Source organism: Euleptes europaea, chromosome 8 (assembly GCF_029931775.1).
Source record: "Euleptes europaea isolate rEulEur1 chromosome 8, rEulEur1.hap1, whole genome shotgun sequence".
In the NCBI taxonomy this organism is placed as follows: domain Eukaryota; kingdom Metazoa; phylum Chordata; class Lepidosauria; order Squamata; family Sphaerodactylidae; genus Euleptes; species Euleptes europaea.
In genome coordinates this window covers 44,182,175-44,326,353 of record NC_079319.1, presented here as the reverse complement: position 1 = coordinate 44,326,353, position 144,179 = coordinate 44,182,175, and the positions used below count along the sequence as shown (strand labels likewise).

The following is a 144,179-nucleotide window of genomic DNA, read 5'->3' as shown; positions in this document are numbered from 1 at the left end:
CCTAGCCTAGTTGATTTCCAGTGTTGGATCCAGCTTGGAAGAGAAATGCTGAAAGCACCAGAGCTCAGTGAAACAAAGGGTGCATGTGTGTCAAGGTTTTCTTTCTTTGAATATATTTGTAGCACCAAAAAACAAACATTTTCTCCCACTCTCCACTTGATTATTCCAGGAATGGACTGATACCCTACCTGTCCTGCCCTGATCTAGCCACAGTGCCCTATGCAATAGTCACCTCCAGATTAGACTACTGCAACTTGCTTTACACAGGGCTACATTTGAAGCTGCTCTAGAAACTAAAACTGATCTAGGATGCAGCAGTGCAGGTCCTTACCCATGGAGAGAGCATATACAACCAGAACTCTGCCAGCTGCACTGGCTCCAGATTGAGTACGAGATCAAGCTCAAGGTTTTGGTATTGACCTTCAAAGCCCTTCAGCATCTATGTCTATCTAGCTGAAACCACAGGAGGAAGTATCTGGAGATTTTATGATAGGGCATTGTTTTACCCTTCCATCTAATTTGGGTAGAGGAATCAGCTGATATCCTGAGCATGGGTCTGAGGTCAAGACAAAATGGAGGTATTGATAATTAACAGCATATTGATGATTAACAGTGTATTGAGCCAGTGTGGTATAGTGGTTCAAATGTCAAACTAGGATCTGGGAGAACCAGGTTCAAACCTCCACTGTGCCATGGAAGACTGCTGGGTGACCTTGGGCCGGTCACACACTCTGAGCCTAACCTACTTCACATGGTCATTGTAAAATGGAAGAGAAGAGAATGATGTAAGCTGTTTTGAGTCCCCCTTTGGGGAGAAAGGCAGGCTGTAAATGAAATAAATAAATATATTTAATTGACATTAGAACTTATATTAGTCTTGATCCTAATAGACTTGCCCTCTCCTTTAAGGATCAGATGTGCCAGGCAGGCCCAGTTGCTGTTTTCTGTAGCCAGGTTAGCTTCATGTTCAAGATTGCTGTTGGTGTTTCGGGCACCTTCTCCTAAGGGGGGAAAAAACATGGACACTATCATCTAAGCATTGGTAACAGTCAAAAAAAGATTCCTGCAATGTGTTTCATATGTGGCTGTCTCTGAAAAGTGTTCAGAAATTACAGGTAGCTGAGAATGTTAACAACCATTAGAGCACATCAAAGTGAGTACATTGCTCCTGTGTTAAACATCTTCACTGACTTCCAGATGGTTTCTGGGTACAATTGGAATGCTGGTCTTGACCCTGAAAGCCTTAAATGGCCTGAGAACAGGTCCTTGAAGGACCACCTTCTTCAATGCTGAAATTTTCACCTAAGACCTTCATCAGGCCCACCACTGGCAGCTGTAGAGTCTATGGGAACTAGGGATCAAGGCTTCTGCTGTGTTCCTATGCTTCAGAACTCACCCCAGAGAAGCTCACCTGGAATCCTCTTTTTTTTCTTTTTTAGATGATAAATTACAAATATTTTATCTGAATTAGCTTTGGAGGAAAAGCAGGATAAAGGGGTTTCATGCATCTTCATATTTTTTACCACATATTTTATGTTTAGTTGATATTTTATAACTATATTTATTATATAATTTTGTGTGATTGTTTCCTTTCAGCAGTAAGCCTATGGGGACAAATCTTTTCTCATCTCACTCTTCCTCAGCTGTCTCTTACACGCTAGCGAATCTTCTCCTGTGGGGCCCTTGTTAAAAAAAAATACATTATAGCAGGGCTGTGTAGTAAGGAGTGCAAATTGGGCAAAATAACCTGTTATGAATGGAAAGCTTACTCCATTGTACTTCCTTTGCCAACAGAAAAGGAAGCGGAAGGTGATTCTGATAACTCTGCTTCCTCCATGCAGTCCCCTGTGCTGTGGTGCCTTGTCTTTGAGAGGGGCTGCTGGGAAAACAGGAAGGTAGCAAAGATCCTCCTCCACAAGCTCTTTCTACTTGTGTTACCATAGCTTCCAACCCCACTGTTGGAACCAGCCCTAAAATGATAAAAACTTACTAAGAACACTATAAAGCCTAAACCTCCACTTTAAATAACTTTTTCTATGTTTGTAATAGCCCCAAGAGCCTAAGAAATTTTTAAAATTTATTTTCTGCTATTGTGCAAAGCCTTCTCACTGCTTACAGCATTTGGGCATATGTCTTCTGAATGTATTCCAAAAGTGACACATAGACAAACACCTGGGAGAAGGAGGCTGTTTTCTTAATCCCAGGCAGTTTTAACAAGTTGAAATCCTATTCTTGGGCACAGCAACAGGTCCTATCTGGAAGAAGCTACAAAGGGCTTCCCCATTAATCTAAAAAAGAATCCCAGGGTGACCATCACCACAAAAGCCTCTGAAAAAGCAGCAACGATAGAGACTCTTAATCTCACCAATTTATCCTGCCTTTTAGTTAGGAAATAAGAAAAGTACATAGACACACCGTGTTCATAATTCATTTGATATATTTGCTAGTCATCAGAATGTGTAACAGAGAACTAAAAAAAATTGACACTGGACACTTCATTGATAATATTTGGACCTGTTTTTCTTTCTTTCTGCACATTATCATCCATTCATAAGTGATTTGATATATATGTCAAATCTCTCCATCATTTTACCTTCTGGCTTGCTGATGTCAATAATCATACAGTGATTTCTGAGATTGTAAGAGATACTGAATTCCTGTGTAACTCTCACAAGAGTACATCCAGCCCATTTTGTTCTTTACCACAAGCACATTCAACCCCAGGCAGTCATCACGGTGAAGAAATATGTGGCAACACCATATTTAGGAACTGGCTTATTGAATCAACAAAATGTAAAGAAAGTTCAACTTCCCTAGTCCTCTGCTGAAATCTAGCCAGTCCTTAGGCAGAACTCTTCATTTACTGGACCTCATGAATTAACCCAATCCCCCTCCCTCTTACTTGATAATAAAGAAGGTTATCTTTTCTGAACCCCAGTCAAGCCCAGTACCCAAAGGACTTTCAGGCTGGAAAAGTCCAAGATGTCAGAGAACTTTGTCAAAGAATAAGACAACCAATAGGGAACTTCACTACTTTCAGAGAAGTCATAAACAGAACCATCTTCTTCCTCAGTAAGCATTCCTCTGAGATATCTTGTTGCGACCACAATTCATGTAGACAGATCACCAGTCATTAGCCCCATCACAAGGATGTGTTGCGAGCTCAGGGAGCTCACCACTTAAGACACAAAGCAATTTCCCCCAAATGACTGAACACAATTAGATGGTCGCAGGATTGCCATCTTTCACCTTTGCTTGAGCATAAGGTAGGCCTGATCTTGATTTAAGCCCACTATTGCAAACAAATCCATAATTACCAGTAGATTTCAAACAGAGATGGGATTAATCTAGAACTAGAACCACTGGGGTTCATGGGATTTTAGATAAGAAGAAAGTTCAGGTATGAGTGGCTTTATGAAATCATGGGTCTGAACTTTTATCATTATTTCTTCTCACAAAAGCTGACACTGAGACAGCCCACAGAACTCTAGTCCCTCCCATCACCTGGAGTGTAAAGTATTATAGGTAGGAAGACCCAACAAGAGATGAATTGACTCAATAAAGGAAGCCACAGCCCTCAATTTGCAAGATCTGAGCAAGGCTGTCAAATATAGGACATTTTGGAGGACTTTGATTCATAGGGTTGCCGTGAATCGGAAACAACTTGACAGCACTTCACACACACACACACACACACACAAAGATCTACATTTACTAGTCTTTTAAAAGGTGTTGATCACCACACAATATAATTACGTCCTGTTGGTTCTTATACATTGCAATACCTCAACCGTTTCAGTAGTGTTATAGTTTTAATCCCATCAGTCCTGTTTCAGCATTTTTGTTCATACAGCAAGGAGGAAAAACTAAACTATATTCAGTTCACATTTCCAACATTCTTTTCACATTTTGATTTTGCCTGAGTGGAAAGCTGAGGTTCTGGAAAATCCCTCTTGGCACACAATTTGCCTTGGTTCATAATTCCCCATGTTTCTTAGTCTCCATTGCCAACTTGAATAAGGTTGTGAGGAATTTGGAGTGGGGGAAATCCTAAAATTTAACTCTTTAAAATTTACTCGTACTGTTATTTCAAGTCCAGCTAAATCACATTCAAGTTCCTTTTATTTAACAAAGCCCTATGGTAAATTTTAAGAAATTTTGAGCAGAGACTGCCTTATTACTCTTAGAAGCTTCTTGGCACTATGGTTATAAATCTGTGTCTTGGCTGGGCCACTTCTGGGCACAACTAGAAGATATGCTGGATATCAATGCTATGTTTGATGTTATGTATAAACAGGGGAGGTTTTTTGGGAGGGGTGTGTGATTTGGATCAGGCCCACAGCACTAGGGTAGGAGAGTCTTCCGCAGGGAGTACAAGATAGAGTTATTCCACCAGGCCTATGGCTGAGGGCAGCTGCAGGTTGTCATCTATTGCGGGCCTCCCTACCTCCTCCTTATTTTATTATTGAATTTATCTGAATCTTCCAGCAACAGGTTTGCTGATGGTATTAGGACTGTTGAATTTAAAAAAATTCAGTGTAGTTCGGGTCCGGCTGAATTCAGCCCATTTAGATTCGGGATATGCCGAAGTCCGAACTCCCCCGCTTCGGGTCCGTGCAATTCGGCGGGAATTCAAAGTTCGGGAAAAAAATTCGGCCGAATAAAGCCATTAAAAACACAACCTTGCCTTTCCGCGGCTCTGGGGGGGCATTTTTGGGGGTAGAGGTCCCAAACTTTCAGTGGAGCATCAAAGGACGTTTCTTGAAAGACCCCCCACGTTTTGTAAAGATTGGGTCAGGGAGGGCTGAGATATGGGCCCCGAAAGGGGTCCCCCCACCCTTAATGTGCATGTCTGAGCAGAGCTTGCCGCCCACGCACAAAGCTCCCAGCCCCGACAAACAGCTGAGAAGTTTGCAAAGCATTGCAACACGACTGCAAAACAACACAACCTTGTAAGCAACACCTTTGCAACTGTGCAAAGCAACACCCGACACTTGGGAGTTTGCAAACCATGGAAAGGGACAGAGGCAGCTAGCTATGCATAATGAGCAGGAGGGGTGGAATTTCCCCTTTTGCATGGGACTCCAAATGCATTCTTTAAGTCACCATTTGAAAACCAGTTTTGAGCAAGCATCCAAATAGACCTAACCGCTCTTATGAATGAGGGAAAACCTGAAGACACACAACTGAAACCCCCCCTCAAACCAGGGAGAGAGACTCGAGGGGGAACACACCCTCAGGCAGAACCGGCAAAAGCCCCCTTTGGCTTCCCCCACCCACCCACAGAAACTGCTCCCTCCCCACACACACACAGACTCTGCTTCCCCCCCCCACACACACACAGGAGAAAAATTATAGATTAAAGCCCCCAAAGGGGTCTTACTGTGGCTGTCTTCTGTTCCATCAGGAGGGGCTGGGGAGGACTTGTAATCCAAGATGATTCCAATTAGGCACCGAACGTTTTGCTCTGGAGATGCATACAGGATCAGCTGATCCATTCATCCCAATAGGGGGAAGGGGAAAGGGGAAAGCCTATATCTCGGGACCCCCTGACCCAATATTTACAAAACTTGGGTGGTCTCTTAAGAAGGCTTGTCTGAAGCTCCGCTCAAAGTTTGGGATCTGCACCCCCAAAAATGCGCCCCCTGCAGCCACAGAAAGAGAAAAGGGGGGAGCCAATATTTCTGCCCCCACTGAACCCATCTTTACAAAACTTGGTTGGTATCTTAAGAAGGATTGTCTGAAGCTATGCTGAAAGTTTGGGGCTGTATCCCCAAAAAAGCACCCCCTGCAGCCACATAAATGGAAAAGGGGGGAAGGGAAAAGGGGTGGAGCCCATATCTCGAGACCCCCTGACCCAATGTTTACAAAACGTGGGGGTATCTTAAGAAGGCTCATCTGAAGCTCCACTGAAAGTTTGGGGTCTGTACCCCCAAAAATGCGCCCCCTGCAGCCATGGAAAGAAAAAGGGGGGAGCCCATATCTCGGGACCCCCTGACCCAATGTTTACAAAACTTGGGTGGTCTCTTAAGAAGGCTTGTCTGAATCTCTGCTGAAGGTTTGGGGTCTGTAACCCAAAAAATACGCCCCCTGCAGCCACAGAAAGGAGCGAATGTGCACAAGCACCCCCCCACACACACACACACACATGAGGATTTCCCTCTCTCTCACCTGATTCCTCCAGTACTCAATCCTGACTGATTGGCCAGAAGAAGACCCAGCTTGGCCACCGATTGGCCGGGGAAGGAGAATGCTGCTTACTGACGGTTATGCTGCTTACTGATGGCCCTGAATTGGCCGGATTTATTCGTGAACTCCCGAACTCGCTGAAAACTAAAAACCACCGAATCAAGGGAAATTCAGCTGTTTTTCAGTTTGGGCCGAACCGAATCAACAGCCCTAGATGGTATGCCATTGTCATGGTCTCTGACATAATTATGGTATTTTGTGTACATGTGCAGAATTAATTCCATGTAGAGCTTGAACACAACATACAAACTGAACCACAAACTGCAGAGGTTTGTGTAATGAAAAGCCTGGCAACAGCTTGCAAAATGCAAATGTCCTTAGAACAGGCTGACTGAATTCTCTCAAGGTCTGAATTCTTTCAAGAGCTAACTAACTTACCCTGGTCTTGTCCTTGAAGGGAGAAGAACAGAGTCATTCTTCACTATCTGCCAGAAAGGTGTATCTGAAATTACCCTTCCTGATTCAGCTGCCAGCTGCTCATATCTCAAGAGCAGAAAAGTCCTGCTATCCTCAAACCTTGAGAAGGTCTACTCAAAGACCTCAAGGCTATAAGTGCAGTAAGCTTCTTGTTTCTATAACCTTGCTGAAGGCTATGTTTCCTACTGACCAGATGGTTACATGTTACAATGTGAGCAATAATTGTGTTTTATGATTTATATAGTTATATATTGTATTGTAGATTTCTAAATAGTCTCATTTAATGCGTATTGTACTGAAGATGAGAATGGTATGAAAATTTAGTATATGGAGTGATCATGGAGCTCAGAAATGATTGTTTATACTTTAAGCAAAATAGACTGAAAGGAAAGGAAGCCCATATTTGGTCATGGGGAGAAGCTAATAACCTGAACAGCTGCAATTAAGACATTATTGCACTGCTCATGTTATCTGAAAGTGGGGAGGAAGATATCCCTCCTGATGGTAAAATCAACACTCTTAATGAGTCTGAAACAGTATAAATACAGCCACAGTAAGCCCAGAGAATGAGAACCTTCCAAAGGCTCTCAAGAAAAGGCTGACTGGTATGTATGGCTTAAATACATTACTCTAGACTTTATGAATTAGATACTTTGAACTGAATCAGAATAATTTGACTGTTATATTTTAGAAGTTGGATTTTGAAACTGAATAGTATGTAAGACTTGCTTGCTTTTACTTCATACATTGTAAATACATACATTGTACTTTGACAAGAGTTCTTATAGAAGTGCTAAAGACTTGATAATCTGCATTTACACATATTTTACTAGAAGTATATCAATAAAAAGACTTGCTTTTTAAAAGTAGGTAAAGTTGTTGAGTCCTGCTTACTCAATGACTGGCTGAATAAGATAACTTCACTTCTCAGTAAATGATACATTCTAAGAGCCTGTCATCTGAACAGCACGACCCACTTCACCATCGACGGGTTAATTTATTATTATTGTTTTAATAGTTTTAAGTATGATATCGACTGTTTTTATCTTTTTATTGTAATGAATTTGTTGTTACCCGCCCTGAGCCTAGCCTTGGTTGGGTATTGACAGTGGGCTAAAAATAGAAACAAACAAACAAACAAATAAATATACTCTTCCCCTGTTCCAGCGGTGCACTGGCCATTTAACGTACTGGGAAAGTTCCCAGTGGGCCACAGGTTCTGATTGACAGTGACATTGATTAGTAGCTCCATCTTTTGTAATCCTACAAATTCACTGTCTGATTTTTTTCACTGGTTTGGTTTAGGTGGATCAAGCATTATGGAGAATGAGTTTCTGCTGCCCTATCCTTATCTCACTGTGTTTACTGATTTTTACATCTGTGAGAATCCCATCATAGTACCATTATTGATTTCAATGTGTGTTACTTATGTGCTCAATAAAAACTGGAGCACTGTGTATCATGTGTTCACCATAATTAACTATATGCCATAATTGCTTGTTGATTGATATGCATTCAGATACCAACAAATCAAATAACGGGATGCAGGGTTTTTTGTTAATGTCATTTTATCAGATCTGAACAGGGGAACTAATATTCAATAATCCTGTCATTTTGGGGATCTACCTGTTATTTTGGCACCTGGTTGTTCACAGAGGCCAGAAGAAGGGGGAGAGGCAGGAAAGAGTGAGCTGACAGACAATGGCCTGTATCCAACAAGATGGATTTTGCAGACTTTTCCACTTGCTCCCTTCCACTGTGCTCCTCCCAAAATTTGGGGCAGCATTGGTCCCTCAGGAACAACATAGGGGGCAAAATGAGGGTTTTCAGTAGAAGGAGGAATTTGTAGGAATCAATCAGTGAAGACTTGAAATGACTACTGATTAAGTGGAAAGGGCCAAAGCAGAGTTATAGCTGAACATCAAGAATGACTACTGGGGAATTACACAATTTCAAGGCTGACAATGAAGAAACTGAAATTGTTGAAGATTTTTTATTCCTCAGCTTGATGGGACGTTTTGGAGAACATTTTCATAGAGTCACCGTGAGTCGGAAGTGACTTGACGACACTCAACACTCATAACACACAGTTCAACAATGTCATATTTGAGTTCTTAAAGAACCCTTGGGTGTATGCTGTCTTGACATGCAAACCTGTTAGCTTTCAGTTTGCCTAGTACTAGAATTTCATCTCTGATAACTTCAATTTGACACACTCTTCTTAAGACACCCTTCTGTCTAACAGCAGCTCTGTTGTGGTTATGTCTCCCTGATTTTCCACAGTGAAAACTGAAACAAAGAATGCATTCAGTTTCTCTGCCATCTCCTCATCTTCCTTAAGCAATTCATTTATTACTTTGTCATCCAAAGGCCCAACCATCTCCCAAATCAGTTTCTTGCACCTGATATATTTGAAGAAATGCTTAATGTTTGTCTTAAAGTTTTCAGCATCCACTCCTCAAATTCCCTTTTTGCTTGCCTTATTGTCAACTTACATTTGTTTTGCCAGAACTTGTGTGCCTTTCTATTCACCTTGATTAAGGAAACCTTCCCCTTTTAAAAAGTGTTCTAGTCTTCTTGTTGCTTCCACTTTCAGATCAATGGGGAAAAGCATGCAGTCACCTGACCTTTCACTATGTGAATGAGGAAACCTACACACGGAGGAGCTCCCCACAGCACATATGGGCCTCTAGGTCAAGACTAACATGTATGACAGGCTTCAAATTGCAACAGGAAAACAACAGTGGAGAAATCCACCTTGTTCCATCCTGCAACTACTTCACCCTTCGAAAAAAAGGAGTGTATCTCTGCTTTGGATTGTACTGTAACTCACTGGAATTCACTTTTTATGAGTAGTACATATATTAAAGCTTTCTCATGAGATGTGTTCAGAGATAAATGAGTTCCATTATTTGAATGGGATTCATTCATGTAACGTTGCTTGAGCTTAGCATGTCAGGAAAAGCCATCTTGTTATGAGGGAACATGTTAATATTCAGAGACAATGCTGCAATTTCTATAGCTTTGCATTGATGACAAGGTATTGCAATATTGTATATGTTATCTACCAATAGATGGCAGTGATCCTCCAGTTTGCTGCAATCTTAGCACAAGTCAGGTATGCTCAAGTGGTCCACCCTATGACCTTTCGTCAAGATGTTTTGCGTACCAGTGAACTTGTATATTTATACAATTCTGCACATATTGGTAGACTCATCCTTTGCAGATATGGAAGAACAACTGAACACCAGGTCTTTGACAAGTGCTACTTTCAGTTTAAAGGTTGATGGCTTGCAATTTTCACATGCTTCACTTCTGCACTAAGGTAGCTGAACAATGCAATCACTTTCCTTTGGTATATGATCCTCTCCAGAACAGCTCTTCTTTTTGCACCTGTACCTTTCTTCCACCTCTTTCAGCAATGGAATGGACCTATAGGGCAACTATAGAAGAGCAAGAGGAGGGTAAATCATGGTTATGCAGTTGAAGAGCAATTGGATATTGTATTTAGATTTACTTGTTGTATGTTTAAAGTCTGCATAATAGCACATATAATTCAGAATGATCCTGCAGAAAAATTCTGTGCATTTCCAGCTTTCTATCTCATCTTTATACATAATTAATTTAATACCTGTAATACTTTACCCAGCAGCCTGGATACCCCTGACTAGCTTGATCTCATCAGAGCTTAGAAACTAACCAGGGTCGGTCACACAAGGAATACTGGGCTTGCTTGGCAATGGCAAACCACCTCTGCTCATCTCATCTTGAAAACTCCATGGTCCTGGGGTCACCATGAGTTGGTTGCAACTTGACAACACACAGTTATTATTACTATTCTGTGTACTTCATTCTTGGTCAAGATGCTTAATCATAAAAAAGAGCCATTAGCTTCATTATGAAAACACCACCACCACAAAATGAATTTGGGGGAGAGGGTGTATTTTAATTTTTTACCAAACAGACAATGTATGAAAAGTTGAGCAATGATAATAAAATAGGTAACTTACCCAAAGCATTGGTGAAGCCACTGAAGGAATGAAGCATGTGGTTTTGATGGGCTCCTTTCAAGAAGACTATGAAATATTAGATACTGGAAAGGAAATGGCCCATGGCCTGGGAATCTGTTGGTGTGAAATTTGGGAATTGCAGATTGCTAAAAAAAATTGTGAAAGAAGTAATTGTGTACAACTTCTCATCAGTCGTGTGGGGCAAATGATGAGTTTCAGCTGTGTGGATTCTTACAGCTCATTCCTAAAGGGGGGTGGGTAGATCTGCAGTGGCTGGGAGAAGTGGAGCCATACCAGCTCCTCTGAGGCTTCAAGGCCACCACAGACCAAAAAAAAGCCTTTAAAAAAATAAAATAAAGGGAAATGGTGGGAAATTCCTCATTGAAAAAAGCGAGGCTGTGCCACCAAAAAAGGTGGTGCAGCCCCTCCGCTGCTCAAGGGGGCCTTCCCAGACCAAAAGGGTTGTGGAAGCTGCCTAAAGGCAGCTCCACTCCCCATGCCAGACGGCCATTCTTTTCCGAGAATTAGTTCCTGGACTGGCTGTGCAGGGGCCAGTGAATCTCCATTGCTCCCAGATGCAGGTGTGTTTGCCCCCATGTTGGCGTGTTTTCCTCTTTATCCTGTGATAAAGTGGCAGCTATGCTGGCGCGGGGTCACCTCGGCTCCTATGGAGATTTCCACGCCCCCCACCCCAGGATTGCAGCCTTAGTGCCCTAACTTTGCCCTTTGACTTACCATAAAATAGTTACATGGGATAACTGCAATTGAGGATAAATGCAGTGGTTGCACAAATGGAGAAGCCAGTCAATTATTTAAATCTGTAAAAATACAGTAATAATATACACTCACATGGCCCTGAAACACTTTTTCAGTGTGACACTAAAGGATTCTATCTTTCTACTAGTAGACTTGGTGTTTTGTTTTTTAAAAAACATTATTAATATGATGATTAATCCTTGAGCAGTAGTTTCATAATTACAGACAGTCTTATCTGTAGTTATTTCCAAGATCTCATTCCTCTGAATACATTTCATGGCTCAAAAGTTTTCTCCAAAGTTTCTACATAATTGGACTATTTGCATCCAAAGTCTTGCAGAGTATCAGAACATTCCTATCTCTAGGTATGAGCGATGAGAGTGAGGAGACATTCCTGTAAGTTAGTCAAATGTCTGTTGGTAATTTTTAATTCAAATAATCAAATGGTTCAGTGCCAGCTGGGTACAGGAACCTGCATGTGTGCGTCAAAATATGGAAATGCCCATTTGTGATGGATGATTTTTTTTTCTGATTGGAGACTGTAGGATCTTGGAGAGGCCCATACAATCTGTGTGCAACCACACAGATCATCCTAGTGCTGTGTTGGCGAACCTATGGCAAGCGTGCCGCAGCCGGCACATTGAGCCCTCTCTGTGGGCACTCGCGAAGCCGTCGCGTCTGCCTAGGGCTGTGCCGTGTTGCCATGGTGAGGGTGCTGAGGGCGGTGCTCTTTCTCCCCATGCCCATGCTCCCCATGCCTGTGCTGGCGCCATCCCTCTCCTTGCACCCGGGGCAAGCCCCTCGCTCTCTCTCAGCTGAGCTGGGGCGCTGGCCTCTCCCGCTCTGTCCCACCCCTCTCCACCTCAGACGGCGGAGGCTTTGATAAAGCGCCTTGCTGCGGTGCGGTTTCCAGCAGCGGCGTCCCTTGGGCTCCGCCGCCCCTGTGCCATGTTGCCACGGCGTCTGGCTCCTCCCTTCCCAGCCATGACGCTGGGTCCTCCTGGGCTGCTGCGGTCAGCGGGGCATTCGGCTTTGTCCCTTTGGCTTGCCTGGGTGCAGGACAAAATCATGCCCCTCTTTTCGGATGGAACCCTCTGAACATAGACCAGGTTTTGCTTCATATATTTGCCTTAGGGTTGCCAGGTGTCCCCCTCCCCAATCATTTACCTCTTTTCCTGACGGTTCAGTTACAAATATAAAGTTTCACTTTGAAGAAGAAGAGTTGGTTTTTATATGCAGACTTTTCTCTCCCTGCGCCATTCCTGGTGGCTGCCCGCGCCCCTCCCCCACCCGCCAAGATCTCCTTGCCCGATATCCCCCATCTCCTTGCCCGATTCTCACCCCCCCATGCATGTATGCACACACACACACATTCAGCCCGCAGCCTGCGTTTCTCTGTCTCTCTCTTTCCCTCCTCCACCCTTTGCATCCCCCGCCTCCATTCATTCCGGGATTCAGGCGTTTGGCCCCCTGCCCCTCCCCTCCCCCACCGCCTTTCTCTGCCTCGCTGCTCCCCTCCGCCATCAATTTTCCTCCTCACCCCTTCCCTCCTCTCCACCCCCTCCATCTGCCTGCCTCCGTGCTCCCCCCCTCCGCACTCTTTTCTCAAAGGAGAGAGGGGCTGGGGCTTTGGGGCTTCAGTTTGGACCGGGAGGCTGTGGCCGAGCACCTTGCCACGCTCCATTTCCAGATTTTCTAAATCTAAACAGTGTAGGCAGGAAAGATCAAGTTCTTCAAATCTGGCTTTATCTGGAGAAGTAAGAAAACACAGGGTTGTCTCCATCTTACGGAACTGTAAAAATCTGTTACTAAAATTCACCTTTGCAGCTGCTATAATGCTAGAAAATTCCTTGTAGATTTCCTGATGGCTTGAAGGATTGTCTGCAAATGTTGTAGAATTTTCTAAATGCTTAGATGGGCGGGGTCCCAGACAAACTGAAGACGGGCGGGGCCCTGACAAACAGCAGCTCAGCTGAGAGAGAGGGAGGGGCTTGCCCTGGGTGCAAGGAGAGGGAGGGCGCCAGCGCAGGCTTGGGGAGCATGGGCTTGGGGAGAAGGAGCACCACCCTCAGCGCCCTCACCATGGCAACACGGCACAGCCCTAGGCAGACGTGACAGGTCCCCGCGTGCCCACAGAGAGGGCTCGGCATGCCGGCTGTGGCATGTGTGCCGTAGGTTCACCAACACAGCCCTATGGGATTGCCATAAGTCAGCTGTGACTTGACAGCACACATACACACATGGGGGGTTACAGCTGGGCCTGGGATTCTCCCTGAATTTCAACTGATCTGTACACTACAGGAACATCTGGAAATGCTGATCATATCACTATTTACAGTGCAGTCCTAAGCAGATCTGCCCTCGTCTAAATCCATTTAATGGGCTTAGAACAGTATGACTCTGCTCAGGACTGCACTGTTTAACAAATGTGTCCAGCATCCCAGCACAATGCTAGAAACTACAAGTACTAGATCCAGTATACAAGTTCTATAACCTTGGCAGACACAACATTAAATAAATAAATACCTACATTATCTAAGGACAAAAATATACATTAAATTGAAAATCCATCATTGGATCTCCTGGCAATTTTTTAACTTTAAAAGCAAACAGTGGAGGAAACTACAACTTGCATCAAAGCCAGTGCCAAGCAAGGGGTTTCTCCTTTTCCCCTGTGCCATTTTCCTAGTGGAAACTGGGAGACCAAAGGCCAGCCCTGGTAGACAAGACAAGACAGGTATCTTGCCTTTTCCTGTCTTCTTTTGTTGACCTACTATGACTAATTGCAGCTTATGCGAATGAGGTATATACATATACATGCACACCCAGAGGACCATTCCTATCATACTTCCATAGACTGCAGTTTATCTCAGCAGCAATGCCCTGTTTTCCCTTCCATTACAGTCATATAACTCCAACATGATTTTTTTTTACTTCATAGACCAAGGATACTTGACTACATCCCACTTACTTTTTCTGCTGACTCATGATGACTCACTTGGCATTAAATCAAAATGACTGTCATCTCAATTAAAGATTTCTACAGTCATACCATGCCAGATAATTTTACCTACAATGTGGCGCTGAGAAACAGGAAACACATTGTGTTACAGGTTACGCAAATTTGTGCCCAAAAAGCAGCACATGCCATTGAGATGTGTGACGCAGATGTGTCAGGAAAAACTGCTTTGGATGTCACAAAGAAGCATGAAGACAAGAAGCTAATGACACTTTTACTTCCTGTAACCCACCAGTGTTTTTGACTGGAGCTTTCCTCTCTCCTTGAGTAGCTCTGCAATAGCCTTCATATGTACTGCCACAGCTGCACCCCTCAAGAAGAAGTCAATGATGTCACTTCCTGTTCTGAGTCCTAGCTCTATTCTTTGTGACTTGTGGTGTTCCTAGCTGGGAAGTCAATCACCAGTCATCTCATTAACAGGATTGAGCAGAAGCTTTAAAATGATATATAACCCATGCTCTGGAAGTATAAACTCTTTCTTAAGGTTTATGATCTTAAATAATCCTTCTCCCTATGTCTAGGTGTATCATCAGTTCCAGGAATCACTGATCCAGAAACTCTTGATAATCAAATCGCTTAAAAGGTTTTAGTTGATATATATTTGTCAAATTGTGACCCTTTTGATGCAACAGCCTGATTTTATCACTGCAGATTTTTCATGAGTATGTATTACGTGCATTCAGTTATAGATGAATACTCATCAAGCAGCACTTGAAATTAGAATGTAGACTGCAGCAGAAGTTGTAATGAAATAATCACAGATGACAGGCAGGAGGAATTAACTCGGTTATTTCAGATTCAACTGAATTTCCGAAGGGCAAGAGTTGATTTCAGGTGACTCTTCTTAATTATTTCACTATGAGCAAAATGGTTTACTGCTGTCAGCAATAAATGCCTGCCATGTCAGAGTTATATATAGCTTCAAATAATACAAACCTACTAACACAGAAAAATAATCATTAATGTCAGTATCACAAGCATATAATCTCATTTTGACATTAAAAATATATAAAGCAGTGTCATGATAAACGGGGCTGATGGCTGAGTCAAGTGGTACATCAAGGAAACAACAGTTTGTGCTCTTTTTGCTACTGACCTATTGATTTCTCGGTGAAACTTTAAAAGATGCTCTTTTGTATCTGAAATTCTAAAATATCTGGGAAATGTCAACAAGTCATGGCACTCTTCACTATTGGAATGGAGCTTTTGTCGAGCACAGTCTTCCACATGGCTGGCTAAAGAAGGGTTTTGTAATGCCATAGGGAAGGCCTCTACCTTAATCTACATACTAATAGTGAAGTCTGCCAAACCTGTGGATGCTTAAATCCAGTGACCAGTGCTGTTAATGGACAAGACAGGGCTTTCTACAAACCTGGAAAGAGCCCCAGGTTTGGAGAAAAACGTAAAATCTCCAGGAATTTCCAAACCTGGAATTGGTATCCCTATTTCCAGGGGCGTACTGACAAGTTGTCTCTTTATTTAAATGATTGGCTTCAGCAGGAGACAGCAGGGTTTAGGGAGGGCAGAGACCTCAGTGGGGTATAATGCCATAGATTCCACTTTCCAAAGCAGCCCTTATCTCCAGGGGAACTGGTCCCCGTCATCAGGAGATGAGTTGTACTTCAAGGAGTTCTTCAGGCCCCACTTGGAGACTGGCAACCCTAGGAATGCCCTCCCCCTTGAGGCTTGTATGGAGCCTGTTTTACTTTCTTTTAGGCACCAGGCTCCTTTTAATTTCCTTTTTATGTAGTTACCAGGTCCTTCTTCGCCCCCGATGGGAGGTTTTGGGGGTGGAGCCTGAGGAGGGCGGGGTTTGGGGAGGGAAGGGACTTCAATGAAATGGAGTCCAATTGACAAAGTAACCTTTTTCTCCAGGTGAGCTGATCTCTATCGGATCGAGATCGGTTGTAATAGCAGGAGATCTCCAGCTAGTACCTGGAGGTTGGTAACCCTATTTTTATGTAATCTTTAAGTAAAGTGTTTCACCTTTTTTGGCCAGCCTTATGGGTCTGCTGCTATGTTGAGGACTGTTTTATGAATTTCCTTTTAGACTGTTGTTTTATGTCCTGGTTTGTTTTTCATGTTTTTGGTTTAATGGATGTTTGTTATTGAACAATTGTATGCTGTTGGTTCTCATGATTTTACTTTGTGAGTCACCTTAAGCAGGACTCTGGAAAGGCAACATATAATGTTAAATAAGAATAATAATTGTTGATTGGGGCAAACATATCGGTTGTCCTGTATCAGTATCTGTATGTTTGTTTAACAGAGTCATTTCAGATTGGAATGGTGGCACAAAAGAAAAGGCTTTACCCCACTTTCCCCTGAAAAAACTGAGGTACCACATGCTAGATAGATCAAGGTAACAAAATCCCCACTGGAAGCTCTGTACCTAGAACTCCCAGCATCTCATCTTGTTGGGCTGTGACGCTAGTCTGAATGAATAATTCAAAATGGCAACAACTGAAACATCAGGGTAACGTAACAGTAATGAAAGACTGTATCACATCAATCCTTCATTTACTCCTGTTATTTTAACAAGCATACTATAAAATGCGACTTGAAAATCCCAGCACAACTATTCAGGACCATAAGCATATAAAGAGCCATAGATATGAAGACCAATTCAGACTGAAAGCAACTGGAAAGCACATACTTTTGCTATTAGTCAAAGTCTTCCAGGAAGCAAGTGAATCACAGAACATATATTTTTATTGCTGTTCTGAAATCAGGTTACCACAAGTTCTTCATGTCAAACATAAATTAATAGCTAGCACAAAGTTTTGAGAGAACATGGATTAACCTTCTAAACTTGGCCACAAGGAATATCACCCAGAGTCACACAGTGGATTATTTGATAAACTGGTATGGCCCATATTATTAAATTTCTGCCTAGTTTTAAACATCCAAAAATACCCATGTTTTTACTACTCAGATCACAAAGATTCACTGTGCTCTGGCTGGAATATTACCTAGAGTCACACAGTGGATTATTTGATAAACTGGTATGGCCCATATTATTAAATTTCTGCCTAGTTTTAAACATCCAAAAATACCCATGTTTTTACCACTTAGATCACAAAGATTCAACGTGCTCTGACTGGATTTTTACTTTCATCTATAAAAATGTTTTGTTGCCCACGTATAGGGTTGTCAAGAACCCCTTGGCAACCAGCATGGTAGGGGGTCTTACCAGGTACAAAATTAGGCCTAGGCATTGACATCGTCAGCATGATGATGTCATTCTAGAAGTGTAGCCATCACATCACCACCAACAAGACCATGGTCCATAGAGTTTTGCCCAAATACCAGAGCGTCCCCCTTGTCATCAGCGACATGATGATGTTATTTCCAGAAGTGTAATTATTGCACCGACAACATCGAGGCCTAGGCCTCCTTTTGCGCCTGGTAAGACCCCCGGAAGCCAGCTGGATGGCACTGGGGGAGGGGCCCAAAGTGGGGGATTCCCTGCCCCTGGCAGAGGTCTGGCACTGGCAGCCCTATCAATGTAACTTGTAATGGATAGACGACTTAAGTACTTGTGTTAAACTAGGGCTGATCTGCAAAAGTTGTTCTCTGCCTACTTGTTCTCTGCCAACTAACAGTATGGGTGATCTAACTCATTGTTTTTGCTTTTTGAGACTAACAGTGCAATACTTAACTGAGTTATGCCCTTTTCAATCCATTGCAGTCAAGGGTTTAAGGGTGTAACTCAGTTTAGGATTGCACTGAAACACTTTAGAATTCATTTCTGCTTTGTGATACTGAATTGCTGGCTTCTGCAGTCTTCAGGTGCTGCCCCCAAACTTCACATATCTAATTTATGTACTAAAGTCTTTTTTCTGTGAGTACACTGGGAGAAATCAGTGGTTAACATTACTCTTCCTCTGCTAATTGTCCATACTTTAGTAAATACACCGGCAGCCCAAAACGTATTTTTGCTTCCACCCAGAGCCTTCAAATATTTCTAATTTTGTTATGAAAAATGTTGGCTGCAAACAAACATTCCTGCCTATAAACCCGTTCGCAGAAATATGAAAAATAGCAACTTTCAACTAAAGATAAAGAATTAACTCAAAATTACCCTTGCACATGGAAAGGGTTGACAGGTCCCTCTTCGCCACCAGCGGGAGGTTTTTGGGGCGGAGCCTGAGGAGGGTGGGGTTTGGGAAGGGGAGGGACTTCAATGCCGTAGAGTCCAATTGCCAAAGCAGCCATTTTCTCCAGGTGAATTCATCTCTATCAGCTGGAGATCAGTTGTAACAGCAGGAGATCTCCAGCTACTACCTGGAAGTTGGCAACCCTACACATGGACATGATTTGATTTGTATGATCATTTCTAATGTACAATCAGGCATTTTCTCCATAACTTTTCAGCCGCTGCTATTTCCTTCCTCACTCAGTTCTCATGGAAGGGTGAAGAGAAACAGAAGTTCAGACCATGCTTTGAAAAAGTGACCTCTTTGAATTTCCTGGCTAACGCCAAATAATGAATTCTACATCATGCCTCCTTTTAGGACAATGGATATGTGTCAACAATCTTTATTTTTGAATGAAAAGTAAGAAAACTCCAATCATTTTTCTTATGTACCCTTTGCTTATGAATCATCAGCATCCCTCTTTAATCCCTAATTGGAACCCAAAGTGACCTATCCCATTGTTTTCCCCCTACTCTACTCTATCCCCTCAACAACTACTGTGCAAAGTAGGTAGGTTGGGAGATTGCAACAGGCCCAGGGTCGCTGGGTGAGCTTCTATGGCAGAGCAGAGATTTGAACCCAGTTGTTTCAGGTCCTGATCCAACACTTTGACTGCTATACCATGCCTGCACTTTGATAGAGTCTCTGTATTTTGCCATATAGTATTTGGCCTAATAATACTGTATTTATATTTATTCTAATTTATTACAAGCCCTGTCCGAAAGGTTTGATACAATGACTCCCTTCAACTAATTAAGGAATCTTCCTCTAATGAAGTAGAGGGGAAGAATGGGGAGCCTGCATAGTTTTAGTCACTAGGGTTCCAGCCTGGTCATTTTTGTCTCCTTGCTTAACTCCTGAGGCCAAGTATGTTTGGGCTATATTATTACCTGGATTTACATGTTCTTAGTCCTGACCTGGATGGCCCAGGCTAGCCTGATCTCATCAGTCTAGTATTTGGATGGGAGACCACTAAGAAATACCAGGGTTGTTATGCAGAGGCAGGCAATGGCAAATCCACTTCTGAACGTCTCTTACCTTGAAAACCCTAACAGATTGCCATACGTTGGCTGAGACATGACAGCACTTTACACAGACACACACATACATGTTGTCATACTGCCACTTGGGAAATTATAGTACAATTCAGTAAGTTCTGAGCATGTGCCATAATGATGAATGCATCAACTGCACAGGTATAAAAACAGCACATATACACTAATGCAACCAATGTTATACTGCTTGCTCAAATGCAAGACTTTTTTCCAGGTATGCAAGAGGAGGTTGTCTTACATTCACATACAAGTTACAGATATGTGCAGCAATATGCATATGTGTTTGTGTAACATTTTTAGTGGGGTCATCTTACATTCAGAGTAATCTTCCTTTTGAGAAAATATGTAGTATGTGTGCTACATTTGCAACCATGACCAGTGCCAACAACTGCAGAGATTCAAAACTAGAAGAAGACTTGGTTTTTAGACCCCACTTTTCTCTACCTTTAAGGAGTCTCAAAGCAGCTTACAATCACCTTCCCTTCCCCTCCCCACAACAGACACCTTGTGAGGTAGGTGGGGCTAAGAGAGTTCAGACAGAGCTGTGACTAGCCCAAGGAGAGAGAGTTCTGAGAGAGCTGTGACTAGCCCAGGGTCACACATCAAGCAGGCTTCATGTGTAGGAGTGGAGAATCAAACCTACCACTTTTAACCACTATACCACACTGTCTCTCCAGCACATACAATGCAATTTAGTTGATTTCAAATGATTTCTATGTTGACCCTGGGCTTACACAATTCAAGCAAATCAGAAATTGTAAGTGTGCATCAGCAGCAGCTACTTGGCCCGCCACCCCGCTGAAAGCTGGCATTGTGCAGATGCAAAACTATGGACCTGCTGTTTCAATTGAATTATGAACATATATGAGATGCTCAGATCCATAGAAAACAGGCGTGGCAAATGATAAATATGATAAATATGAATGTTGAATGCTTTTTTTCATTCATTAAATTATCCCTCTTCAAAATGAGTCATTACACTACTGCCAAACAGCTTTTCATTGACATAGCAAATAGTAACGGTATCTCCAAGATGGCAGCATGTGCACATGACTTAGGATGCATACAACCTCTCCCCTCCGTCCCCTGCCTTGTTGAAAGAACAGGTTGAAAAACAGCCCAAGGGACCACATGCACGGGAATGAGTGTGGCTGGTAGGTAAAGGACATCAATTAAATAGATGGATGTTGGACTGTCCTTACATCAAATGCTAGTTAGAGTGAATACTTTTTTTCTACATGGAAATGCTTACCATGTAGGGAAATTTTGAAACTGCTCTAAAAGGAAAATTGCATTTACGTACAAAAGCTGATACAGCCCTGATGACTGAAGAGCAGTTCCTTCAGGGAGGGCCAATTCTGAACACAGAAGTAACAGAAGGGGGAAGTTGGTGCTTAACCTTTTCCCTGTTGGCTATCTTTCTACTCTTAATTGTTCCCCTGATTACATTTCCCCTATAGAGTTTCAAATACAGGCAAGAACTTGCCTGGACTCCATCAAGTCTAAAAGCAACCTAGAGAGGTGTTCATAGTGGGGGGGAAATGACCAACAAGGAAAAGGTTACACACTAATGCAAATCCTCCATTCTTTGGGGGGGGGGGACATTCATTGTGTGTTGTTAGCTGCTAAATCCAGCTGTAGTTAGGACATTTGAGGCAGTGTAGTGCTGTGGTTAGAGTGTCAAACTAGGATCTGAGAGACACAGGTTTGATTCCCACCCTGTCACGGAAGCTTGCTAGGTGACCTTGTGCCAGTCACACACACACTCCCTGACAATAGTGCTGTTTGCAGCAATGTTTGGTGGCCAGATTCACAACACACACTTTCTTTATGCGCTGACTCGCAATCCTCCCACTGCCCCTGCTGAACTGAAACTCCATCAGCACCACCTCTAACTGTGGAGGAGTAACCATTTTGCTGCAATATATCCAAATGTAGTTACTTCTCCAGTTTGGATTAATTAGGTAAAAAAGTAAAGGTAAAGCTAGTCCCCTATGCAAGCACCGGGTCATTACTGACCCATGGGGTGACATCACATCATGATGTCTACTAGACAGACTATGTTTACAGGGTGGTTTGCCATTGCCTTACCCAGTTGTCTGCACTTTACCCCCAGCAAGCTGGGTTCTCATTTTACCAATCTCAGAAGGATGGAAGACTGAGTCAACCTTGAGCCTGCTACTTGAAACCGACTTCCGTCAGGATCGAACACATGTGGTGAGCAGAGCTTTGACTGCAGTACTGCAGCTGGCCACTCTGCACCATAGGTCTCCTTTTGGATTAATTACCATAATTATTTAAAAGAATGGGATCGTTAAAGTTTGAACTGTGATTAACTGGAGCCAGCTGAGAGCAGGCCCCAGAAACAGAACTGGCTAAACAGGGGAGAAGTGGACCAGAGTGAAGACTCTGCTTTCCAGCTCTGCTCCCTAATAGCCGGCCCCAGGCACCTCAGTGGCTGACCTGGACGGCTGCCGGAATCAGCCCATCTGGCTCCTTTGTGCAGTCATGGAGCCAAGAAAAGGAAGGAGAAATCCTCCTCATCGCATGTACCTCACCCGACCGCTGCAAAAGTGGCCCCAGGTGTTGTGTATGTATATAGTTGGGTAGTAAGCAAGGGGAGACTTAGGAGCTTGAGTTCTGCACAAAGGAGCCTAACCCCTGCTCGCCCTATTGGTTAAGCAAACAGACCCCATTGGCTCTAAGCCAACATGTACCATTGGTCACCAGGAGGTTATGTCCCCCCTATCACGGATCAAGGGAGGAGTGGCCGCGGGTGGCCAGGGGGGCATTTAAACAGGGTTTGCTCGTTGTGTTAACTAGTTCTGTGCTGAGATACAATAAAGCGGTTGTTGTTGAACTCCGTCTCCAACCTCGTGAATCCTTCCCACGCGGACTTAACACCAGGTAAGTCCACGACCATTGCTTCTAAGTCCATGCACATTCTATAAGTTCTGTTCTTTTAAAATAGTTACTGTCCCATTCCAAATGTATTCTTTAGATCATGTGGTTTAACTACCATAATTATGCCCCAGCTGTCTAACCTACAAAAGTCACAATGAATGGTGTGTTTGGAATGCTGGTGGCAGATAGGAAGTTTATACTTTGCTAAATAGCACCCATTTCTACCTGGGATGAAGTATTTGCTGAACTGATGTTGTTGTTCCTTTTTCTAAAAGCACATATATTTTTAGGTTTTATGCACTCCAAGAAATTTGGTGGAATCAATACAAGCAGCAGAGATGCTCTTGCAGCCTAGTGCTTACATGGTGCCAGCAACCAACAGGATAACAACTCAGTATAAGTCACTCCATATCTGGAATTTGATATCCAGATTGAAACTAGGTTCTCAGTTGGAAAAGCAGTCAGAAGAGGACACTTGACTGCATCTCCTCAGTGGTTTGTCTTTCATCTCATTTCATGCAATGCCTCAATTGAATGCAGAGCTTCATTTGCACATGAAATATTGTTTGTATGGATCTGCATTCTCCCATTCTGTCTCACACATAGACAGCCTGACCCTGAAACCATAACAGTGGGGAGACTTCCAAACCCTTTTAATGCCGACCATATGCATAGCTTAGTGAGACTATTCAGTTCCAGTAGTTAAATTGATGTCATATGCAATGAAATCTATAAATCAGAACTGCCCAGGATCTCATATTACTGAGCCACAGGAATAAAAGGGAAAAGGTAACCCTTGCCTAAAGGTGGTGGTGGAAAGTGCTGTCAAGTCACAGCTGACTTTTAGCGACCCCACAGGGTTTTCAAAGCAAGAGACGTTCAGAGGTGGTTTGCCATTGCTGCCTCTGCATAGAGATCTTCAGTGATCTCCCAATCAAATACTAACCAGGGGCAACCCTACTTAGCTTCCAAGATCTGATGAGATCCCACTAGCCTGGGCCATCGAGGTCAGGGCTGCCTAAAGGTACACCAATGATCTCCCCACACAGACACACATACACACGCACAAGCAGAAAAGATTTTTTTTCAAAGATACAATGTTAAGTCAGTGTATACTTAAATAAACAGTTTAACTGGGTATGGCCTTAGAGGATAACAAAATTCTGTTTCTCATATGCTCATCGACCCCGGCCCTTTCCTTTTCCACTTGGATCAAGTCACAAGGACCAGACCTGAAAAGGTAGCTCCTGTCTCACTAACCTTTTAGAGTTTTTTTTGAAAGTGTCGGTAAGCATGTGGACACAAATGAGCCTGTGGACATAGTGTATTTGGATTTCCAAAAGGCTTTTGACAAAGTCCCCCACCAAAGACTACTAAGCAAACTTCATAGTCATGGGATAAGAGGACAAGTCGTTTTATGGATGAGAGCTGTTCTTATGTTCTTATCATGGACCCTAAATTCACATTCCTGAATCAAGCAGAGATGGTGACCTGGATGGGTATACAGGAGGCATATATAGATAGTTCCTTACTCATATGAGCATGGTGCAGCCGGTGCATGTAGATAACCAGGGCAGGGCAATGTTACATTTTTGGGTGATTCCTAGGGTTGCCAGCCTCTAGGTACTAGCTGGAGATCTCCTGCTATTACAACTGATCTCCAGTCAATAGAGATCAGTTCACCTGGAGAAAATGTCTGCTTTGGCAATGGGACTCTATGGCATTGAAGTCCCTCCCTTCCCCAAACCCAGCCCTCCTCAGGCTCCGCTCCAAAAACCTCCCGCCAGTTGTGAAGAGGGACCTGGCAACCCTAGTGATTCCTCTACAGAGTACTGGATTGAGCCTATAATTAGTCTAAGAAAATCTGAAAGGAAAAGTTTTAAAGCTTGGTAGGAAAGATTAAAACTAGCTCCCATAAAAACATGTGTCAGATTAGAGCTTTCATATTAAAACTGGAAATGGTTTCAAAATTCTCATTCAAATGTCTGCTTGAATTTGGGAGTGCTGAATTACCTGGCCTTGTTGCTAAAGTAGGACCCAGTGAATCCTTCAGTCTGGATTGGGGCCATGGTGCAGGGCCTGGAGGAATATTATTTGGGGGACAGCCCTCTATAAATGCCATTCCTCGCACAGCTGTTTCAGGTTAGGACAATAATGCAGGGGGAGACTGAAGCCCCTCTTCCATCTGGGTCATGCTCCCAATCCAAAATCAAGCCCCTGTGGTGCTTCAGAATGGAGTTTTCATGGGAACTCACAATCACCCCATGTCTGCAAGTCCCAAAGGCAATCATAGGTTACACCTAATGTGTAGTTGGAGGCCTGAACATAAACATTGAAGAGGATTAGAAAATCCAGAAATTCTGCCAAGTACTTCTTTGGATGATGTTTTAAGTCTACATTTCTGAAGAACTCCTTTGGCCTGATGTAACTGAAGACCCACGACCACATCCTGTCAAATCAAGGTAGACCAATATATATTCAGTTCTCTGAAGTTTATTGCAAAACAATGGAAGTCTAGCAGACAGATGCTGTGATTTATAAAGATAGCTTCGTGAATATTTCTGTGAAAAGATGGGGTAAAAATGTTTTTAAAACATAACACATTTTTGACTTTTCACCAGACGTTTTTAGTTGTAACTCTTTTTACAAACATCTGATACTTTTCTTATTTAGACCTGTGGTTACAAAATCACAGCCATGGAATGTATTTTACATAATAAGGCTCACCAGACCATAGCATGTTGGGTCAAATATTGCATGAGGGGGGAAAGATTGGTCTATTTGGTGGGGTTTTTTTTTTTTTGAATAGCAAAGATGTGATTTGTGCTTTTATTTCATGCATTCAAGCCAATCAAAAAATATATTCAAGTGGTAGGAACCCTGCAGCTGGCCTACTGAGCTATGTAACACTTGTCATTTTGTGAATTTGGCACCTAGAATAAAGCCCCAGACGATTTGTAGAGGCATGTCAAAATAGTGACATTTTACCTTTGAAGGACTATTAACTTCCCACAGAGGGACCTATGGGATTCTGGCAGTTCTGCTGGGACAATGTTGTTTCTAAAGAAAGAAAATTAATTGAGAGGAAAACATCTGCTTTGCTGTGAGCCTTGTACAGCTGTTTAGTGTATTGCTTTTACCTCATGACATTTCTGGGTCAAAGGGGTTTGTGCCTTCATTTGCCACTTTTTCTTGCACTGGAAAGCAAAAAGGCCATGATGAAAGAAGGCAGTTTTGCAGTTCTCATCTGCTTGAAGTGCAAAAGAAAATTCCAGTTTCGTTGAACTGCTACAAAAACGGGTGCTGCCATTGCTTGGAACTCCACCTGCCCCGTGAGAGAGCTGCCGGAATGCTTTTACCTCAGCGGCTCCCTCAAGGAATGTAGCAAAGCCAAACAGCAGCTTAATTTAGATCCACTAGAGATGGAAATCCACATATATTCAAAGCATAGCCATTGCCCCCATTTTTTAGCCATGAAGATTTTGAATAAGAAATATTGAAAGCAAAATTCATATCTGCATTCGGAATGTGAAAATTTTGTACCTCAGAATTCAAATGCGTACACACTGTAACAATCTTCTGGTAAACTAAAAGGTAAACTGAAAGGACACATGGTACAATGCCCACGTTTAAAATGGCCGCTAGTGCTACTGCCCTGGTGTCGGGGTAGCAAATCAAACCTCACTAAGTGATCCCTGAGTGCACAGGTCTTCCTAAGACCAAATATGGGTGGGAGAGAGCAGCCTGGATTATGCTGTATTATGTGCCAGTGTCTTGCAATGATCTTTTTGATATCCTGAGAAAATTTATTATGCTGCAGGGACGCAAATAATCTTCTGTTAGAATTCCTACTGGATTGATTTGTCCCTTGTAGTAAATGCTCCCGTTTCTTATTTTTAGCCCGAACCAGCACCTCTTGGAGGATGTGTTCAGGATAGCCCATATCTTCAAGGGTAGATTGTAATTGTGCCGCCATGGATAAAAAAAATCCTCCTTACGAGTAGCGTTCCTTTTTATTCTAAGCATCTGGCTAAATGGAAGATTTTTCTTCAAATGAAAGGGGTGGAAAGAGGCAAAATGTAGTCCCTTTCCACAGTCTGTAGGTTTTTTGTAAGGTTTAATTATTACAGTCTCCCGATCTGAACGAGTAACCTGAACATCCAAAAAAGGTATTGATTTTCTATCACATGTCCCAGTGAATGTTAAATGAGGATTTTGGCCATTCACCCACTCTTTAAAGGTTGCAAAATGTTCCTCTGAGTCAAAAATAAAAAATAAATCATCCAAAAAATGATGGTAAAATAAAATGTGGGAGAAGAAAGAATACTTATACAAAAAAGAAGATTCAAAATAAATCATGTAAATATTAGCTATAGAGGGAGCACATGCCATCCCCATTGCAACTCCTTTTACCTCCTTTGTTGGGGGTCACGTTTTTTATTGAGCCTACTGGATATTATCTTGGAAAACAACTTTTTTTACAAGAAACATTTTTTCTTGCAGGTAAAAGGAGTTGCAATGGGGACGGCTGAAGCTTAATGGTATTCAACACAGACGGGAGTATCCTCAAGGCATTTCTTTCTTTTTCAAAGCAAGAAGAACCAAACTTACTGACACTCTTAAGGTGGAGCAATTTTTGAGAAGATATGACAAAGATCTTCCAAAATCTTCAAAGCGGCCTGTTCCAAGGGACATACCAGAAGAGGACAAATCTGAACAAGCAAATGGAGGTGTCCACCCAGCAGAAACACCAGAAGAGGAGTCTCCTTCAGAAGAGAATGATGGCTGAGCTGTTTTTATAAGGATTACAGGGTGGGTGGGTGGGGGTGGGTTTAAATAAGTATTAAAAATGGGGGGAAATAGGGATGGGAAGAATTGTAAACTGACATGTTAAAAATATTGTCATGGAATATTAATGGTTTGAATTCTCCCAACAAGAGGAGAAAGGTATTTTATCATTTACAAAAATCTAAGGCTAGCATTTTTTGTTTACAGGAAACACATATGTTACCCAAGGATGTAATAAGATCGGAGAATCTGAAATTAGGGAAACTATTTACATCTTGTAATGAAAAGAAAAAAAGTTAATGGAGTAGGTATGTATGTTCCTTTGATATTGGAACCAAAGTTAATTTATAAGGACATGGAAGGTAGAACTTTGTTAATAGAAATTCCAAGTGGATATCAGAAAATATTATTGGTTGGTATTTATGCTCCTAATATGAAACAATTTTTTTTAATGATTTAGCCTTGATATTGGCATGGTACTGAGGAAATTATTTGGATGGGGGACTTTAATGGGGAATTAGAACCAAAACTGGACAGATCTGTAAAGAAAAAGAAACTGAAATGTGAGGGTAGGTTGCCTGGTATTTTTTCTAATATGACGAACCAATGGGAAATGTTTGATATCTGGAGACGTATAAATGGAGGTAAGAAGGGTTATACATATTTTTCACACAGACATCTTACCCACTCAAGAATAGATATGATATGGCTTTCTAAAATTTAATGAATATTTCAGATAGCCCGGAGATATCACCTAGGGTATTATCTGATCATAATGCCATTATGATAAAAATCAAGATAGATGATAAGAAACATAGACCATGGTCAGTAAATGATTATTTATTAAAAAATAAAAAGATTGTAGAAAAATTAAAAATAGATATCCAAAATTATTTCATTGAAAATGTTGATAAGGGGGTTATAGACACGACGGTATGGGATGCTGGTAAAGCAGTAATTAGAGGACTTTTGATTCAACAAAATACGAGGTGGTTAAGATGAAAGAAAAACAAAAGAAAATAATATTGGAGAAAATTAAGTTAAAGAAACACAAATAAAAAAGCTCAAGATAAATTATTTAAGCAAGAAAAGGTTAACAACTTGAAAAGGTTACAACAACAACATGAGTTATTAATAACAACGGAAATGGAAAATAAAATTATGTTTAATAGGCAAAAAATGTTTGAACATGCTAATAATCCTGGTAAGTTGTTAGCCTGGCAGCTTAAACAAAGGGAGAAAAAGATGCCAATAGTAAGAATAAGGAAAGAAGGAAAAACAATAACTGATAAACAGAAAATAATGGAGACATTTGTAGAATATTATACAAACTTATATAGAGAAAAACCAGCCTCAGACAAAGAAATGGATGTTTATCTGAAACAATTTTATTGGAAAGGTATATCACAGGAACAGAAGGATTATTTAGATTTATTTATAACCCCTGAGGAATTAAAGAAAGCAATTGGTAAAAGTAAGTTAAATAAATCTCCAGGTTCGGATGGATTTACGGCATTTTATTATAAAACTTTTGAAGAACAGATATCTCCACATTTATTGAAGGTTATGAATTTATGTTTACAGAATGGTTCTATTCCACAAACTTGGGAACAAGCAAATATAGCATTAATACCAAAATTGGATACAGATTTGTTGGAAGTTAAGAATTATAGACCTATTTCGTTATTAAATAATGATTACAAATTATTTGTTGATGTTTTAGCCACAAGGCTAAAAAAGGTATTAAATGATTATATACCTGAAGATCAAACTGGTTTTTTACCTGGTAGAATGATCAGTCAAAATGTTAGAATGGTGATAGATTTATTAGAACACTCAGAGTATACTCCAACCCCAATGGCTATGATCTTTTTAGATGCAGAGAAAGCTTTTGATAATGTTAATTGGAAATTTATGAAAAAAATATTGGAACATATGGGATTGGGTAGTGGTTTTAAAACAGCAATTGAGAGTATATATACTCAACAAACAGCTAGACTTATGGTTAATGGAGTACTATCACCACAATTAGAAATTCAAAAGGGCACCAGACAAGGTTGCCCTCTTTCACCTTTATTGTTTATTTTAGTTTTAGAAGTTTTATTGAATAGGTTTAGACAAGATGATAATATTGTAGGTATAAGAATTGGGAGAAATCATTATAAGGTAAAAGCATATGCGGATGATTTAGTATGTATTTTGACTAATCCTAATTGTCAAATGGAAAAATGGAATAACATTGTAGAGGTCTATGGAAAGCTTGCAGGATTTAAAATAAATAGGAGCAAAACGAAAATTTTGGTAAAGAATATGACTCTATCACAGCAAGCAGATTTAACTAGTAAAACAGGGTTTATTATTGAATCTAAATTCAGGTATTTAGGAATATGGTTAACTTCAAATAATCTTAATTTATTTCAGAACAATTATGTAAAAATTTGGCAACAAATTGTTAAAGATCTTAAGCAATGGGAGAAGATACCGTTATCGTTATGGGGACGGATCTCAGTAATCAAAATGATGGTATTACCAAAGATGCTTTTTTTATTTCAGAACTTGCCAATTATAAAAGGAGTAAAGATTTTTAAAGTCTGGAAGAAGGAAATTTTAAACTTTTTATGGGGAAAAGAAAGACATAGGATAGCTTATCACAATTTAATTGAATTAAAAGAAACTGGAGACTTGTGTCTTCCAGATTTAAGAATGTATTATGAAGCAGCTTGTTTTGGTTGGTTAAGGAATTGGATACTATTAGAGAATCCTAGATTGCTGGAAATGGAAGGTTTTAATATAAGATTTGGCTGGCATGCATATTTATGGTATGATAAAGATAAAGTAAACAGAGATTTTAATTCTCATGTTGTTAGGAATAGTTTGTTACAGATTTGGAAAAGGTATAAAAGATGTTGGGAAGTTAAAACACCAGGGTGGATTAATCCTATAGAAGCATTTATGAAAAGGGGAACGCAGCTTAATTTGGATATAGGTAACTATAGGGATATTATCGAGGATAGTGGTGATACTTGGATTCTTAAAACAAGAGAAGAACTCAAGATTGGAGATTGGTTTATGTGTTATAAATTAAAGGATATATTTAATAAAGATAAATTAACAGGGTTTAATAGAAATAAATCTAGATTGGAAGAGATATTAAACATGGGAAATAAAGGTCAGATAGCAAGGATGTATACATTTATAATTGAAACAAACTTAGAGCGACAGAGGATTAAACCAGTCATGATAAAATGGATGAGAGATTTGGGGTATAATATTAATCTTGAGGTTTGGGAAAGATTATGGAAAACAGAATTTAAATTCACAATCACTAATGAAATAAGAGAGAATTTACATAAGATGTTTTATAGATGGTATATTACACCAGTGATGGTTAGTAAATTTAAAGTGGGAAATTCTGATTTTTGTTGGAAATGTGGAATGGAAAAAGGAACTTTTATGCATGCCTGGTGGGTTTGTAAAAACATTAAAAAGTTTTGGAGAAAGGTAGTAAGGGAGACCAACAATTTGATTAATACCAACATAAATATGGATCCAGCTTTTTGCTTATTAGGAATCCCTAAAGATAATATGAATAGGAATGATAGAGTCATATGTCAATATAGTTTTGCAGCGGCTAGGAATATTATTGCAAAATCCTGGAAGCTAGTAAATAGACCTCTAATTAAGGACTGGAGAGAAAAAAATATGGTTATATATGCGGATGACTAAATTAACAGATTCCCTTCATGGGAAGGATGTGGAAGAATTTAAAACTATGTGGTCAAAAGCCTTCGCATATTGGGACAAGCTGGTAAAAATGAATTTTATTAATATAGTGAACGAGTTGTAGATTCGTTTTTTGGTAATTTAGATTATTGTTAAAAAAATGTATTAATAAACTGTTTAGACACTTCTCCGAAAGTTCAACACGGTGGTGGGAGGGATTAAGGGTACATTGGTGGAGGGTGGTGGGAATAAAATGGGTAGGATAAATGTAATAAGAATGTAATGAATGTATTTTGGGTTTTTCTTTTAACTTATATATATATATATATATATATATATATATATATATATATATATATATATATATATATATATATATATATATATATCATTCTTATTATGTAGTTTTCTATATTGTTATACTTTTTGTTTGTATTATTTTTGTATGTTTGAAAATATAATAAAAATTTATATAATAAATAAATAAATAATAAAAAAAATGTGTTCGGGGTGAAGGGCCCATGTGTGTGGATAATAAATTTAGGGCAGTGAACCATCAGCAATGAAACAACCATTGTCAGTGGCCAAGTTAAAGGTCTCGGGTGTGGGTGTGGACCTTGAGCTTCGAGTTTGTGGGCTGATGAAATGAAAACAGCTTGTTTGTGAAAAGGAAGATGCTCAGATGTTCCCATGAAATTTTCCTATAAAAGGGTGAAAGGGACTGTTTGTAACATTTCCAGTTAATGGACTGCAGGCCAAGGAAGTTGTCTACCTTAGTTCTTAGAGAGCTGCTTTCTGTGAAAGTAAACAACACTTGGCCATGTGGCCCGATCATCTGACTTACTTGGAAGCACTGGACATATTCCTATGTTCAGCAATTAAAATGCCCGATTAGATCATACGAATGTTGGGCTAGTCATAAAACAAGCTTCCCGCAAGCTGCCTGTAACTGAAATCAGGCAAGCAATTGATCCAGCTGTTTCAAGATTATCTTTGGCTGTCTTAGCTAAAAGGAAGAATGATGTGTGTCCAAAAAGAAACAAAAACCCTCAATAACACCAACATTGTATATCACAGTTGTAAAACCTGTCTTGTTCACTAGTGGGTTACACAAACTTAGCCAAACAGAGACCTAAATATAGGCTTACTAATAAACACAACTGAATAAATACATTTTCAGCTGAAAGCCATTGAATTGGTGTCTTTCAGTGTTGAGCCTTTCTATTCAAATGGAAACTCAACAATTACATCACGTTACTGTTCTTCCCCCCCAAAAAAAAAAAACAGGCTGGATCCTCTCATCAGTGGAGATTGCATTGTTAAATAATTCACCTCCTAGTGGATCCTACCACACTGTAGGAAAAGATACCCTGAAAAGTTCCTAAGAGCTCAGTCCTAAAACATATTCTCTGCAAACTAGGACCATAGCCCACTTTCCTCATTAGGTGGAGCTTCCATATTTCCAAGAGGGCCCTCAAAGAAAATGAACTGAAAACAGTGATTTCTCATAACCATCAGGCCCAGGTGTCTGTGTAATTGAGTTTCTATGAATTGTTAACATCAGAAATGTAGAAGCTGAACAAGAGTAGTTCTTATATTCAGAGGCTTTATACTTGAAACCTTTCTTTAATTAATGTCCATCTCCCCTTACATTGTTGTAAAATATCATATTATGATTATAGTCGTGGAAGCTAATGGGGATTTGCTTAAGTAGTGACCTTAAAAAATCTATTGGGGGATCTTGGGAGGGCACTGCTGGATGGATTAAGCAGGTTAGAAGGAATGTTAATTTTGATGCAGGCAAGAGCTTCTTCAGATTCTTCTAGCCACAAATGTTCCTGTGTTTCAGGCGTATACTTTCTTGCCCAGATCTTTTTACAGTAGCTACTGCAATGTTCTCTGTTCCTGTGGATAACAAACTGTAAGAGAACATTGTAAGCAGTAGCTACTGTAAAAAGATCTGGGCAAGAAAGTATACGCCTGAAACACAAGATCAAGATTTTGGAATACAACTGAGGAAGTGTATCACACGAAACGGTTTGATGTGCCTCTGGAGGAGAGTGTCCGTCTTGTTGGCATTTTCTGGACTCTCCACATGAGACTGATTTATGAGACTATAAACAACACTTCATATAGGCTAAAAGCCATTGGTGGTCTATGAGACCTTACTCTATATAGGCGACAAGCCATCTATGAATATATATATATTGTCTTTTAAAAATTGTATAAATATTGTATTGATAATATGAAATAGCTTCATGTATATTTACATAGTTATTATAGATATAAGTACGCTGGTTGTGGAGAAACACAGGTGTTTTTTCTTTACATACCATGTTAGATGCTTTTGATGTGAGGAATACTGATGTTGTATAAACATTAAAGTTGAATGCTTTATATACAATAGAGTGGCCATACTATGCAGCTTGGATTATGTACAGCAGTGGTGACAATGGGCTAGACTCACCAATTACCTCCTTCCACATTGCTGACTGGGCTGCTCGGGGCAGCGTGGGAGGTGGTTACGGTGAGTCCAGGTTCACTGGGAACTTCATCACTGAGCAGCTCTGGCCTGACTTGCTTCTGGGCTGTTTTCACAACCCAGTCTTTCTTTTTTGGGTTACTTCTATCTTGCCTTTCAAGATTATTATCACTAAGAAGCTAGTTGGACCTTTCCCTTACTATTCTTAGCTTTAATAACTGCCTAAAATGGAGACGTATGAAGCTCTCATTACAAAAGGAGGTGTGTTTGTGGGGGAAGTCTTCTAAACAGAGAGTGATGCAGCCCTGCTAGTTTTTGTGTACGTTCATGGCCCCCTATTTCTGGGAAGCATATAACATTATTAGTCCTTCTGATGCATTTAGAGGTGCAATGGATTAGGATGAAAAGAAGCGAATAGGTGTTAATAAACTGGAGGAGAAAGGAAAATGGGCAGAAAATAGACTGGTGACTAGGAAGAACTGGGCAGTGAAGTAGTGCAATGCAAGTCAGGTATGTGGGAGAAAATGTGCAAATGGCAGGTTTTGAAGTGGCTACTCAGGATGACCCAGATTTTACAGCTCTTCATATGATAAATCCAGTCTACCATACTCGAAGTGGCCCTTCTGGCCAGGCTATGTGTTGCTGGTTTTGGCTTTTTGTTCCTTGAATGCACAGACCAATTATTGCAACTTAAGAGAAGACAATCACAGGAATGTGTCTGATTTGCCTTTAAAGTATTATTGCCTTCTGAATTGTGATTTTAAGTGTATCTAGTGTAGCATCAAATATGTTATGCCAGCAACTAGGCTTGTTAAGGTCAGACAGTGAGTCCCAAAAAGGTTAGAGAATGGGGTTTGGGCCCAGGGACGTACCCATAAGAATACCTAGGGAAGGCCAGTCTTTGCAGAGAAAACCATTAAAAAGGAGGATAATAAATAAGGTCTATAACCGTGTTGGCGAACCTATGGCACGCGTGCCGACTCTGGCACGCGTAGCCCTCTCTGCTGGCACGCGCCCGGCCGCCTCCACTCAGCCCCCGGGGAAGCAGCCTTCCTTCCCCTTCCCTTCCCGGGCTGGAGGCGAGGGGCCGAGGCGCGGCTTTGCCTGGCCCCGCGCCACGGGCGGTCCGCAGCGACTACGGATTGGGGGCGGGGACAGCGGGCGAGCCGGCAGCAGTCGCCCTCAGGGCCCGCCCGCCCGCCCGCCCGCTGCAAAAGGCCCCTGAAGGCCGGGCCGCCACCTGCGGCGCCTCCCCCGCTTGGCCAAGAGGAGCCGCCGCCGCCGCCCCGGTTCTGCCCAGCCGAGCGGCCTGTGAAGCGGAGCCGGGGAGCGGGAGCGGCCCGTGCGGGGGGGGGGGGCGTGCTGCGGTGGCGGCCGGCGGGATTTGCGCCCAAGCAGCCCCCGGAGCCTCTGGCCCAGCCTGGGCTCCGCTGCAGCTGCCAGAGAAACGCAGCGCAGCACGGCCCTCTCTGAAGCCGCAGCGTGCAGGAATGCTGCGGCCCCTTTAAATCCCCTCTCGCCATCGGCAAGAGGAGGCGGGAGGCGGGAGGCGGGAGGGAGGAAGACGCTTCCCCCAAGCCGGGAAGGCGAAGCGTCCCTGCACGCCGCGCGGCACAGGGGTTGAAACCTCTCTCGGCCGCCGCAGAGGGAGGGAGGGAGGGAGGGACGGGGGGGAATAAGAGGAAAAAGCCAATCGCTCCCTCCCGGGGCCGGAGCATCCGCGTGGGAGCCGATCAGGTGGAGGACTTTTGTGGACTTGGGGGGGGGGGAGAGGTGGGAAAGCTGAAGCCCGGTCGCAGGGAGCCGGCTGTGTGTGAAGGCTTTTCTCTCTTTTCTTCCTTTTTCAGTCACTCTCCTATTCTTTCTCTCCTCTTTCCCCTTCTCTTTCCCCGTCTCTTTCCCCTTCTCTTTCTCCTTCCCCTTCTCTTTCTCTTTCCCCTTCTCTTTCTCTTTCCCCTTCTCTTTCTCCTTCCCCTTCTCTTTCCCCTTCTCTTTCTCTTTCTTTCCCCTTCTCTTTCTTTCCCCTTCTCTTTCTCTTTCCCCTTCTCTTTCTCTTTCCCCTTCTCTTTCTCCTTCCCCTTCCCCTTCTCTTTCTCTTTCCCCTTCTCTTTCTCTTTCCCCTTCCCCTTCTCTTTCTTTCCCCTTCTCTTTCTTTCCCCTTCTCTTTCCCCTTCTCTTTCTCTTTCCCCTTCCCCTTCTCTTTCCCCTTCCCCTTCCCCTTCCCCCTTCTCTTTCTCTTTCCCCTTCTCTCTCTCTCTCTCTCTCTCTCTCTCTTTCCCCTTCTCTCTCTCTCTCTCTCTTTCCCTCTCTCTCTCTCTCTTTCCCCTTCTCTCTCTCTCTTTCCCCTTCTCTCTCTCTCTCTCTTTCCCTCTCTTTCCCTCTCTCTCCCTCCCTTTCCCTCCCCCTCCCTCCCCCCTCTCCCTCCCTCCCCCCCTCTCCCTCCCCCTCCCCCCTCTCTCTCTCCTTTCCATGCTTCCTTTCTGCCTTCTTTCTGTCCTTCATTCTTTCCTTCCTTCCTTCTTTCTGTCCTTCATTCCTTCCTTCCTTCTATCTGTCCTCTTTCTTCCCTTCCTTCTTCCTTTCCGTCCTTCTTTCCTTCCTTCTTTCTGTCCTTCATTCCTTCCTTCCTTCTTTCCTTACTTCTTTCTGTCCTTCCTTCTTTCCTTCTTTCTGTCCTTCCTTCTTTCCTTCTTTCTTTCCTTCCTTCCTTCTTTCCTTCCTTGCAGATCGACCGCAGGCTGCAAGCTGCGCCCCCCTGGCACCTTGGTTGCCTGGGCCCACCGCTGGCTGCCTTCCCACCTGGGAGGAGGGGGAAGACCTGGGGGAGCTGAGACACCCTCCAAGCCTTCTCTGCATACCCTCCCCTAAGGTTGCCAACCTCCAGGTGGTGGCTGGAGATCTCCTGCTATTACAACTGATCTCCAGCCAATAGAGATCAGTTCCCCTGGAGAAAATGGCCACTTTGGCCATTGGGCTCTATGGCTGTGCAGTCTTCCTCCCCAAACCCCGCCCTCCTCAGGCTTCACCCCCAAAACCTCCCGCCAGTGGTGAAGAGGACCTGTCAACCCTAGCTTCCCCCCACACACACACACCAGGAGATCTACGCCCGGTATGCCCCCCGAACGATGTTATAAATATGCAAATGGCCCTTGGCAGAAAAAAGGTTCCCCACCCCTGTTCTAAACTAAAACCTCAGTATTCAGGTTAAATTGCCGCATTGGCACTTGGCGATAAATAAGTGGGTTTTGGGTTGCAGTTTGGGCACTCGGTCTCTAAAAGGTTCGCCATCACTGGTCTATAAGGTCAAAAAGGCCAAAACCTGTCCTTTGAAGGCTGCAACAGGAGTTCAAGAGTGAGAGAACATGAAGGGGAGATAGGTATGGAAAAAGGAACGTGTAACAAGAGAAGAAACCTGTATGGCCTGCCCAACCATGAGCACAGGTTTTTTTTGGGGGGGTGGGGTGAGGCAGGCACAGGAAGATGCTGTGGGGTGGGAAGGAAGGTGAGTTCCCTGGATATCCCCATTTATAGTTCATAGGATCTAATCCAATGTTATTATAAAAGGTTTGGGGACTTTTGGATCACACAGAGTTAATTTTCTGCTCCTGCCAAAAAATGAGTTATCAGATGGTTCCGTTAAAAAGCTGGGAAAGGAAATGTCCAGGGTTGACTTACATTAGCTGGGAGGTTTATTAATAGTTTTTGTCAGATCCACCGTTTTTGCATTTTATTCCCAATATAATTGCTCACATCATCAGAAGAGGAAACAGTCAGCCACCCCTCCATCGTGCCTGGATCCACCTCAAACTCAACTGGTGAAATGGCACGAATTAAAGTGTCTCCCCCACCACCCGCTGTAGTGCTGCAGGCCTAATTTATATGGGCTGTATCTTGGAGTTAAATTACAAACCCCAATGCCATATATGGTTTTGCCCTTAGTGACTAAGGGTGCATAAACTAGTTAGTACTGCCTTTCTGATATTTATCTTTTTGCTTTTAAAGAAGATAATGGAAAGCCAAGTATAAGCTTTTGCTAGTTTAATGGACCACAGAAAATGCAAACCATTGATGTTAGAACAGCTACTAAGCATGTTTCCAATTAATTTAAAAGGAAATTCAAATAACACACATTGTTAAAGCCAAGTTAAAATACATACAAAACATAAAAAAGCAATTAAAACATTGTTTAGGAAGCCCATCAACTTCAATGGATTTAGAAGTCTATAACTCTACTTAGAATGGAACATCAGGAAATAGCAACTGGTATTTTAATGAACACCAGAAACATTTTTTTTTTAACTTCACTGTGTAAGCTACTCTACTCACAAGGGCTCGGACAACTGGAAAATCAGAACTGGCTATAAAAGGCATGTGTTCATGGAATGTGAACAAGGTGCCATTGACAAAGAAAAATAAAACACTCAATAAAACAGACACGGAGTGGAAATAAAGTTGCTTTTATTATGACACTTAGACAGCTGTTGCGTGTCAGGGAAATTTATTTCGTCAGTAAGCAGAGCCATGCTACAAGCTAATTTTGTTGCAAGTAATTTTAGCTATGTGCTGCCAAAAATAGGAAGCACTTAAGAGGGCTGATCCTTTTCCCTAAGAAGACCCCATGTGGCTACCGGAAGCCACACAAATACCATATTTCAATATTATCAAATTTTGAGCAATGCCTTTCTCAAAAACAGGACAGTCAAACAGACACAAAGCATTTGCTACTATGTTAAAATTAAGATGTGTGCACTAACAGAGTTTTCTTTCCTTTTTACAAAGAGACTTGCGGGTGGCCTGAAAGCAGTCAGTATAGTTTGCATAGTGGTTTTCAAACGGTTTGGTGAAACCTGGAGTTGTTTAATGAAATGACCACTAGTGGCAGACAAACCTTTCTGAAACACAATTCATCTTACATTATTGATCCACCCTTGTGGTTTGTAGCTGCAAGGGATGGTTGTGGTGTGTTCTATAACAGTTCACCAAGGACAATGGTTAGGACCAACAAGCTAGATCAGTGTCCCACATTAACAGAGAAAGCACTCTAGAACTTTCCACTATCACTTTCCCATTTAAAAAAATGCTTTTAAAACATAGCAACCAACTTTCAACTCTTTGAAGTCCCATAAGAAGTTCAGCAGAGCTCAAACCTTTCCCACTGAATAAGTGAGATTTCAAAGCATTCATTTGAACTGTGTCACACCTATAGTTGTTGTTTCTCATTCTCTTATTTTTCAGGCCACTGATGGAGCAACTGAATACATAAGCCAACAATAATAGTCGATCTTTTAATTTTTTTTAATATCACTTTACAGCAAAGGTATTTCTTGACACTAATCAATGAGCGAAATAATCAAGAGCAGAAATATACGGTACTCATTTATATGGCAATCACAACTGCTGTACAAAATGCTGAAGTCGGCATAGACCTTGTTCAGGTAGCTTTAAAGAACAAGTTAACTCCATGCAGTTAGAAACTGCTTTATGGAACAGCTGAAGATTGTTACATGTGAAAAAAGTAAGAACTGGTCTCAAGGGAGAAGAACCATCATTGATCAACAGCATCAATTGTAGCAATGAAGTCAATTACATGATGAAGAAAACAGAACTGGTATAAATGAAGGTGGAAATAACCATTTTACCACACCTGCAGCTGAAGCTTCTCTGAGCCTGGCCTTGGCTGGGATAGAGATATTTATAAGTCTATAAATAAATATATAAATAAGATATTTCCATTTGGCAAGGTGGTGAATGACTCAGCTACCTTGAAGTGAAAAAGCTCACCCCAGAACAATTGGGTCATCTGTACGGTCACACAACTGTATTTTGGGCTTATTGACTAGTGTCATGATGACTCTTTTTGGTTTCTCGGAATTGAATGGTAACAAGATTGGACTCAGTGGGTAGGTGCCCTACCATGGATCCCAGTTCCTAGTAGATTGGATTAGTTTCAGCCAAGTCCATAACATATGCTTTTGTAGACTATGTATTTTCCATTTCCGTGTTCCATGTTGTCCTGATGTCATTTTAAGATGCAGTTAATATGTTCTATATATAAAGATATTGGAGGGAGAAGAATAACATATTAGAAAATATCGGGATGAATTCTGGAGTGCTCATGACTATACCTCATGTTATTCACAAGGATTGAGTTCAGGGAACAAATTGTCTATACAAAGGTATTAGAAGGGGAAGAGTTGCAACACCTACATTTAGGTTGCTTAAACCTTTGCTTTACAAAATGTCAGGAGGAATTTTGGAGAGCTCTCATGCCTATGCCTCCTATCCAACGCCCCAGGACAGACTGCACTCAGGGGGAATGAGCTGTGAAGTGAATGAGGCAAGAATTCCATGCAGAAGGAGGTGACATCTTGCACTAAGTTCACAACAAAGAGACAAGATCCTTTTAAAAATGGTGAGGTCCAGAAAAGACTACAGAGTATTTTCCTTTGTGAATATCTACTTATGTGAGTCATGAAGTATGATGCACACACACAACTACTAGCCGTGCTTGAGAAGAGGACAAAGATCAGTTCTAAAGCCAAATAAGCCCTCACTTTGCCAAAGCAAGCCACCCACTCTGTTCTTCAATCTGAAAAGCCTAATATGGCTGAGGTGAAGATGAACAGGCTAAGCTACTCAATAAATCTAGCAACAAAGTAATATTCACATCACAGTTACCCCATATTAAACTCTCCAGTCGCTATTTTGAGTTAACCCTGAGCATAGATTTACCTTGTGTTAATGAATAGCAAGAGTGTATCAGGGCCCTCACAGCAAAAGACTGATCCCTGGCGCTGTTACAAAGCTTCATAGGAGATGCTAATTTCACAGTAAGAGCTGGTAATTTGAATAGGAAGAGGACATGATAGCATGAAGGGGACTTGGCCCTCTATCATGACCCTGAAATATGCTATTTAGTTCCAGCAACTAAAGCCCTCAACAAGACCTTTACCATAGTTTCCTTAGCTTTGATAAAATAGAAATAGGGATACAAAGACAATCACCATGCCCTCCATACCTCTGCATAGCCTAAAGCACCAGGGGCCCCACATAGCATCATCTGTGGTCCACAGGTTCTAATTTGTTCAGAGTAGAGTTGGCATAACATTCCTACTTGTTGGCTTGAGTGGTGCTCAACAATGGAAGCTACTGTAAAAGTGGAAAAAACACTTCAAGACAAGAAAACTGACAGAAGAAAAACCAGAAGGTAATTATAAGGTAAGAAATCACAGATATGTAAGAAAAAGCCACATGCCAGAGGCAAAATGAAAGATACCTTATAGATATGACACTTCTTGGATGATAAGAAAAGGTAGGACTAACCTCAGAAACAGGAGTAGGCACAGATAGGAGGAAGAAACAAAAGAACATGAAAACTTTTATCAATGGGACTAAAATAGTGGATATCAGAGAGAAAGACAAATAATAAGACTTCTCTCCTGACCCAGGATCACTACGGAAACAGAACCTAAACTGAGAAGAGAGCTCTCACTTCAGAGGCCTATTGATGTTTGTGATCCAGAGATGATAAAAGACCAAGAGAAAGAAGTGATGAATGAAAAGGTTAAGTGACAAGACAGTTCATCTGCTTTGGAGCAGAACCCCATTTTGATTCTGCTTCTCCCTTGCATAACTCAAACCCGTGACTGATGTTTTCTTTTTTTCTTATTGTAAAATACATGCATTTGCCAAAATTATTTGTGTGCCAATAAATAAACATTATATACACAGGTCCTGTATATTATTTCTATAAATTGCATAAAAGAAACATGTGTGCCCCATTCTATCCACCACCACCCCAACATACACAAAAAGGAGAAACACAGAATCTTCTTTTAAGATGCACATAATTGGAGAGTCAGCCAGCAAGATGTCCTGATATTTGAAGACAGGCAGTACAATCCTAAAAACACTTTACTGAGAGTAAGACCCATTGAATATACCTGAATACCGTTCTGAGTACACCTATTTAGGATTGCTTTTGGTGTTCTTAAACTATTAGTTTGATAGGACCACAAAATTATAGCAGAGCAGTAGTACAGCTATGTCATCTAGCTCAACTAAGTCAGAAAATTAACATTATACAATCCACTTTGGCCTTGACTTTTAACAGAAATCCTCTGTACAAACAAAGCAATAACATTAGTGAAGACAATTGCTTATTTGCTAGGCTTTTTAAATAAGTACTTAAGAAAACCACCAGAGAATTAGGGGAAATCCAGAAGATAATTTCAACAATTTTATCTCACAACAACCCGGTTAGCCTGAGAGTGGTTGACCCAATATCACCCAGTGAACTTCACTTCAGAGAAGAGATTTATAAATTAACCTCAATTCACTTTTATTATTTTCTGTTATTTTCTTTTGAAGCGAAGAGAGTAATAAAGTCAGGCTGATTAGCAACCAATTTGATCCAAAGAGAAAAAAGTTAACACCTGTTTTCAGACCAGGGACTGAGAACTGTAAAAATGCACAGAAATGACACATCCAAAATGGAAAGGAACTATTGGGCAACTAAGTGCATCCTCCTCCTTGTGCGTGCTCTGTTTATTCAAATTATGAAAATACAGATCTGGTTTTGTTGTTGTGGAGCCTGATGAAACAAGGGGGCAGAACATAGCAGTCAAAATTCCATAAGCTAGCCAGACTGGAATATCTAGCAAGTATGTAAACTAAATATTTTTCAGATGACTGTTCAGAATCATTACTGAACATGTTAGGGTTTCGTTTGACAGAATTTCCATTTTAGATACACACCAAGACTATAAAATGAAACAGATGACAAATATTCTTGAAAAACCAAGACCATTATTGAACGTCTATTCTAAAAGTATGACTTAATATTACTTGAACAGTCACTTCCTGAAGTTCTTCTGAGAGGCTGGAGTAAGAAATGAGCAAAGTTCCATAAGTAGCTGGCTTTTCAGGAGTAAAGTTTATAAGAACATTTTGAAAGAAATTTAGGAAATGACGTCAAACTGGCTTCAGACATTCAGAGAATTCCTTCCAAGTTGGATGGGCATGTGCCACAGGCTTCCACTTTACTGTTATGGACTTATAGAAAGGGTCCACAACATGGTGGCCACGGGCGCCATGCTGCCCACCACCTTTCCTGTGCCCACCAAGTTTTTTTCTAAAGTGAACAAGGCCAGGTGGGGCTTTTGCCCAGCAAGGTTTCTGATGGGCCATAGCAGACTTGATTGGCTGTGCAGATTTTTTAAAAAATTTTAAAACAAGGATCTTCACCATGAGACTGAAGGCAAGCTGTTTTGTGGCTGGCTTCACTTCCTGCAGCAGCTATTTTGTGGCAGCCATTCTGAGGGTGCACCCACCATGCTGTGTTAGATTTCCAGAGGTGCCCTCCTTTGGAATAAATAAGTTTTGTTCTTCTGTCTCTTTTAAAGGGTTTTAAAGGGATCACTCCTCCCCCAAAATCTTGTGAGGCACACTAGGCTGAGTGTGTAACTGACCTGAAGTCAACCAGAGAACAGAGATTCAAACTTGGGACTTTCCACCAAGTCCAGCACTTTCAACTACTACATTACACTGCTTACTATAAAACAAGCATAATGGTGGAAGCAGATTTTCATCTTTCTACCTCCCACCTCCAAGCAGCATGTGTGTGTGTGTGTGTGTGTGTGTGTGTGAAAAGTGCCGTCAAGTCGCAGCCAACTTATGGCGACCCCTTTTTTGGGGTTTTCATGGCAAGAGACTAACAGAGCTGGTTTGCGATCGCCTGCCTCTGCACAGCAACCCTGGTATTCCTTGGTGGTCGCCCATCCAAATACTAACCAGGGCTGACCCTGCTTAGCTTCTGAGATCTGACAAGATCAGGCTAGCCTGGGCCATCCAGGTCATCATACAGTTACCAAAATTAGCAGAAATGTGAACAAGTGAAACTGGCTTGAACTGTTATATCTGGTTACAGAAGAATGAAATTTATTCCAAAGGAGGGCACCCCTGGAAATCTAACACAGCATTCCTCTCTCTCTCTCTCTCTCTCTGTGTGTGTGTGTGTGTGTGTTAAGTGCCATAAAGTTACTTCCAACTCATGGCGCCATTAAGAATCAATGTCCTCCAAAATGTCCTACCAGTAGCATCCTTGCAAGATTCCTAGAAGTAAATATAAGCCAGTACACTCTCTAATAGTTCTTACATAACACAAAAGAACAAGGTACAATTAGAAGGACAGTTTTGAGGCCAGAAAAAAAATTAGCACCCACACACTATTTTGCCTTGTCCCAAGCAATTTATTCGAACCATTTTATTTATATGCTTTGCTGTGCAAACATGAACTGTCATTTAAATTATTACCTCAACCATACACTGAAAATTGCAGAATGCAGTTTCTTTTTGGAATAATACAGGCATTTTATATTCATAAAAATTCGTATACATTTAAATTTTAAATTTACAAGAACAGTCTTGGATAGAACTGCTATACCACATTGTTGTTTAAAAAGCATGCAGACCATTCAGACATTTACAGCTTCAAATCTTTATTGTTTTTTTAAAATTCTACATGTCTTTTACAATACAATAATTTGTTAACTTAAATGACCTTTTTATAGTTAATGTACAATGGATTCTTTTTTTCTTTTTCTTTTTAACTGAATCTCGGCCATGAAATACAATTTCATCAATATGATTTTTCCAAATAGATTAATACAAGACTTTTTCCCTGTGGCTTGGGAAGGCCCAGGTGCTTCATTTAAATACAAGAGCACAGCTACTTCCCTTCAAAATCTGTGATCAAATATTCAAAAGTTCTTCTGAAGACTGCAGATTTACACCTGACTGATTCATATCAGCCCATCAAATACCCTTTCTCCTTCTTCTGTCTCTTTTATATTAAAGGACTTTTTTAATGCAGCGAAGCAAGTTGCAGGTGTTACCTTTCATTTACTGAGGCAAACTCATGTAGAAGAAAATTATGATTATCCGCATGCAATGAACACTCCTCTTTAAATTGCTGATGAATTTATACTTATTATAAAGAATCTGTTAAAGAGTGCAAGTACTTTGATAATGATTTCACAAAAGGACGTATGCTGGTAATAATGGTAGCTAACATTTATACAGCTAATAGGAACTAATGTTGTATTTAACAGGCAAATAAATAAGCCATAATAAAACAGGATTTGTTTTTTCAGAAATAATGAACTCGTTTGGTCCACACGTCTAAAGTTATCCAGGTAAAAAAACTGGAACATAGGCCAGACATTTTGATGAAATTCTTGCTTCTAAAATGGAACACATTAAAAAAAAGGGGGGAGTTGTGTATTGGGCAGCATTGTCATGTGACCACAGTATAAAAAAAACGATGGCCTGCTACTTGGAGTGATGAATGAGCACTGGAGGCCAACCCAGAAAAAATGGTGATGAGCTGAGTTTTCCATCATGTGTTATACTTTTTTGTTCCATGGCACTGCTTTTACTCTGTAGAACTTTGTTCCTAGAGGAACTTTAAATCTGTTTTGTGCCTGAGGAAAAAAACAAATAAAAAAACAAGGATTATTCAGAATGATATATCAGAACCAGTCTTCAAAGATCACATTATTCTACCTTCCAAAACTTATTTGCTGAGTTGATGGCTTTGTGACCGTTCACAGTTTTGAAGCAGATGTTCTAGTGCAGTTCCGACTGGTATTTAGATTATTTAAGCACAACACCACCAGCACTAACCATGGCACAACTTTGCACCAGCACAATACTGGCAGTTGACTATATATCAAATGCCCTTGCACATTCTCGGTGGCCAAGTTCTCCTTCTGAGAAGCAAACGAATTCAGGCACGCAAGGAAAAAGATTGCTCTCTGGAGATGCATACAGCTAAATCCATCCCAAAGGAGGAGAATGCTAAAGAAATGAAGTACTTAAAAAGGGAAAGATAGAAACTAGACAGCTCCGTTGAACAGCAGTTGATGATGAACATTAGTTGATTAGCTGTGAGCAGAAGCTCAATATATCTCCCAAGCAACTACCCTGAGATAATACAATATCTATATTCATTAGAAAGTGCTTATAACCTTCAAAGCTGACCAAGAGCAATTTCATTAATAAATAGCAGTACAGGTGGCTAACCTGAACTGATTTTAAGATATATGGAAACGGAATGAGGAGCACATTCAAAGCTGAATTGAAAGTTGAAGTCCGCACTTATTACTTTCAATATTGCGGACTCCCCAGCCTCGTGGCCGCAAAACACAACCCCAGGAAGTCGGGGGCCACTGCTTAATCCTGCACCAGACTTATAAACAGGATACAGGCACAACAGTAAAGATCATGTAATCCTCTTGAACCAATTCTCAGTTAACTTTTCTTACCTTTTTAGCCTGGCAATATTCTTTTTCCATTACTTTCCCTAGCACCCAGGGTCGTCTAGATGCACCTGAAGCTACAAGAAAAATTCCAATTACTCATGGCATGATTATTATACAAAATTATATTATACAGTATTATACAGATTGGCTTCAGAAGGGGTTGGTCTGTCATGGACCACTGTTTAGTGCTCTCCCATCTAGCCGAGAAATATTCCTCCCCCCGAAATGGCACCCTTTATGCGGGTTTTATGGATCTTAAGGGAGCTTTTGATACCATCCCGAGGGAGAGGCTATGGTTGAAACTATCACATTCTACTATGGATAGGAGGTTACTATGGCTTATCCAGCAATTTCATACTGACCTCACAGCTCAGGTTCGCTGTGGCAACCAAGGAGAACTAACCGAGCCTTTTGAACTGGCCAAGGGAGTTAGACAAGGTTGCCTCCTTGCTCCTCTCTTGTTTAATCTATACCTGAATGATATGGCAACCAATTTCTCAGAGTTTTGCCACCCCCCAAAGCTTGCAAGCCATTCCACCCCGATTCTACTCTATGCTGACGGTGCAGTTCTCCTGTCCCGCACAAGAATTGGTTTGAAAAGATCTTTGCAAACTTTTTCTGAGTACTGCTCTAGGGAAGGTCTTAAAATAAACCATCATAAATCTAAGATCATGATCTTCACTAAGAGGAGAAAAATGCCTCTTTTTCGCTGGGTATTAGATGGCTTTGAGGTTGACCAAGTCAAGGAGTTTTTTTACCTTGGCATTCTGTTTTCCCATAACCTAAATTGGAATGCCCATCAAAAAGCAGTGTCCAACAAAATTAAACCTGGGGTTGGTGCTATTGTCAATTTTTTTCACACCAAAGGTGGCAAATATATTCCAGGGGCTATTCAGGTTTTTAACCTGAAAATTACCCCAATTATCCTCTTTGGTGTTGCCATCTGGATTACAGTCATCAATGAATCTATAGATCGTCCACTGCTTCAGTTCCTTTGAAAACTCCTAAATGCCCCTCGATGTGTTGCTGGCGTTACTCTTTGTTCCGAGTTTGGCCAAATGTCACTTGAAGCTAGGGCGTGGTTGGCCGCCTTTAAACTCCACCTTAAACTGTGCTTTAGCACTGAGGGGTTCCTAGCTTCTCTGAAGCATGACCCTTTCAAATCCTCATGGCAAAAAATCTTAGATGAGAAACTGGCGTTGCTGGGCTTCTCGCAGGATATGATATCAGATCTTGGGAAAACTGAAGCTTTTGCCAAAATTAAAAAGCGCATTAAAGAGCTCGATTATAACAGCACTACTTTTCGTGCTCGTCGCGTCTGTTCATCCCAGTTCTTCGGAATACCCCCTCCACGTGGTCTGCCTGCCTATACATATTATCTGACAACTCCTCGTCTCTGTAGAGCTTTTTGCTTGGCTAGATTGAATGCTAATCCTTCTATGGTAATGCAGGGCAGAATTCTGAATATACCATACTCAGACAGGATCTGCCCTTGCTCTTCTGGCTCTATTGACACATTAGCCCATGCCCTTTTGGAATGCCGCTTTTACGAGGAACTTCGATCGCACTATATTTCCCCCCTTTTAATATACAAATCCAATGCCTCTGTGACTGACATAATGCCTTTTTTACTAAGCGACAGGGACCCCAAGGCTACATTGTCAGTGGCAAGATTTGTTTCAGTCCTTATATCCCTCCAACACTAGATATATGCTGCTCAAGATCAATTGATCAAGGAGCTTCTAAGGGATAAAAGGAAAGGAGTATGAAAACTGTCTACGACAATCTATGTTAACACGCCCCTTTTAGTTTTTCTGATACAGTCGGAGATTAATGTCAAGACAGGAAAAACATGCACCCTGCAGGACATGGAAGTACATGCTTCACAGAACACAAAGCTATCACAAGGGGAAACTATCTAGGCTTGGGAAAAAACTATTTATTGCATTTATAGATTGCCTCTCTCGTAAAACATCAACTTACATCAACTTTAAAACATACTATTTAAAACAGCAAAATTAAAACTAATCCAATAATAGCTGGGCAGCGCAATCCTAAGGGGTGGTGGTGGTTAAGCAGCGCCCAGGGATGGCGCAACTGCACTGCTTCCAAGAGCAGCTTGCTGCTCAGTGCAGCAAGCCGAAAATAATTTTTTGAGGGAAACCCCATGGACCTCTCCATAGAGTTCCATGGGGCTACGCCCCACAGCAGCATATTTATTCCTGTGGCAGTGTAAGCGCCCATCTGGATAGTGTAAGTGGCTCTTACGCTGCCGCAGGGGTCATGCCACCTCCAAACCACTTCTGTCCCCTTCAGGAATGCTCAGTAAATTCTTCTACAAGGGTTCACAGAACAGCACTAGCTGCTATCGTCCCTCAATGTCATTCTCTGGATCCAAACTTTTGTATTGCAGGCTAACCTGTAATGATTTCAAGAACATTTTTGTGTGTTACAATTAAATATAACTTACATTGTTTTTATTTACACAAATATGCATGCTCATATTAAGTAATATTAAGAATTAAACCTTAGGAATATTCTATAAGAACACACTGTACTGTTATGACACTTACCACACTCACCTGGTTTGAGGTCCAGTGCAGCGAGAGATTCTGAGTGCAAGAAATACAAAGTTGGGCTAACAGTAAATAATACATAGTTGTCATGGCGTTCATCCAAAATAATGAGAACCAAATCGCCAACCTGAAAACTGGATAAAAAAGCAAATGCTCAGAAACAGGCTGCTTTAAGGGACTTATTCATTCACTTTTGGTACAGTATGAAACAGATCTGCTTATGGCCATCAGAGAATCTTGTATCATTGTAGGTATTATAAATAGACAGTTACACTATCATATTGTAAACAGACAAGCTATATTATGAGAGTCACAAAAGATCCTGGATTGGAAGCTGCAGACCTGTTCTGCTAGTGGATTATGCTCTCTGGCACCTAATGCAAGCCCTTAATTCTGGAACTTTTCCATGACAACTTGGTTTGTTGGGCATGAGAGCAATTTGGGTGTTTGGGGTAGGGTGATAGGGATGCTACAGGCAACCATTACCCCCAGCCTGTTTGTGGTTAAGCTTTAAACAGAGTGGTAAAATGAATTTTGGTGTGCTGTTATAAGCCTGGAATTCTCCTCTTCTGTCTTGGTTATTATTCAGCAAAATACTGTGTCTACCCTATAACCACACAGAAGACATGAGGTAAGATAATAGCAAAGAACTTTTATTTATTTCCATGGATTTATCTGGACATTAACATGTATATGCATTAGGCTACATACAGTATGGGATTAAATGGTCACTTTGGGGTTGATTAGAAGTTCTCTGGGACTGTCTCTAATTGGCAATGAGAGAGACCTATCTTTGCCTGCTTCATATTGTACCAGGAAGCTTATTTCATTAGACCTGGCTAGTGTACACTGATAAGATCCTGAGGGGACAATGTATGAAGGTAGCAATAGCACTGGGCTGGTCAAATGCCAGGATGGACTCCCCCCCAAGTTTTGGTAGGCCTCTTGCTGGCAGCAAATCACACCTGCTAGGGTGGTTTGTTCAAAAATGAACAGGTAAAAACTTGTTTCTTTTATTACTTTTTAAAATGTTTTAAAATAAATAAATAGAGATGGGAAGACTTGCAATGATCTTGAGGCATGTACCGATGAAGGGCGTTCACCTAAGACAGATGCTTATTGGCTGTACAACTAGGGGCATGGAGTGCTCCCTCAATGCTGGGCAGCAACCAACCGTATCCTAACTACTGTACAGCAAGAGGCGATGATAGTGGCGCCCAGCACCCCTTGGCATGACTGCTGCAGTTGAGCATGGACAATGAGTGACAGCCATTTCTACTTTTCCACAACTTTTTTTACTGCCTGAGTAGGTGGATCAGAAGAGTCATTCTTCATTCACTTACTGCTTGCCTAATGGGGACAGGTCTATGATCGAGTGATTATAGGGAAGCATTCGTTTATGAAGTGATAAAATTCAAGCTGTCATCAACCTTGGATATTTGGGGGCATAACACCTCCCCTTTTATTTGGGCCTTCTGCTACTATCAAAGATGAGTATGTAAAATTCAAATCATCTTTAAAAGAATGTTCAGCAAGGTATGTGCAGAAGGTAAGCTCTGAGTATTCGGAGTTTTTAAGTAATTTCAAATTTTCATTTATTACTGACTCTTTCTCCACACATACAGACATACAGAATTTTAATTGTAATTAAACAAGGAACCCTGTCAATTAATATGCCCGTTTCAAGTTTTGCTTCATTTTATGATACAGTAAAACTTTTTAAAGTCTCATGCAGACAGACACATGTGAACTGCTCATTAACCTACCACTGTAATTCAGTCTATGCAGGGCTACCCTTGAGACTGATCTGGAAACTGCAACTGTTCCAGAATGCAGCTGCACAGGTCCTGACAGAGACCCCATAGCGAGCCCATTTACCACCAGTGCTCCACCAGATGCACTGGCTCCAGACTGAATACTAGATCAAGTTCAAGGTTTTGGTATTAACCTTTAAAGCCCTAAACAGTCCGGGACCACTGAATCTGCAGGACCACCGAATACCCCTCAGAGTATTATGCTCCACTGGAACCAACCTTTTAGTGAAACCTGGCCCTAAAATCATCCGGCTGTCCTCAACCAGAGCCACGGCTTTACTGGCCCTGGCCCCAGCCCGGTGGAACTCTCTGGCTAGTGAGACCCTTGCTCTGTGGGACTTAACCCAGCTCCACAGGGCTTGTAAGACAGAGATGTTCTGTCAGGCTTATGGTTGAGGGCAGTGATGGACATACATCTTATTCTTGGCCTCCCTTCCCTTTTTGTCTTCTCCTTCCTTTCCTTTACCTCCCTTCTTTTCCTTTGTGTTTTCCTATCCCTGTGTCCTCCGGTCTTCATTCCTTCCCCCCTAAACTGTGTGACATCAATGTTGGTTATCAGTGCACAGCCACCTTATTAGAGCACCCTCCCTAGGGGCGTGGTTTTGGTGCCATCTGTATAGAATATACTGATCTAGTTGTGATTTTAAGCTTATTTTAAGTTTTGTATTATATTATGTATACTTACATGATGTTAGCCACCCTGAACCTGGCTTGTCCAGGGGCGGGGTATAAATATTATTATTAATATTATATTCTCTCTGCCTAAGTGAACCTGCTGTGTGCCTCTAATTCAAAAATCTGTATTGCTCACATGGTCATCTGAGTTGCTGCTTCCTGCTATACAACAGATCCATTCTGTTTGCAAGCAAATCATTTAGGAATTTTCACAAGATCAACAGCTTAAATGCTCAAGATACTACATCCTTATAGCGGATGTCAACTTCAGCATTTGGGTATATGCAATTTACAAGCAAATCTCAATGGATTAATGTCACTAAACATACTTAAATCCAGCTATAGACAAGGAAGTCATTTTTCACATAGCCTCCACTCAATATTTTAAAAATGAAACAAACCAAGTAGAGGCAGCAGATCTGTTAATTCTACCTAAATCAATAAATCATACATACTTACATGAAATAAAAAGAAAAATACGTATCTACTGAAAAGTTTTTAAACTTATTAAGAATAGTATAATACCTATACATTCTGATTAATTTTTTAAAGCACCACAATAAGACAAAAAAGGATTTAAACAAATTGAAACACTTTCACTTAGTGCTCATCAAAGCAAATACTTACTCTCTGATAGCTATTTTTTCAGAATGTCTTAGTGACACTGAAGACATGCTTTGAGACATCTGCAAAAATGAGAAAGCATACTTATTATCCTATTCTGGCAAGAATGGGTGTTACATGCAGGCGCAGTGTATCAGGAATGACCTCATATTGTATACTGAATTGAAATACAGACCCTAGCAAATTTGAAATAACACACTCTTCAGTATCATTTCACTGTCATACACAGTAAGAATGCATACCTAAGGGTAAACCTCACTAAACTCAGTAGGACTCACCTGTGAGTAAATCTGTACTCACTGGCCAGCAAGTATCATAGTAACTACTGACAAAGTCGGTTATCCTGAACTGTGATTGTTATTTTATTTATATTTTGCTCCAAATGCATAATATACATTTATTTCTTTAATATGAGGGCTGGGTCTCTGCTATCATGAGCAGAGTGCTACATGTGGACGGATCCTTGTCTCCACCTTTTTATTTTGTAGCTACCTGTGTGTGTGCTGTCAAGTCACAGATGACTTATGGCGACCCCATAGGGTTTTCAAGGCAAGAGACGTTTAGAAATGATTTGCCATTGCCTGCCTCTGTATGGGCTGAGAGAGTTCTGCAATCCCCTGTAACCCTTAAAAAGTTGTGCAACCCTCAGGAATGGCTACTGCTCTATTTGCACAAGAAGGGGAGATGGCGATTTCCTCATATTCTCGTCCCCCCATCCCCTTTTCATCTCCACAACTTCTACTCCAGCAAAAATTAAAGGCACACTGAAGCTTATAGATTGCTGTTTTCCAGCTCCTAGAGACAAAACCCAAAGGAAGAATGAATTGCACACTCTACCCGCAAGCTCTCAACTGAACAAAATAGCTTCAAGTTGCTCCCATGTTGTCTGCTTCATTCATACAAATATGTCTACTAATTCTGATTTCAGTAAGCACTTTTAAAAGCCAGTTTACACATGCATTTATATAATTTGATTATTTATGTTCTACCCATTTTGCGGGTCATGGTTCATTTTATGGTGGGTCATCGGGACCATATTCAGTCTTGGCTCATCTGCATGGGCTCCCAATTTATTTCCGGGCACAATTCAAGGTACTGGTGTTGACATTTAAAGCCCTTCTCCATATAAACCCAGCATATCCTAAGGACTTTCTACTCCCATTTGAATCTACCTGACTGTTACTGTCATCTTCCAAGGCCCTGCTTTGGCTGCCCCTTTCTTCTGAAGTTAGGTGGGTGGCAAACAAAGAGAGGGCCTTCTCAGTCATGGCATCAAAACTGTGGAACACCTACTTTAGGGATATTCTTCTCTCACTTTCTATCACTGTCTTTCACTTGTAGATAAAGATTTTTCCCCATCTGCCGTTCCCTTAGTGATCTCTCCTTCCTGCCCTATGTTTTAATTACTGTTTTCTATGCTTTTATACAAGTAATTGGACTTAGATGTGTTTTTATCCTGCTTGTTCTGGCTCAGCGGTTCCAAACTGTGCTCCATGGAGCACTTGGTGGAAAGAAAAATACTACTTCATTCGGTTTAGTATATAGGTACTAGATGAAAATTAGTGCTCCTTGATTAATTTCTCTCCTGAAAAGTGCTCCATGACTCAAAACGTTTTGTGTGCAGCAGTTCTAGCTGATAGCTGCCCTGGTGGCTCTGATGGAGCAGAAAGGCAGAATACAAATTTTATAAATCAATAATAAATGAATTTCTACATATAGCACAGCCCATGTGGGAACTAGCTCTAAATTCCTGCATATTCTGAAGAGATGCTCATTCTGAACAGATGCATACTGGTGATTAACACAACCTATATTGATCATGGTTTAATGTGTGGTAGCTTCACAGACAATTTTGAGAAGTTCAAGGATGGGGGCGGGATAGGAAGCTGGACTGTTTCTTTTCTGGATTCAGTCACTTGTCATTTCGACAACAACAGCCCGTCCCCACATTTTTCATTCACTTCATAATCCCTGCTAAGTATCTTGAAAAGCTCTGGGGAATTTCCCTATTTCCTGCTCACTTTTTATCAGAGAGGTGTCAGAAAGAAATTCTATGCTTTCCTGGAATCTTCTATTCAAATGTTAATCAGTTTGAGGTCATCTCTGGCCAGGCAGTTATGAAATATTAGACCTTGCTAGTTAATCCAATACTATTTAAGTTTTATGGTTTTATTGTTCAAGACCTCAGTCTAATAACAGGGGGAAAGAAAGAAAGTTAAATCCAATGCTTTTCAGGGCTGGGGTTGGATCCCACAATGCATCAGCAGAATATATTGATGGTTGCAGATCTTTCTGGTGTTCCCCTCCACCCAGCAGTCCTTTCCCACCTTAGCAAAGTTTATGCCTGGGGTAATGGAACCCTCACAGACTAATAGCCTCGTTCATCAGTAAAGTTTTGCTGACAGAAGAAGTTCACCTTATCGCCACCTTGCTCCATTTGCTATTTTTTAAAAAACAGTACAATCCCAATATGAATGCATGAGGTCTGAATGGCAGACACAATAATGTTACCTCTCCCAAAATGTTTGGAAGGAAAAGTTATAAAGGAGAGCCAGTGTGGTGTAGTGGTTAAGAGCAGTGGTTTGGAGCGGTGGTCTCTGATCTGGAGAATTGGGTTTGATTCCCCACTCCTCCACATGAGCAGCGGACACTAATCTGGTGAACCGGGTTGGTTTCCCCACTCCTACACTCGAAGCCAGCTGGGTGACCTTGGGCAAGTCCCACTCTCTCAGCCTCATCTACCTCACAGGGTGTCTGTTGTGGGGAGGAAAAGGGAAGGTGATTGTATGCTGGTTTGATTCTTCCTTAAGTGGTAGAGAAAGTCGACATATAAAATCCAACTCTTCTTCTAAGTTAAATACTGGATGAATGCTAGTACCACAATATCATTTTGTTTGCTGTAATTACCTCATCATCTTGCAAATGCTCCCAAGAACCAAGGGGGTATACATGAAAGTCAATATAACTAACTTACAAAAACTTTGCCTAAGGGAAGAGCAATTACTGGAGGAACAGTGAAAGAAGACTAAACAGCAGTTGTAACACAGTTCCACAACTCTCATGGGGAAGAATAGATAATATAAGGTGGCTTGATTTAATTTTTTTTAGCAGATACCTGAACACCACTTATCACAGCACGAGGATGCTGTTCTGCCCTCCAGAAGAACTGAAAGGGGAAAGAACTCAAGGGAGAATTCTCCAGAGCCAATGTTGTCTTCCAACACTGTCTTGCAAAATATAGTATTAGGATGATTATACCCAAGCAAAATGAGTGATGAGTAAATGATAATGTTCTTTTAATCATATATCCAACACGTTCTTGATTTTTAAAAACCTAGAGAGCTAAATAGAAAATAAATGCTACTATGAAAGTCAACAGTTTTTCTCTATTCACTAGATCATAACTGCTCACTGCATTAACTATCTCTTCAGTCTCTATATTTACAATCATCAACATGGATTAGAATTTACACTTCTGAACATGCAAAGAAAAAAGCAGGAAAAAAACCCTACCACTCTACCCTTTCTGATTGTTGTGTGTGTGCGCCTCATCAAGTCACAGCTGACTTATGATGACCCCGTAGGGTTTGCTGTTTGCCATCGCCTGCCTCTGTGTGGGCAGAGAGAGTTCTGAGAGCTGTGACTGGCCCAAGGTCACCCAGCAGGTTTCATGTTGAGGACTGGGGAATTGAATCTGGTTCTCCAGTTTAGAGTCTGCCGCTCTTAAACACTACACTATGCTGACTCTCTCTTCCTGATTGTTAGGATAGGTCAATTAGAAGGTAGTATTCTAGATGAAGTGACTGAGTCTGTAACCCTAGATACTGAGTGCAGGGTTTGTATGGAACTTACAAGTGAATATGTTTCCCCTGTAACATCCCCCCCCCATTATTTTTAGAATCTCTGCCTTAATTTATGCAACTTAGCTAGTATCTTCCATGTTCAGTCATAAACAGAACACATCCCTGAAAAGCTGAGCAGAGGTGATTTGGCTATTTATTGCACGAGGCAGACAAGAAAAGGACCCTGAAATAGAACTCGAGCAATGGGAAACTGAACTTAAATCCTTGAGATCACAGTACAACTGGGTTTTGAGCTGATAACATACTTCACAACTCTTCCTTGATGTAAACATCTGACGTGTAATCAGAGAATTATTATTGTGACAAAAATAAAAGAAAGGCTTTGCTGAAAGTATCTTGAAGTATAAAAAAATTGCAGTCATGGTCACGGCCACGTCTTTAACCGTTTTTAAACCAAACAGTCATCATCATTACTAAGGCAACTGGCAAAAACTGGATTTAAGCTATGCTTACTTACTAGTGTGATAATTGAATTATTGTTGCTTCTTGTGAAAATTCTGTGAGTTCTGACCAAAAAATTCTCCTTAACCAGACATCTAAACACTCACGCATTTGTAGTTTTGCTCATGTACAATTTAACACAAATCAAGAGATATAGCAGACTTTCCCATGAGAAATGATCCCCCAAAGAGGAAAAAGCAACTTATTGCAAATTATGGCCATGCTGACAAATTAGTGCTTCATGCTTAAATAGGGTTGCCAAGTGCCTGGAGGAAAAAAAATCCCAGTCCTCTAATAAAGGCTTACTGGGATGTTATTTGCCAGATGATATTATTTACCCTACATGCCATGAAAATCTTCAGCTGCACATTTCCACACATTAAGCCTCTATTAAAGGGGTAGAACATTTTTCTCCAGGCCTCTTGGCAACCTTACTTTTAAACATATTTATTTGGAAGCAAGTTTTATTTAAAATCAAGAAGGCTTATTTTGAAGTAAGATGGGACAGAATTAGAGAGTACTTCAAGACAAAAATGAGAAATAAAAGTTCAATATTAACTATTTTATTAGTTCATCTCCACATTCCTATCATTACTGTTCCCTAAGTTTCAAAAATAATTAGGAGCAGAAATTTAAGTCAAAAGTTGGAATAAATTATTGCTAACCTATTATTTCAGAGAAGGACATTTGCCAAGATCAGCTGATTAGTATTTTTCCCCTTGTGTCAAGTTAAAGTTTATCCTCATGGGTCGAGACCTGCTGCTGTTTGAGTTGTTCTTTAATTCCACTGGTTTTTAAGATGTGATTTTATTATGCACGTTTTTAATTTGTTAGCCCCCTTGGCCATTATGAGAGCAGAAAGGTGTGGTATAAATTTTGTAAGATAAAAGTCAAATCAATCAATATAAATGCTTTTCTTACTCCTTTACTTTGCACACATGAATGGCCTAATGACACTCACAGGACTGGTAAGATTAATATGTGTCTGTCACATTTTCAGCATAAGATGAACGTGTGATTCGTAAAATTGCCTATTGGACAATTATATTACTTCATTAAAAAGTGTTGTTCGTTTCCAGGCTGAACATTTTGTATTTAACTGATATTTAGCAAGTTCATTCGAAAGATGAATAACTCATTGCCAGATTAGCACTAAAAGATACAGCAGATCATAACAATCAGTTGCGTACACTGAACAAAGGCACTGACTTCATTAAGAAGCCTATTATAAGAATTCAATTTTATTTATTTATTAGACTTATAACCTGCCCTCCCCAGCAAGCCGGCTCAGGGCGGGCCTGGCATCCTATTTTCTCATCACAGAATCAAGCTTCCCAGACAGAGTTGTCCTAGCATTCTCTCTTCCCAAGAGCAAGTTCTGTTCATCACCACATTTTGTCAGACAGCATATTCTGAGGCTACAAAGAGCTACAGAAGTTTCTATTTGACTATGTTTTAAATTTTTAACAGTTTTTATCATTCCATATATGTACTTACCAATCTTTGATTAAGCCTCTTATTTTCCTCTTCTTTCAACTGCAGTGTCTTAAAAACAAACAACACAAAGCCTTTAATTTTTTTAAACTTAAACATGGCTTGCTACATATTAGCACCATACCTCTTTACACATAATTTCAATATTTGAAGAGGTACAATTTTTAAAATACAAGAAACCCAAGGCACATATAAATTATGGCCCTGATGTGCTATACCAGATTATAGCTTGTAAACCCTTCCACCTCGAGAAGAAGCTTCTGATAAGACCTGGAGAAACAGACGTTCATAACAAATAAAAGTATAGATTGATATATAAGGTTTGGACCACAACACCACCTAGATTTCAGGAACCCAATTTTATTTCTACAAAGGTCGGGATTTTTTTCCACACTGGCTGGCAGAGGAGTAAGAAGCTGGGTTCCCAAGGTTGGGTGGGAAAAATAAAATATATAATGAAAATATAATTTATTTAAAGCGCTATGTCAAGATAAAAAATATTTTAAAAATGTTAAAACAGCAAATAGCATTTCCTAAGGTTGATATCTATAATCACATGCCAGACGAGTTTCGGCCTGTTTGGCCTTCCTCAGTGGTCAATTGAAACCCATGTAAAACATACACACATTTACAGATATATATACATATACATACAATATGTATCCGACCAGGCATGTATTGAGGTTGTTTAATACAAACATCTGGTAAGATTGTCCCAAGTTGTTATGCTGGGCTGTACATGTCTCCCATATAAAATGTGTGCAATTATCAACGTGGTAAAACAATGGCAGAGGAGTCAACCAGGGTAAGAAATCCTTAGAATTCTACCTGTTTCCTGCCTCAAGAACCACCCGCACACATTAGTGCTGTTGTGGCATTGAATCTGTGCAACTTGCCATGCGAGACTGTCTCACAGTAGCTAACAGAGAACTGGAAACTACATATAAAATACCAAATATCAGGTTGGTACTAACAAGACAGCACCAACTTCTTGCATGTGTGTACGTTGGGGGGACAATTCCATCCTCTACCTCTACTCTTGATTCTGAATTCGGGCTTCTTATTTCTCCAATCAGTGCTGAAAAAATTGCAGTATGTATTGTTAAATGAAGCCAATGCCTAGGAATATTGATAAAATTATCTATTCTCAAATGGGCACTTTCACAAAAGATTAATGCAGTAAAACTTAAAAAAAAGGAGGTAAATTAGCAGTAAATCTCTATGCAGGCAACAGATGAAAACCCCATGCAAAGTCCCCTGCCCTCGAACGGCTGATATCACTAAGCAGAGAACAGACTCTTCATTGGAGGGAGTCTTCATTGGAGGGAAAGCCAGCGTGGCATAACGGTTAAGAGCGGTGGACTCTAATGTAGAGAACTGGGTTTGATTCCCCACTCCTCCACATGAAGCCTGCTGGTTGACCTTGGGCGAGACACCGTTCTCTATGAACTCTCTCAGCCCCACCTACCTCACAAGGTGTCTGTTGTGGGGAGGGGAAGGGAAGGTGATTGTAAGCCTCTTTGAGACTCCTTAAAGGTAAAGAAAAGCGGGGTATAAAAACCAGCTCTTCTTCCTTTCACTGAACTGACCAAAATCAGTCCTGCTTTTATTCAGAGCAGAAAAGCAAAAAAAATTGGAGAGAAATAGTCCTGCCCCTCGCTCTTCCTTTCTTACTGATCTTGTGGTCAGCTACCAGAGAAAGTAAGAGCTCCCATGTAGTTAGCTCAGGCCACTTTGCTACTACTGAGAAGAAACATTTGCTATAATTAGATGAGAATACATTCACACATGGAGATGAACACGTATACTGAGAATCCATAACACACACTTCACAAATAGGAGAGATTTACTCACTTTTTCTAACAACATTATCCTCTGTTTTTCTTCAGACAACATCTGTACATTTTCACTAAAGAAAAAGGTCAAATTGTTAGCAAGAATGTCTCTGGCTACTGGTGGAATGGATCTTTGTCATTAGCTCCTTTTTTCAGAAGCTCTCTTTTCCTCCCAAAAAAGTCTCTTTTGAGGGCTGGGGAACCAATGGGAACAGTGTGGAATATGGTACAGACAGACTGCAGCACAAAGGAGCAATTGTAAATCCTGGACATTCATTTTCAAGAGTCTTGTTTCTGCCTTATTCATAAGGGGTGATTTAGTACTGAAATTTACTAAATTATGACATCACAGATGCCTGTTCACTGGGATTAAGTTCATGTCACTGCACAGGATAGAAACCACTTGCCAAGAAAACTAACGACTGATTTCAATATGTCCTGAAGATGTTTAACTTTCTGACCAGTGAAGCTGATGATTCTAAAAGAACCAGAAGAGGACAGTATGTTACCCTTCACATATGGGGCTACGCTCAAATTTAAGGAACACCTTCAGAGCTTTTGGGTGTTCCTGGACCAGGGTCAACTGCTGGATAAGGATGCGGCAGTGGTGGCCAGGAGTGCTTTGTACGAGTTTCAACTGGTTAGTTAATTATGGCCTTTCCTGAGCAGAAATTATCATGCCCAGGTAACATTTAGGTTAGATTACTGCAATGTTCTACATGGGGCTGCCACTGTAAAGTATTTTGGAACTTCAACTGCTGCAGAATGCTGCAGCCAGGATGTTGACTGGAGTGGATCCTAGGGACCATATCACTCCAGTCCGGCCCATCTACACTGCCTTTCACTTTGTTCTTGGGCCCAATTCAAAGTGCTGATATTGATCTTCAAAGCCCTATATGGCTTGGGGCTAGAATATCTGAAGGACCAACTACTCCCAGACAAACCTATCCCCCAGTAAATTCATCTTTAGAGGCCCTGCTTGGGTACCTCTGTCTTCTGAGATGAGGCAGGGGGCAACCAGAGGCTTCTTGGTCATGGCACCAAACCTGTGGAACTCTCTTCCCAGGGATATTCGTCTGTCCCCTTCTGATGTTGTCTTCCAGTAGTGGGTGAAGACATTTCCTGTCTTGTTTTGAGTTTCCTCAATAAGCCTTCATTCTTGCTCTATGTTTTAATTATTGTTTTCTGTACTTTTACATATGTATTTTAGTTCTGGTTGTAACTGTTTTTATGTTTTTATAATGCTTGTTTTAACAGTCACCTGCCTTGGTGGCCCTGATGGGGCAGAAAGATGGGGTACAAATTTTGTAAATAAATAAGTAAAATAGGGCCACTGATGGAAGTGGGAATGATTCACCCAGTTCCCCATCTTAACTGTTCTGATGGTGTGGCACATCATATTGGGGAGGGAAGGCATTATATTTACAAGGAGTGCATTGGTGGATTTTGGGATGTTCCACTCCTCCAACTGCTTCCATGTGCTTTCCCACTAGATCCAATAAAAAAAATTTAACCCCAAGTGCTCAACTGGTTTACTATCATTCATAAAACGTACATATTTTAACGATCAGCTTCTCTACTTACTTTACAGCCATCATGCTGGTCTCCATTGCAGAATCCAATTTTCCTTCTTCAGATACATCTGAAGTCAATCGCTCAGTGTCTGCTGTAAAATCTGCTGCACATGCTCCAGAAGGTTCTGAAGTAGGAGGCAAATAAGTTGACGGAACAGAACTACTACTTCTCAGCTTATTAACTTCTTCTTCAAGTTTCTTTTTCTCTTCAAGTAAACGAGCTCGGTCTTCAGAAAGGGTTTCAATCAGATCTAAGGCAGGTAAAGGTTAGTATTTAATATTCAGATATAGTGCAGAACAGTTCTTTGGATTCTACTTACATTAATGCACTATATTTTGCTTACCCTTATCTCTTTCTTGCTGTTGTGTAATCATTTTTAATTTGTCACTAAGATCATTTATTATGTTTTCTTTTTTCATTTTTTCTCTTGTTAGAACAGTGTTGAAAGTAGTCTGGAAAGACCAATATAGCATTATCTTCAATAATAAAATATGCAAGCAGAGAAATAATAATACTGATTTCTGCAACTTCCCAAGTCACATTGAAGCAGCTAAATAACAAGTTACATTATTTACTATTTGAAGCATTTGGCTGGAATGCATCCCAATTTGGATTTTCTGCAAAGTTGTATCACTGATCTATCACTAACTAACATGGTATCATGAGGTGTAGGAGACCTGAATCTGCTGTTGTCAGTGTCTGCTTTGGATACTGCAGAAAAAGAATTCTGAAATTACATTATTTTCTTGCATTTTAAATATGGAAGTGTGGAGTTAGTACATGAGCATTTGCCATGGTGAAAATGAATGGGTCAGAAACCTGTAGGGGGGTCCTTTAAAATCTCAACTGAAATGCACAGAGATTTCTTAACAGCAGTGATTGGTTAGATGTGCCCTTATGAAGCCAGTATTTACTGCCCAAGAGTGGCTGCGCCAACCTGAAAAGTCAGGCAGGATCCTTTACCAGTGAAACCACAAGGATATCATCAAAATATCTTGGAATTTTGAAGAATGATTGTCTGTTATCCAGGCTGTTCCCTCCCACCCCCAAAAGAAAGAAAAAGGCAGCAGCAGCACCAAGTAATTTTAATCCCCCTTGTCTCCAACAAGCATGTAGAAACATGTCCATTTTACCTGCTGTTCTGCAGTGAGTGATGTTCGAATGTTTTGCATTTCCTCATTTTTTCTCTTCTCATGTTCTTCAAGCTGCTCCAAAAACTTCAGTTTCTCCTCCTGGAGTTTTTCTTGGAGTTCAGCAACCAAGCTTGATGCAGATGATTCAGCAGAACTTTAAATATAATCAAACAACTCCATGTATCCCAACATACTGAGACAAAATCTCAATTTACCTCTTTAACAGGGTAATTCTAAACAGAGTTATACAAAACAGTTATACAAAACAGTCCACTGAAATCATGGGGCTTAGAAGGGTGTAACCATTCCTTAGGGTTGCACTGTAAATTATTTATTATTTGGATTGCTATCCAGCCCTCCCAGGCCAAGGCTGGGCTCAGGGCAGTGTATAGACTTGCATAGTGCCAGTTAACATTCTTAGCCAACTCTAACTTGCTAACTTAGTGCCAAAAGTAAAAATCCCAATATGAGGTATAAAGGAAACCACCACTTTAAAGACAGAAAAGAACTAAAGAAGCGAAGCAGAGTCTGCAGAACTCAGACACTGAATTCAGACACCACACCATGCTTCTGTTTGTCCATGGTGGGACCAAACACAGTTTACTTTTGTGCTATCCCTTCTAGAAGAAGAAGAGTTGGTTTTTATACCCCATTTTTTTCTACCTTTAAGGAGTCTCAAAGTGTCTTACAACCGCCTTCTGTTCCTCTCTCCAAAATAGACACCTTGTGAGGTAGATGGGGCTGAGAGTTCTGCGAGAACTGTGACTAGCCCATAGTCACCCAGCAGGCTTCATGTGTAGGAGGGGAAACAAACCCGGTTCACCAGATTAGAGTCCGCCACTCATGTGGAGGAGTGGGGAATCAAACCCACTTCTCCACATTAGAGTCTGCCGCTCTTAACCACACCACCTTGCTAGCTCTACCTCCCCTGGTATGCCAATTTCCAGATGAATGAAGCCTTTTAGTCAAACTCCAAATTGACCTTGACATCTGAATGCAGGCCCCTGGCAAACTGGAATTTGGCTGAAGGCTTCTCAACCCAGAAAGCTTTCAAATGTGCTTCATGTACAAGAGGAGGAAGTGCACATGAATAAATGGTGTTTATGCCTGTCACAGACAGAGGGTTGCTGTGAAATCTGGGTGTGGCCAATTAAAGAGTGCTCATTTATTTTCCTCCTTCAGCTTCACTTAAATTATTCAGAGCTGTGTAAGAAACATGCCGTATTAAAGACTAAGGGGGAAAATTCAAAACAAATCCTTAAACCCCTACATTTATAAGCTACAGGAGGAGCAATGATGATTGTTAAAAAGTTTGTAAGCCTTAACCTTGTTTTCCCCCTCGGTATTATCATTCAGTTGTGGTTTTTCCTGAACTTCTTGTAGTGTTATCAAGCACCCCATTATGTTGTCATGCACACCTATGCAAAGTAATGAGTCTGATTTTATGATGGAAGAGGCAACCCAACACAACTGTGGAAGACTGGGATAAATGCAACTAAGACAAAGAAAGACTGTGTGACAAGAACAAAGACAATGAAGGCTTAGCAGTAGATCTGTTGAAGTTCTTGAATACTACAAATAAGATAAGGAACAATTTGCCTGCATCTCAAAGCAGTGATTATCACCTTCCCTGCAAATAACTGTCTTTGTATGGCCACTTCAGTGGTCACTTTTCTACATAAAAGTGACATGTTTGCCTTAACATTGACTTGTGAATTAATGCACTGCCAATATTGCTTAATTGTGTTCACAATTACTATGTATACAGTAGACAGTTCCCAACATTCTCTATCATACTGCAGGAATAAAAACTGGAGTACACAGTTCCCTTGTCAGCCATTTCCTCACAATCAGATTCCACTTTGGCATCTTGGCTGTACAAGGACCATATGACACAGAATCATCACAATGAAAGTTTTCCAAATCTATATTAATGGAGGCTGCCAGTGTTGATAGGGAAACGTACTGCAAGTTGGTAGCATACATTATTTGTTGTAAAGTTTACATTGCGAGATCAAAACTAGCCATATGGGTATGGCACACAAAACGCATATGCCAACTCTAAGAAATGCGATCCACGACAGGAATAAGCAAATGGGGGTGGTTCAGTTTTCAATAGCTCCAACATAGTTCTATGGGGCAAAGAAAAGGGTTTCACTCTGGTATTCAGCTGAGCAGGGACAAAACCAGCTTATTACTCTGGACACTGGAGTCAATGGGGCAGGTTTGAGCCCACACTCACAGTAGGAGTGTATGCTTTAATATTGCCCAACATGAAGATACAGCAGCCATTCCTTACAAGAATAAGTGCTGCATACATTCAGAAACACTGTTACTACAGTGGAGGGAAAACCCTCACTTCCAACAGGGGGTGGTATAGCTTCCACCAACAAGGAAGCTCACAAATATGTGCCTGAAATCTCACTTGATCTTGGACCCCCCTCCATTGCAATAAACATGTACTTTCTTGCTTGTCTTGATGGGCAATTCACTAGTTCACAATATTTTATTAAAATAAAATGCTTTTTAGCCCTTATGATAACTGAAATCGCTATTGTTCTCAATGTATGGACTGGGAACAGAGCGACAGTAACTTGCTCGAGGCCATCCATCGAGTTCATTGTGGAGTATGTTTTGTAGATACAGTTTCTAACCTAAGCTCTGCAGGGGTCCCAGATGGTTCTGATGATAGTTCCTATCTACTGAACTACCAAAAGAAATGGTACAGAGATGTTGTCAATAAGTGCAGTTGCCTCCTAGCAATCTTTTATTAAATTAACATGGTTTCAAACTAGTGGCAATGAGAAACAGAAACAGTGTTGTAAGAAATCATGAAGCTATTATATACACTGGGCAAGATAAAAGTCTAAAGGAAATTCTCCTCATATGAATAACAATTCAGTAGCGTTTGCTACTGATAGTTATCCTAAAAGGAAATTCTAAGTAGAACTCTTGCACATTTATTAGACCTGATCAATATAGGTCAGTATCCAAAGATTAAAAAATCCTAAAAGTGTACCAAAAATGTGTGTAAAACGTTTGTCAACTAGGTATCTTAAAGCAAACATCTTCAAACAAAGATTAACTGAAACAACTAGGCATAATTTACACTCTCTTTGGTCCTTTCATAGGCCACTCCTACCAGTTTGAGAGGTGTCTTCAGTGACTTGACAGTGTGAGTAGAAAACAAGTCAGGCATCCTGAGCAACATGTAGGACTAAAGAAAATCATACATCTGAACAAATAAATGTGGGCTACAAGAATTACATCTGATGCTATATCATTCATACTGCTGCTGAGTCAGAACAACTCAAGAACATGGGGCTATTCTATGCATACTTCATTGTTAGCCAGCATATGATCTATGGGTTGAAATTGATCCAGAAGACTCCCTTACTACAGAACAGACTGCAGCCGAACCACTGCAGGTTGGTTTTACCAGGTTAGGCAGGAGGAACAGGCTGGGTATCCCTTATCCGGACTGCTTGGGACCATAAATGGTCCATATTTCACACCTTTCCATATATTGGAATATTTTGGAATTTTTGCATATACATAATGAGATATTGTGGGGATGGGACCCACATTAATGTATGATTTATATATACTTCATACACATAGCGTGAATGTAATTTTAAACAATATTTTAATAATTTTGTGTACATTGAACCATCAGAATGCATAGGTGTAACTATCTCACCTTTGAAATGTGGAGGAGAGTGTTACGGATATTGTGGACTGCCAAAGAAACAAATCAGTGGGTTATACATCAAATCAAGCCTGAACTGACCCTAGAAGCTAAAATGACTAAACTGAAGCTATCGTATTTTGGTCACATCATGAGACAAGAGTCACTGGAAAAGACCATCATGTTAGGAAAAGTTGAGGGCAGCAGGAAAAGAGGAAGACCCAACAACAGATGGACTGACTCAATAAAGGAAGCCACAGCCCTCAATTTGCAAGATCTGAGCAAGGCTGTCAAAGATAGGACATTTTGGAGGACTTTCATTCATAGGGTCGCCATGAGTCAGAAGCGACTTGATGGCACTTAACACACACACAACTATCTCACCAGAATACCTATATTAGCTGTTAAACAAGAGCAACAACAAACCACAAACAAACAATGGCAGGCTTTCAGTCTCCACCTACAATGCAGTGTACATTGTATGAGAGGAAACACTTAAAGCAGGCAGCACGGATCTGCCTGCATGCCAGTTGTAAGAGTCCAGTTTTCAATTCAGTCCGGATATGGGATGTCCGGATGATAAGGGATACTCTACCTGTAGAAGGTCTGTTCCTATTATGTTAGAGAGACTAGTTTCATCTCAAGGAATAAACCTGACATAAAAAGGATGTGTTTTACATTTTGCTTTTCTGAAATATTTGGACTGTTCACTACTCATTTTCATATGTGACAAGAGTTAAATCTCTCTCTCCCCCATATATGTATATGTATGTGTGTATAGACCAATAAAGCAAATAGTTTCAGCTTGTTACCCTTCAGGAATATTATCTTCTCAAAATACATTATAAAAGGTATTTCACAGCTCACTGATTGTATCTTTTGTTACAACTAATCACATTTCCTTTGGAAATCTTATCACAAACCTTACTGTTCAAGAGCAGTTCAGTCTGGCACATTACAGATTATTCTCAAGTAATTTCATGGAATTTAAAGGGAAGAGAACTTGGCATGACCGTGTATATCACATGTTGATGTGGCCATGCCTTACAAACTGCCTTGATCCCACCAACTGAAAATGTTCTATTTTGATTTAAAACCATGTATTTTAAGCAAGTGAATCCTGTCATATAATCATTTGAGATAAAAATAATCCATCTACAACAGTACTATGAGGAAAACTGACCAGCTCAGTAAAAAGTCCTCCAAAGCATACAACTAAATACGTGCTGAACATTTAAAACATTTTGCAAGTACTGGGTTGTGTTTTTTGTTTTATTTTCTGCTGTTTACAGCAGCCAGTCATTTTCCTAATAAGGGTTATAGCTTGAACGTTTCCAACAGCAGCTACTCACTATGTAATTTTTAAAGGCAAAAGCTGAAACTAGTAATTACTATCTAGGTCACTACCACGTGATTCAAACTGTAGTTTAATAATAAAGTTGAAACGTAGTAAAATACATGAAAAAAGAATCAAAGACAGGAAAAGGTAATCCAATTTATGCACACCTGTATATTTCAAAGAATAGTTTTGCTGTAAAGGTGTGAAAATTAAGAAAAACAGAATTTTCCAGCTCTGCAGGTAATGATCATGTGCACTTGTTCATGGAACATAACAACTAAAACATATCTGCTTTCCCCCCTAGTTTCTACCATGTTTGGGGAACTGTTCATTTTATTTGCAGGATGTAGCACTCTGGACAGTGGAATCCCATACAGAATTACTCCAGCCTGAATCCACTGAAATTCCACTGGAATCTCCACTGAAATTCTCTGCACACAATTTCACTGATAGGTTTTATGGTCCACGGTTTAATACTAATAAACCCCTGCAACTGCACTGAGATAAAGGAACTTAATATAGCAATACAGTATAGCAAATTCCATTAATCAAATAATTACAATGTCTTTATCCAGATATATATTTTATTAAATGTCCCATATCTTTTTTGTTCCAAGCCCTACACATGTGAACCCATTCAATTGCTATGATTCAGAAGTGCTTGCTTGCATTTCTAAGGACTCTTTCCCCCCCAGGACTTTCTCCACGGCTGCCATGGAGTGTCAGAGGATGCTCAGGTATGGCACTAGGTGATGCACAGGGGCTGCAGCGAGAAGGGAGAAATCATACAAATCATCCTCTCTGTCTCTTTCTCTCACACACATATAGACACACAAAGTTCTTGAGTGTCTCTTGATCCCTGAGAGCATCTGTTAGGAATGTGCTTGAGAAAAAGCAAACTAGAAAATATCTATCCCATGAACTTTGCTCCATTTGCACGTGCTCAGATCCAAGCCAAATATTTTAATAAAATAATTTACAAGCTTTTTTCAAGAGACTAAATGCTGGAACGCTAAATAAGTGTCTCAAACAAAGTCTTGCAACATGCTGAAGACTAACAGATTTATTTCATTACAAGCTTCATGGGCTAAACCCATTTTGTCAGACGTAATATTGTAAATATTGTTAAATAGGGGCATATCAATTTACTTCTTCTTTTTTAAAATCTGTTCACTGTTGCATTATTTGTTTTCATTTCCCATTGCTTTTAATGGACTGCACATTTGTTTCCCACCCAATCTGGATTATATTTTCAGGAATTGTACCCTAGAGATAACAGGAAAAGTGGTTCCAATTTTATAGGCAATGTCTATCTTGAGGAGCACACAGTTTGACACCTAAAAGACGAGCAGTGTTGAAAAGCAGGAACAGGGAGATATCTGGCATCTCAAGAAAGACAGAATATTTTCACAGCAGGTGCAGAAGTTGGCAGTAGTTAAGGCAAAGAGACAAACTTACAGAGGGGACAAAGGACAGCATTGCTTGGCACCCTAAGAAGAGCGGGAACATTGCATTGCATGCAGTAAAACTTACATTTGACACCCCAAACCAGATGGAGCTGGGATTTGGGAGCCCCAGGAAAGACAGGTAGCATGGCAGAGTCTGCCCAGAGGCATACACTGTTCAGATACTGGGCTGGACCCAGCCACTTTTTCACTGAACCACACTTAATTGCCTTCCTTACTATAGCCCCCATCACACAGGCCTTTTGCTCATGCAGGTCCTGCATAGTCTGTTGGGTGATCAAAGGGGAAGGGACTCTCATCCTCCCTTCTACATCAGTGGAAAATGCAGTTGAATTCAACCCAGTGAGGGCACACATTTGGTGAAAAACAACACAAGTATAGTGCTTGGTGGAAATGAGCTTAAGTGTGCATGTGCTGCGATGTACAGTACTCACAGGTACTGACTAGTGATTCATAATGTGTGTGCACTCTGCACAAGTAACACACATAAATTGTGGATGTACCGCAAATAATCACTAACACAAGACATTAAAACCAATACACTAACAGGCTTTGTGCAGAATTAACAGCAACACTACAACCAATATTAAAATGAAAAGGAACAGGGAGCATTAACTACACAGAAACACACTCTTTATACACTGTGGGGGGAAATCATATTCTCGCTTATATATACAACCACACACACAGTGGCTATGCAATTTGCAAAGCACCGGAATGAAAATAAAAGTCTTCAGTCTTAAAGAGAACAGAACTAGCTCAGGCAAAGAGAAGCTGGCTGGGGACTGGTACCTATTCAGAGTCAATAGAGCACTTTCCAATCCAGCATTACTATTTTGTTGTGACTGGAAATGAACTGGCAGTTTCATTCTCTACCAATTCTTTCTCTAATCCTTTGGTATTTGAATACAGGTTGCCATCTTCTAAACCAAACACCCAGATGCCAGAATAATAAATATTAATTAATATAGATTATTGCTATCTTCCCTATTCATTTTCATTATAATGATTTTTGGATTTAAAGCAGTCTAATGCATTTTAATCCTAGTGATGTGCATTTGTTGATTAATGAAAAAATAAAACAAATTATAGGAACAGAAATATTTTTGAAGCAAAATTATTTTTAAAAGATTTTTTTAAAAAAAAACACACACTCATAACAGCACGGTTGGGAGCCAACAGCTTCAAATGACAAGTACATAACTAGTTATAGAGATCAGTGAGAACTGATCTTCATTTTGTCAGTATTGTCACTGCATGCCTCTTTAACTTCCCTATGGTTGACTCAAATATGATTAAATAGAAAGGTAAAGTTGTCTTATGGGCAGGGTACAGTTTGTATGAAAATTCTCCTATAGCAATGACCACAGCAGAATGAATGATACATTTTCAGATTTCTGGCAAATGCGTCATACTGGCACAAAACTCTTATGGGGACACTTTCAAAGAAATTACAATACTTCCACTAGAAAAACAGAGGTCCTCCAAGGCCAACACGAAGATGACACCCATGTCAATTAAATCAATTCAAGAACCTCAAACTTCCAACAAGCAAAGAGTGCAACACTTTTTGCAATCACAACATGTCCTTACCAGCCTGAATGCCAAAACTAAAGGAGCAAAGAATGAATACTCTGTGTACACATGACATAAACCATGGGAGGATGGAATTATGGACTGAAACAGGATAAAGGTATATGAAGAGAAAGAACGTGGCTGGCTAAGGCGACTAAGAACTGTGGCAATGGAGAAACCCCACCTATAGCTTAAGTGCTTACTTCACTGACTGCAAGCATATGTATTCAGCATTGTTGTTGTTTTATTTCAATGTTAAGAGGATAAATTAATTCATACAGTACCTCTGATTAACCTGCATCTCAAGTTGCTGAATTTTTTCCAAAAGTTCTTTTTCAACAGCTTCCCTATGCAACTCGAATTCTTTCAGGGCAGTTCGTACTGCATCTTCTTTTTCACAATTAAGCTTCTCAACAAGTAGCTTCCTGTCTTCCTCATGGTTAGTGACCAGCAGCTGTTTCTCCTCTTCAAGTTTATTGATAGTGGCTTCATATATTTTTTGCTGTTCAGATAGAGCCAAATTCTCTTCTTTTTGCTCCTCTAGGGTGGTCACCGCCAATTCTAGCTTACCTTGCAATTCTGTTACTTGTTCTTCCAACCTTTTTTCTGCTTCAAAAGCTTTCTGATGCAAAGAAGTTAGTTTGTTCAACTCAGTTTTAAGCAAATTTGTTTCTTCTTCATGCCTGCCAATTAATTCTGAAATGCACTGATCTTTCTCAATAGTCATTAAAGTTCTTAGCTCTGCTAATCCTATCTGATATTCCTCCTCATTTGTTTGTATTAGATGGTTCAATTTATCAATCTCTTTTCTTAAAATGTCAGTTTCCTTGTCAATGACAGACTTTAAATTATCCTGCTGCTGACTTTTGCTTTCTTCTAAGAGTAGTTTCATTTCATCTGTTTCTGCTTCTTTCAAAGCAAGTTCAACTTCCAATTTGCATCTCAAGTCAGACAGTTCAGAAACCTTGAACTTTAGTTCTTCAACCTGTTTCTCTTTTTCTTGCACCTCTACAGCATGAGATTCCTGTATTTGTTCAAGTCGGCATTGATTTTCCTTTTTTAACTTATCTGAACAATCACTGTGTTCAGCCATTAGCACTTCAAATTCTTGTGTGTGTTTGACATGAAGATTGGCTTCTAGTTCCTTCAGATGATCTTGCTCCAAACTCTGAAGTTCTGCCTTCAAAAGTTGCATTTTTTCATCAGTTTCTATATGAAGCTTTTTCAAGCTTTCTAATGCACTTTCACGAGATTCCCTTAATTCTTTAATTTCACAACATTGATTTTTCATTTGGCATTCCAGTTCAAGCAGCTTCTGATCTTTTTCATTCTGTAAACATACAACAGCTTCCTTTTCACTCTTTACTACTGCAAACTCATCATCTTTATCATGCAAAACATCTTCAAGACTTTTCAAGTCTAACTTTAATTTTGTAATCTTTTTTTTGTTCTCCTCGCTATCTTCAACTAAGACATTCATTCTACTTTCATATTCCATTTTTACAGACTGCAGTTCTTTGTGATGCTTATCTTTTAGTGTCTTTTCAAGAGACAGTTTTACTTTTTCTATAATATTTCTTATTTCTATTGAAGTACATTTTAAAGAACTAGAAAAGTCACACTGTTCTTTTTCGACAAATGTTCTAAAGTGACAAAGGTCTTCTTTGAAGTTTCTTAAATTTAGCTGAGATTCTTGGGCAGCTACTCTATATTTCTCCATGTAAACGTTTATAGCGGAATTTTTTAGGGCTGCTTCTTTTGCACAAATGTTTGTGTCTTGCATCCGCCTACTGTCTATTGCATTGATAACTGAGGAATACAGGGATTCCACCATCATTTCTGGACTTTGTGGATCACTTATCACATTTGGAGATGTTGGATTTTCTTCTATTATAAACTCATTCACAGCTGACATAAAGTCAGATTCTGGACTTTCTGTCAGTGAGTCCAAGTCTAATGAACCTTGTTTCAGAGAATGCTCTATACTTGGATGTGCAATTGTTTCAAAGTCAAACGTATGAGCATCAATACTGTCTGGAGACAATTCTTCTATTGGACCAGGGGGGCAGTCAGGAGGGCAAAGAGGACCCTGAAGGCTGAGCGATGGAGGAGTTCTAGGAGAGGTAGCAATTGTTCCTGTTGTACTTTCCATCCTTGGAGTAATAACAGATTGTGGGGAAGCTTGACTGTTGGAAGCCTAAAATATATAAAAATGCAGGGTTAACAAACCAGCTTTTCATAATCAGTTACCAACAAACAAGCTCCATTCCAAAAAGTTACACAAAGAGCTCTAAGCCAGCTGTAGCAGTTCTTCTAGACTTCCCCTACGCATTTACAAAAATAAGCATCCTCCCAAGTACTGCAAAGAGAACTGCCTCAAAAAGAGGGGTGGGGAGCAACCCCAATGCATGCCAGCTAACGCTTATGCATAAATCCTCTACACAGCTAGGAAAGGTTTCCACTTGCACATCTTTCCTTTTTATTATTTCATTGGACCATACCTACAATTTCTTTCTAAGGATTGATTCGAAGGATTGATTTCGCACGTTAGGCATGTGGCCGCCTCAACGGTTTTGGATAATATGTGCACCTGAAGGTCCATGCTAGGAACTCAGTCAGAGGTATGGGAGGGATCGATTTTTTATCAGGACCACAGCTTGTGAGGAGAAGGAGCTGAGGCCTCTCACTTCATACCATTTTCTCAAGACTGAAACAGCACCAGGGAGCTGCTGGGGAACCTTCTATATATTGAGGGGTACATGTAAATTTCCCCAATGGAGCAAATGGCAGCTTCCAGAGCCATTTCAAAGTCAGGGAAACAATGAAGGTGGAGAAGGCTTAATCCCTCTTTTCCTGTGCCCCATGGTTCCAAGCTGAATCAGCCCCCCCCCCCATGTGAATGGGAACTGTTCCCAGCATGGCACTCCATCTGCTGACAGAGTATCTGTCTTCCATGTGAACTTTACGACATGTGAGCCGGCTCTAAGACTACAAACCAAAAACCCAATTTTAACACTTGCAGCATCAGGCTAGGATACTGAACTACAAACCAGTGTACAACCATACATAAGTTAGACAAAAACCATAAACTCGTAAATACAAATATGGTTTCAGAAGAACTGATAATTGTTTGCCAGTTTACCTATTGTAACTGTACAAAAAAAAATCTTCTAAGAAGAAAAAATATGAAGCTCTACAAAATGAATAAAAATACTAAGAATTTTTTTTAAAAATACAGGTTTTCCCCTGGAGTTAAGACTCTCCATATGTTATTCCCCTCAGAAGAAGCTGTAAAAAAAATAGTCAAAGGCCCCCTGATGAGGTGACAGGGATGTGGATTCACAACAGATGCTTTTAGAAATATACAGCTGACACCTAAATATGCTTAATATTGGTAAACCTGAAATAAATATACTAAATATCACTTCAAATAAATGTTGTAGTACTGAAATACCTAGGACTCTTCGTTACAAAGTTTAACATATCACAAACTACTAGGGGGAGGGGGAAGGGGGAACCAAGGCATCTCTTAGTTAAAGATTCGAACATATCAAATATCTACCTTGTGTTTATGCTGTGAAAATATTATGACAAAGGGGATCCATGATTTGGAAAAACATCTAATGGTGAGATTTAAAAGATTCAGCTCATCTAGTATTTCCATGAAATATTCCAGGGAATAGTTGATAAAGAGATTTCAACAAAGTTGTGTAAGAAAGAGGTTTCTGACAATAGACATCATGAACACATATTTAGCAAAGGCTAAGACACAATGGACAGATAAGACCAGGAAGTGAATTTAAAGTAAAGGTCTATTCTTGGTTTCTATGAACTCTAATACAACCCAAAGTTATGATATTCATGCAGAAATTAACAAAATTGTGCTGATCTGCATATCACACAGAAAACAGCGGAGCTTTTCCAGGCTGTGAAGGAGTTTTTATATCAAGCCTCAGAGGATAATGACCTGGAAAGCAAACAGGCTCACCATGATTCTTTTGCAATGCAATTTGCAGATAAAATTGCTCACAGCCATCACAACGGAGACACCACAGTTGGACTGGCTCAGCCTCAGGGTGTTATTCAAGCTGACTCTGGTCCTGGTTGTGTGGATGACTTTCAGTTTGTGAGGCCTGATGAAGTGGACAAGGTGCTTTGAGTGTGCAGCCCACCACACCCATTCTTGACCCTTGCGCTGCATGGCTAATAGTGTAATCAGTGCTGGGCTGGTTGACCAGGACCAGGTGATAATAAATGCTTCTCTGTGGGAGGGTGCATTTCTGACCACTGTGAAAGAGGTGGTTAAGAGATGCCTCCTGAAGAAGGCATCCCTGGACCCAAACTACCTAAACTACTGCCCAGGGCTAATATTCTATTCTTGGGCAAGATGCTCAAGTGAGTGGTGGCTACACAGCTTCTGCCAATCTTGGAAGAAACTGATTATCTAGATCCATTTCAATCTAGATTCTGGCCGGGCTCTGGGATTGAAATGGCCTAGGTCGCCCTGACTGATGACCTTTGCTGGGAGATTGACAGAGTGAGTGTATCCCTGGTGATTCACCTGGACCTCTCAGCAGCTTGCAATACCACTGATCACGGTAGCCTTCTGGACAGGTGGGTTGGGCAAAGGTGACACCGTGGTTTCTGCTCAGTCATTCTGCTCTCACTTGACCGACTCTAGAAGATAGTGTTGCTTCGCCCCATAGCATTAGCACCATGGAGCCCTGCCGGGCTCCATCTTATCCCCCATGCTATTTAACACCTATATGAAACCGCCAAGCGAGGACATCCAGGGATTTGGGATGAGGTGCCACTAATATGCGGATGACACCCAGCTCTATTTCTTCTTAACAGCTAAGCAAGGTGGGTCTGAGGAAGACCCAAAAAGGAGCCTGGAGAAGGTAATGGGATGGGTGGAGGGACAATAAACTGAAGCTCAGTCTAAACAAGGATGAGGTGCTGTTGGTCAATGGAGAAGCTACTTGGGGCCTTTACAGCCAGCCTGTCCTGGAGGGGTTGCACTCTCTCTGAAGGAGCAGGTTCATAGTTTGGAGGAGATAACTACATCCTGGCCTACAGTTGGAGGCTCATGTCTCTTCTGTGGCATATAGAGCCTTTTATCAGCTCTGACTGGTTCACCAGCTACGACTGTTTCTTGAAAATCGCAATCTGGCCAGAGTGATCCATACTCTGATCACATCCAAGTGAGATTTCTGTAATGCACTCTGCATAGGGCTGCATTTGAAAACTGTTTGGAAATGTCAACTGGTCCAAAATGCAGCAGCCAGGCTACTGTCAGGGGTTAGTTAGAGGGACTGTATCACCCCTGTGCTGAAAGACCTGCACTGGTTAACCACCTGTCCCCAGACACAATTCAAAGTCCTGATTCTTTCCTTTAAGGTTCTAAATGGCTTGGGGCCAGAGTACCTGAAGGATCTTCTCTGTTCAATGTTCTCTGTGCCTCTGCATTCAGAACTGAGGAAGGGGCGACTATAGACAGGGTCTTTTCTGTGATAGCACCTCACTTTTGGAACACCCTCTCCCCTTCAGATTCTCCTGGCATTTGCTTTATTTTCTCTTAGGAGCCAAGCTAAAGTCCCTCTTCTTTACCCAGGCTTATAACTAGGGGTTTTAGCTTATCAGCTTTTTAATGGGCCGCTTCTGTTTCATGGACTGTTTTATGCTGCTCATGTCTAGTGGCTCATTTTTTAAATGGAGTTTTCATTGGCTGTTTTATTCCTTTTTAATTGTAAACTGCCTCAAACAGGGCTCTGAAGAGGCAGCATAGAAATATTCTAAATAAATAAACAAATGAATACATAAATAACTATTAGTATTAATAACAAACAAATTGCTTACAGGATTGTAGCCTAGGTCTGAATGTAAATACAAAGAAAAAGTCTTCTAGAGATAAGACAAGAAAAGCAAAGCCAAGACATAACAATTATGAAAGGCAGAATAATAAAAATCCACATCTGGAATATGTAATGCCAGATTACACAATAGCACAGATAGATTTGCACATAGGAGTTTAATTTTTGCTTCTGTATGATAAAGTGAATTCACAGCTGGAAGAAATAACCTGTGCTGATCTTATGTCTTACTGCTGTCTATTTCTATACTTTCAAGATAAAGGAAATTAATGTCTTTTAGGCGGTTATTATTATTATTAAACACCAGACTTTTTTATATTATCATTGTGACTGACATTTCAGATTGTTATGAAGATATAGTCCTTTCTATTCAAAACTACTATGGTTTTTGTTCTTATTGTTTCATCCTTCATTAATTACCATGAGGTTATACAAGTTTTGTTTTTTTAATTCAGGAACATATGAGTATGGTCTAACTCTATATATTTTTCACCTAACCTGAAGAATATGTTCAGACAATATTGAAACCTGGGATCTCATCACTGTTCTTGCTCTTCCAATTTGTATATGATTGTGTTGTGTTTACAACTTGTACCTGCTCAAGTGTATTACATGCCATTTATCTGTACCCCCTGTCAATTTGCGTATGCTTATCTTTCTTGTGGATAGTGTACCCAACTTTGGTAATACACTTTGGCAATTTTTCTCTTGTGTAATTTACCTTTACTATTCCATGGTGTTGTATTATCTGGCATTACATATTCTAGAAATGATTTGTATTATTCTGCCTTTCATAATTGGGTCTTGGCTTTGTTTTTGTTGTCTGGGTCTGAATATGACAAATATTTCTACTGTGAAATGAACAGAAACAACACATCCTCAATTCTAAATACATTCCCTAAAAATAACTCTGATTTCAGTTTACAACTGAATCCAACTTCCAGGTGACTGTGATTACTATTACTATTCTAGCATATAGTCACATGCATACCCCAAGGATGTCTTTTACCTTTTGTTCATTCAGCAGATCAGTAATAGTCTGTGACATTTCATCCAAACTTTGTGCTGCTTTGACCAGGTTATGTAGAGCAAGTACATGCTGATGGAGAGGTTCGAAATCACAAAGTATGGGAACCCTTCAAATGCAAAATAATTTAACACTGATTACATGAATGCTATAAAGTAAGGGAAGGTATTCTAGAACATACGTGAAGAGCACCTCTTTGTAATTTAAAGTTTCAATGCACACTCTTAAAGAACGTTCACATGTACATGGAAGATTTGCCATTTCCTCTTTCTGCTTGACTCAGCTCCAGATGTTGCTCTGGAGGGTTCTCTTACTTTCAGAAGTGGTTTTTCTCAGGGCGCAAATACTGCAGTGGGAAGAAGGTGCTTTCAGAAAACCTTGGTGGCCCCGAAAAGTCTTTATAACATTTATACAGTTTTTATTATATTATTTAAGCAAACATTTACTATTGTATACAAGCTAAATATGGTCAAGCCTTGACGTCTAAAACTGTAATATTTTACTCTTACTGTGCCTTTTTTTGTTTTTACCTTTTTCTGAACATACTTTTAATTATTAGAAGCCACTTTATTTTAAGAGGATGAGATAGTAATATTATCCAAGAAAAAGAGTGGGAGCAATTTGAAGATGAAACAACCACTTATTTCCATAGCTGTTTCTTTCATCTAGTAGTTCAGTCCTAAACATCCCTTTCATCTGAACATGCATGATTTGAAAAAAGTGAATTTGGAGGACCTCCAAGTTGTAAAAAAAATAAAAAATAAATAAGTTTCAATTTTTCTAATAAAATTTCTGGAAAGGGAACACGCCAAGGTAGAAATGGCTTTTTTATTATGCACAAGCATTTGAATAAACTGAATTCCTCAGTGCATTTCATCTTACCTGAGCAATGGTTGGACTTCAGAAGGACAAAAGGACTGCAGAAACTGCAGGTCAGATAATGAGATATCAGGAAGTTCACTATCAAATCTGCGAGGTTTCCTAGTCTATATAAAAACAATTTACATATTATAGACATGTCAAAATCACAGAAATTATTAAACTCAAAGACTACAAACAGGCAGTCTGCAAGTAATAACTGGTGTATTGAGAAACACACCTTAATTGCTTATTTTAAATTTTTAAAATAAGAATGATCCTACTTTTTAAAATATACTTAATCTGTAATCTTATCTGTGATTTCTCAAATGTTTTAAATAGCTCATTTTATACTAATAATCTTTTTTGTGTGTGTGATTTTATGGTAGATAGATAATTTATTTACGGCCCTTAGCCAGATAAAACAAGATAAGATTTTATGGTATTATTTTTACTTATAAGCTGCTTTGAGCAGGAATTTGTTGAACAGGCATACAAATTCCCGAAATAAATACCATTTCCCCCCTTATAGACATTTAAAACTGACAACGTGTCTCATTTTGAGCTACCAGGCAGCCCGCAGTGCTGCCTCCCACAATCTTACTGTTATTGTCGTCTATTCCTGCTTGCCGGTTTTCCCTCCCCCTCATTATCCTTGGAAAACATCTGTTTTCATCATACAGACAAATGATGGGGTGGATCCAACCATTGTTGAAGGAGCCTTCTACCAACTTTGGCTGCTCCTATGGAAGAGGCACTTAAGCTGGAGGAAAACTGAGTGGAGTGATGGCATCCACCCTACTATGTACCTCAAAAAAATTAGAGACTGCAATCTTTGTAGAAAATGAGAATTAACTTTGTAAAGCCTGTTCGGTTGGTGTGAGGCAATTCTTTACAGGTAATCAAGTAAGCGGCTATTCGTATGCCAGGATTATCCGTCTATACATTAAATTTGAAATGCACACAGCAGTGGTGCTGAAGAACTATGCTACTACTCAAAAGGCTTTCGGCACCCACAGGACTAACATTTATTGTGAACCAAAGTCTGCTTCATCAGAAGCATGTGACAAAGTCGACTTTGGCTCATGAAAGCTTATGCCACCATAAATGCTAGACTGCAGCAATGAATAGTCAGACACCTCAAAACTCTCTCTGGAATCTGACATTGTGGAACACTACCAGTGGAATTCCTTTAGTGCTAATCATCATTGCATTAATACAAAGACAATCATTCTGTGATCTCATCTCTGGACTAAGCCTCCAAAAGAACTCACCCCCTTTTCTTGCCAGCTTGGAAAATGCTAAATGTAACATCAAATATAAATTCTTAGTTTCATATTACACTAACCTTCCCAAAACCAAATCCAATGTCTTCACTAAAAATAACAAATACTTACACAAAAAGATGGAGGCCAGGCATCCAGACCTCTGAATAAGCGATTTCTTAGAAAAGACTTCCCTGTGCAAAGAAAGAAATGTTACCTTTTTAAAGCTCTGTTCACACGTAAAATGGTCTGAGGGATGGAGACTTTTACATGCAAAGGGGCACACAGATACATGGTACGATATAAAGCAGCCTCTACTATGGGGGCTATCTATCCATATATAAACCAGCCTTCAGCTCTAGAAAGAAAAAAAGCCACAGACAAAGCACTCTGAAAAAATCTGGGAAACAAACTGCTCAGTCAAGTACGTAACTAGTACTGGTGCTTCTGCCAGCGCTGCAAATTTAAGAACTGCAACTTATGAAATAAAGAATACAGATACTTACTAAATAATTTCCCGAAAGTTTCCCTTTTGGCCTTTTCTGCATCATAAAGGTGTTTCCCATCTTTTATTAAAGAGCTAGCCCACTGGAAGAAAAAATGAGTGTTTATATATAACTAGATATGAACACAAAGAACGTGACAAGACATCTCACCAAGATATTCATGGGTGTAAAATTTAGGTTTCCTACTCAATTTGCTTACCTCCCTGTAGTGTTTTACAAACATCTTTCTCCTTACGACCTCAACAACAGCCAAACAGTACATCTGAGGGACATTACTAAGCTTCTCTACGATCTTCACTCGCTCTAGCAGCTCTGTTACAAGACGGAGCAACGCTTGCAGTTTCTCTCCATCTTGGTCAGCATGAAGCATTACAAAGCAGCACCACCTAAAGAGAATAAAGTCTCAACATAGCACACTGGACTGACATGTACAAGACAACACATTTTACAGAATGCTCCTTTTGACATTGTTTTTCTCAAGTAGAGCTCTATATATTCGGATATTTAATTATTTATAAAAGAAATGCAGTTTTATTTATGCCTTTAGAAAGTTCACACAAATTAACATATATTTTATTTATTCTGCTTCTACAGCTTAAAAAAAGAGATTCACTACAAGTTAAATTCTGCATCCAATACAAAATTCTGTCCTATGAAGAATCCACACACCTGTGATTATGATTCTACACATTAATACAATGAAGACTAAAGACTGTTCTTCCAGCAACTCAAACATCCTGGTGGCACAAATCCAAATCAAATCTCCCAAATCATCAGTAATAGATCAGGGAACCCATGGGTACATCATGAACAAGGACTCAAGTCCCTTTCCACTTGTCATATCCCTGCTTGTGGAAAGAGATTATTTTTGTTTACATATGAAACAGAATGTCTAGACCCAGATAGGTCCCATGATCCCTCAAATCAACTTTTCCATGGTGTAAAGGGACTCTGAGGAGAATGTGCCAAAGACCTGCCTGCGGTAGTGCCTTCTATTGATGGATATCTGGAAACAACCCAAAGCACAATCCTATGCATTTTTTAACAATTATAAAACAGATCTCTTCCTTGGATTTTGTGGAAGACATACTTCAGACTAAATTGATCAATCCTAAGAAACCTTAAGTAGCCTTGGCAACAAAGTCCTAGAGACTGCATAGAAAAAAAACCCTGACGTTAAACTTTTTTAATAGTACCTCAAACATTTAAAAACTTACCTTCAAAAAAATGAGGGCCTACAGAATCTGAAAAGACAGTTATTGTTTGCTCTCTCCCCTAATCCTACCAACTGTTTATTTATGAAACCACCAAAATTAAGTCTCCGAATATCTAAAACTGTCCTGGCTCTGTGTTCTAACAATGCAATCTGAAGAGCACAGCTGGTCACAAAATAACTGTTCCCCCCTTCTATTATTTTACTGATAAAGAATATTAACAGGTACAGAGGGCACAACATAGCAAAGGTTGAGCACGTTAAGACTCACTGCTTTCAATGAGAAATCTGAGCCCATGCTTAACTTTACCTGGAGTGTACCTTCTGTTTGAACAGTTTCCTGATACCACCCTTCAACTGCCGTCCTTTCAGCATTATAAATTTATAAATACAACCCTGTATTTGTACAGAGGGAATGTATGGTACATACTGTGTGCTGCAGTTTCTATTCATAAAGATCAGTAGAATGCATTTTATGCCATGGCTGGTAAAGTTTCACAATAGTTTAAGAGTGGGCTGAAGAAAACAGTGGGTTGTACCCTACCGCTCTGTGGAATCTTTAACACAGGCAGCCTTCCTCCAATAAAAGAGGCCCTTCCATCAGCAAAGCGGCCTCTCGCATGGGAGGAAGGTGCTACAGAAAAGTGGCAGCAAACAACCCAGTACTAGAGATGTACTGGATGCCTCCTATCTCACACTTAACATCCATGGAATTTTTTGCTCATTTGTGAATTAAAATTAAACAGGTGCCATTTTTCTCTCTCTCACACCTTGCTTATTTGATTTTACTGTGGAGCCTTTGGCTTCCTCTTTTCTAACTTTTGTATTTAGAATTGCCAATTATATCTTGGGAAATTCTTGGGAGATTTGGGGACAGTGCCTAGGGAAGGGTAGAAGCTCAGTAGGAATGTGATGCCATAGAGTCCACCCTCTGAAGCTTGTGCTTCCCCCAGGGGAACCTGTCTATGTAGTCTGGAGATCAGTTGTAATTCTGGGAGAACTCCAAGCCCACCTGAAAGCTGAAAACCCCACATGTATTTATGCAGCATTTAGACTTCATATAAGGTAGTTCTCATGAAGGAACCTGCATTATTGTTCTCCACTCCAGATTCTTCCAATTTCAGTTTAGTAGTTTTTAGAACAGGATTAATGATAAACTCAATTGACAATGACATCGGGAGGAGCGGGAAAAATGAAGCACTTGCAGCAGCACTTACTTCAGTCGGACTTGTAAGTTATTTGCAAGTTCTTGTTTGGCAGTAGTACATTTCTGTTTAATATCTAAAAGTTTCCTGTGGTTAGTTAACATAATCATCAATTGATTTGCATGACTTAAACACAAATCAGGTAACACAGAAGGATCTTTCAAGTTTTCTGCTCTCTTCTGATTAGCCAAAAATCCCTATAAGAAAACAGAAGTTTAAAATTCAATAGCTGTAAATAAAAAATGAAACATACATAAAACAAAGACACACATTATTCGTAATGAATGGGAACCATAAAAAAATTCCTCATAGTACACATCTTTATTTAATCTTGATTGTTTTTGAAAACACAGAACTGTCCATAACCAACGCCAATTATTTGATGTCTTTTAAATATCAAATAAATAATAAAAATAGAATCTGCATGAGAGTGTGCATTCAGTATGCATTGAAATGTGCATGAAAAGTTATCTAGAGACCTGCTCCAGGCACTGACCCAGCAAAGTATTAACGTTTTTGCCTTCCCTTTTCCCCTTTCCTTCTCTTTTCTGTATCCCATAAAATCCAATAAAAAAATTTTAAATAGAAAAGTTATCTAGAAACATGCACTCCATGTAGAATGGGATAGTGCTCCATTACGAACACTCTGAAGTGGTTGCTGGACAAGAATTCCTGGATGAAACGAATTGTTTGGATCCTTTCCAATCTGGGTTCAGCTCTGGTTATGAGACTGAAATGGCCTTGGTTAACATGGTGCAGGACGAGGGAAGGGAGAAGGACAAAAGGGATACAATCCTGTCTATTCTTCTGGACCTCTAAGCAGTTTTCAATACCATCATAGTATCCTTCCTCAGATTCATGAAGTGGTTTTTGGTCCTATCCGGAAGGTAAGTTTCAGAGGGTAGTGCTAGGGAACTGTGCTCATCCCCTTGGCTTCTGGAGTGCTGCAATATTTCATTTTGTGCCCTGTACTTTTTAACATCTACATGAAACCAATTGGGTGAGGCCATCCAGAGATTTGGGTTGGGTTGTCACCAATATATGGATCTCACACTTCCAGCAGATCCCAGGGAGGCTGTGGAAACCGTGAACCTGTACCTGAAGGCAATTTTGGGATGGATGAGGACTAATCCGCTGAAACGTAATTCTAACCAGATGGAAGTGCTATTGGTGGACAGAAGGACTAACTGAAGAACTGAGGCATTTGTTACCTGTTCTGGATGGGGTTGCATTCTCCCCAAAGGAAGAAATTTGCAGCCCTGGGGATGCTGCTAGACCCAGACCTCCTTTGGGATAAAGCAAGTGGCAGCAATGTCCAGGTGTGCCTTCCACCCGACTAGGCTGTTGAGCTAACTCCAGACTTCCCTGGGTAAAAAAGATCTTGCCACTGTAGTACATGCCATAGTAACATCCAGGTTTGATTACTACTATGTGCTTTATGTGGGGATGCCCCTTAAGAGTGGCAAGGAAACTATAGCTGACCCAGAATGCTGTAATGAGAATGTTGGCTGGACTGGTTTTTAGGGACCGCATCACTCCAGTCTTGTTCCACCTGCACTGACTTCCAATTTGCTTCTCAGCCCAATTCAAAGTGCCGGCATTGACATTTAAAAATTTTTACAGCTTGGGACCAGCATACTTTAAAGACTGCCTACTTCCATATTAAGCTACCTGATCTTTATGGTCATCTTCGGGGCCCTGTGTCAGGGGTCCCATTCATCTGAGGTTAGATGGGTGACAACCCAAGAAAGAGCTTTTTTAGTGATGGTACCTGTGGAATTCCCTCCCCAGGGAGATTCATCCTCCCCCCCCCTTCTGCCAGAAAGTGAAGATTTTTTTTTGTTTCATTTGATATTCCCTTGCTGATCCTCCTTCCTATTTTGTATTAATTTTCTGTTTTACATACTACTCCTAAAGTTGATTTTAATGTTGTATTAAAATTTCCCCCCTAACTAGGTAGATGGGGAAGGCACTGGCAAACCACCCCGCAAACAAAGTCTGTCTAGTAAACGTTGGGATGTGACATCACCCTATGGGTCAGGAATGACCCAGTGCTTGCACAGGGGACCTTTACCTTACCTAACTAGGTAGAAAGGTGGGATTATGTTTTAAATATAAAAATCTATGAAGAAAACTGCTCAATCTTTAAGCCTTAGTATTCCCTAAATCAGGGATGGGGAACCTTTTTCCTGCCAAGGGCCATTTGCACATTTATAACATCATTCAGGGGCCTACCAGGTGTAAATCTCCTGGGGGGGGAGGCTAGGGTTACCAGGTCTCCAGCCACCACCTGGAGGTTGAGGAATCAAAGTTATGCACTTGTTGAAAACTCGATAAAGCACATAAGAGCAATATGCAAACAATTGTATTCAGAGAAAAAAGAACCTCACTGCAAAGGTATCCAAAGGATATAAATACTGAGCAAGGTAAGTTAATACACAATAAGAATACAAAAAATGTGTACAAGAATAAGTCAGGTATACAATAACAGACTATCCAGAATGGTAAAGTCCAAAAGAGCACGGAATAAATATCAGACGCAATGGGCTTCCGGTAAAATCCCCATTTCAGAGCTTTCCTCAAGCTTCAAGAAGTACCACGTGCCAATATCACCTGTAATAAAATGCATGCTATCACAATATCCAATCAAATTTACAAGACAACATTTGATATAAATTAATTAAAGGTTACAAATTATTAAAATATCATGCTTACAAAAATATATCATTTTACATACCAAAATTGGAGAGAGACGTCTATTCTGCCATTCTATGTAAGAGGCTTGGTAAGCATCTGAAGTAAAACTGGCTGACTCTCTCTTAAGGCTTTAATGGTTCCACAGGTGTATGCTATCTTCTCATAAGTGCTAGGTCATGCTACCTTAAGCTATGGTGAAGAGGCAAACCTACTGCAAATCAATAGAACATTAAAGAAAACTGGAGAGATCCAAAAATGAATTTAATCCTTTTGGCATTAAAGTGTCAAAAAGGAAAATGAACCGGGACTCCTGTTGTGCTAAAATCCTGTCTATATTTTGATTCTGAAAAACCTTCCCTTGATACTGCCAAATAACAAAAAATTGCATGTCCGTGTCTAAGTGCTTGAGTTCTTTATAATGGGCAGTCAATGGGGCTTCTAGATTAGAATTCCTAATCCGGGACCGGTGCTCCCCTATACGAAGTTTGAGCTCCCTCTTTGTTTTGCCTACGTAAAGTAGACCACACGGGCAACGAATTAAATAAATAACAAATTTACTGTTACAATTACTAAAGTGCCTCAATGTGAAAGTAAAGCCCGTTCTAATGTCCCGAAATTCTTTAACCGGTAGTGCTTGTGCAAAAAAGTTCTAGTCCTGCCAGTGTAACCGCAGCCCTGCAATTTAATTACAATACTAGGGATATACAGAATATCATCAGAAAACATTGGCACTTGGTACAAAACATACCGGGCTGTGAAGAACTACCTAGATTTGGTTTAAAAAGAACACACTCCTTACGGGACAAACTTGTAAAATCTGATTGTCTACCTCTCCAGCAGAATTGCCTGCCAGTCGGCCATTTTAAGTGTGGCAATTGAAGTGCTTGTGCACAAGCACTACCGGTTAAAGAATTTCGGGACATTAGAACGGGCTTTACTTTCACATTGAGGCACTTTAGTAATTGTAACAGTAAATTTGTTATTTAATTCGTTGCCCGTGTGGTCTACTCTACGTAGGCAAAACAAAGAGGGAGCTCAAACTTCGTATAGGGGAGCACCGGTCCCGGATTAGGAATTCTAATCTAGAAGCCCCATTGACTGCCCATTATAAAGAACTCAAGCACTTAGACACAGACATGCAATTTTTTGTTATTTGGCAGTATCAAGGGAAGGTTTTTCAGAATCAAAATATAGACAGGATTTTAGCACAACAGGAGTCCCGCTTCATTTTCCTTTTTGACACTTTAATGCCAAAAGGATTAAATTCATTTTTGGATCTCTCCAGTTTTCTTTAATGTTCTATTGATTTGCAGTAGGTTTGCCTCTTCACCATAGCTTAAGGTAGCATGACCTAGCACTTATGAGAAGATAGCATACACCTGTGGAACCATTAAAGCCTTAAGAGAGAGTCAGCCAGTTTTACTTCAGATGCTTACCAAGCCTCTTACATAGAATGGCAGAATAGACGTCTCTCTCCAATTTTGGTATGTAAAATGATATATTTTTGTAAGCATGATATTTTAATAATTTGTAACCTTTAATTAATTTATATCAAATGTTGTCTTGTAAATTTGATTGGATATTGTGATAGCATGCATTTTATTACAGGTGATATTGGCACGTGGTACTTCTTGAAGCTTGAGGAAAGCTCTGAAATGGGGATTTTACCGGAAGCCCATTGCGTCTGATATTTATTCCGTGCTCTTTTGGACTTTACCATTCTGGATAGTCTATTATTGTATACCTGACTTATTCTTGTACCCATTTTTTGTATTCTTATTGTGTATTAACTTACCTTGCTCAGTATTTATATCCTTTGGATACCTTTGCAGTGAGGTTCTTTTTTCTCTGAATACAATTGTTTGCATATTGCTCTTATGTGCTTTATTGAGCTTTCAACAAGTGCATAACTTTGATTCCTCATTCTCCTATTTTGTACTTGGAGCCCGATTTTGAATACTAACCACCTGGAGGTTGGCAACCCCAGGGGAGGCCACACAGAGAAGGTCTGCAGGGTGCCCCCGCTCCCCCCCTCCAGGCGGGAGGGCAGCCAGCGGTGGGCCCGAGGAAGGAAAAGAGGAAAAGGGAGGGAGGGAGAAAGAGAAAGGGAGACAGAAATGGAGGGGGAGAAAGAAAGAAAAGGACGGAGGGAGACAAAGAAAGACAGAAAAAGAGGGAGAAAGAGAGGGAGAGAAAGGAGAAAGAGTGACAGAAAAAGAGGAAGAAGAGAAAAGCCTTCCCCCACACACACACACACCCGCGCACACCGGCCCCGCACCACTGGGCCCCAGTCTCCCCACTTCCCCCGCCCCCCCACACACACACACGGCGGCGCACGGAGCCCCGCGCGACCAGACCCCAGTCTCCATGTTCTTCCCCCCACAGAGTCCACAAAAGCCCCCCTCCAGAAGCCCGATCGGCTCCCACATGCATGCTCTGCCACGGGGAGCTGCCGGGCTGTTTCCCTCCTCCCTCTCGCTGCTCAACAGCCAACAGGCAGCGAGAGGGGCTTACAATGTGCCGCGGTGTTCCTGCACGCCGCGGCTGTAGGGGGCAGCCTTGGGGGAAGCATCCCTCCCCTCTCCTCTCGCCGACCAACAGCTGACAGTTGGCGAGAGGAGGTCCAAATGTGCCGCAATGCCCCTGTAAGCCGCAGCCCCAGGAACACACTCAGGGAGGGCCGCCCTGTGCCCCGCCTCCGCAGCAGGGCCCCAGAGCTCCCGAGGGCCACAAAAAATGTCCTTGGGGGCCGCATACGGCCCCCGGGCCTGAGGTTCCCCATCCCTGCCCTAAATAAATATCATCTTTATGTGTTCTTGTTCTTTTAATGACTTTATTCTGTTGTATTTTATATGCCTGAAATGTGATTTTAAGTCACTTTCAATAATTTTTAGAAAAGTGACTTCACAAGAACAGATTTTTAAAAGGACTGAAAATATCTTTCATTTATTCAGAGTAGGATTTCTCTAAACATTTCTCCATCCATGATTACCTGAAACTGGGTGACACAGGAAATCACATCTGATATCATCTTACATTTCTGGTGTGAAACCGAAGACTAGTCTTCAATGTTATTGTCACCATGATTTCAATTAACACAATAGAATGGTTGTTTCACATGGACTATATAAATGGTGAACACAGCTGGCAGGACAGCTGGCACACAACTGGCTTGTCAAGTGATTATGTGAATCGATCTTTAGAAGCAGCTCATCAGATATTCTGAAGACCGAGCTCTTAGCAGGGGCGGGGACACAGCTCTAAGCACATGCTTTAAATGGCCAGTTTCCAAGGTTCAATACTTAGTATCTCCAGCAAAAAGGATCTCAGACAGGAAACAGAGAATTACCACTGCCTACTCTTGGAAATGTGTAGACAGTCCTGGCTGAGGTATATCATTTATCTGATTCAGAAAACAGTGGTTTCATAGGAATAAAGATGTTAAAAGAAAAATGATCATTCTAATTTCCAATGTAACCAAATGTAACAGCATAATCCTACTTGAAAGCTTTGCACTGGATTTAGGAACTCAATGAAACTATTCTTATTATGCATTGCCACCTACTGACCATACTGATCAAAAGATCTAATGCTCAAATGATGTAATAAAACTCAGTAAGTTATTTAAAAAAACTGGTGTTTTTTTCCTGTTGAAATCATGCACAACTGGCACATACCCAACTTCTATGTGGAAAAACATTTTTTTCCAATAATCAAAACTGAGCTACTGAAAATGGTGTACTGTTTTGTCAAAGACTGGCATTTCAAATTTAATTTCCCTGATCATTTCAACCATTGACTAAATTAAGACTCAAACTGAGCAGTGTTACATTAAGTGAATACTTTGCAATTATACTCCAAAATGACCTTGGCCATGGTTCGAATAGCTGTAAAACTAGTTCTACATGCTCTACGTTTCAAAATAAGTCTAAGATGTGAAGAAAGAGGGGGGATCACATTCTGTTATTTAAAGGAAAAAAGTCAAACATTCTACAACCTGGCCAAAGTCTTGAGTACACCAAATGTAGCTATGTGGATTTCAGCCAATGGGTTGGATCCAGCCAGCTTTTTCACTGAATCATATTTTGTTTCCTTCCTTACTGTAGCTCTTGTCCAAAATGCTTTTTGTACATGCAGAACCCATGATTCCCACCATAGCCTTTTTGGTGGTCAAAGACTCTTGCTTCCTCTGTCACCAGCATGTTCTGCTACATGCTAGACATGGTATCTTTCTTGTTACTGCACTAGCAAGCTGAAGGATCGCCTGATCTATACTAGTGGAATGATGCAATTTACGTCAATATGCTTTTAGTGCTTCTTACAGTCTTTACCAAATTGCCAAAGGTCCTAATATTTTCAAATGATATAAAACCATGCAATTTAGAATTTGAATGGCTATAGATATAGCAAAATGAAACAGGGTTGCACTTACCTGTAACGGATGTTCATCGAGTGTCTTCTGCATAGGCACGCATTGGGACTGCGCACGTGCAGACCTACCATGGAAAGATCTTTTTCTAGCTTAAAACCACGGGGGGGGGGGGGCTTAAACCTCCATTGGAGCTGCTGCAACCATTCCCCGCCTAAGCCCCCTCCTTGGTTGCTGACGGAGGTCTTCCTTCAGTGTTCTTGTAATTTTAACTCAGAAACAAACTGAACTATTTCTGTGGGAATCGCTTCTGATCATTACCGGTAATTTTCAGTCTCTTGGACTGTTATTCATAGATTGAATCTGTTGTCGTCGTTCAGGAGAGAGTTCTATCTTTATCTAACCCCCCACCAGAGGAAGGAGGTTAATAATGCACTGATGGCACAAAAAAGCCTTTTAAAGAAATGTGCCCAGTGTGGGGCAAAGATGATACAGACAGACGATAGTCTCTATTGTGCCTGGGTGAGGGCCATGTTTCCGGGTGTTAAGCTAGTTAACAGTTTACACCTATGGCCCATAGTGATAGGGCTTCAAAATTAAAAGCTGCCCTGTGGGAGAAGGTGATGACTTCTTCAGAATCGGATACCAAGACCCAGTCAGCTCCACGGTAATAATCCAAACTGTCATCAGTGGTGTTGACAAAATCTGCCCCACCAGCTCTGAACAAGGAACCAGAGCACTCAGGCCCGTGCACACACACACCCCTTGGTTCCAAGAAGCCTATTGGAACAGTTGCCTACAAAGAGCAGGAGCAATTGCCTACAAAGACCAAGCATAAAGAACAGTCAAAAGTGCCCCCTAGTGGTTTTAAGCTTGAAGAAGCTTCCATGGCAGGCCTGCACATGCACAGCCACAATGTGGGGCTGCAGAGAAGACTGAAGATGAACCTACTTTCTTTTAGTGTTTCCCCCCAAATATCTGTATCAATTCAAAATGGAATAAAAATCTAAAAAGAATAAGGAACAAAGTTTATGAAAGTCAAGGAAGTAATGAGGGACTTTCAAACGTTATTACTTTTCCTACTCTCTCAGCTCTTTTTGCTGGTTTGGAATCCAATTCTAGCTAGAATTTGTTGGTAATTACTGATATCTGTAAACAGCACCTGTGTGTAAAATGAGCACAATATCATCTACTTGTGCAGGTTCACACTCCCTAAGAACTAAAGTTATGTTCTCTCTCAAGAGGGACAGACTGTGTGGGTACAAAAGCAGTCTTATCGCCTTCTCTGATTCAGAGATGTGCTGAATTTTTTGCTCGAAAAATATAACTAGCATTGAATTTTGTTTCAATGTCTTCTGGTAAACAGCTGCATTTAATGGGAATAACACCATAGCATTTTCTCATGAACACAGAAACAAACCTTCCATACACATACATTAAAATAATCATATTCTATTTAACAATTTTGCCGGCAACTGTAATCACTGTAATCCTCCAAACTTCTTTACCTTCAGTTTGGTAGCATCAAGGAAAAAAATATACTAATCCAGGAAGAACACACACTGCCTAGCCTAAACAGGTCTAATCTATAACTTAATATTAAATTATGAAAAAGATGTAGTAACAAAAATAAAACTAAAGCAGCTTATATGACATCCACTCATCATTTACATGAAAACCGGTGTTCACCTGAGCAAGTTCTTTTTGTTCATTCACCAGCCTGCTACAACTAGCGATCATCTGGTCCAATGCATAAAGCCTGTCTTCAAGCCCCTTAATGGCCTTCATGTTCTGATTATCTAATTTGGCAATAGTTTGTCGACATTCTGCCAAAAAGGGCTGAATAATCCTCGGGTCAAGCTGTAAGACAATAATAATAATAACAATGTTTACCTTATCATTTGTATTTTTTTTAATCTTATGTACGCTAAAAGCTCATAAACCTTAAACAAGCTAGCATAATTTTTAAAAATTCTGTGTCTTTTTAACCTTCAGATTAAGTTATGTTTTCTTCAAACAATGACAAATTTATTTCTACTTGCCACTAATTGGCCACTATCTTTAGTGAACAAGCTGGAAGCCACCTGGTTGAGAGCATGGGATACAAAAATAAAGCATTTTTCTTTCTTCTGAAGATTTTAACGAAGTTAAGCTTGGCAAATTTGCAGACCCCAGCCATGTGTCAGTCATATTTCACCAGATGGAGAAAAACCATTACCTGTGTGACCCATTTGAATCAACAGAGGACTTGAGGACCCCAATTCAGAAGATACAAAGTACATTATTTTAATCTGCCCATGTCAAAATCATTTTTGCTTTATGCCAGGGATGGGGAACCTCAGGCCCAGGGGCCGTGTGAGGCCCCCGAGGACATTTTTTGTGGCCCTCGGAAGCTCCAGGGCCCTGACGCAGAGGCTGGGCGCAGGGCGGCCCTCCCTGAGGGTGTTCCTGGGGCCGCGGCTTACAGGGGCGCTGCGGCGCCCTTTGGACCTCCTCTCGCCAACTGTCGGGTGTTGGTCGGCGAGAGGGGAGGGGGAGGGACGCTTCCCCCAAGGCTGCCCCCTACAGCCGCGGCGTGCAGGAACGCTGCAGCACATTGTAAGCCCCTCTCACTGCCTGTTGGCTGTTGAGAAGTGAGGGGGGGGGAAGAGGCCGGCGGCTCCCAGCAGAGCATGCATGCGGGAGCCGATCGGGCTTCGAGGGGGGCTTTTGTGGACTCTGGGGGGGAGAGTATGGAGACTGGGGCCTGGTTGCACAGGGCTCCGTGTGCCGTCGTGTGTGTGTGTGGGCGGGGGAGGCGGGGAGGCTGGGGCCCGGTTGTGCGAGGCCGGTGTGTGTGTGTGTGAGGGAAGGCTTTTCTCTCTTTTCTTCCTCTTTTTCTGTCACTCTTTCTCCTTTCTCTCCCTCTTTTTCTGTCTCTTTCTTTGTCTCCCTCCGTCCTTTTCTTTCTTTCCCTCCGTCCTTTTGTTTCTTTCTCCCCTTCTCTCCATTTCTTTCTCCCTTTCTCTCTTCCTCCCTTTTCCTCTTTCTCTGTTTTCCTTCCTCCCTTGTCGATTGACTATGGGCTGCGCCCACCGGCGCCTCGTTTGCTCGGGTCCACCGCTGGCTGCCCTCCCGCCTGGCAGGGGGGAGTGGGGGAGCCCTGCAGGCTTTCTCTGTGTGGCCTCCCCTGGGATTGCCAATCTCCAGGTGGTGGCTGGAGACCTGTCAACCCTAGCCTCTCCCCCCCACCCCGGGAGATCTACACCTGGTATGGCCCCGGAATGATGTCATAAATGTGCAAATAGCTTTTGGCAGGAAAAAGGTTCCCCACCCCTGCTTTATGCAATGTATCTCCACAAACGTTGAAGAATGTTACAAGCGGAGCATACCTGTGTAGATACCACTAACTGAATCTAGCTTCCAAAACCATAACAAAATCCACAGCAGAAACATTTTCAAACATCTATTGGCCGGTCCAGATTATATAAAAAGTATTGCCTATGTTTTATTAGGGGCACAGCAGCTGACATAATCACAGACTAACTACAAAACAGTGGGGAGGTGGTCTTATTTAGGTCTGGAAGAATGACTTTTCCACTTTTGAGTTTCATTAAAGCAGAAATGGACACATATAATGAACACATATAAATGGTATTTGGAGTTAAAAATTATTCAAGCAATTGTTCTAGATGCTTAGTTATCACACCATGTAGTAATCAGCACAGAAGTCCATTAGTGCAATATTTTTTCATATCTTGGCAGTATATGAAAAAAAATCCTAAGCCGCCATTATCCAAGGACCTAAAATTTGAGTTCTGGAACCTGGAAGTTTGCAGTACTGTCCTGAAGCCACTTCTGGAAATTTAATAAGCCCCCAAATACACAGGATAGTGTATTTCAACACTAGAGTGCTCTTTAAAAAGTCAAATCGATTAAAGACAATGAAATGATCACCACATAGTAAGAAAAAAAGCAGTGAAAGTTTGTACCTCCAAAGACATATTGCTCATACATGTTTAAAAAGGTATTAGGTAGCCAATAAAGAAGTATGCACAGATTCATACAACAGTAACAAACTGTGTGGAAAATACATCTGTACAAACCAACTAAGTTTACTTAATACTTAGCAGGAAGCACATTCTCAGCTTTCTTGCATCAGTTCTGCTTGCCTATATTGGTGTTTCTGCTTGTGACACAGCAGCATATATTCAGATAATACCGTATATACTCGTGTATAAGCCGACCCGCATATAAGCCGAGGTGCCTAATTTCACCCCAAAAATGGGGAAAAATTAGGCACCCGCGTATAAGCCGAGGGCCGGCTTATACAACGGGTCGCCCTCCCGCCCGGCCTCCCGGGCTCTCCAGACCGACCCCAGTGCCACCCCCTCCCGGGCCCTCCAGACCCACCCCGACCCAGCGCCACCCTGGGGGGGGGGAGGGGGAAGAGCCCCTGAACCCCCTACTTACCGGGAGAGGTGGGAGGAGGAGGCCTGCTGATCAGCTGGAGGTGGCAGCGGAGCCCTCCCAGCGCTGGAGCCGGTGGCGGCGGGGCCCTGCCTGAGCGCAGGCAGGCCCCGCTGGCCACTTCCAGGCCTCCCAGAGGGCGCGCGAGCCGGCAGCGAGGGCGGCGGCGGGGCCCTGCCTGAGCGCAGGCAGGCCCCGCTGGCCGCTTCCAAACCACACAGAAGGCATGCGGGCCAGCGATGGCAAGTTCCTCTTCCCTCCTTCCCTCCCCCGTCCCCCCTACGGTATTGATCCGCGTATAAGCCGAGTTTGGTTTTTTCAGCCCTTTTTTTGGGCTGAAAAACTCGGCTTATACGCGAGTATATACGGTACTCTTCTCTCGGCTTGGTTCACCATATATTTACTGTGCAAACAGAACAAGCCTATCTGATAAGCAACTTCTTTGCAAGAGGGCTCTAATGTCCATGCAGTGCTCACAGACCAGAGACTGGCATAAAGGTCATGTGTGCAAATGATAAGGTGCAGTCTTTTCTTGTGCTTTTTAAAACGATCATATAAGACTTGGCATAGTGATACTATCAATTTAGAGTACAGTGATGCTTTCACTTGTAATTTACCCAACAGAATCAACAGAAAAACTGTTTGCGTAGTTGATGTAGTTACCAAATGATTGTAGAACATTTTGTGATTTAGACAATTGTGATCTACAGTCCACTGTTAAAACTGCTTCATTGTATGCGATTGTTCGGAATGACATTATTTTGACCAATATTTTGATAGTTAATCAAGAAGTATGAAAGGCACTAGAGAGTGCATGGCTTTTCTTTGACTCAGTTAAGGCTCACTGGCCCAGCTATCCTATGACAAGTTCAATAAAAATCTTGTTATTGCAACCACCTCAAACCACGGCTAATACATGCCTTGTGTCTAGCTGGGTCACTAAAAATACCAACAAATGTAGAACAAAATGGACGACTGAATGTGTCACACACGTATAGATTTTTTTTTAAAAGCCAGGGTGCTTTGAAGCAAGAAAGCAGCTCTTATATTCACTATTAAATAGTGAGATGAACTGCTGTTCTTCAAACTTCTAGATGGTACACAGAATCTCGTAAAGAGTTGTGGGGGAACAAAAATTCAATTTCCCTTCTTACTTCTCCCTTGCCCTGCTCACCATCACTTTCCTCTTCTTTCTCTTTGCTATCATCTTCCCGACTGATAACTACTAAATTTTGTATATACACCAGTACAAGTTGTACCATCAAGTCAATGTACAACTCCATGCAAATGGCCTCCAACCAACATCTAATACTTTTCAGTAGCATTTTCTAAGCATAAACCTCAAGGTACAGATTTAGATGGGTGTCCGCTCACCGTGCCATTCACTAATAACCTTGGTTATTCATCAGGATAAACACTAACCAAGAGTCATGTTTATAACTGCTCGTTCATATGTACTTGACATCTGTGATGTCTGCAAAAAGTGTAAAGTGTCTAAATGTAGGTGTTTCAGAAATAACATCAAATGCTGCTCATTACATCTCTGATTACCTGAAGACTGTCATACTACATTTAACTTATATTTGTTAGGAAAATAGCCTGGTCCAAGTGGTGGTTTGCATTCGGAACCAGGGAAATAGTTTTTCCTAGAATTTCCAACTTTAAACTTGGTTAGGTTCCATGACAATAAAATATTCTCGGTTAGGTTCCATGACAATAAAATATTCTCAGAGACTGCCGTTTTCATACAGTTTTTTGTTTCAATGATTCTTGAGCCGCTTCAAAATCAGAGAGGGCAAAAATTTTAGCTGCCATTTTGAATTAGGTCCAGCATCTTGAAATCAGTCCCCATAGTAAATTGACAGTATTAATTTCCCAAGTGTACGAGATCCATGAAAACAAGAATCAGAAAACAGCCTGGCTATATATATTTTTTGCACTGGGCTCCTATGGCAGCACTTGCACTGTAAAGAGTGAACCCTATTTTAAAACATCAACTTAACATTATAACTAACAAAACCTTTCCCTATTTGCCAGACTCTAAGACCATGGTTCCAAAAGTTTAGCTCATCTGGATGAATGCAGCCAAAAGCAGTCAGCACAACCATGTGAGCAGCATGCTTTCCATACAAATCTCAAATCCAAACATGAGAATTCTTCACAGGATTAGATCAGCTCCCATAAAAGAAGATAGCAAGAACTGTAGTCATGAGTAACTTGCATGGGTTCATATTTGGAAGCACCACAGGAAAAAACAAACAAACCCCAGAACACTTATACCAGGCTTTTCCAGCTTTGTCTCGGAAAACAGGGATAGACAATTATGACACAAGACATCTTCATGGTTTTACTGACCATTTTCTACAGATTAGTTCTGATTTTTCAATTTAAAATAGAAGTTATCCAATCTAAGAATTGTTATTCATGTTCTTGTAGAAACCAACTAAATTAAAATGCCATAAAGCCGCTACATGCTGCCACTCAGCTCTGAGACTTCTCAAGCTGGACGATGCTGATTAAAAGCTATCAAACATCTACATTTGTTCCGGTCGTAGCAAGCATTCATCTACAAGATACAAACTGGTCAAGATCTGGAACAAATATCTGATATGGTAGTAATTACAGCCATCTGTGACAGACTTTTAGTGTAGGCTAACACTATTAAATGTCAGATGCTGCACGGTTACAAGGTATAACTAATAGTTTCAAAGAACAATCCGCTTGTTTTCATGTGTAGACTGAGTTGATTACTTTTAAAGTAGAGGAAGCAAGGCAAGATTTAATTTTAAGCTGGTTTATTAACTTGTTAAAAACTATTAATTAGTTATAATTGTCTCACAGACTATAGCATATGCATTTGCAGGAAATTATACTAATGCTGGATTCTAAAAAAGATCCAAAGAGCCCTTTGCACAAGCAGGCAGCACTTCAGCTTACACAAAGGAGGACCCAATTTCTAACAATTCCTCTCTCAAGCTGCAAACTCTAACACCTCTCATGCCATTCCAAAGACTTAGTACCAACATGCATATATGCATGGGTGGAGAAATGCCCACAACCCTAGTATTCTCTCCAATATTTAAACCTTTGTGACTACACTGTTTGAGAGTTGGAACCCAGCTGTAAACTTGGGGGGGGGGGCAGGGGTTGATCCATCAAGCTCAAGCGGAGTTCCTTAGTACTTATGTACACAAACGGTTCCAGCCAAAGGATGACAGTAGTTTACCATCTCACATCTGGTTAGAATGTCACACCTAAAGAGACACAGAAGGATTCAGCCAAATGCCTCTGTGTGGCAGTAAGATCAGAACAACTTGAAGGTGGGATGTACTCTCCCAAGGAGAGGTTACAAATTCTCTGGACACAAAGAAGTACTCTTCCATCTTGTGCTTCTTCCTGGATAGGCACAAGCCATGAAAGAATAAGCTTTTACCTAAAGGCACAAGCCATGAAAGAATAAGCTTTTATCTAGGGCCTCCATCTAATCCATGTGGTAAAGAACAATGGGGGGAAGTCCCAATTAAGAGAGTTACGGTGATGCTGACCTTTAAACTACTGCAACCCCAGTAATACTAGACTGTCCCATTTAATAATCGTTTAGGGTAAGTAAGGAGTGTAGGGAAAGGGGACTGTGTGCTTTCTTTGTAATCTTGCTCAGCCTAAATGCTTGAACAGACCATGCGAATTCTTTTAAACTTTCTTACTCTTGGAACGCTCTTAACCTGATTTTGGTAAACCACACTACAACTATTCAGTCTCGTTATGTGAAGTACAAGAAGAATGGGGAGGCTCAGCAGGTAATGTCACTATCCCTGGAGCGCAATAGCTAGAAAGTGCAAAGTTGCAATAGGCCATCCCCACACTAGCTTGCAGGAACAAAGCAGGAGCTGTGGCAACTAGGCAAAGCCTCTAAATGGTGACGCAAATCCAGAGTGCTTGATGCGCAACTCCATCCAGCAAGAGATACTCTCAGAGTTGCTGGAGGTAGCAGGTGACATCGTTTGTTTTTAGTATACCTCCTTGGAGCATGGGAAAGGGGGAGCGTGGCCAAACAGAGACAGGCAGCAGGGTTTTACCAACCTCTTGGGGACCAGCCTGAAAGGAGCCTTGAGAGTCCGTTCTGTCACAGCACACATAAAAAGGACTGAATGGAAAGGTGATGGAAAAGCCCCACTGCACAAGCAGAATGCTGTTCTAAAAAACTCAATGCCGGGCAAAAAGAGTCTTGTTCGTTCATGAACATTCCAGTCTTGATGCCTTTGCAAACCACAAGTTTTATTCTTGTCAAGAAAAAGAAGGGATAGAGAGAGCTGTACCACTATGGCCAACAGAAGACCTGTCTCAGAGTTTCAGCTAAGAACTTCTCACTATATTACTTAAAGAAATATCTTTTTTAAAGTCAAGACACATTCCAACAAATCAGAACAAGTTATGATGGAATTCTTAAATGTGTTCACTTACTCTGTTCATAGAATCAAAACATTTCCTGACCAAGGATTCAACATCATTAGGTCTATCTTGAACATTTATCCAGTCTAATAGGGAGACGTTGAAAGAAGGCAGATCACTCTCTTTCAGCTCTGCTGACGTTTCACTGTCCAGGACTGAAGGATTTTGACTGGCCTCCCTATTTTCATTCATTTTTTCAGAAACTGTGCCATCTAGGGTTGAGTGTTCTATTGTTTTGCAACATGAGGCCAGAAGCGATTGTTTGTTCATTTTAGACATGTCAGGAGAAAGCACCACTTCAGCTGACTTCTCATTCTCAGTGTCTTCACCTTCTGTAACTTCATGTTCAATAGAAGAATCCAGCCGTTCTAAACATTCCCTGTAACTATGTCTGGTTAGGCACTCCAGCAGCGGGATCTTGGCCATTATGGAAACAGCAGCCCCTAAACTTGGAGAAAGAACATACCAAAAATGCTAAGTATAAAACGGAAACAAACTGATAGCGGCATTCATAATAATATTTTACTTGCTTTAAAAAAAGAGACTTATTTCCTTATCAAATGAAAGATTGGAACCAAACATGCCCTTGCAAGAATAAGGCACTTCCACTCATGCAAAATTCCTGACATTTATTCTTGTATTTAGCAACTCTGCACTGTGATCATGAGCAACTTGGTTGAATTTCTGTTCCTTTTGCAATAAAGCTATCTTTCGTGAACTTTCATCTCAGCCAAGTACATACTCCAGTGTGGGTTTTACATGCCCAAAACCTTTGGAAAAAGTGGTTTGCCCACATTTCTTCAAAAATGCTTTATAAACATTATTTAGCAATGTATCTGAAAAACTGTCCTAATCAATAACTTCATACGGGTATCTTAATGTAAATTAGGAATACATGGTATAAATATTAAATTAACATTTAGACATTGACACAAGATTTAAATGTTATCTTCACAGTGCTTTCTCAATTTGCATTTTCCACAGTGCTGTCCACAAAATTTCAGATTTTCAAAAGTTTGCAGAATGACTGAAAATGAATTATGACCATTATTTAATTATATGTCCTAAAACCCATTTAGATGGGTTGCATCTAAATCTGTTTTCGCCCACAAAACGGCACTTTTGCCAGTTCCCCCATCCCACTACAGACCACCACAGTGCAAACAATATTTTTCCTGGAGGTCCCCCAGTAGGCATGATGAGCAGCAGAAGAATGGGGTCTGTTCTGTGAGTAGAGCTCCAGTCCTGGTACCCTGGACAAAAGCCGTACACAGCAAGTCTGAAACCTGAATCTCAAAGCTCTTGGTAATTAAACACCTAGTGGGCATTGGTCTACAGAAAGGTTTGCTAAATAATTAAGTCAATTGTAATTTGGGTAGGGGCTGTGGCTCAGTGGTAGAGCATCTGCTTGGTATGCAGAAGGTCCCAGGTTCAATCCCCGGCATCTCCAGTTAAAGGGACTAGGCAGATAGATAGATAAATAATTTATTTACAACCCTTAGCCAGATAAAACAAGATAAAACACGAAACATGGACTAATAAATTCTTACAAGCAAAGAATTACAGTCTGAATCTTATAACACTTAAAAAGAAAATTACAACCGAGACACATCTGTCAATTACGCTAAGAGGCTGTTCTATGGCATCAAATTTTCATTGCTGAAGGGACTAGGCAAGCTGGTGATGTGAAAGACCTTGGCCTGAGACCCTGGAGAGCCGCGGCCGGTCTGAGTAGACAATATTGACTTTAGTGGACCAAGGGTCTGATTCAGTATAAGGCAGCTTCATGTGTTCGTGTGTAACAGAGAAATTGTATCAAATACATTAAGGATGGACTATAGTGCAAAATGGCTTCTACATATTTACATAGAAATGCAACTGAGTCACCTCACTGGTATAGTATTTTAAGAACAACTATATCTGATTTTAATTTAAGAAACTCGCATTTCTTAACAGTCAGTACAAACCTGATTTATTATTTCAACTGGCATCCACACCCCACAAATGAGTACTACTGAGTTAAATAAAATTGACTATAAATATACAAAATCATAAAACCTTAGTTTTGAGTAAAGTGACTGTGTAGAGGTAGCTTCTTATTGATGAGTCTAATGGCAAACCTACTGTGTAAGTTTCAGCTTAATATCATCTATGGACTGCAGGAAATTTGAATATGCACTTTCAAACTTGAAAAGCAGCTTTTGGTAGGAATATGTGCAATCTTCCAAATTTGCCATTATGGCAGCCCAGCCTTGGTGCTGAAGATGTTCATCATGGACCAGACCTTCACAGAAGGAACAAAGTTTCTTGGCAATCTCATACATTTCCTGTATAATAAGAAAATAAAATAAAATTGAATAGGTTGATTCTTCAGCCAGTCATATTCACTTGTTGCAAAACTGACGCAAACATTTCCAGAAGATTCAATATGGAACACTGAAAACAAACTTTTACTAAATACTCATTATGTAGAAAAATCTGATTCTTTAGGAGTATATACCCTAAAGGGTATATTATCGTGGAACAGAACAAACGGAACACCACCAGAGTTTCAAAATCAATGTCATCTCCAGCTTCTGTGTTTTCCCCCCCAGATATGACATCAGGAAAAGGGAACATATCAGAGGGACAGGGGCAAGAGAGGGAATGAGTGGAAGTAGCAGACAGTAACTGTGAAGACCTAAAATGAATAGTTCAGTTACAGTGGGCAAACCATTTGTGCTTTTGCCGATAATTCACACCCACTGAATTTCCCCAAGGAGTTCTTACTACACAAGACAATATATAAAAACACACCTGGATCCTACTTTTTTTAAAAATGGGAGTTTCTTCATATACAGCTCAACAAAATCCTTTAAAAAGAAACCTGAACAGTAAATTAGCATTTGTAAAAAGGAAAAGATCCCTTATGTGCAAAGTCAGAGGGCTACATATGGCAACTGATGCTAAGGCCTGCTACAAGTATGAGGTCTTTAGAGGTACACAATGGAATAAAAACCCTTGATTACCTGTTCTAAACAGAGGACATGTCTAGATATGGGAATTTACCAAACTCTGGAAGGGCAACTGAAGGCACTGGTGGAAAGCTTTAGTCTGTTTGTTCTTTGCTACTCCGTAAAGAATGAGTAATAAACCTACATGAAACACAGTGAACTATAATTCTAGGTACTACAGCACGGAAATATCTGATGCAACAAAACATCTTTTAAGGCAATGATAACCCACTCGTCTCTTTAGTTGCTGGTCTCTCCAAAAAACTGACTTCATCCCATATAAGAACTTATCCTCTTAAAAGGCTTAGAAGTCAGGTTCATCCTATGAAACTGACTGGCAGCAAGTTCAGGACAAACAAAAAGAAAAACTTTCTCCATTGCAACATGATATAATGACCACCAGCATAAATGGATTAAATAAATAGCTGGACAGTGTCTTTTAACAGCTATTAGCCATCACAGCTAAAAATTAAATCTATATGTTCAGAGGCAATATACCACCAATTTTCTCAGAGAGATACAGGTATGGGTTGACTATCTCTATCATGCCCTGCTTAAATTTATATGTAGCAGCTGGCTGGCAGTTCTGAACTAAACTGTCTTTGTGCTTTATTCAAAATGTACTAGGCTCTCCAGTGTTACCAGTTTTATGTACCCAGCAAGGAAAGAACATATAACTATGGAAAAGCCAACTAGTGTTTAAACAATGAGCCATACAACACAAATCACACTGAAAGAACTTTTTCCTAACCAGGTATAAGTCATCTTGTTAGCCAGATGTTGGACAAATAGGCCCTTTAATTTTTACCAGAGAGCTTATTTGAGTCTCCATTAGAATGATCAGAAATACTGCCCTTTGAAGAGGAACCACCATACACAATATAAAATAAGGTCAGTCTATCACTAACTAGACCTGTTAATGTTACACTCTGCTATGTACTGGATTATTTTATTCCTGACTTCAGCATACTATAATTTAGTTTAATTAAAAACATGGTTTCATATTATTTCTGAACTAACAGCCCATTCCTGAAAGGGCCCCCCCCCCCCCGCGAAATTCCTTTGGAGCCATTGTGACCCCATGCTGGCGTAGGTACCACCTTATCACAGAATAAGGTGGCACCTACACCAGAGCGGGTGCAAACATACCAGTGTTCAGCGCTGCTGGGAGCCGCTGGCCCCCGCCACCTGCACAGCCATAGCAGCAGGGCTTTCCCAGAAGGGAGAGCCGGTGTTGGGGGCGGGCGTTCCCAGTGGTGGAGCTGCCTTTAGGCAGCTTCCTCAGCCTTTTTGCCCCAGGAACGCCTTCTTGAGAGGCAGGGCTGCGTCACCTTTTTTGCTGTCACAGCCTTGCTTTCTTCAGTGGGGCCTCCCCCCCCCCTTTCCTGTAATTTTATTTTTTAAAGGGTTTTTTTGTGCCCACGGAAGCTGGGAAGCCTCTGAGGATCTACCCACCTTTCAGGATTGTGATCTAAGTATGATTTAGGTGATGTGGGACACCCTGCTAACTACCCTCAATTAGAATCTGTCATACAAGGATCTGAACAGCTTATTCTTTGCTGGAACTTTGCATACTTTCTGGGCTACAGAGACAGCTAGCCAGAGCAGATTTAAATCAAAATTTCTCTAGCCTTTTATCACTTCTTGACAAATAAAGCCAGCATTTGTCAAGGCAATCAAGGATTTCAATGACCATCTGCAGGCCGAATCCTGGGTTCACAAGTTAGCCACAGTTAAAATAAAACATAGTTTCACATAACACCTGAACTGAATTCTGCTGCTTGAATGCAGCCAACAGTTAAAGATTCTGATGTTGCTTACCACAGCAAGCTGTGTCCGTGAAGCTACCGTGTGAAAAACTGCAGGCATCATAAGAGATTCTTCAACTTTCAATTCCATCTCATTTTCTGCTGAAAATGTCGTTTTGGGGATAGCTGGAGGACGTTCACATAGGATCATTTCTTTGTTGAAGAGAAAAATTGGGTTTGTGTCCTGTGTTAAAATAAAATCTATTATTACCCTTTTCTTTCCAGACCTTTTTGTGACAAGAATAAGGACAAAATTAATATTTACCGTTCCAGCGCTGTAACTACAAACTTTCCTGTCAGCTGCCATACACTCCCCTCCGTTGACAACCAGCACCTGATGTTGAATAGCAATCTTGTACTTGGTTTGAATTGCTTGTTTAAGGTCTGCAACACTAAGATAACAAAAAGATTGAGTTTCATCCACTGCTATTTCACTGAAGTTTTTAATACAGTAGTTCAATCTCATTTATACACATCTTTAAAGACAAAATACAGATGAATGCCAAACATTAGATACTCAACTTGTCAGTGGCAAAGAGTGACTGCACCTGACATTTTATCCTTTGCAATTTTAGTGGAAGCACAAGACAATCTCTTGTTCGTCTTGCCTTAAAAAGCTACCAGCAGAAGATGAAAAATCTCAAACAAAAAATCAGGTAGTATTTATAGTATGCCATCTATGCAAAAAGCAACAGCAAAGTGCACTTACCCCACAGTTTTGGATGCTCTTTAAGTACTACAAAAAAAGTTGTAAGATTACACCTATAAGTGCCTTGTGACACTGGTTTTGCTTTAAGTTTCAATTCCAGACATCAGGTTGCATCCAGCAATCCCATCATCACAAGGCAATGATGCCTCTGGATCTTCTGTTATTTTCCCTCCTCCCCAGGAGCCATTTCAAACACTAGGAAAGTTGACCACTATCTGAAGGTACTTATGGCTGTAGTTTTACAGTTTTTAAGTAGTGCTTGGAAAACATTAACAGCTTATACAATAACTTGGAGATGAAGAGTTGGTCAGTATTGCAACAGACCTGCACATAAAAATCAGTCAAGAATGTCTTACTTTTGTACTGCAAGTTCTGTATCAAAGGTAAGGGTTGTTCCAGTGTTGACCAGAAATACATATAATTTCATGATGACTTTTTTAGGCTCCTGAAGTTTATGCCTTTAACTCTCTGATTATTATTTAAGAACTGTAAAAAAATCAAAGCATTGGTTTCATGAACACACAATAAAATCGCTGTCAACTTAGAAGCACAACTTAAGACACAAACCAGAGTTTCTGTGCTAAGAACCAAGAAATCTACATGGAAAGTTAAGCTTTAAGCCTTGCAACAGTCACTAACCACAGACACAGAGGTGCAATATATGCACATGGCATGGTGTGTTGTTCCCTTAGGAAGAGTTATGACCACATCCTGGGTATGCAAGGAATCAAAGAGATTAGTGTGCCACTCCAAATCCAGCAACTGGCAAGGAGTTGCAAGACTTATGAGGCCACTCAACAGCCAGTCTAGCTGACCTCTTCTAATCTCTAGAATGTTGCATAGAGAATCCATGTCTTCCAGTAATGTTTTTTATATCAGCCCATGTCAAAGAGCATCTCTACCACCAGCATGGTGCAGTGGTTAAGTGCGGTGGTTTGGAGCGGTGGACTCTAATCTGGTGTACTGGGATGGTTTCCCCACTCCTACACCTGAAGCCAGTTGGGTGACCATGGGCTAGTCACAGCTCTTAGAGTTCTTTCAGCCCCACCTACCTCACAGGGTGTCTGTTGTGGGGAGGGAAAGGGAAGGTGATCTTAAGCTGGCTTGATTCTTCCTTAAGTGGTAGAGAAAGTCGGCATGTAAAAACCAACTCTTCTTCTGCTATCGCCAAAGGCAACTACCTGGCTTCACTTTTGGTGTAGACTGAGCAGGAGCCACCTTCATACAAGGGCTGGCACAGACCCACACCTTTATGGCAATGTGGATGGTTTATGCAAGGCTCTGCATGTGCAGTTTCTGGTGGATGGATACAAGTGGCATCCACTGACTTTGCAAGTCCATTTGCATGAATGTAAGACTCTACAACCTCCTTTCCATGCACAGAGTCACAGGAACTGGATTATCCTGTATAGACTTGTGGCTGTGTACATGAGACATGTAGAAATTATACCTTTATCTGCCACCCTATTTTCAGCTTTTCTTCCCACTTGCAACCTCTACATAGGAGAATGATGGTCCACTTGAGCAGTGGTAGCTGCCAGGCCAAGCTGCACAGTGGGGAACCCACAAGGATTTGCAGAGGGCACCTCATTTCCCCCCTCTACCCCCTCCCCACACTATTTCCTCTTTCCTCCTCCTGGCAACCCCCATATTCTTACCTTTCCTTGCTTCTTTTTCTCCTCCCCACCCACTCTCCTGTTTCTTTTAAATAAAAGGCATCAGACCATCAAGACTTGGGGGGGGGGGGGGAATTATGACAAAACACATAAAAAAACAGCTGTTTTGAAGCATATGTTACAAGCCTTAACCCAAATCCTTACTTCCCAAAGGGGCAAAAAGGTACCTTCAGGTACTGCATGGAGGTACAAGGGTCTTTAAAAGCAGCTGGATTGCAAAACCTCTTCTTTTTCTCATTTGACTTTGGCAAGAAAATGAAGTTTCTATTAAACACGGAGCATCAGAGACCTGCAAGTGGGGAAAAAAGAATGAAGATGGCAATTACTTTTTGCAGTTAAGGGCTTGTCCAGATTACAGCGTCAAGCACAGAAGTCGTTTCCTGTTGTCATGTTAAACCAAAGTGTATGTGTGTACAGACAAATTCTACAGTTATTCAAGTGTGCTAATCCTGCTGTCATCCAGACTGCTATCTATACTACTAGGGATCACTCATGGGAACAGAACAGTCCTTGTCAACATCACATTTGTCAGTATCGACTTCTGCACAAAAAACTCAAAAACTATCTGAAGACATCCTCACCTCAGGAACACGTGGACCAAGACCAAGATCCACAATAAGGAGTAGGCAGTCAGGAAGTTGATAAAGCAGGAAAGGATAGTAGCAAAGGAGACAAGGCCATACAGTGCTTAAAAGGTAAGGACAAGAACTTTGTTTTGGCTGGGGAAAAAATAAGCCAGTAGAAAGAATAAAGTAGATATTGCAAGACCAGTGTGACAGACAAGGCAAATTATACTAACTGCAGATATGAGGTAGAAATAAGAAAGAAAAAAACCTTACATTTTGATTGTATAAGAGGAGTAAAAATAAAATGATTTTTTAAAAAAGTAGTCAAGAGCACACACAGGCACACACTTTCCGCCTTATCCATACTCCCTCAAGTCCAGCACTGGCAAAAATAAACTTTCAGTAACTCTTGGATGATTTGAAACCTTTCTCAGACTCACTTTTGACAGGAGACGCTGGAAACCGTACCAAAGAAAAATTAATGGAGGGCAGGTATGTCAATGGCTATTGGCTATGATAGCTACTGCCAAATACAGAAACAGCTTACCTCTGGGATACAGTTCCTGATTAAACTAGCAACTATAATACTTGATCATTCCCAACGAGTGTTGTGTCAGAGAATTATAATGCAATGGAATTAACACAATTTTTTAACTTTTATAAACCAAAAGTACAAAGAATGCGTACAAAAAGAAAATGCAAGACTAAGGTTGCTTAAACTATAATGTACAAATAGACCATCTCAATTTTAGATTTCATCTACGACAAAGGACATAAAGAAAGGTTCATCATGCCAGTTACCACATCAAAAGTCCGTTGTGGATGCTAATATTTTATTAAATAAAACATTTCATTTCTTAATTATTTTCTTTATACTATGGGCTTTTTGTAATAAGAATCTTTCCACTAGTATAAAAACTTTTTGGGGGTGTTTAGCCATCCAATCTTGTTTTTGGTTATTAGCCTAGATTTCCAATCTCTGGCAAACATTAATCTAACAGCAATAGGCTGGCAAACTTTGGGGATTGCAGCAATGTAATTAAGAAAAAATAGTTAAATGATAGTTTGCAGGTTAATACTAAATGCTAGTGACAACATCTTTGTCATCATTCCCCTAATCTCTTGGCCCTTATACAATTCCACCACATGTATAAGGAATTGGCTTTGTCTTCCCCACAAAACCAGCAACAACTGGAATCACTTTGAAAGATTTTAGCTATTCTCGAAGGACTTAAATGCTATTGATGGATCATTTTGTATATATATTCCTGCTAACTGAGAATGCTTAGTTTCCCAGGACAGTGTGCTATATTATATTGCAAAGCACAGCTGAAAACAAGATCCAGCCAAAAGAATAAATGTTTCAATCAGAATCACTACCAACTGTTGATGAGTTCGCACAGAAGTATCAAACTCAGCAGCACAGCATACACAGACTAGTAAAGAACAACTACTTGTAGTATGTTAAAAATCTCATCCCTACTAAGCCTCAGTATGAAAGTTTCAAATCTGCATATGAATTCCACCTCACCAGCTTCTTGCTGGCGCCCCCTTTGAAACTCTTCAGCTTAAGTAGTACAACCTTTAAGTCCATTATTTATTTATTCACTGTCAAGTCACACCCAATTTATGGTGACCCTGTAGAGTTTTCAAGTGTGTGGGTATTAATGAAGTAAATTAATAACAAATACAGCTGAAGATGGTGGGGCAGACAACAGATAGATTGGTTAAAGATTAGTTAAAGAAGAGGATAAAGGGGAAAGTGAGGTCAGGAAAAGGGGATCAGCTATGGGGGCTTTCAGGGATGGAAAAGAGAAAATTGTGGGGTAAAGGAGAAATAAGATGCACCCCTCAAGTCCTTGAGGATCCTCTGCTTGTATCTCCTAAGAGAAGGATCCGATCCATCATTTCCTGATTCACACTGCACTGCTCTATCCCTCAGAGCCACCAGCCAGGTCACAGTGTTGTCTTTTGTGTGTTTGCTCATGTAATTTGCATTCCTCCTTATCCATGGGCCACTATCCCATTGCTAAGCACCTTTCCCCCTTTTCACGCTGGTACACAAATAATATTTGTAGCAAGGGACACATCATCTGTATAGAATCATTGGTACAAGAAAACTGAAATCCTCCCTTAGAAGGCTCAATGCCTAGGGGTTTTACAGGCAAATGTACTAATTACAGGGCCACGCTGCCAACTGACTACTATACAATCAGTTCAATGGAATGCAGTCCTTCCCTGCCTGACATTGGCATTTCCCCTGTTACAGTGGTCGGCAAACTCATTAGTCAACAGAGCCAAATATCAACAGTACAACAATTGAGATTTCTTTTGAGAGCCAAATTTCTAAAACTTAAACTATATACCGTATATACTTGAGTATAAGCCGAGTTTTTTAGCCATGATTTTTGGCTTTAAAAACTCACCTCAGCTTATACTCGGGTCAATATGGTAATTCTCCTGCCTGGCCCTCTCCCAGGGCGCTCCCGCCGGCCAGCTAATGGGCGGGCTGTCCCGCCTTCTCCCCCCCACCCCACAGCGCCTTCTGCACAGCGGCGGTGGCGGCTTCTCCCCCACCACCCCACCACGTCTTCTGCGCGGCGGTGGCTTCTTCCCCCCACCCCACCCAATCGCGCCTTTTGTGCGATCGTCGCGCTTTTTGCACGATCGCGCCTTCTGTGCGGCGGCGGTTTCTTCCCCCCACCCCCCCACTTCACCCGGGCCGGTCCTCCCGCTTGCCAGCTGACCCTGCGGGACCTCCTGCGTGCTGGGAGGGGGCCGCCGCATGCCTGGAGCCCGGTCAGGTAAGCCTGCGGGGGGGGGAGGGGGTGCATTTCCCCCTCGGCTTATACGTGGGTGCCTAATTTTTCCCCATATTTGGGGTGAAATTAGGCACCTCGGCTTATACTCAGGTCGGCTTATACCCGAGTATATACGGTAGGTAGGTACACTGTTTATTAACTTAATAAACTTTAAAGTTTTAAGTCTTAATTAAACTATAGGTACACTGAATAAAACTTGATATCATACTTAATAGCGATCTTATTGATAAAAATTAAATTGTAAGTAAGGTATCCATAAAATTAAATCATGACAATGACTGACAAACACTGTACATTTTCCCCATCTGCATTCTCAAAACTCTGCAGGGGGGCTTATTGTTGAGTTTTGAGAATCTGGATGGGGAAAATGTGCATCTGAGTGGCAAATCCAAGGCACTCTTCCTCCTCCTCAGAATCGTTGGGGTTTCCAGAGTTGCACTCAAGGGGCCAGAGAGCCGCATGCAGCTCGCAAGCCACGGTTTGCCGAACACTGCCCTGGTAGAAAGAGTTCTTTGCTGGCTGCTGTTGGCTGTGTCTGGACACTTTCAGGCAGTCAAAACCACTATTGTACCGGAGTGTGGCAGTAACTGCTCTCTTCCTGTACCTGGGACTATGGGAATCCTATGAGCTCTTCCAACCAACTGTGTGAGGGATGGTTTCTGTGACATCACCATTGTGTTTCCACAGTTTGCCACATGTGACTGATGTCCTGGATGCATGGCTAATGTGGGGGCATTGTTAGGAATGACACTGGAATTAGCATATGGCAACAGAACAAGTTATGCTGTGGAAATGTCTATTACTATTTTGCTTTTCTCCTACCATTAGTATAATGCTGCTGACCTTGTTCCTTGGAATATAGCATCTCCACTAGTTTGTTTATTTTGTTTTTTGCCATCAAGTCACAGCTGACTTATGGTGACCCAACAGTGTTTTCAAGGCAAGAGACATTCAGGTTTGCCATTGCCTACTACTGTGTAGCATCCCTGGTGTTCCTTGGCAGTCAATCATTCAAATACTAACCTTGGCCAACCACACTTACCGTATATACTCGTGTATAAGCCGAGTTTTTCAGCCCCAAAAAAGGGCTGAAAAAGCCGGCCTCGGCTTATACACGGGTCAATACGGTAGAAGGGAGAAGGAGGGAGGAGGGAGGGGGGAAGGAGGGAGGAGGGAACTTACCACCGCTGCCGAGCCACCGCCATTTTCTCCCGCCGGGAGGGGTCTTGGGCAGCCTCTCTGCAGCCGCAGAGAAGCTGCCCTGGCCCCCCCCGGCCCCCGCCGCCATTTTCTCCTGCCGGGAGGGGTCTTGGGCAGCCTCTCTGCAGCCGCAGAGAAGCTGCCCTGCCCCCCCCAGGCCCCCGACGCCATTTTCTCCCACCGGGAGGGGCCCTGGGCAGCCTCTCTGCAGCCGCAGAGAAGCTGCCCTGGCCCCCCCCCCGGCCCCCGCCGCCATTTTCTCCTGCCGGGAGGGGCCCTGGGCAGCCTCTCTGCAGCCGCAGAGAAGCTGCCCTGGCCCCCCCAGGCCCCCGCCGCCATTTTCTCCCGCCGGGAGGGGCCCTGGGCAGCCTCTCTGCAGTTGCAGAGAGACTGCCCTGGCCCCCCCGGCCCCCACCGAATTTTCCCCGCCGGGAGGGGCCCTGGGAGGCCCCTGCCCGTCGCGCCGCTACCGCCCACGCGCCTGGGCGCCTTTCGCTGCCGGCTGGAGGGGCCTCCTGCCAGCCCAGGAAGGACGCGCCGCCGCTTCGCCGCCTCTCCAGGTAAGTAGTGGGTTCAGGGGCTTTTCCCCCTCCCCCCCCTTAGATGGCACTGGGGTCGGGGTGGGTCGGGAGGGCCTGGGAGGCGGCGGGAGGGCGACCTGGGGCAGGGGCCCTGCGCTCTAAAATGGCGGCCGCCATTTTAGAGCACAGCATTGCGGGTAAAGGAAATTTCTTATTGCCCCTCGGCTTATATGCGGGTCAATAAGAAATTCCCTTTTCTGGCCTCTAATTTGGGGGGTCGGCTTATACTCGGGTCGGCTTATACCCGAGTATATACGGTAGCTTCCAAGATCTGATAAGACCGGGCTATCCTGGATTATCCAGGTCTACTAGTTATGGTAGTGCAAATTCAGATATAGAAACTGCCATCTTAAAACTGTTCTACCTTCGCTTAATGTTATATTCCTCTTTCAGGAATATAACAAAATAAAAATAAGGCCATAAATTTATGCTCATAAAGGCTACTGCAACAACAACAGATTCCCCTGAAAAAGCCCCCTGGGAGAAATGCGTAGAGAATTTTAATTTTGAGTAATTAAAAATCTTTTTTACCTATTTTGCACCATTGTCCTTAGCCTTATTGTTATTTCCTGTTACTACTGCAGCCCTTTTATTTCTTTTTCAAAACAGGAAAGGTTCACATTTAACTTTAACCTTGAAACACGTTCTGATATATACATTATGCATCATATAATCATATATATGTGACATTAAGTATCAGAATTAAGTTATTGAGAAGATGGGCAAGGTGAGACATTATAAACTTACTAGTATGCTGCCACCACTTATTTAGCACTCCCTTTCTACTACCATCACATAACTCCACATGTATAGCTATGTATGTCTGTTGTTCAAGCAAGAGATCAGCAGGTGGTTTGCCATTCCTCCTTGGTGGTCTCCCACCCAAGTACTAACCGTGACCATCCCTGCCTAGCCCCCCAGCTTTGACTAGCTTGGGCTAAGCTGGGTTATCCAGGCTGCTTATGCAGCATGAGATAAATAAAAGTATTTATTTATTTGATTTTTATCCTGCCCTTTCCCGACCAGAGTCCAGCTCAGGGCAGCTAACAACAGTTAAAATGTACAATTTAAATACTCTATATAAATAGATAGGTTAACATTTAAAATCCTACCAAATCTAAAAAGATACGCCCCCAACAAGACAATGTCAATAATGAGGAGAGCAATCAGGGAGGAAGCGAAGAGAGAGGAAAGGAAGGGAAGAGGAAAAAGAAGGAGGGGACAGGAGGAGGGAGGGCAGCTAGAATGGAGCCATTGCTGTCCTTAACTGTAGGCCCGATGGAACACCTCGGTCTTACAGGCCCTGCAGAACTGAGCCAAGTCCCACATGGCCTGGGTCTCATTAGATAGAGAGTTCTACCAGGTTGGAGCCAGAGCAGAAAAGGCCCTGGTCAAGGACAGCCAGACACTTTTGGGGCCTGAGATCGCCAGTAAGTGGTTACCAGGTGAGCACAGCACTCTTTGGTGAGTATATCTGGAGGTATATAATTCCTATGTATACGGTCAACATACACATTGAACTTTCAAGAGTATGTTCATTGTTTAAATGTGGCCAATTTTGCCCATAATTAATATGCTATGTGTATGATTATTCCCTATTACTATGTATGGGTGTGAACGCTGGACAATGAAGAAAGCTGACAGGAAGAAAGTAGACCCTTTTAAATGTGGCGTTGGATGGCAAAAATCAAAATGCATGTGCTGTAGCAGCACAGGGTGCAGCAGTTCGTAACTCTCTCCCCCGTACTGACTATATTAGCAACAAAGCCAGCATGGTATAGCGAACAGAGTGGGAGCTGGGATCAAATCTCTGCTCCATTATGCAAGCTTCCTGGGTGACCTTAAGCCAGTCACTCTCTCTCAGCCTAATCTACCTCACAGGGGGGTTGTTGGTGGATAAAATGGAGAATATGAGAACAGTGCTGTAGGCCAGTTTGGATCCTCACTGGAGACAAAAGTGGTATGTAAATATCCACGTAAAACAATTAACTGTCTAGGGAGGTGGTGAACTTCCCCTCTCTCACAGTCTTCAAGCAGTGGCTGGACAAACACTTTTCAGGGATGCTTTAGGCTGATCCTGCATTGAGCAGGGGGATGTACTAGATGGCCTGTATGGCCTCTTCTGATTCTATGATTCTAATATTGTTCTGCTGGTCAATAACACAGAAAACTGGTTTACTAATCCAAAAAACTAGTGCTACATCAGATAAGATCATAGTCCAATGAAAAGGAACAAAGCTGGGAAGTCAAACCACTAGTACTTGATGAATTTATTAGTATTATGAACCTATGTACAGGACCTCTGTATTAGCAGAAGGCCGAAGAGAGGATGCCTCACTGCAGAAGTAAGATACGAAATTCTTCGATTCAGGGATGCAATTTTCTCCCTCCCTTTCTCAAGACAGTTTAGATTCTTTATTTTCATATGATTGAAAACTCTCCCATTGCCACTGGCAGACATATTCTAAACTACATCCGTAGCATATAGTATAAGAATATATAAGGGAAAAATAACTTTACAATTACTCACAAATTCACCAGATGTTTACTGCCACTACCATGGATAGAGAATCCAATTATGGAGCAGATAATACTAATATGGAAGTGTTGCTTCCTATGGCTATGCTGGAATTTTTTACTAAACATATCTATCCATTTCATGTTTGTTGTATCAACACCTAGAATATTTCTATCTTAACAACAACAGTAACATTAACGTCCTTAAACCAGTAGGCAAAATTAAAGAGCCTCATCGATAAACTATATAAAGAGCAATCATGATTTCCCCAAAACCCACACACCAAGCAATACTTTTATTGTCCCTAACTACCTATTAATATACCTAAAAAGTTCACTACTGCTAGAACAACTTCAAAGATAGTAATTGGTTAGTCAACTGCTACATTAAGGAGAAAATATTCTCGTAGCAGGGTGGATAAAAATCAACAATTTTTTAAAAAATATTTTTTATTTAAATTGGGTTTGTTGTTTTAAATTGGAATTTAAAAATAAAATAAAATGCTTTTTGAGGATGAATTTAGATATTGGTTCTCGTAGGTTATCCGGGCTGTGTAACCGTGGTCTTGGTATTTTCTTTCGGTTACACAGCCCGGATAACCTACGAGAACCAATGAACTCTGACCGTGAAAGCCTTCGACAATATTATGAATTTAGATAGTTTAAATAGTTTTCTATCTAAGATACATTATAGTCCAAAGATTATTCATCATGAAATAAGGATTAGTTTTTAATTATGTAGAATGAGGCTGCATCTTCATGCAATGTTTAAATTTTTGGTAAATGAATTCCATTAACCCATTCACATTAACCCATCAACCCAGAGGTTTCTGTAAGATTATTTTGGGCAATTTTTCTATCTAGAAGATATTATCACAGATGCTTGGTTTTGAAATTCTCAACTGTGAATTTGTGTTTGCAGAGATAATATTCTCTTCTTCACAACAAAATAAATAAAATAAACATAGAGTTGAGAAAAAGACCTTAATCCCATTGTTCATTTGCAAATCTATGTGCACAGAATCAACTCCTTACCTTTTAAGTGCTGTGTCTCAAATAGAAGATTGTTTGGAGTGGAATGGGTCTGCACAAGGAGCCAAGTGGGAGGAAGGAGCAGCAAGCAGTAAGTCTTGGGATTTTTGTGTGTATAGCCTGAGGCTTATCATATTATTCTCTCCCTGGAGGAGAAAATCTATAATGGCAGCAGGCCGTAAAAGAGACCCAGTTTGGGAATATTTTAATTAAGTTCCTCTACCTATTGGTAAAGCAGGCACGCATGCAAAATGCAAACACCACAACAAAGAAATGCAAGGCCTGGTGGCCCAAATGAAACTGGAGATAATTATGAAATTATTGCAAGGTGATCTATGTATTTCTAATAGTATAACCAAATCGGTTATTTTTATGTAACTATAAAACTAATCTGAAAAGTTATTCTAGAAATGAAACCTTCATTGGGTTGCAAACATTAAGATTATACCAGCAAGAATGAGTCTTTAAGTATAAAACCATGATTTACACCTAGTCTTACTGACTAGTGATTTAAATCAAATCTACCCTGTGTAGCAGGGAACCTCTTTTTAAAATGTCATAAACATACTTTAGTCTTTGTCTTGGTTGAAGATGTTAATAATGAATACACCAGGAAAGCACAAGTTATAATTTTTTGCGGGAAAAGAGCACATATTATGATGGCACAACAAACGTGAAGAGAGATTTCTCAACATTTTCAAATAAAAATCATATTCAGTATTTCTTTAAATGAAAATCTAATATTTAAGCCATTAATAATAAGCATTTAAACATCAAATGATACCATATAGAAACTGATAGAACCACACCTTTAACAATGACCTTCTAAAGCAGGGGTGTCAAACATAAGACCCATTTCTCTTATCTGGCCAGCCAGCTAGCCACTCAACTCCCAATCTGGGCTGGCAAGCCCACTGCGGGCTCGCCAGCCACTCCCCACCCCCAGTCACAAGGTGTCAATGATGAAAGACTGATAAATAAAATACTGTAAGAGTGTTATTGTGTTAAAATAAAGCTAAAAATAATATCATTAACTGGCTTTGCCTGTGTCTTCTATAAAGTTTGTTATCTCTGGTACCTGGCATTAAATTTTATGGTACACATGGCCCGGTCTGACAAAGTGACATTATGTCATATCTATCTGGTGGTGTTCTACATGCACCTCAAATGCTGCCATTTCAACATCTGAATTAACAGGGCTTCTCAAAGCTGGTAACAGGACAGCCCTAACAAATGCAGTGTCCCTCATGATGAAAAATGTTTCAGTCACTCTTCTACTTTTCAGCATAAAATAAATATTGCAGAACCAATATTAATGAATTCATTTAAACCATTACTACTGTACAATGTTTTATGTCCATATGCAGCATAGCTTACACATCATTCAAGCCCATCTACTTTCACCTACACTAGTTCCAGTGAAGTCCACATAATAATTTTGATTTGAATTGCAATAGACCAGCACCTATTCCTTCGAGCATCCCTGCCAAATGACATTTTAATTATCTTAGGTATTCACTGGTAACAGAACTCTTAAAAGCTAGACTTGTCAAACAGTAGAACTCTTAGGCTGCGTCCATGCCGAAGTAACCCAACAACAGGCCTCGGCGCAAACACCAAAAGTCAATTTAAGACAAGCCCGTTTCACTCAGGAAGAACACAGAACCAAGTTAAAATATTGTCGAAGGCTTTCACGGTCAGAGTTCATTGGTTCTTGTAGGTTATCCAGGCTGTGTGACCGTGGTCTTGGTATTTTCTGTCCTGACGTTTCGCCAGCAGCTGTGGCAGGCATCTTCAGAGGAGTAACACTGAAGGACAGTGTCAAGTGTGTAGGAAGAGTAATATATAGTCAGAATATAATATATAGTCTGAATAAGAGTAATATATAGAAGAGTAATATATAGTCTGAATAAGAGTAATATATAGTCATATATATATAGAAGAGTAATATATAGTCAGAATAAGAGTAATATTCAAACCCAACCCCTTTGTGACTATATATTACTCTTCCTACACACTTGACACTGAGAGACACTGTCCTTCAGTGTTACTCCTCTGAAGATGCCTGCCACAGCTGCTGGCGAAACGTCAGGAAAGAAATTACCAAGACCACGGTCACACAGCCCAGATAACCTACAAGAACCACAGAACCAAGTGTAACAACATTTGTCTATCGTCTTAAACACCCCCACCGTGCCTTAGAATAAAGAAGGCAGGAAGGAAGTTGGGGAACCAAAAACTCTCGGCTCCTGCCTGCAGAAACCAAGACTTTTCATCACACAGCACTGGACGAAGGAGGAAAGAAAGCACCTCGACCCACGGTGCCTGCTTTTAATAACTAGGTGCTGTAGGCGGGGCTGCCCAAGTGCAGATGGGCTGAGTCATCTCCCTTGGAGTGAACTTCGGGAACCAAGTCAGGCTTGCCGCCTGGATCCGAAGGAGACACACAGCTGACCCCCCGCAGCTTCCAGCCTCTCAACACAGGGAGCCCCCTTCAGCGTCCAAAGGAGAAGCTCGGCTTCAGCGCCACGAACACACAAGAGAGTTTGAGACCTGGAACTCTTTTAGCCCCCCCCTCCCCCGCGAGGGAGGGAGGGAGGGAGGGAGGGCGGGCGTTGGTCGTCCCGGTGACGGTAACCACGACCACGGCCAGTGGACTCGCTCGCTCGACGGCCGGCCTCTCCCGCCCGACTCACCCGATGGAGGCCGCAATAACAGCAGCAACAGCTGGGCGGCCCCGCGCACCATCCCGCGCCGGTGACCGGCGGCCGCGGCAGAAGCTCCTCCTCCTCCTCCTCGCTGCGGCTCTACCCGGCAGCTTCAGGCCGCCACCCAGGTGAGCAAGGCCGAAGGCGGGGGCCGCGCTGCTACGGCGGAGCTCCCGACAAGGCGCAGGAAGGGGGAGGCAGCCCAGAAGGGACTCCGGCGGCTTCAGGGGGGGGGAGCGGGGCGCTCGCCTAGTGCAACCCCGACCGCCGCTGTTTGTTATTGTCGTCACTCTCTTGCGCCGCAATGCATGCTGGGTAAGTCACAGGCCGGATGAGCGGAGGGGGAGCGCGAGAGAAAAACCATAGAGAGGGAGACAGCTAGAGCGGCCTTGCCATCTGCTCGACGAGGGCGGCCGACGAGGGAGAGCTTCCTGACAAAAGGCGCGCAGTAGAAGCCTCCAGTCCCCCGTGGTAATGCGTTGCTGCTTATCGACAGTGAGGGAGGGTCTTACAAGGCCGGGAGGAGGGAATTTCCCTTATTTCTGTGTTTCTAAGGAAACTATTTTGTTGGCTTTATGGTAGCTGGACAGTGAAGAAAGCTGATTGGAAGAAAATAGATTCCTTTGAAATGTGGTGTTGGAGGAGAGGGTTACGGATACCGCGGACTGCCAAAAAAAACCAAATCAGTGGGTTATAGATAAAATCAAGCCTGAACTGACCCTAGAAGCTAAAATGACCAAACTGAGGCTGTCGTATTTTGGTCACGTCATGAGACGGCAAGAGTCACTGGAAAAGACCGTCATGCTAGGAAAAGTTGCGGGCAGCAGGGAAAGAGGAAGGCCCAACAAGAGATGGACTGACTCAATAAAGGAAGCCACAGCCTTCAATTTGCGAGATCTGAACAAGGCTGTCAAAGATAGGACATTTTGGAGGACTTTCATTCATAGGGTCGCCATGAGTCGGAAGCGACTTGACGGCACTTAACACACACACACACACACGTTTTGTTCCAACCTTTTTAAAGGACTAACGTGTAGTGTTAAAAATATATCAGTGGGTTATAGTATCAAATCAAGCCTGAACTGACCCTAGAAACTAAAATGACTAAACTGAGGCTGTCATACTTTGGTCACAATATGAGAAGGCAAGAGTCACTGGAAAAGGCAATCATGCTAGGAAACGTTGAGGGCAGCAGGAAAAGAGGAAGACCCAACAAGAGATGGATTGACTCTATAAAGGAAGCTACAGCCCTCAGTTTGCAAGATCTGAGCAAGGCTGTCAGAGATAGGACATTTTGGAGGACATTGCCATGAGTTGGAAGCGACTTGACAGCACTTAACACACACACAACATGTAGTGTGGTTTGCTATTGTGGTCTTTCAGGTGTTCCCCTTTTTGTTTTTGCTGCTTCATACAAACACAGATACCTCTCTGTATTGCATGTACGGTGCACAGTTTTATTTAGTTATGCAGGGTTGCCAGGTCTCCGCTGGCCGCCAGCGAGGGATCGAGGGTTAGGGTTGCTAGATCCAGGTTGGGAAACTGGAGATTTGTGGATGGAGCCTGAGGAAGACAGGGACCTCAGTGGGGTACAATGCCATACAATCTACACTCCAAAGCGTCCTTTTTTTCCCCAGGGGAACTAATCTCTGTAGTCTGGAGATGAGTGGTAATTCCAGGGGATCCCCAGGTCCCACCTGAAGGCTGGCATCCCTTTTTATTTGGGTACTTTTATCCCACTTTTCTGTGCTTAGTGCATATTTAAAGCTGCTTGCAATATGAGAAAAACCCAATCCATCGGATACAACAACTCTACTTGTCATCGTCAACCAACTAATCCTGAAGAGAGTGGAGCAGCACAGGAAGTAAAAGCTCTGTTTCTGATGGCCCCAGGTGCTTCCTCCCTTCTTTTCAGGAGGCAGCTTCCTGGAAGGTTTCAAGGGCTGGAACAAGCTAGATGGTAAAACCTCTGCCCCGATTGCAACAGTCTCTTCCCAGGTTAAAAGGGCAACCCTAAGCAGGTCTATTCAGTGGACCTTGAAGCAGGCAGTGCTGCATCCACTCCTAAAGAAACCAGCTATGAACCCAGGAGAATTGAATAAGTACTGTCCAGTCTCAAATGTTCTGTTCTTGAGCAAGGTAAATGAACAAGTTGTGGCTGGGCAACCTCAGGAATTCCTGAATGAAGTGGATTGTTAGGATCCATTCCAGTCTAATTTCAGGCTTTGCTATGGTACTGAAATAACTTTGGTCATCTTGGTAGATGACTCGCACCAGGGAGCAGACTAGATGAGCCGGAGGAGTGCATAATTCTCCTGGACTTTTCAGTGGCTTTTGATACCATTAATCATGGTATGCTTCTGGACTGCCTTTCAGGGTTGGGACTGGGAGGCACTGTTCTGCAGTGGTTTTGTTCCTACCTTGAAGGTAAGTTTCAGAGTGTGGTGCTGGAAATTGCTGCTCTGCCCCTTGGCCTCTGGCCTGCTGGTTTTCCCATGATTCCACCCCCCCCCCCAAATGCTTTTCAAAATCTATGTTAAGCCACTGGGAAAGGTTATCCCAAGATTTGGGCAGTGTTACCACCAATATGTGGATGACACTCAGCTCTATCTTGCACTTCCAGCAGATCCCAGGGAGGCTGAGGAAACAGAACAGGTGCCTGGATGCAGTGTTGGAATGGATGAGGGCTGACAAACTGAAACATAATCCTGACAAAACAGGTGCTACTGATGGGGGGAAGGTGTGATCCAGCAAATGTAATATCTCCTGTTTTGGTTAGGGTTGCACATCCCCTAGAGGAGCAGGTGCTCCTAGACCTTGGGGGTGCTCCTAGACCTAGGCCTCCTGTTTAATAAACAGGTGGCAGTGGTAGCCAAGGGTAGTGTTTACTAGCTATGGCTGGTAAGCCAGCTGTGCCTTTCCTGGGATCTTGCCACTGTGGTCCATGCCCTGGTAACATCTAAATTAGATTACCACAATATGCCCTGCGAGGAGCTACCCTTGAAGACTGTCTGGAGGCTATAGTTGGGACAGAATGCTGCAGCCAGAATGTTGACTGGAGGGGGTTATAAGGACCATATCACTCTAGTCTTTTTCCCATCTACACGGGCTCCTAATTTGCTTCTGGGCTCAATTCAAGGTGCTGTTACTGACCTTTAAAGTCCTCTACAGTTTGGGACTAGCATACTTTAAGGATGCCAACCTGCCCATCCTTTCCATTAATCTTTGGAGGCCCTGCTTTGCATGCTCCTGCTATCTGAGATTAGACAGGTGGCAACCCATGAAAGGGCCTTCTGGTCACAGTGCCAAAACTTTCCCCAGGGAGATTTGTCTGCCAGCTGGTGAAGACTTCTGTTTTGCTTAGCATATCCCCCAATCACTGTTATGGACCCATGTCCCAGGCCAATAGGGTTTTCAAGGCAAGAGATGTTTGGAAGTGGTTTGCCATTGCTTTCCTCTGCAAAGTGCTGACCTTGCTTAGCTTTAGAGATCTGATGAAATCAGGCTATAACATCCCACTCCATATCTCCTATTGAATTATTTTACATATACTTTATTTTAAATGTTCAGTTAATGTTGAAACGTTTTGATGTTGCTGCCTTGGGGATCCTATTTGGGTGGAAAGGTGGCACCAATTTTTTAAAAATAAATAAATAAGTAAGTTGGTCTTACTCTCAGGGAAGTATTCTTAGGTTTGCACTGTTACCCAAATGCTCCCTTTCTTTTTCATTCACTCATGTAGGCCTGCCCCAGGCACTGTGCTCCTTAGATAAAAGCTGCTTCCACATGAGAGTAGGGGTGCCAGCCTCCAGGTGGGACATGGGGATCCCCCGGAATTACTGCTCATCTCCAGACTACAGGGGTCAGTTCCCTTGCAGAAAATGGATGCTTTGGAGGGTGGACTTTATAGCATTGTACCCCACTGAGGTCCCTGTCCTCCCCAGGCTCCATTCCCAAATCTCCATGAGTTTCCCAGCCTGGATCTGGGAAATTTCCTGCTGGTGGCCAGGGGAGACCTGGCAACTCTACAAGGGAGCATGAAAACCCACCCCCGCCATCACAGAAGCAACAAGCAGTGTGGGAATGGTGTCCATCACCCATTCCTGCTCCACTTGCTGCTGCCTTGCCCCCAACACCCACTCTTCCCTGCTCCCCCCCATCACTCCTGTACAAAAGTGTAGGCACCACAGTGATTATATTGGGACTCTCTCAGCCCTGAAACCCTACCCCCTTTCTTTCCTCACCAAGCCATGTTGTAATGCTCCCATGCAGCTTAGCAGGGAAACAAGGGGGAAAAAAAACTAATTTAGAGGGCTAAAAGTGCACAGCAGCAAACTGCTCCATGCCATTTTGAAAGCAAAACTTAGTTCTGCCTCATAATGGGGGGGGGACGGGACATGTCCCTGCAACTACTCTGAAGATTTCTCTAAACCAGAGGAAAAAGAATCCCCAACCCCTCCTACTTTCCACAAGGAGGATGGGGAGAGAATCCCTGTGTGGAAGAAACCTGAGTCACATTTATACAATAAAGGCTAGTAGGTGGACATAAGTGTTGATTTGGGGGCTAGGGGTGCATTAGTAATTTTTTCTGACTAATTTGTTTCTTTGACTAGATAGTAGTGCATGTGATCCAATACCCTTACGTCATGCCAGCAGCCAGGGAATTTTGTTTTAGACAGGAAAGTTCACACGTGGATGGAAATAGGATGATGAAATCTGTGTGCCGTGCAGATGAGGCTGGAACATACTGTGCATTTGGCAGGCTGCAACAGAATCAGAAGGGTTTAACCAGGGGTGGCGTAGGATGGAGAGGCTGGTGGCGCTCACCCACCTAGGCCGCACGCGCCTACTGTTTAACATTAGGGATATGTAAACAAAGATGTTTGTTTTGTTGCTTCATTTAATGGTTTGATTCATTTTGCTGGCTCATTTCATCAGTTTTCAGCAATTCACTACATTTCTGGCCTGATTTGTTTTTCCATGGTTTCCCATTGATTTCAGAGGGTGAGTTTCAGGTCACTGTTTTTTCAGGTCACCATTTTTTTCTCCCCAGAATCTGATGAAATCTGCAGAGATGGAAGTGTTCCATGAGAGAACAATGTGAAACATATGTATCCATATTTGCAGATGGCAAAGGTTTTTGTGTGCGTGTGCCTGGGAGAAATATTTGTGTATTTGTTGATATATGCATGAAGGAAAGAGGCTGTACAGTGTTTCAAGACACATGAGAGAACGTGTTATGTACTTGTCAGTGTGTGTGTAAGTACATACTGTGTCTCTCTTAAGAAAAGAGGGCTGCGAGAATTTCTCACAACAGGAATAGATGAAGAGTTGGCTTTTATAAGCCGACTTTCTCTACCTTTTAAGGAGACTCAAAACGGCTTACAATCTCCTTCCCTTCCTCTCCCCACAACAGACACCTTGTGAGGTAGGTGAGGCTGGGAGAGTTCAGAGAGAACGGTAACTAGCCCAAGGTCACCCAGCTGGCTTCATGCGTAGGAGTGAGGAAACCAACCCGGTTCACCAACTCGCTCATGGGGAGGAGTGGGGAATCAAACCCGGTTCTCCAGATTAAAATCCACCGCTCTTAACCACTACTCCATAGAGATCCATGCATGCTTCCTTGAACTCTTTGGAGGAAGGGTGGGATAAAGATGTTCTAGATATATATATCCAAATTACATCTCTCTTAGTTAACACTTCTTGATGTGAATACAAATGCAGATTTCCAACTCTGTTACCCTTATCTTGTAGCTTTTCCCCATGCTTATTGCTCTCCTGCACAATCTAGAGCTGCCTGCACTGGCAGCTGCCTTCATGGGGTATACATTTCTGCTTTCCCACCGTATTTGTTGTGTGTGTGTGTTGTTGGTGGTGATGGTGGGGTTGTTGTTGTTGTTGTTGTTTTGTCGTTCTTGGTTTTTTTAAGCATAGCCAGGCTGATACGAGCAAGTGGCAATCTGATATTTGACAGAAGAGAAACTAGGTGGTTTTGTGTTCAGACTAGCATCTGCAGCGCTGGCAGAGGATAGGGACAGATCTCTCTCTGAGACTCAGTGGCAGAGTACAGAGCTGCAGAAGACAGTTTTGCTGTGCACTAATGAGCTAACTGTGTCATCCTGGCGCCACCATTCCTTCTCCTTCCAGCCCTTGCCCTGAACAAAGTTTAGCTCTTGCTGAAGCAAAGCAAGATCATTGAATGTAGGGAAGGGAAGAGGGACTTGCTGTCAAGTGAACTATGATTTAACTTTCATTTCTTTAGAGTTACCTTAAAATAAAGAGGACATAAGTGCATAAGAATGGCCTACGTAAATGTGTCATTCCAAAATGTTAGGGGCTTTCACACATGCCAAATAATGCACTTTCAATCCACTCTCAGTGCACTTTGCAGCTGCATTTTACTGTGTGAAACACAGAAGCAAAGATCTCATTCAAAGATGGGTTGAGGGCCAACAGACATTCAGATGCATGAGAAACGTTTAATCACTATTTTCAAACAGGTTTTGTTAAGATAAAAACTATCAAGAAGGAACTAACAGGTGTGCACCCTTATCAAATGTGACAGCTAGCTATTGTGAGATGATTTAAAAACCTATAAATATGGCAACTGAATGGATCGGGACCATTTTTTAAGGAGGAGCTCCTTGCTTGTGACCTGATTTATGTTTGGGTAAGATATCTTTATAGACTCATATAATTGCTGTCTTTAATTATCTATGTAGCATTAATGGGTGGTGAAATTTTCTGTTGAGTTTGTCAATGTTAAACATGTAAAATAGTTAACCTGTTTTTTTTTAAAAAAAAGATAAAATAGAAACACAAATTCTCTAATAGTATCAATAATGTGCTAGACCCACAATGAACCTAAAATGTTGTTAAGGTATAGCTCTTGCCAGGAATTAAATGATCTGATATAGGAAAGCTAATTAGATGCTTAGGGCTTCTTAAGGGCATGCCTATATCTGAATCAGGCCTGACCAGAGTCATCCAGAACAGCACGTCACTGAGTGATCTTGTTTTCACAGGGTATGTCAATCAACCACATTCCACCAACAGCAGATAGAATATCATGCATGCCATACAGTGTTCAAGTGTGAAGGAAATCTCAATTGAAGAAACAGATATTTCTGCCTCCATCAGTATGAGTATAGAATCAGAACAACCTGGGGTGTGAACCATATTGATTTAGCAGGTTCAGGATTCTTGCTTCCAACTGATTTACTGTAAATGCAGTTCAGGAATGTTCTTGAAACTGTTCCAAGCACAAGAATGAAGCACAATGCGCATATCTGGTGTTCATCTACATGTCCATGTCAGGTTTGTAGAAAGATCTGTCTTGTCCATTCACAGCTCTAGTCACTGGATTTAAGTATGAGAATATACACACACACAATTGTAGCTGTTAATTTGTTTACCTTTGTTTACATTTGCTATCTTTGACAACAGCTGTAAATCCCATCACTTACAGCCCATTCCTGAGCTGAGGTGTACGGGGATGGCGTTTTACTGACACCATTAAACCATTTGTTTAACTGGGGCTTTTCGCCCCATTGAAAACAGCGAGGCTGCTCCTGCTAAATAGAACACTGTTCCGGCTGCCGGTGCAAGTGGCCGAAAGGGGATAGGGAATTGACTAGCCGCCGGCTCCTCCCCCCACCCTGCCCCTCCGTGGCCTCTCCACGCCATTGCTGGTGCCACGGAGAGGCCAAGCCGGCGGAGGGGGGAGGCACAGTCCTGCGGCGCTCTCCCGCAGCCGAGACTGGCCTCGCTGCCAGCGTAAGTACGTGTAAACATGCGATTACACGTACTTACGCTGGCTGCGAGGTCACGCAGCCTCCTATTGACTTTCGGCCCAATTCTCAGGAATGGGCTGTTAAACAACTAGTTTTGGGAAACTGATGTTACTGCCAAAATATCCAAAGTGAAGCTGTCCTGTTTTCCTTTTTGGATTTATGAGATGAGTTGGGTTGGATCCCAGTGATCATTTGTACACTCCCAAGGGGAACAATTTTTGCTGATTCTTGTTTTCCATGATAGACCTCCAATTCCCCTCATGTTGTTCCTGGAGGTTCCTTATCTCCCAGAAGCAACATTTCAGGAGGCATTTTGTGCTGGAGCAGGAGGGGAGAGGCAGACATGTCACACTCTGCTGATGGAAATTCTTCAGTCAGCAGAGATTTTTGGCAGGATCCAAGCCCACGTGATGGATCCCTTCTGCTAAATCAGAATTCTGACTTCAGAAGGAGCACTGCAAGACCCTTTCCAGAGTAGGTTTCCTCACTCAGTGGGTCACAGGTCCAGTGCTAAATACCCCAAAAAAAACACATGCATGATTTCTAGCACAATTTAAACAATTATTGTCAAAAACGACTCCACAGCTACACCACATGTGTGTTTTTGCAAGTTTTAGAGGTTCATAGGGTTCAGCTAGAACAGATCTTCAATACAAGCCACAATTCATGACTCATTACTGCAAGCCAGTAAGAAAAATGTGTAGTTTGGGCAAATCTGATATTATCCAGGTATTTTTGAAGCTGCACATTAATCACTTGTTCAGTCCCCCCTCCTTCCCCAGTGCAAAGGACTGTCTAGAAATGTGTTGTTATCTGGTCAACTGCTCTTGAAAAATAAAATGGAATTTTCTCTGTTAAAAAACATTTCCTACTTGCACAGAACAGAAAATTGAATAAATAGGAAACACTGAGATAAAATAGGCATTTGTGGCAAGCAGCCGTAAAAACCCTCCAAGGGTATGACTGCCATGGCTATGATTGCTTTTCTGTTGATTGTGTCAGCACACAGACTTCATTTGGCACTTGCAAAACGGACAAATAAATTCCACCCTGAACTCCATTGTATGCTCCCTGGTTGTCTGTTTACTGCATCTGCTGGAGAACTGGTGGACAATTGTTCCACAGTCATGCAGAAAACAAATAGACTCAAAAACCATGAACATCTTGTATTAAATGTATGTGCTGATGACACTGGATTATAAGGGAGTGGAGGGGAATTAGCTCACTTTGACTAGAACTAACAACAATGACTCATGCACTTTGGTTTATGTCCTCCTTTTCCTGTATCAGCCACACTTCCCTGGATGCTCTTTAGTCATATTGACTTATTTATTTCATTTCGACTTTCTCATCAACAGGGACCCATGGCTTACACGGTTATCTTGTCCTCCATTTTATCTTCACAACCATCCTCTGAAATAGGTTAGGGTGAGTGTGCGTGCGACTGGTCCCAGGTCACCCAGCAGACTTCCATGACAGAGTGGGGATTTGAACCTGGGTCTCCCAGATCCTAGTCTGACACTCTAGCCACTCTCCGAGGGAGAGTCTGAGCTTTCCTCTCCCTCGGAGGCTACCCGGGTGGCTCTATGCTCAGCCAGCCTGGGTCATAGCCTGCTTCCTCCCTGGCTACTCTTCAGGCCAGAGAAGCTCCGCCCCTTCCACCCTCTGCCCTCCACCCGGAGGAGGGTGGAGCTCTCCTTCCCCATCAAGTCACTTCCCTTCCCAGCCAGCAGCGCGGCTCGCACCTGCCCTGCCCTTGCTCACCCGCAGCTCAGCTGTTTGTCGGGGCTGGGAGCTTAAACAAAAGGAGGTTAGTAGCTGGCTAGTCGTGTGATTACACGCACGCCGGCATTCCGGTAATGTAGCGAGGAAAAAAAAAGTAGTGGTTTAGCACCGAAAAGATCGCTAGAAACCAAGGATTGCTTAACCCGTTTTTTTTTGCTTAAATTGCGCTTAAGGTGGGTCCGATGCGCTGCCCTCAGACGGTCATGCGTTTAGACCACAGGAATTCGCTACTTTTAAGGCACAAAGGCGAGACAAATTGGCCATGCGTTAAACCCCCAAGTGTTTTGATTTTGCCTAAATCTCGTTCTGCATTCTAAATGCTGAACGTGAGTTTAATGTTTCTAGGAAATATGACCACATGACCTATGCTGTGGTTTTCTCTCTTCTGGCAAATGAAGATGCCGTGTCACAAACAGTAAAATCCTGAAAAGGTGGCAACATGTATCCCCTTTCTATGCTGAAAGTACCTGAATTCAGCTGATGGAGAGATTTTGTAAGCTAAGTCTTTCTGGCAACCCCGGATAAGACAAGTCCCCACCTGGCATCTGCACCACAATGGAGACCCGCCCGAGTAGTAGGATACCAGGTCCTGCGGAACAATGCCTGGGAGCTCTGGAGATCATCTAGCTATAATTTCTTGTATGCATTTTCTTAAGTAGTTACCGGCTGTTAACTTACGTATTGTTTCCTTGTAACTGAACTATCAAGACAACTCTGCCGCTCCTCGTTTTTTTGTATTGTACCCTGAACTAATCAACCCCATTGTATGTACCCTATAAATGTACCAGTATTTCCACATGTCTGTATTCTAGCCTTAAGTTTCTATGACTTGCTGAACTCGCTGACTTTCTTAATAAAACTTTAAACTCACGACTACGTCTGGAGTGAAGTTCCCTATGCAAGAAACGCGACGTACTGAGGTCTGACAGATTTTCAATTGTAGGGGAAAGAACCTGGGAAAAGACTGTGCTTGGGTGTTTCTCTGAACCACAAGGTAACACTACCCAGTTTGAATTCAATTGAGGTTGATCCCATGGAGTGTCTCCCATGGTCAAAATTACTTCCATCCACATAGTGCAACTTTGTTCACATCCCCCCACTGCAGCCTAACATGCTCCCCCAAAATGCTGTTCCTGGAGGATAGGGGATGACCAAGAACAACAATTTGGGGGTTATTTTGAGTTGCAGTGGGAAAGAAATGAGCGAGGAAGCACTCCCTGAAATGCTGCTTCTGAAGTAGGGGGAGTCAGGAGCAAAATGGGGGGGGGAGCCATGTTGGCCTACAACAGAGGGGAAGAGGCAAGACAGTTGTTCTCTGTGGTTAGAACTTCCAACCACGGAAAAGCTCTGTGAAGTATTCCCCCTGCTAGACTTTGTCTTGTTCATCAATTTAAATTAACTGCCAGTATTATAAATATCACTACCATGTTTCTCTTGCACTCTCGGTCTTTTAAGGAACCTGTATGTTATGTTTGATGACCAGGAGACTTTTGATGAACCTCTGGCCTTTGTGTTTTCAACTGATGTTTTCATTTTTGGTTTCTTCTTCCCAGAAGGCCAAGGGAAAGTGGCATGGCACCATTTTAAATCTGCTTACGTGTTCAGCATTTTACACAGAATACTTTCAAGTTGAAGGCTTAAGACTTCTTTCATTTCCTCCCCACCTAGGCTTACCAGGTCCCCCTTCTTCTTTGGTGGGAGGTTTTTGGAGTGGAGGGGGGGGGTCGCACTAGCCCAGAAATGCTTCATCACTTCCGGTTTACACCTGGAAGTGCTGCATTGCAAAGGGCCAGTTTCCACTCAAGCTCCCAGCGGAAACCGGCCCTTTACACCAGGAAGTGACGTGTCGCCGCTTGCACGGGTTGCCCACCGACCCTCAGCTGGTCAGAGGGCAGCCAGGTGGATTGGCGGGGGTTTGCCCGCCACCACCTGGCACTTGGCAACCCTATCCCCATCTGTTTTGTGGTACTTAAAAAAAAGTTCAGCTTGAAGAAGAGTTCTGGAGAATCTACTTGTTTGTTTTATGTGTGTTATTTCTCACTGAGACTCAAGGCAGATAACAGTGTAAATCCATGCAGTCAATAGGAGAGGACAGCCAAATGAACAATGTAATAGGATTAGGATTGTGGACATTAAAACGAGGTAAAAATCTGGAACAAAGCTGAAATAGAACTTTGACATGGCATATTGAACGATGTAGAAATTGCATGAAATGATAATATATTGTTGAAACTCTGTACACTGTTTTGGGTTATTTTTGTTGGGCCTGATGAAAGGTATTGCATGGCTTTTAAATGTGAATTTTGCTTTGGACTAATGCAGCTACATGCAACCTTTTTTCTATTTGAGAGCATGCATTTCTCACTATATTTAGTAATAGCAAATTGCAGCACTGAAAAACCACCACTAGAGGACGCTTCAAACCATAACTTTCATTCTGAATTTTTCTAGTTCCATTCAGCCATTTACGTAAGGAATTGGTTCATGTTAACATTTAGGCACCAAAATATGTTCAACATCTTTTTTCTATTTATTTGAAACGAAAGACACTCTAACAGTATAACACCCCCTTATAAACATGCTGTCTTGGAAGCAGATTCCACTGAAATCAGTAAGTTATGGATGCTATATCACACATGAACCACCATAAATATCTTCAGTTGTAAGATGAAAGTGGTGTGTTTCCTTCTCCTGTATAGTAATTTTCCTAACTTCAAATGATTTTATACAAACCACACCAAGCGCCATTAGCCAGAGCAAAGACAGAGCCCAAGATCTTCTGCCCTCATCATGACTCCTTGACATAATAACCATAAAGTACAAATAGCCCTGATGGCTCAAGAGGAAAAGAAGTGGAATAGAAGACTTGGTGCTCAAGAAAGAAGCCATCGTTTCATTAACACATGTAATTGCACTCCTGATCGATGTGTGAACAATTCCAAAGGGCAATAATTCGGGGGGTGAACTAAAATGTGACTGTATTTTTTAAACATAAAATTATTGTTTGAATGTCAACCATGCTATGTAATAATAGCTTCTTTTCCTATAAGAATGTGATTGGGGAAATGGAGAGACTGCCCCACCATGGTTGCTCAATCCTGACTGCTAGTGGTTTTTATGGGATGACAGCCAGCAGCGGATGCAGATCACTGATTCAATACTTCCCCTTTCATCCTTTCAGATGTAGATTATTCATCCATTGTGATGTGCCCTTAGAAGGTAAATTAGCCTTATTGTAGCCTGTATCTGTTCCCTGTGTTTTACTCAGTCATGCTTTCCCTTGAGAATTTTAATAGGCAATAGAAAAACATCATTTTTGTTAAAAACTGCTTCCATCACTCCTGTGGGCATTTGCTCCAGAAGAGACTACCAAACAAGACCCTAGGATCTTTGAAAGGCACTATTTGCGCCCTGGATCCTTGCCCTTCCTGGCTGATAAATTATGTAATGACCGCATCAAGAAGCCGTTAGTATCTATTATAATTCATCCCCTAACTCAGGGCACCTTCCTTTGGCCACTCAAAGAGGCAATTATCCATCCAATACTTAATTTTTCTGTAGGAATGGGTTTTAAGTGGTTAGTTATTGCCTGGTCTCTAATTTACCCTTTCTAAGCAAAGTGATTGAGAGAGTGGTGGCAGACCAACTCCTGATCTTCTTGGATAGCTCATCTACTCTAGACCCTTTTCTGTCTGGCTTCTGGCCAGGCTACGGAATGGAGACGGCTCTGTTAGCTGGAGTTGATTGACCTCCATCTGAGTGTAGACAAAGGCCAAGCCTCTGTGTTGCTCTTATTGAATTTATCTGCAGCCTTTGATACAGTATATCATGCTATCTCGTTGAGGCACCTGAAGACAGAAGTAGATACCGGGATATGCACTGAACTGGTTCAAATCATTCTTTATAGATCGGACTAAAAGGGTTGCTATTGGAAAGCAGTTGTCATCAGTGTGGAACCTATATTGTGGGGTTCCACAGGGCGCAGTTCAATCCCCCATGCTTTTCAATCTTTATGTAAAGACCCTAGGTCAAGTCATTCATTGTTTGGGGGTTGGTTGTCATCAATATGCTGACAATACTCAGCTCTATATATCTTTATCCAAATCTGATGGTGTGGTAGAAGTCCTGAATTGCTGTCTATCTGCTGTGGTTAACTGGCTAAACATGAACAAACTGAAACTAAACCCCCCAAAAGACAGATATAATGCTGGCTGGGAAGGTGGAAGTCTTGAAGGACATTGTTCTCCCCACTTTTGATGGAGTTTAACTGACCCTTGCTGACTCATTTAGCCTTGAGGTTCTATTGGAGAAGCAAGTTAACGCAGCTGCAAAAAGTGCTTTCTACCAACTCAACCTAGCCCATAAGATGGTCCCTAACCTTGAGACAGCTGACCTGGCCACCTGGATCCATGCCACAGTAACATCAAGACTAACTACTGTAATGCACTGTACACTGGTCTCCCCTCAAAATCAACTTGGAAACTCCAACTGGTCCAGAATGCCGCCACTCGATTATTAGCGGGAAGTAGATGGAGCATGCATATTACTCCCACTCTACAGAAACTCCATTGGCTGCCCATTTGTTACCGGACTCAGCTTAAGGTATTGGTTGTCACATACAAAGCCCTTCATGGTCTTGGCTCCTCTAATTTGGGGGACCGCCTCTCTCCGTATGCTCTGTGGGTGCCAACTGCAAATGGGCAAAACCAAGACCTGCCTGTCCACATGCTTTCTCTGTTGTGGCTCCCAGTTTATGGAATGGCCTGCCCGAGGAGAGTAGGAAAGCTCCCATGCTCCTGGCTTTCCACAAACTATGCAAAACTGAATTATTCAACAGGGCTCTTCTACGCAAGTAATAGGGTTGCACTGTGTGAAATGGTTCACAAATGTACTTGGATAAATGATTAGGGACTGTGGTCTATTCTATTGTGTATAGCTTATTGTAAGGAGGATCCTATTATGTAATTTTTGTACCACTTAATGTGTCATCTGAATATTTATGCTATGGTTCAATTCTTCCTTGAGTCTGTGTGAGAAAGGTGGACTATAAATATTGAGTGGCTGCTTTGCTCTCAGTGAACCTGTTTGGTTGACTGGCAATTTAACTTACATCTCTCTTCAGCTGTGAATTCTCTCCGTGTCATTTGGCTACTGCTGTCTTGTAGCTCATACATAGATGTTGTTAGAAGGGGACACAGAGAGAAGTCTAAAAGTAGTAGTAAGGGGAGAAACCCATCTTAATGCTTGACAAAAAATTTGTTACTTGCCTTGGAGTCCAGGCTACTTAGACCATGCTGCCTACATTTAGTGGTGCATCGGTTTAATACAGGTGCTGCCTGATTATAGTAAAGCACCCTGTTGTTGGACACTTGTGTGAATTTAGTAGTTCCTTCCCACCACCACCCCTCACTCTCTCGAATCCCAGGGCCTTAGGCAGCCAGAGCTACAGAGAGATTCCATTCTATATAGAGCCAGTGAATTGTGATCATACTATGTGCACTTAACTGCATCTCCTGAAGAGACAGCCAGTTTCCAATGGGATACTGGGTCAGACGCCCCAATCAAGGACTCCTTGTGACTCTCTGGGATCCTTCACGCCAAGGCCAAAATGAGTTTGTTGGACAATAACCTTACATTCCTTTCCCATTAAGAGCTTTCCTGACAATACCGAACTGCCTAATCAAGCCATTCATCAACAGGATAACTTAATCACCTGCCTCGTTAGCATCCCCATCAGAGTACCCTGAATGTTTATTTTTCCTTCAGCTTGCAGAAAAAGGTGCTGATTTTTAGGTTTAAAGGAGGCTTCTTTGTCCCCAGCATTTTGACAGGTCTCCCCTTGGAACTTCTCTCCCCAGAATGGAAATGATGCTCACCCTTCAATAAAGGAAGAGTATATTATTCTCTCTGTCTTCCCCTCCCTCCCTCCCTCTCTCACTATCCCCCTCACTGTTTGTGCTCCTTTCCCTTATTACCCAGCTCCCATTTTGTGCATCAGAGCCTCCTTCTCTGGATCTCCCAAAACCCCTCTCAGCCTCCCCGTCTCTTTTCTCCTGCTGACTCCTCCTTCCCCATGCATCTTTCTCCCCTGTTCCCAAGGCTGCTCATTGACACATCCTGCCAGCCGAGGGCCTTTCACTTTTTCCCATCTAAGGTTGTTTATGCATTGGTACTTTCACTCCCGTTTGATCCCGGTCTGTCTTGGTTGTTGAACACATGAGCACATGAAGCTTCCTTATACTGAATCAGATCCTCGATCCATCAAAGTCAGTATTGTCTACTCAGACCGGCAGCGGCTCTTCAGGGTCTCAGGCCTTTCACATCACCTACTTGCCTAGTCCCTTTAACTGGAGATGCCGGGGATTGAAACTGAGACCTTCTGCATGCCAAGCAGATGCTCTACCACTGAGCCACAGCCAGTCCCCTAAATAGACACATGAATGAACCTGCTTTCTATTGAATCAGACTCTTGGTCCATCAATGTCAGTATTGTCTACTCAGACCAGCAGCAGCTCTCCAGGGTCTCAGGCAGAGGTTTTTCACATCACGTACTTGCCTAGTCCCTTTTAACTGGAGATGCCAGGGATTGAACCTGGGACCTTCTACATGCCAAGCAGATGCTCTAACACTGAGCCACAGCACCTCCCCTGAGTTATGCATGAGTTTTCTGTCCATTAGAGATGACCTCGCTGCCAGCCCTCACAAATCCCAGGCCTTTCCGTTGTTCTATTAACCCAATTTTTCCATCGCCCCAATTAACCCAATTTTTCCATCTCTTTGGTGAAATTTCCATGCATAAGGCAAAGCGTGGGACACGGAAGCTTGGGGGAGTGATGTTTTTTTCACAGACAGCACTACAGCCAATTACAAAGCAGCATGTCAAGGGGCGGGCATTAAAATTCTTTGAGTTCTTTCTGAGCAGAAGAAAGGATTTTAGAAACGAGGCTTGGGTCCCCCCTATTCCTTTTTAAAAGCTCCATTTTTTAAAAATGCTTTTTAATGTGGCAATTGGGTTTTCGGGAGGGGAGGATTTTTCTCTCACAGTAGTGCTACAGCCAATTACAAAGCAGCATTTTAAGGGGTGGGGACTCAAATGCTTTTTGATTTGAGCTTGGAGACTGCTGATGCATAGATTCCCAACAGGAAAGTGTGGGTCCAGCAAGGGCGAACCTTACGTAAAACTCCCATGCATAAACAACCTAAGCCTCCTTCCTCTCCAGTCCCTATTAGGAGATATGCATGCACATCATCATCTGTCTTTCGGGTAGGCTTCAGGTAAACTAGCAGCAGGTAAGACACAACTGAGTAATTACCAAAGATATTAGGAACTGATTAGGTAATCACTTTATCTGGATTTTCCAAAGTGTTTTGCTGCTGGCGATTATTCAGACTTGACAGGAACTTTACTGCAAATTGCTATTTTGAAATATGCCAAAGTATTTTACTGCCAATTGCTGTTTGAATTTACCAAGGTACTTTTAATTGCCTTTCAAACTGCCCACCTTCTAATCTTCCTCCCCGTTTTAGCCAATAAAGTCAATCTAGGTCACTGCAAGTGCCTCTTTCCTCTCATGGGGGAATACTTCTCCAATCTATGTTTGTGAATACCAAGACTAAAAGGTCCCTAGGAACCCAGGTCTGGGACTTGAACATATATAAAGGTAAAGGTCCCCTGTGCAAGCACCGGGTCATTCCTGACCCATGGGGTGATGTCAGATCCCGACGTTTCCAAGGCAGGCTTTGTTTGCGGGGTGGTTTGCCAGTGCCTTCCCCAGTCATCTTCCCTTTACTCCCAGCAAGCTGGATACTCATTTTACCGACCTCGGAAGGATGGAAGGCTGAGTCAACCTTGAGCCGGCTACCTGAAACCGACTTCCGTCGAGATCGAACTCGGGTCGTGAGCAGAGCTTTTGACTGCAGTACTGCAGCTTAAGACTCTGCACCAAGGGGCTCCTATGAACGTATATAAGTCCCCCTTTATCTGTAACTTTAGGAGTAACATCACTGGAGTAATCCAGGAGCTGTTCAGTTTTAAAGAACCACCATAGCAATCTGTGAAGCACCACCACTGTTTTGTAAATGTGTAGAGGTCTTTGTGTCATCAGATTTACTGAGGGTTTTCCATCCTTTCAGGGCAATGGAATTTGCTGAACTGGTTCTTTAAATGTTTTACAGTAGGGACAAAGAGATTGCACACAGCACCACTAGAAAATCAAAACCATTTTGCCTCTGTATTTTGCTATCTAGGAGGTCAGAACAGGCAATCCTTTAAAATGCTGGAATAAGGTTCATTATGATCATATGCATATTTACTCAGAACTAAGTCTCACTGGGCTTACGATTTCAGCCTTGAATATATGAAATTGCCTTCTACTGAGTTAGACCATTGGACCATCCAGCCCAGCATTCTCTACTCAGAGTGGGAGAGGATTTCAGGGTCTCTCACTACAGCTCCTTTTTTTTTCTAAAATAATTTTAAGCCCAGTACAATAGCAACAACAAATTGCATAAAATTCCAAGAACCATTATAAAACAATACAATGTGATTTAGAACAAATTTCAATATCGAACAAGAGCAGTATGAAAAGCAGGAGACACATTAAAAGATGGTCAACAGTATTAAGCAGTAGTGGGTCATTGAAAATTTCCTTAGGGGGAAAGCAGTGCTTTTTTCTCTAATGAAAGAAACATACTTGTTTCCATTTTGCATTTGAAGAAAACAAGTAAAGGACAGTAAAGGGTTTGCTCAAAGACACACACAAAAATCTTTAATAGGGAACTAAGACATGCTTTGTGGTACCCTAATTCAGCCTGAAGAATGGGGTTTTATCTTATATTCTGTTGTTATTTAATTGCTCCAGCAGCAACATTTACCATTGGTGTTTCTTTTCTAGATACAAATCTAATCACCTGTGACAGGCTAAGTTGATCTGTCTTCTGTGTCCCTTGTTTCTGTTTTCACGTATAGACCTGAGCCCAGAAAAGGCTTCTGGCTGCAATATCGTGCAGAATGTTTGACTCATATTGGGGAGTAAATAGCTGACCTTACGAAGCACACAGATGTCAGCTAAGGAAAGGCAAAAACGTCAAACCATAGCATCTAGGAAAGGCTTGATGCAGCCGATACTCTGGTTATGCATTGCTGAAGGGAAATTTATGTCATCAAGGCGAACCTGCCAAAAGTGGGGTAATAAGCAATATGGAATCATTTTCAGTCCGAGGACATTTTTCAAGGATAGCTAGAGAGGTTGCAAGAGTTATTGTCCATGCATCTTGTATTCATATAGAGCTGGTAAGTAGGGTTGCCAAGTCCCTCTTTGCCACTGGCGGGACGTTTTTGGGGCAGGGTTTGGGGAGGGACTTCAATGCCATAGAGTCCAATTGCCAAAGCGACCATTTTCTCCAGGTGAACTGATCTCTATTGGCTGGAGATCAGTTATAATAGCAGGAGATCTCCAGCTAGTACCTGAACGTTGGCAACCCTACTGATAAGTCAACTCTGACTAGGGCTGTTGATTCGGTAAAAACCGAAGTGGAAAAATACCGAATAAATGCAAATTCGGTAAATTTCTGGCTCAGGTTTACCGAGTCCACAAAATCCAGGAGGTTGGCAAAGCTGAATTTGCCATTCCTGAATATCCAGCTTTTTTAGCAATGTCTTTCCACAGCTCCATTCAAACCAATACAAACAGTTTTGAATGCATTCCAATGGGGGAATGGGGTGCCCCCTTCCAGACCCCATAACTCCAGACCCCCTGACCCAATCTTCACCAAACTTGGGGGGTTTTGCAAGGAGAGTCCCTTCCTGCGACCCTGAAAATTTGGGATCTCTACCTGCAAAATGCCCTCCCCAGAGCTGCAAAAAGCTGAGAATTGATTTAAATGGGTTTAAATGGCCAAATTATTCGGGAATCCCGAATTTAAAGCCAAATTTCCACCTATACCGGCATAGGGAAATTAGGCATTTGGGTTTTCCCAAATAAAAAAAGGCCATTTAACCCCAAACCCGAATTTTCCCGATTTCCCTTCCCAACAGCCCTAACTCCAACATTTCTACCAGAAAGAGAGAGAGAGACCGAGAGTGCAATGAGTATCTACTTCATGCATCTCACTGCAAGTGAAATGAATGAGTCATACCTTTGCGTATTAGGCTGGAAGCATGAAAAGATGCTTTTATTTCCAGTTCTCTCTCTTTAGATCCTTAATACCATAGATACCAACTGAACTTTAAGGTTATCCTTTTTATTCTTCACCTGTGGCCATTTTCTCATGAAGGCCCCTACCAGGAGAGTACCCTTTTTTGTTTGAAATCTTTTTTCTTTCTCTGCATTTTGGCTCCTCCTTAAAACATGCCTCTTCACCCCAGCTTTTTTTTTTCATTTGCTTTCCTTTTCTTTTCCCTTCCCCTTGTAATATATCTCCTTTACCCATCTTTAGATTATTGGCCTATAGGCCAGTCCTGTTTTATTTTTAATTTTTGTAAGCTCTCAGCAATTCTAGGCATCTTATAAATACAAATAATACTTGTAAATTATGCATCCTCTAAGTGTGTTTCCAGTGGTGTTCCTATTTATTTATTTATAAACGAGAACCAGCAAGAACTTGCAGGAGGCATATAATTCCCCCTAACCCACCATTTCCTCTTTCCCTTCCCTGAAAGCCCCCATAGCCTCTCCCCTTTTTTTTACTTCCTTTTCTCCTTCCAGCACATCTTTACCTGTCCCCCACACCTTCAGCTTTGTCTCATCTCCCCCGGCAGCCTCTACCTAGGAAAACTATGGCCCAGTTGTGTGGTCCCAACCACTGGGCCAGGGCCACTTGAATGGTAGGACTTGTGGACTTGTGGACTAGGGTGCCTCACATTCTCCTTATCATCCTCTCCATATTATTTCCCTTTCCCACCTCCTAGCAACCCTCATGTCCTCTTTCCTTTCTCTGCCTCATTCTCTCCTCACCCATTCATTAACCTACCTTTTATTTTCCTCCCATCGTCAGCTATATAATTTTTCTTCATTTATACACTGTTTTCAACAGTGGGGACCAAAGCAGCTTACATTATTCTCGTCTCCTCCTTTTTATCATCACAACAACCCTATGAGGTAGGTTAGATTGAAAGTATATGAGTGGCCCAAAATCACCCAGGGTTTTCAAGGCAAAAGACTAACAGAGGTGGTTTGCCATTTACTTCTTCTGTATAACAGCCCTAGTATTCCTTGGTGGAAGCATAATAGAATTGGAAGGGGCCATCTGGGTCATCTAGTCCAATCCACTGCTCAATGCTGGATCAGCCTAGAGAGCATCCCTGATAAGTGTATGTCCAGCCGCTGCTTGAAGACTGCCAGAGAGGGGGAGCTCACCTCCCTTGGTCTCCCATCCAAGTACTAGTCAGGGCTGACCCTGCTTAGCTTCTGAGATCTGACGAAATCAGGCTTGCCTGGGCCATCCAGGTCAGGGCTCCTTCTCTTTAGTACAGCTGCATTCACTTTGTGGCAATTTTTTTCATTCAAGCAGGGATCCTGCAAGGACTTGTGGGGAGGAGGGTATCTCATTCCCCCCCTGCTTTGTTTTCTCTTTCCCTTCCTGAAAGCCCCCATAGCCTCTCCCCTTTTTCTTCCCATGCAACAGCCAACCTATCTTTATCTGCCTGCCCATTTACAATGTCCACCACCCACCGGCAGCCTGTACCCATGAAAATTATGGCTCAGTTGTGTGGTGCTGTCTGCTGGGCCAGTCCCACTTCTGTGGTAAGGAACCCACAAGGACTTGTGTCACCTCACTTTCCCATGTATCCCTCTCCCTCTTTCAATCCTCCTGGCAACCCTCATATCTTCTCCTCTTTCCCATGCTCTCTCACTCCTTCTCAGCCTCCCATCTTCAGCTATATTTATTTAATTCATTTATATCCTGCTTTTCTCCACAGTGGGGACCAAAGCAGGTTACATCATTCTCCTCTCCTTTTTATCCTCACAACAACCCTGCAGTTTAGTTTAGGCTGACAGTATGTGATTGGCCCAAGGTCACCTAGATCACCTAGCGAGTTTCCATGGCAGACTGGTGATTTTAGCCAGGGTCTACCAGACCCTAATTTCAAACTCTAACGACTGCACCACACTGGCTTTCATAGGGTGGCTGCTGTTGAACAGTAGCCAGCATCTAAGCTGAGGTGAGTCATGCAAGTTAGGTGGTAGCAAGACATCCAGTGGTTACTTCCAGGCCTGGCCCTGATGAGTCCCCCCACCCCCACAAAGACCAGAAAGCTCTGGAAAGGGCCCTGCCCCCCCTCCTGCCTTTTACTGACAGAAACCAAGCCTGGAATGCTGGTAAAACTGTTGTGGCTAGCCATTCATTTCCCAAAGCTACAAGTGTTCCTTTTACCATTTGGGGAACTTTTTATCCACAGTGTCTTTTTATAGAAGATTTCATACGTTTTTCAGGTTTGTCGGATCTTGCCCAGTCACAGCTCCATTCTCTGGATTTAAGTATCCTTCAATTTGGCTGGGCTGAGAATAATCTGTGACTGACAGAGCAGACTGTGGGCAGTGTCATAGCAAGGAGACATCCAGCAAATCTGACCTCTCTAGACATAGACATCCTGGTTTTGTATTTGTTTGCAGGACAAAACAATCCCAGTCTACAGCTTAGTAATCAGACAACCACTAAACTGCTGTGTGGGAAGATGTTTGTTGTCGTTCTTAACAGTTTCACTCACGGAGCAGTGAGGGTCAGCTTCAGCTCTGACCCTGCTGCATGGAACAATCACAATTGCTTAGCATCCAACTCAGCAGGGAGAGGCTGACAAAGTTTGCTGTTGCTGGGTAGGGACAGCTTTTTTTCTTTGATTTATAGTCAAAGTACAAAGCAATAAAAAGTTGGCTTGCTTTTATAGATAGCTCTCCTTGATACTATGAGGATGACCGCATGCACACTTTCTCAAATGACAACTAATTACATGGTAGCTTTTTATAAGCAAACATATTCATTGGGAGTTATTAATACCATATTCTAACATGCTCTTGCCTAGTCTCTCTGATACTCTTCATAAGGTGACATTATTCAGTGTTCTTGTACCAGCAAAATGTAATTGGATGAACTCTTGGCCAGAGCACTTTAAAAAAATAAATTGCCCTTCATTTGGAAAATGCAGGAGAATACTTCTGAAACTCACCAAGCTTCCGAAATATGAACGTGTTTGGTCACGAAGGAGATGAATGAATGAATAATGCATGAGCTGGGCCACATGTGTCAGCCACGCTTCCAGTTCAAGAGGATTTATTAAAATGGGGATTGGCTCCTCTCCTCTTTTCTCAGTGCCACACTGTTTATGACTCATATGTATGTAATGGAAGCTCTATTACTTTGGAGCCGATGCTTTCTTTTGAGAGGCAATTGTTTTGAAAAGGGGAAATTACTGTAAACATCACCATATGACGTGGCAAGGATGATGGGCAGGTTGCAGATGAAAGAAGCCCAGGATTAGTCCAACCACACACGAGCTATTGCCTATTTTAAAGCAGGGATGCCGGATGATAAAATTTACTCCTTATCCACCATGGCATTTCAGTACCATTCAGTAGAACTTTTGTCGTAGTCAACTCTATGCCTCAAGGTGATATAAGTAAGGGAATTCTACATAGCCCTTGGTGACCTGTTTGCTAAACACTTTTCCAGATAATGTTGCCCACTTCTTCTCTGATTTTATGTGTTTATTTTTAAAATATACATGCATCTTTCTACTCTAAGAAACATTTGAGGTCATTTGCAATGCAATAAAGCGAAAACAGTATAAAACAATATAAAATCACAAATTCAATCAAAACAGGAACATTAAACAGCAATATTAAAATTCCAGATCATGAAACCACCTTTGATGTAGGGATTCATGAATATGGGTTTTTGTTTTTGTTTCTTTTAAATTTGTGATACCCCCTGGGAACATGGGGAAAAATTCTTGAAAAGACCATATTGATACTGATGTCACTCAAAGGAGAGGGGGTAATCTGTGTTCAGTTCTTTCAGTTTTGCTTACTAAAAGTTTGCTAAAGCCAAGTAAGAGTCGAAGTGACCTACAGAGAAAATTAATTAGTTTTCCAAGGTCCTTATTAAGATAATATTACTTCATAGATGCCATGCATTTGTATGTAGATATCATTACCTCATACGACCTGAACATTTGTATGGCTATTTTTTATATGTGAAGCCAACAAAAACTTGCTTTTTCATGTCAAATTTAGAGTTCTCTGTTTACTGTATCAAATGACTCTCATTGTCAAGAGTTTCACTCTGATTTTCTAACTGGCTCTATGATCCCTTGCTATGCATCCCTGAGGGTTTCCTGGTTTCTGACGGCCATGGTTTCTGAAGGCCACACGCATAATGAAGTGCTTTCCTCACTCAATTAAATTGATAAATACTGCAAAGAGAAGGGAGTAAGAGTAGATGAAGAAACATCACCTCTAGTCCCAAATAGTGGCTTTCATAATCTAGCACAGCTTCATGGAACAGACATTCTATCTCGTACTATTGTCCTGCTCTTGCAAAAAGATTATCTCACAGAATGACCCATATAAGTGTGTATTTTGCACCAGAAATCTTGGGTTGTATAGGGTGGCAAGGAGCCAAGCTGCTCAGCTTGCTGTGGCATGGACATTATTGGGACGCTTGAAGAAATGGAATGCTGTCCATACTTTCAATGTAAACCCTTTCACGAGCACATATATAACATAGTTTGTACAAACACCAGATCTTGAAAAACATCCACACAGTACCATAGAGAATGGATGAAGAATAGGCTGCATTCAAGAATGTCTTGGATGTGGTAGGCTATCATCTCAGTGGTATTGCCATAGCTCCTTTATATATGAAATAAGCACTATCCTGATAACTGGTAGGCATGCTGTAAACTTTGACACTTTGTTTCTCAACAATTTTGATGAGCTCATAATTAGGGATGCTGTGAATTTGGCCCAAATGTGTTGAAAACCAAACTTACTGTGTTTGAAAGTGTCAGTCATATGTGAGCCAATCACTTTGGTTCGTGTCGAACAGCATAGAGGCATTTAAATTCTTCCCCAAATTAAATAAAATATTGTTTGTGCATGTGCAGATAATGCACTTACCTTTGAAGGTCCTGGTGGTGGTGTCTGCTGCTGCTGCTGCGGCATCACTCAGGAGCCCGGTGGCTGCTTCGGCAGTGGTGGGGGGGAAGCCTCAGCAGGGTGCCCTTAACTACTCTCGGTGAGCTGCCGAGAGTGGCAATGTGGGGGGGGGGAGCCTTGAGGGTAGGGTTGCCAGGCCCCTCTTCGCCACTGGTGGGAGGTTTTTGGGGCAGAGCCTGAGGAGAGTGGGGTTTGGGGAGGGGAAGGACTTCACTGCCATAGAGTCCAATTGCCAAAGCGGCCATTTTCTCCAGGAGAACTGATCTCTATTGGCTGGAGATCAGTTGTAATAGCAGGATATCTCCAGCTAGTACCTGGAGGTTGGCAACCCTACTTGGGGGGGGCAAACCGAGAGAGAGAGAGAGAGAGAGAGAGAGAGAGAGAGAGAGAGAGAGAGAGAGAGAGAGAGTGCTTGGATAGGAAGGTAGAAAGAGTGAGAAAGAGGTTGATGGGGTAGGGAAGCAGAATGAGAGTGATGAGGTGGGGGCAGAAAGAGAGAATGATGGGTAGGGGGCAGAGAGAGTGACAGGCATGGGGGAGATAGTAAGAGAAGGGGTGGCAGGATGGTGAAAGAATGAGAGGCAAAGGTGTAAGGGGAGAAGGGAGGAAACAGGTGAGGGGAATGCCCCCTCCCTGCAAGTTTCTTGCAGGTACCCACTTATTCAATATAAAGGGAGTATGAGAGAGTGTGCTTTTCACCCACATGACAGTAATATTCCATAATTTAATTAATATAGAAGCCTGCATGGGCCCTCTGAGCAATTTAGAAAAAGGAGAGTACACAAGCATGTTCTAGCATCCAATCCTCAAATTATTGCTGAAAGAATTTTTTTAATATATGCGTGGGTGAAGCACAAGGCTGGAGACAGAGTTCCAACACAACTGTTTATTAACACACTAGAAGGCTCTGAACTGTATAGAAGTAACCCTAACTGAACTGTAAGGGCACAACACCCTGGCTTATATGCTCCACCCAACCACCCGGAGCCACACACCCCAAGTCCGCAATTGGCCGGTAGTAGTCCATCGTCCAATGGGAACTCAGGAGCAAGCCAAGTCTGTGATTGGGTGGCTTTAAACGCTGTCCAATAGGAACACACAGGCGAATGAGCCTGGAGCAGACTTCAAGCTCAACATGAGCCTTGCTTTCTGCTGCATACATAACAAATTTTATATAGCAGAGATTACAATTTTAAGCACACTTTTCATTAAGTAATGCACACTACTAGGCTGTAAATCATAAAACATTTGTCTTGGATGGTTTCCATCAGTTCCCAAACTGGCAGTCATTATGGTTTATTTATGGGAAGTAATATGGACAGAATAACAAACTATATTATGCTTACAACATCCATGAGGAAGATGCAGCAACTAGAAGAGTCCCTTACCCACCAACATTTCACCGATGAAAACAGGGATGTTCCTGGGATAATAATTAGGTATATGCATCCAAGCAGGAACTAATCAAACTGAAAAGACTGCAATTGTTACACTCCATCATACCATATAAGTGAAATCAAATTACCATGTTTATCAAACCTTACATGACATCACAGTAAAACTTAACATATTTTCTATATTATGTGTGTAAAGTGTCCTCAAGTTGCAGTCGACTTGTGGCAACCCCAGCAAGGGGCTTTCAAGGCAAGTGAGAAGCAGAGGGGGTTTGCCATTGCCTTCCTCTGCAGTCTTCATTGCAGATCTCCCTGCTTAGCTTCTGAGATCTGATGAGATTGGGCTATATACTTTGCTGCCTTCCCTCCCATATTTTCTATATTAGCTGTCATTTATCTAAGAGAGTTAGGTGGCCTTTCTGGGACAAATCACAGGTTTGCAGAACAGTATAAAAAGCTGATAAGTAGGAAGGGGGAGGGAGAGAGAACCCAAAGTAACTTGCAATGACTTTGCATGTGCAGACATCCCAAAAACTCCCCCAAAATTTTTGTTTGTTTGTTTTGTTTTAAGATATGGGTTAGCCAGAGTTAGGGGAAGGAAAGTCGGTGATCAGGCAAAGCAACAGGAAAATAAGCATGGACAAGTGTGGATATTTGGGAGGGGTATAATTTCCCCTCCACTACAAGTCCTCTTGTAGTATTCTGAAACTCATACAATTGACCATATGTTCTCTAGAAAACAGGTAAAATGCTTACAAAATGGTCCCCTCAACCCCCTGACCCCTTGCCAGTGCCTATGCCCACCCAAAAGAATTAATGGGTGGGTCAAGTGCACACCCCAACCACAATTACCAGGCGGCAGTGCTCAGGCATTGGTCAATCACTGTATTCTGGGAATTCTGAACCCTGAACAGTGTCTACAGTGCAGCCCTGGGCATGGTACAGGGAAGGAGAGAAAATCTACTGTTGGGGGAGTACCTCAGGCAGCAATAACAGGTAGACTGGAGCAGTAGGCAGCTGATAGCTAGTACTTTTACGTTTCCTATACTCAGAGTTTTCATTACTGTATACTACAGTGCGGTGTAGTGGTTAGGAGGTGTGGACTCTAATCTGGAGAACCAAGCTTGATTCCCCACTCCTCCACATGAGTGGCAGACTCTAATTTGGTGAACCAGGTTGGTTTCCCCACTTTTAGACATGAAGCCAGCTGGGTGACCTTGGTCTAGTCACAGTTTTCTTAGAGCTCTCTCAGCCCCATCTACCTCACAGGGTGTCTGTTGTGGGGAGAGGAAGGGAAGGAGATTATAATCCAGTTAGATTCTTTCTTAAGTGGTAGAGAAAGTCGGCATATAAAAACCAACTCTTCTTCTTTTTTAAAAAATAGCTTTATTAAAACTTACATACCAATACATTTTAATATAGTATCTATATTGCATCCAGGTTTCTTGAGTACAATAACTCTAAAATTTAACTTTAAAATTAAATACAAAAGGTGAAGATACAAGG

At 41.7% G+C, this 144,179-nt stretch overlaps 1 protein-coding gene across 2 annotated transcripts; it reads right to left on the bottom strand.

The window, feature by feature from the left end:
• Positions 1–44,922: 44,922 nt before the first annotated feature.
• On the bottom strand, positions 44,923–116,631 carry RB1CC1 (RB1 inducible coiled-coil 1). 2 transcript variants are annotated; one of them, XM_056854076.1, is made up of 24 exons: positions 116,535–116,631; positions 105,288–105,409; positions 103,801–103,930; positions 103,001–103,127; positions 102,749–102,919; positions 100,059–100,261; positions 97,947–98,382; positions 90,726–90,896; positions 81,983–82,167; positions 79,752–79,938; positions 79,553–79,634; positions 79,179–79,240; positions 77,806–77,909; positions 76,906–77,032; positions 70,308–72,220; positions 61,956–62,109; positions 61,166–61,274; positions 60,832–61,072; positions 59,267–59,321; positions 57,416–57,463; positions 51,618–51,676; positions 48,499–48,635; positions 45,929–45,999; positions 44,923–45,085 (listed from the first exon to the last, which is right to left on the bottom strand). In XM_056854076.1, the coding sequence occupies exons 3-24, from the start codon at positions 103,869–103,871 to the stop codon at positions 45,008–45,010; spliced, it is 4,791 nt and encodes a 1,596-aa protein (XP_056710054.1). In that variant the 5' UTR covers positions 103,872–103,930; positions 105,288–105,409; positions 116,535–116,631; the 3' UTR covers positions 44,923–45,007. The 2 variants fall into 2 exon arrangements, with proteins under 2 accessions (XP_056710054.1, XP_056710055.1); XM_056854077.1 differs by having other exon boundaries at positions 48,508–48,635.
• Between the last annotated feature and the right edge of the window lie 27,548 nt (positions 116,632–144,179).

Excerpts from the sequence above, each read along its gene's own strand:
- RB1CC1 (XM_056854076.1), bottom strand. The coding sequence starts at position 103,871 with ATGAAATTATATGTATTTCTGGTCAACACTGGAACAACCCTTACCTTT. Across the intron at positions 98,383-100,058 it reads ATTAAGCTGAAACTTACACA|TTTAGGGGCTGCTGTTTCCA; the intron begins GTAGGTTTGCCA and ends TCTTTCTCCAAG. Across the intron at positions 59,322-60,831 it reads ACCAGCATGATGGCTGTAAA|TGAAAATGTACAGATGTTGT; the intron begins GTAAGTAGAGAA and ends CTTTTTCTTTAG.